The sequence below is a fragment of the Erigeron canadensis genome, chromosome 6, assembly GCF_010389155.1.
Source record: "Erigeron canadensis isolate Cc75 chromosome 6, C_canadensis_v1, whole genome shotgun sequence".
Taxonomy (NCBI): domain Eukaryota; kingdom Viridiplantae; phylum Streptophyta; class Magnoliopsida; order Asterales; family Asteraceae; genus Erigeron; species Erigeron canadensis.
Window position 1 is genome coordinate 1,636,270 of NC_057766.1, and position 144,179 is coordinate 1,780,448.

Sequence of the window (144,179 nt, forward strand, 5' to 3'; positions counted from 1 at the left end):
AGGTGTTGAACTGGATGAGGAAACTGGAGGGTTCTCTCCAGTTTCTGGAATAAAAACAATTGGTTTCAGTGGAACATTGACCTCCTTTTTCTTTTCGATGTATGCTCCTTTCTGAGCAGATTGTTTTATCTTTTGTTTTTGAGGAGGAGTTTTGACAATTTGTTTTTCAACAGAAGAGGATGCATCTCCTTCCAAATTTTTAATTCTGGCAGTACAACTTTGTACCTGCCTAGACAAATTTTGGAGTTGATTTTCCATTTTAACCAAAATGTCTTTTTCTTCAGGCTGCTGGCCTTTGGACTTTGGCACAGTGGGGGTTTTAGTCTTTAGAGTAGAGGACTCACTCGACTTATGAGGTAAAGGATTATCACCAGTTTCCTTTTTAACTGGAGCTTTAGCCTTCTTGGCTCCAGTTTTGACCTCAACAGGGTTGGTCTTAATTGATTCAGATTTGAGTGTGTCAGAAGAATCATAAGGAGTTTCGATTCTGACAGATTCTGGCAATTGGTGAATTATGGGTAAAACAGCTGCCATCTGAAGATCACTAGATTTCCAGGCAGTTTTTTGAGCATCAATGGTTTTAGAAAAAGCGTCATAATTTTTGCCAGATGCTTGTACCCATGAGTTGATAACCATATGTTCCTTTTCAAGATCAAGTTTTAGTTTTTGGTTATCTCTTTCTAATGCCTCATTTTTCAAATCTGACTCTTTAAGAGCCAACTGGACACTTTGCAAATCATTTACTTGACTTTTCATGTTGTTTAATTCATCCAAAACTGTTTCTAAATATCTTTCACAGTCAGTTCTCATGGTTTCAACAAATAATAAGTCATCATTCAATGATTCAGCAATATCCAGTTTCAATTCTGAATCAATTTCGATATCATAATCCCTTACCTTCTTTAAGATGATATCAACCCATCTTCCAGACACAACATCATCTTTCACCACTGGTTGTTGACTCTCCAATGCCATAAAACACATATCTCTAATCTCTTCTTCATCATCAGATGAGTCATCAGAGAGTTCTCATTTCCCTTCAGTCTGAGCTATCATGCACCTGTTCTTTTCTTTCTCATTATTTTGATCAAGAGACATGAGAGCAATCTGGGCCTTAAGTTTCTTGTATTTGACCTTATAGTCATCAGTTTTAACAAAGTTTGGGACAACAGGACCAGTTTGGTTGTTCATTTGACTAGATCTGCATTCCTTCATGAAATGGCATTTCTTACCACATTTGTAGCAGGTAAGATTAGCCTTATCCATAGAAATTGAACTGGAAGCATTATTGGACTCATTAAATCGATCAGATTTATGCTTAAACCTATTAAAGGTTTTAGCAATCATGGCTACCAGATCATCATCGTCAGTTTCCTCACAACCATCACTGAGATTAGTGGTCAGGCCAGAGTTCAAAAGGTTGTTTAACATTTCCTTCACAGAATGTGACTGGACATTCTCAGTAGACATTAAAGTAGCACAAGGTTGCCCAGAAAAATTGGCAGCCTTGGAACTCTGAGCATGGTTTAAAGCATCTTGCTCAGCCAGCAATCTTGCAGCATCGTTATCTTCAGTGAATCTGAAGGCTCCATAAAGGGAAGCAAGGGTATGGCTGTGCAAGGTCTTTCCTTGTCTTAAGACAAGAACCATGTGTGCCCATTTGGATGGCAAAACATCACAGAATTTTTCAAGAAGAATATCCTTATCCTTCTCCACTCCCAAGCCTCTAAGTTGATTAATTAGGCCGGTAAATCTGGTATAAGTACCAGTTAAACTTTCATTGGGAAGAGCAAAGAAGGATTCATACTTCTTGTTGAGAGCAACCTATCTAGTGACAATGGTGTCATTTCCTCCTTCAAACTGGAGAACTAATTCATCCCACATAGATTTTGCACTTGGAAACAACACAAGAGTAGAGATTAGTTCCTCAGGTATAGCAGAAAGAATCATGTTTTTCAGTTTGGTATCAAGATCAACCAATCTGCGATCCTCATCTGACCAATGTTCCTCAGATTTTTCCCTGGTGCCTCTTCTCCCAGTGGGGTCGAGAAGAGGGCTAACACCACTGGACATGGGTATATATGGTCCATCCTTAAGGATTTTCAACATATACCTCTCTATCCCACCAAAATGCAAGAGCATTCTAGCCTTCCATGTACCAAATGTCTCACCATTCCCATCGAATTTGGGAACAGGAGAGTTGGAGTAATGTACATGAACGTGGTTAGCCCCAGGAGTAGGAAGAGGAGGAGGGTTAGTATTTAAAGGAGTAGCAATATTAGGATTAGATTCATTTGGACCAGAACCATTCTCACCTTCAGCAGCCATCGAAGCAGACCTAGGTTATAGAATTGAAACAATTCAACCTGCCTGCTCTGATACCACTTGTAAGTCCCAACTATTACTAGATGGGTGCTGAAGACACCTCTATGTCGATGGTGAGTGAACTTTGCAACACGATCAATTAATCTGGAAGAGACCAGTTTAGATTGATCGTGTACCAGGTTAACTGGAGTTACAGAATATAAATAAGTGCAATAATATAAATGACGAGTATATAAACTGGTGAGACAATATGTAATTTTCAAGTGTATTTTATTTATTACTTGTTCAAATAGAATACAAGGTTGTTGCGGAACCAAGATAATACAAGAATGTAAATATCCTAACAACCCATGAATTACAATTGATCTAAACTTGGAAATTCTCCTTAACAATCGAAACACTTAGAGTTGTGAAATGTTCCTTTTTACGATTGAGAGAATATTGCACAAGTTCACCAATATTGCAGAATATATGTATTTGCAAAGTTGTTGAAACAGCTTGTGCAAGGACCTCTATTTATAGTCGAAGATTGAGCATGGGGATCTCAACTTCGATGTACAAATATGGTTGACAGCACACAAAAGTATTGTTTAAATAATCCTTTGTGTGTGTTAAATAAAGTAAGACAAAAGGTTACTTTATTCAACCACTCTACATCTTTGTATCTTTATCCAAAGACAATATCATTGTCCGGTTAAAAGGATGTAGAGTAAAAAGGTCCTCCTCGTAATCAGTGTAAAGCTTTGTAAGAGCATTTACACTGGAGGATTCTCCAGTTGATTGATCTGGTAGATTGTCAACTGGGCTTCGCTGCCATTGCCAATCTCTATCTTCCATTTGTTGTCTTTGACTTCAACTGGAAGGTCTTCAGATTCTAGTCTTCTGATCTCAACTGGAGGAAGTCATCAGTTGCTGAACCTGTACAATGCAACTGGACTTCTAATATTTCGGACAATTCCTCATGCTCTCCAGATGTCACTGGAGAGCTCCAGTTTAGCTTAAACTGGACCTAACATATATATATAATTTAAGTACCAAAAATAGTTTTCATGCTTTTTAGTCCCCGATAAAGAACTTTGAACAAAATGTACGAAAAGGGGATAAGTGAACTCACAGTGATCTGGTACAGTACAGTTATCGAGCAGAAAGGATAAGCACAAAGATAGATATTATTATATCTATCGAAGTCCAAGCACGTCTTGTCTGAGGCCTAAGTACACGTCGTTGATCACATAATACGTACATATATCAGTCTTAGTGATTAATTAATCACAGAAATGTTCTTGATGATCCGATGATTTGGTCCTTTATGCACAGAAAACGTTTTGACTCTTAATGAACTTTAAGTACTTGAACATGCCTTTAAAATGTCTTTGAATATACACTAACAGATTGTACCCAATTGTTCTTGTAATTGTTAGCGTGGAACTTGTACCCATTTATCACGATCAAGCAATAAATCATTATTATTTTATTCAACTAGAACTTGGCATTAGGGTTTGTACTAGAAACATTGTTATAAATTGTCTCATGTCTTGATCTACTTTAGTTAATTAATAGATGTTCATATACGAATTTAGGATTCACGATCGAGTCATAAGATTATAATATACTTTCTTCACAATAAGCTAGGATTGTATCAAGGTTTATTCGTCATTTAAACAGTCCTTGGCCAAAAGATAATTTAGATCGTTCTATATTTGGTGATTTAGATCGTTTCGTCCTAGGCACCTTTGGATCGTTTTGAGTGAGCTTCATTTAGGTCGTTTCATACAAGTTCTGTTTAGATCGTTTCAGGCAAGCTTCCTTTAGATCGTTTCAAGGTGTTGTTCAGTTTAGATCGTTTCGCTGCTTCCCCATTTAGATCGTTTTACTGCTTCTCCATTTAGATCGTTCTACTGCTTCTTCGTTTAGATCGTTTTACTGCTTCTCCATTTAGATCGTTCTACTGCTTCTTCATTTAGATCGTTTCATCAACAAGCAGGAAGAGATCGTTTCATCAAGCAGAAAGAGATCGTTTCATTATTCTGTTCGTTCATCCATTCTGTAATCGTGACTAGAGTCGATTCAACATTAGATTGAGTGAAACCGATCGTATGATCAGTTGCCCAGAATGTGAATCAAGACCGAGCCACACTCCAACCATAATGACAACGAGAAGTAGCAGTAGCAACTAAAGAACATAAACACGGGCCCAAACAACCAAGAAATCAAGTCTTAAAGAGGTCTAAGTCGGTCTTGGAACGAGTTAGGACGTAATATTAGTACATGTTAACATGTTAACACCATTTTCTTATCACATTTTCAGATTTCAGAATCAATTTAACACATGAACACTTGGTGGTTTCAAGAACAAGTTATGCTCATATTTGAAAAATGGGTTTTGCAATTTAATCACGTTATGACCCAAATTTGTTCACCAACATGATGTTAAACACATTTAGACACAAACCCATTGCTTATAAACATGATTTCTTAACAAAATCGGACCAAATCATCAAGAACAAGAACATAGAAAGTACACTTTTATTTTGATCAAATTCTCAAAGAGATGTTGTTATTACCTGTGATTTGATGTTGGAAACGTGTTTTGATCGTCACAAAGAACCCAAAAGTACAAGTGATTTCACTCAAACAACCCAAAATCAAGGTGGTGATTTTGTGTGTGTTTATATGTCTGACTATGTGTTTTTAGTGAGAGAGTGAGAAATGAAGGTGATGAATGAATAGTAACTTTTCTCACACTACAACATTCTATTTATACCTTTTTCAAATGGATGCACTATGTATTTCCAAGGGACTATTTGTGAACATTTTGCACTAGAACACTTATGGACACGAACATTTATGAACCGAACCTTCATATTTTATCGAATTAATTCATAATCCGTCACATAACTCAAGATTTAAGATCTAATTGACCTTCAAATAAGCACATATTTTGAGTCTAAAGTACGTCAAGAACTTAAGTAGATTGGACAGTCTAGACGTTCAGATGGCGAAAGTACGACTTAAGAAACTAAATTAGAATATTTATAAGGCGGTTGTTACAGAATTGATTGAGACTGATGTACATCGACAATCTGCCACTTATAGATGAGGAAGATAATGAACAAGCAGTACAAGCAAAGCAACCATTCGATAACCTACCACTTGATGAAGTTCAAGAACCTGAGCAACGTATCGAGCCAGAGGAACCATCACAACAACTAATCCATGAATAAAATAACTGTGCCAACGGAGGACTCAACATTTCAAGAACCCAATTATAAATCCTAACCACAGCCAAGCAATAGCGGCAAAAAAGGTACATTACTATAATAGTTTTGTGTACTTAACTTCAACATTCAAAGAAAATTACCTCTAAACTTAGTACTCTAATAATAACATCACATCTAATTACTATTGAAAACTTTGAACCTGTTACAAAGTAATTTCAATTATTTATAAAACTTTAAGCATCACAGTAAGAATTTGCAGTCATTTGTCTCATAAATTTTTTTTTCTTTTGAATTGAATTAAGTTGCATGTTAAAAAGCTCTAGCTTCCTCTCAAACTCCAATAGTTTTTCTTGGATCCTGACATTAAACAGGTCGACCAACATCTCTTTAACTTCAACAAGTTCAAACGACATTGGAACCAAAAGGCTGTAAACCAACAAACAAATCATTAATATAATCATATACTAACAAACGCAAAAGAACATGTCATAAAACCAAAACCTTTTCATAGTTTCCTGACATTCTTCTTGAATAGAAATAACTTTATTTTTTATTTCACTCATTTCTGCAAGCAGCCTATTACAAAAATCATTTCCATTGTTAATAGAAGTTACTTCAAATTCAATATATTTACGATAAATATCAACACCAACTGGATACATCCTTGGTGATATAGATTTCAATTTTGGACAAAAGTGGATTAGGTAGTTTCATATCAGAAGAGGAAGAATGTGGAAGATCCATTTGTAAATCCAACAGAATATAAAGTAATTATAAACAATTTAAACATATACCAAGTTATGCATAGCTCTTTAACAATACAAATTTAATAAATAGACTCTTGAAATTAACAGTTATAAAACTGCCATAATAATAGTAAATGTATTTTCAGTTACTTAAAAAATAATGCTGATTTATGCAACTCCAAAGTATTAATGAATTATTTGTAGGTTTCAAAAGAATTATCATGAATAACATTTATAATGAAACAGAAGCTGTATATTAAAGGCTGTATTTTATCTATATAAATAGTGGAATACCTTTTAGGTTGTTTTCATATAAAAAGAGTAGATTTTATAAAACCAAGTTAAAAATATTTCATAGAATGGAACCAACCTTGCTTAAATGGGGGCATAGTTCTAGACGAAAACGTTATATATTTAGGATGAGTAACATGAGAAATAAAGTAGTCAAAGGAATCAAGAGGGTTCTAAAATTGGATGAAAACTTGCTGAAGGAGGTTTTGTTGAGGGGAGTTGCAAAGGCATATGATTCGTTTGAAGCTCATAGATTGATATATTTTTTGAAGAAAAAGTTTATGGATGTTGTTGAAGAAGAAGAAAAGGTTAAAATGTTGTGCTGGATATTATTGGATGATATAGGACAAGTACATGTAATCTGTGAAGATGGGGAATCATCTTATCACGATGTGGAGGAGATAATTTTGAGCGAAAACATAGAATGGTTACAGGAATTTATGAGAGTTGAACCATCAAATACAGATCAATGTGATTTTTTGCTAACATTTCGTAACCTAATAAGAGAAAGAATAGCAGCTCTAAAGGAGCATGAAGCCATTGAAGCTGGTTTTGGTGTTAAAGAACAGTATATTGATAACAAAGACGGCTATAGCAGTGAGGAAAGTTATTTCTCGGAAGAAGCTGAAGATGAGAATGATTTGGATTAAAATTAGTATTATTCACTACAATTTTATTTCATTCCCTGTTGCTAAAGGAATTAGCATTGCTAATCAATGTCATCAACAGATCAGTTTTTATTAAAGTTTCATTAAAATAAATTCTATTGTTCATGGAAAACAAAAGAGAAGGTTCTTCCTTATGCTATAAACTTTAACTTTAAGTTGAGTAATAGTGTTTGATTTATAACTAACAAGATATAACCATAAATTAGAATATGCACATAAAGACTTTTGATTTTAACCTGCCTATTACATTTTCAAAAAACCTTGCTCTGCCTTAACATTATTCTAGAAAATGCATACATACATACACTGCACATGGAAAACACATTAAGTTAAACCATAATTCAGATAATTTGTGAACATAAATAAAACCTAAAACGATGCAATTTCATCCACCAGGTAACAAATTCAAACCATGCAACTGATAATCAACAAACATAAATAGGAAATATAAAATTTAATTTCAATCTACTCTCCATTCTCAGGAACAGCATCATGCAACTCAACATCATCATCTAACTCAGCAACATCATTTTCAGCAACAACTTCATACAAAGGTCGATACCAATACCTTAACACTTCAATACGATCCATGATATCATGCTGAAATTTCCCTAAAAACATATTTTGGTTCTCATTAACAGATCCAATCTCTATAAATCGTTCAAGCCAATTCACATCTTTTGCACTCAAGACTTCCACTGTATCATAGAAAGCAGAAAACCCATCAACTCCAATGACTTCAACAAGGTTTAACTCTTCCAAAAATGCCCACCCTGTCATGGTATTATGTACCCGCTCAACATCAGCCATGTTATAATCGAAAATAACATCTTCTGTGTTCTCAAACCTCTTGCGCAGAAATGTAATTAACCTAGCAGATTCAACACAACGATCTCCGATAGGTAGACCCATTTTCAAAACCGCCTTCAAAAGTTCTTCATCCAACTGAAATACATCCTCAATTGTTCTCACCAATTTGTGCACACCATCAGTCATATTGAAAAAAAAAAGACTTCTCTCTTCCATTATATCCCCAGAGGCTCAATTCAGCCATAACAAACTACTCAAGTAAATTGAAAAACACACTCACAATGCAAAAAACTAAAAGGTCGTGCATATATTATATATATATATATATATATATATATATAAATTGCTTTTAATAACTCTATCAGTTTCAATCTCTTGCTATACTCCATCTTGATTAATATATTAATTTGAACAATAAAATATCTACAAATGAACACTTCATGTAACAACCGCCTTATAAATATTCTAATTAAGTTTCTTAAATCGTACTTTCGCTACCTGAATGGCCAGACAGTTCAATTTGATTAAGTTCTTGACGTACTTTAGACGTAAAATATGTGCTTATTTGAAGGTCAATTTGATCTTGAATCTTGATTTATGTGACGGATTAGGAATTAATTCGATAATATATGAAGGTTCGGTTCATAAATGTCCATGTTCATAATTGTTCTGGTGCAAAATGTTCACAAATAATCCTTTGGAAATACTTAGTGCATTCATTGGAAAAGGTATAAATAGAATATTGTAGTGTGAGAAAATTCACTATTCATTCATCACCTCCAAACACCACTCTCTCACTAGAAACACATAGTCAGGCTCTCCACCACCATTTTTCACACACTAAAAATCACCATTTTGATTTTGGGTTGGTTAAGTGAAATCATTTGTACTTTTGGGTTCCTTGTGACGATCAAAACACGTTTCTAGCATCAAATTGCAGGTAATAACAACATCTTTTTGAGAATTTGGTCAAAATAAAAGTGTACTTTTTATATTCTTGTTCTTGATGATTTGGTCCGATTTTTGTTAAGAAATCGTGTTAATAATCAATGGGTTTGTGTCTAAATGTGTTTAACATCATTTTGGTGAACAAATTTGGGTCATAACATGCTTAAATCTACAAAACCCATTTTTTGAAAATGAGGAAAATGTGTTCTTGATGTGCCACGGCCTATTTGTGTTTCAGATGGTCTTGAAATCGTTAAAAGTGGTAAGGGTTAGTGTTACTATGTATATACGTACAAGTTTTATGTTCTAACTTGTCCCAGAATCGATCTAGATCTTTGTGCAATGTTCTTGTCCTTGTTTCAGCTCGTTTGGGCAGTGAAACGGTCTTGGTAGGACGATCTTGGTCCCCAAGATCGTCCTGGCTGCTCACTTGGTTCATAGTTCATGTTCTTTTGATCTCGTGTGTGATGTTGTGATGTGTTGGTACGTTTAATGGGTAACCGATCCTTTGGATTGGTTTAGCTCAAACAATTGATCAATCAATTGATCATGTTCCTTGTTCTTATTCCTTGGATCATGAAACGATCCTGGTCTATGTCCCTTAAAACGATCTTGCACCTAGTACATCTAAAACGATCTTATGCTTGGAACTTGAGACGATCCTGACCACTAGCTTCTAGGACGATCTTATACTGAACCTTAAAACGATCTAAAACTTGTTTAATGTTAAAATGACTTAAACTGATGTTATGTAAAACGATCTGTTACCTAATATAGATAGAACAACTTGTTCGAGCTAAGAAGGCATGATCTTGATATTAATCTTGTACTTATTCAAGAAGGATCTTGTGTACATATATACAGACCTAAACGAAATCAGAACCTAGCAATATTAGAATGATTTTATTTGAAGTACATGTGAAACGATTCGAATGGAAGCTAGCCAGACGATCCAAGTGAGGAAGGATCCAGAACGATCTAAATGAAGTTGAAGCAGGGAAACCTAAAACGATCCAAGGCAAGAGACCTAAGACGATCTAAAATATAACCTTGGGACGATCTGAGTACATAAGGTGGGACGATCTAAATACTTGGTCTAGACGATCTTGAACCTAGTCGTATGACACAACCCTAACTTGATAACATCGAAACGATCTTGAGCTATTAACCTACAAAACAATCTTGTGCATTATTTCTAGATTAGTTCCTAGTTTCATTACAAGTAATCACAAATACAAAAGACTTAACCATTTTGGTAAAACAAGTTCAAACTTTAAACATAATCCGATCATCAATCAAGTACATTACAACATAATTCGTTTTATAATTAAAGTGCGAATTTTTCAAACAACCAGGCACAGTGCTTAAGACTAAAGGTCGATTCTAAAGACAACAGTCATTGTCCAAAACCCTAATTAAGATCACTAACAATGTATGAACAACTAATTAATGATATAAGTAGGTTGTGTGTATTCGAAGATGTACAAGTTGAGTTCAGTTCGAGTACTTGAGTACATTTAAAGTCCATTTTGTGTCAAAACCTTCTAAGTTCATTAAGGACCAAATCATCGGATCATCAAGGACATTTTATGATTAAATAATCACCAAGACTAATATACGTGCATATTATGTGACCAACAACGTGTACTTAGGTTCCTGTCAAGGTGTGCTTGGATTTTGATAGATAAAACATATCTATCTCTGTGCTTGTTCTCTGTGCTCAATAACTGTGCGTGTACCAGATCACTGTGAGTTCACTTATCCCCTTTTCGTACATTTTGTTCAAGTTCTTTATCGGGGACTGAAAAGCATGAAAACTATTTTGTACTTATATATATATATATATATATAAATATATACGTTCATGAACTGTTCTACGTACTATTATATGATCGTATGAAAATACTTATGAAATGATTCTGAATTGTCTTCTAAAGTGTATTTAGATCTTGAATGGGCAGGATCTAGAATACATTCATATTGCTATACATGTTCGCTATTATGTACTTACTGATCTATGTATGAGTACTATTTTTACTGCTATCAATTCATATCCCACAGTTCAGGGAATGAACCGTAGGTAATCAGGGACAGCGCTGTTAGGGTAGGCCCACCCTCATTCTCTACAGTTCTGGAGGATGCATATTATCTGTACTTGTTCTGATCTGAATCATATATTTAGCTTACTTGTTTACGTGAGCTTACTGGTATATTATTGTTCATCTTTGGCCAATCGGGTTAGCAGTAATTATATACATACATATAAAGTACATTACTTGTTCTTAAACTGATCTTGCTATTACGAAGTACTTTTGATAAACGTACTGATCTTATGACTTGCTCTTATTATACATATTATTATTATCATGTATACCTATTAAGTACTTTATGTGAATCTCACCAACTACTTTCGTAGTTGACCCTTTTGAACTTACATGCTTTTCAGGCTAGGCTATTAGATCCTTTAGCATAGGAGTCTTCCTTCTCTCAAGCTCATTCCTTTGGTGATTGTTTGTACGTTCAAGATCAGTAGCTGTGAAGACTTCCTTCTGCTCATTTCAGTTCAAGACTTGGTTCTGTAAAGACAATTGTTCTGTCTTTCTTGACATTGACTATTCTGGGTATATCCCACGTTCTGTAATAACTTATAATACCTCTTATCTTTTAATGTTATTGGTTGTGTTTGAACTTGTACTGTGCGTGCTTGTGCTGATCTGTGCATCCCGTATATTCCGCTTTAACGGGGTATTACACTTCATATTCACTTATGATAGATACAAACTTCAATTAGCTTTCATTGATTTCATTAATATAATTTTGTTTACAAATTGCAGGTATTACATTTTTGGAGCTCATATTCCCTGAAGATAGATACCAACTTCAGTTGTTACTTAACTTAATGAAATGGACTCAATTTGAAATAGATTATTACAGTTAATAAAGCCAAAGTAATTCATTTCATTAATATAAGAATTTGGTTTACAAATTAAAGATATATTACATTTTTGGGACTCAACCTTGCTGTATACTTTATACAATAACTTTTAACCAAAGTAAACAACAAACACGATAGATTAACAGCCGAAACTATGTTTTACTAAGAGAGTAAAACTAGACGTGGATCGCACGGGCATGCACTCTAGTAATAATAATAATAATAGAAGAGAAACTAGCTGGAGGGTAAAAGAGACACGTAAAGGAAAGTGCCGAGGAAGAAGATAAGGAATAGTTAAAGTTTTTCCTGAGTATTTATCCTACATCTTAGATCTGGTGGGTTTTTTCTATTTTTTTTAGTGCATCACTAGTGTCACACACAAACTCCTTTTGCGTCAAAATCACAATCTTCATTCCAATTCCTTTTTACAATGGATGTTGATTTTTTGGGTGTGTTCATCACCATGTTGATGGCAAAACTGTCAGATTATACGGTCTCTGAACACTCGAACAGATCTGCAGGAATCAAATCTGATCATCTGGACAGATGGAAGGAAGCCTTGGTCAGCTTCCAATCTTTGTTTGCTGCTGATACAGGGTGTAAAAAAGCCTTGGAAGAAAGCCTTGGTCAACCAATTCTTTCAGATTGGCTACATGGTGTCCAAGATTTGGGGCACCACATCTACGATCTGCTTGATGGTACAAGTTTAAATGAAGAATCTAATTATGCCAGCAGCAAGAATAAGGTATTATTGGATATCATCCCAACAGCTTGTTCTAGATTTAATGCTAGTAGTAACAACCATATTTCCGAGGCAGATATGATCACCGAGCAATTGGTAGATTATGTTAATAAAATGAATGAACTAAGATTAGTAATTGTAAGGTCAGATAAAGCAAGCACACCACCAATAAAGTTTACTCATTTATTGCGGGATAGGTCGCCAATTGTGGGTCTGGAAAAGGATAGAGAAGCATTGCTCCACAAGTTGTTAGTCGATGATGAGGCATGTAAACAAAATGTCAACGTTGTGTCGGTAGTTGGTATGGGTGGGATAGGCAAAACCACCCTGGCTAAAACTTTGTACTATGATGACAAAGTGACTCAACACTTTGATATCAGGGCTTGGGTTTCTGTTTCTGTTACAGACAACTTCAATGTATTTCGAATTAGCCAGGCTATTTATTATACTGTGGATGCACAACACATCCAAGACCCAGCTGACCTAAATCTGTTGCAAACGTCCCTTAAAAGAACTTTTTTTAAGAAAAGGTTCCTACTTGTTATTGACAATGTCTGGAACGTTAAGAACACAGAATGGGAACTCTTCCAAGGCCCTTTTGCTCTAGCTGCTGCACCTGGAAGTAAATTTATTGTTACAACCCGGAACCCCAGGGTTGCATCAGCTACAAATTCTGTTGTAGCTTACCCACTAGAGGTTTTGCCAGATGAGGAAGCTCTATCGTTGTTTGCTCAAAATGCCCTAGGCAAACCAAACTTTGATTCACATCCAACACTCAAGTTGCATGGTGAAAGTATCGTGAAAAGATGTGACGGGTTACCTTTGGCTTTGGTATCACTTGGTATGATGTTGCATACAGAAAGGTCTGATAAAGAATGGAAGAAATTGTTGATTGATTGGATTTCGAATGTAAGGAATGAGATTCTTCCTACTCTAAAACTGAGCTATAATGGTCTCCCTCCACACTTGAAGCAGATGTTCGCATATTGCTCCTTATTTCCCAAGGACTATGTGTTCAACAAGAAGGAACTTGTTTTGATGTGGATGGCACTAGGATTTCTGTACTTTTCAAATACAAACAAGTCACCAGAGCATTTGGGTCATGAGTGTTTTGAAGAGCTGGAGTCCAAGCATTTCTTTCAGATTGAGAAATCATCAGGGTATAAAATGAACTACATGATAAATGACTTGGCCACAAGTGTTGGGGAAGAATATTTCTATAGGCTGGATGATCAGATGGACACGAAAGAAGATTTGGAGAAGGTCCACCACTTTTCTTTTACTCGACAACGGTTTGGAGTGTACAAAAAGTTCAAAGCATTAAAAAAAGTTAGACGTCTGCAGACATTTTTAGCAGTCTCGGTTAGCCTACAGGGTAGGCAGAATTTGTTCTTGTTGAACAATATTCTTGTCGAATTACTTCCGCAACTACAGTTTCTGAGGGTGCTAAGTCTAACTAACTATTCAATCACAGAGCTACCACAGTCGGTTAGCAGTCTCAAACATATGTGTTACCTCAACTGTTCTCAAACTAACATCACATATTTGCCAGAAGCAGTGGCTGAACTTTATAATCTACAGAGCTTATTACTTCGTGGTTGTAGAAAGTTGGATCGCTTGCCCCACAGTTTTGTAAAGTTAGAACACCTACGACATCTTGACATTAGTGATACTCCAATGTTGAAAAAGATACCCCTGGGGATTGAAAAGTTGACGAAATTGCAAACTCTATCCAAGGTCATTATTGAAGAAACTAATGGGTTTAAACTATCCGATCTTTATAGCCTGGTTAATCTTCAAGGTCACCTTTCCATTGAGGGGCTACAAAAGGTAAAAGATGCGAGTGAAGCAAGGGGTGCCAATTTACAACAAATGAATGGCCTCGAAGTCTTGGAGCTGGAGTGGAGTGATGTCGGTGAAACTCGTAATGAGATAACTGATCAAGAAGTTCTTACAGAGCTAAGGCCTCATGATAAGTTGAAAAGCCTAAAGATATTGTTCTATTCAGGAGACCAATTTCCTAGTTGGATCGGTGATTCCTCGTTTGTTCAGTTAACAGAGATCTCATTAAGTGGCTGTAGAAGCTGTACAGATCTACCAACACTTGGACACCTAGGGTCACTTGAAAAGTTGTTTGTTGAAAGCATGGATAAGGTGAAGACTATACGTTTTGATTTACCTGGATCAGTTAATTCAAGTCATGTTAATGCATTTCCGTCTCTTAAAGTTTTGGAATTTAAGGATATGCAGAATTGGGAGGAATGGTTAATCCACGGTGGTGACAAGGATGGAACTACAACATTGTTTCCTAGTCTTCGTGAGATTTATGTCTCAAACTGTCCAAACCTTGCTGTAGTGTCATTTGGCTCTGGATTTCCATCACTTGATATTTTGGAATTTAAAAATATGCAAGGTTGGAAAGAATGGTCAGGAACTACTGCATCCTTTCCTCATCTTAGACAGATTTCTTTAGTAAATTGTCTAAAACTTGTAGTCTCAATTAAATCAATGCCGTCACTTCACCAGTTACATATACAAAAATGTTCCATAGCAGTGTTAAGTTACATGGTTGGTCTGTCTTCATCAATTGTTAGTTTGACGGTGGAGAATATTAAAGAGCTTACTCATCTACCTAAAGAAGTTCTGGAGCATCTTGGAGAAGTTACAGATCTATGCATCAAATGGTGTGATCAAATGACATACTTATGGGTTTCAGAATCAGAGGCTGGCAACTTTCTTGTTAGGTTACAGAATTTGGACGTATTTTACTGTAAAAATTTGGTATCATTATCACAGAAAGGGGTTAATTTGGATTCTAGCATGAAATCGGTTAATAAAGTGCGTATTCGTGACTGCGAAAGACTAAAGAATTACGATTGTCCAAAAAGTATCGAGTGGTTGGAGATTTGGAATTGTTCTTCACTCGCATCCTTGGATTTTATTCCAACTGTAGAGGAGACTTCTTCCACCCTGAAGTTTCTTGACATTCAGCGATGTTATAATTTGGAGGAAAATTGGCTTTCCAACAACTTTTTGTCACCTCTTGAATCTCTTGAAATGGTTAGTTTGGTGAAATTGAGATACTTTCCCGAAGAACGCTTTCTTCACATCACCAAACTGATAATCAGGGCTTGTGATAACATCAAATCCATTCCTGATAAAGGTTTTGGTTCAATTCCCCTTCGGCGTCTCGAGATCATTCATTGCAAAAATTTGAACTCATTGCCTTATCAACAACTCACAAGTCTCACATCTATGGAAGAGTTGGTGATAAGTCATTGTCCGCTACTCGATGACACATTCCCTTGTGGTTCATGGCCTCCTAACTTAAGTATTCTAACAATAGGGGGGTTAAATAAGCCCATGTCAAAGTGGGGGACTCAAAATTTTCCACCCTCACTTGTTACGTTATACTTGCATGGCCAAAATGCAGGAGTGGATCCGTTTGCAGAGGCAGACAGTATGCCAAATTTTTATCTTCCAAAAAGTCTAACCTTTCTGGAGATAAATGGTTTTGTTAATTTGAAATCACTTTCAAAGGGGCTACAACACCTGACCAGCCTTGAAGGACTTGTAATCGATTCATGCCCAAAACTCGTTGATCTGCCGCCAGAGGAACTACTTGAAAAACTGTTAAGTTTGAAAGTATATTATTGCCCAAAACTGCAACAAAAGTGTCATAGTAAAAAAGGAAACTACCGACACATCCTCTCCCAAATCCCTGAACTTTACGTCTAATTCATACGGGTATGTCTCTCATTTCCATATCTGATCACAATCTCATATGTCTCTCTATCTGTTTATATAGTACTTTTCTATAATATGCTAGTGTGATTGGCCTTGTGATAGTACATTCTTAATATGGTTCCCTAACAGATGCGCTAACTTATGAACTTTTACATCTCTTTACATCATTATTATCATACTCCACCCAATGCAAGTTTGTCCCGAAATAATTGTCCACTTCTAAATAAAGGTTAGATCTATTCTTATCCTTAATTGAAATTTAATAAACTTACAAAGCTCAAAGAACTTATTAATGAAAGGAAAATGCTAACTACGTTAGCGTGCATAACCTTTCCATAAGCCTACCTCATGAGTTTTATGGTAAAAGTGCATATATCATGCCCGTTAAAGACGTCTCATAGGGTAATTAAATGGTAAAGGGCAATACTCTGTGTTGAATCAAAAGTAACATGTGACCATTATACTGTTCTTATTTCTTAAACATTATGGGTGGACAATTAGTTTGAGACGAATGAAGTAAGAACGTGCCATTTATAGGCTATTATGTCTCATCTCCCGATATAAATACACATATAGCTCTTCTTTGTTTAAGTAAAGTGTAATTACTTCAAAAAGTGCCTTCCAATAATAATTACCACATACTGATAACATTACATTATTTCAGATGTGTTTAACTAATAATCAAGAATACATAAATGAAACATTTTATATTTTATTTAATATAGACAGTACTTTAAAGCACAAGATCAAGCAAGACACTACTGTATGACAAAAAATCATGTTTGTATTGGTCATATGATCCACTTTCTGTTTTGGTTAGTGTGCCCCAAATTACAAATTGAGAAAATCTCAAAATAGATAATTATGTAAAAATCTATTCACTCAACAAGACTTGCATACTTCGAATTCATAAGCTATGGTGGGTATTAAAAGATACATGTATTTAGGTGAGGAATTTAGTTAGCAAGTACTGATCTGGTTTACATGTCAGGTGTAGACTGTAGAATTGGTGCAAGAAGGGCAATCAAAGTTGTAGAAATGGGGTTGAGAGCTTTCCATGAATCGGGAGAGACACGAACACTTGTTTCGGGTTGATTATGGTTCAACCATTATGTAATTGTTCTACTATTTTAATACTTGTATTTGCTTGTTCAAATTATTGTGGTTTCTATCTGCATTATATTGTTGTTAGAAGAACATGAAGTTTGATTTATTGTGTCTAATGGTCTAAGTGAATGATATTGTCAGAACCTGTTGTATTTATTCATATTATGTGGTGGATTGAAATCTGTATGCTAATTATTATTATATATACTAAAAAGCATGAATCGGTTTGCGTGCGCCACACATTTTCAACACTTTTAGTCCCTGTCGTTAAATTTGTTGCAACAATGGTCCTCATCAGCTAACGGCTGTTAATTTTTTCCTGCAATTATAGTCCCTGTCATTAAATTTGTTACAACAACGGTCCCTATTAGCTAACTAACTTTAGGTTTCTTAATATTTGCCACATAACTTTAACCTTTTAACTTTTGTCACATAACTTTAATTTCTTTTACTTTTACATAAAAGTTTGCTTTTATTTAGTTTTTAAACATATGTTTTTTTAACTTTTGCTACGAAAGTTTCATTTTTTTACTTTTTATGATGGAAACTTTTAACTTTATTTCACTTAAATTTAATTTCTTTTATTTTTGGCACGAAAGCTTTGTTTTATTTAGTTTTTAAACTTTTATTTTTATAATTTCTTTCACGAAAATTCAATCTTTTTACTTTTTATCACAGAAACTTTTAAACTTTTACTTTTTGTCACATAACTTTTATTTCTTTTATTTCTTGCGCAAAAATTTTGTGTTATTTACTTTTTATACATTTGTTTTTCTAACTTTTGTCACGAAAGTTTCATTCTCTTTACTTTTTATCACATAAATTTACGAAGTTTTCGTTATTTTACTTTTTGCCACATAACTTTTTACTTTTTAACTTTTGCCACGAAAATTTCATTTTATATAATTTTTCACATCTTTATATGTCACTTAATGTCTCCCGGGACAACGCTCGAAGACAAAAAAGTAGTTCTTTCTAAAATAACCCATAAGACCATAACGCCACATAAATAAGGACACACGTTAATAACATAAATGGAATGACATAATCATTCATTTTTATTTGACTTAATTACCACATTTTTCACTTCTTTTAAACATTAATGTACATATATGTTGATTAAATAATTCAGTTTTCTTTCTGAGATATATATATATCATATGAATACCCACACAATACAGCGGCGACAATAATAATGGCAGCGTAATGGTGGCAGCAATGGGTAGTGGTGGTGGGACAGGTAATGTTTCTAGCACACTTCTAAATCATATTTGCGTAGCGATACTCATGAGAAGTCATCCCTACAGCGACAAATACTGTAGGTTATTCATATAAAAGAAGTATGATAGTTAGTTTAGAAATTAAATGGTAAATATTGTAAATTAATTACATTAATGGTCTATTAGGTATTATATATATATATATATATATATATTGTTGGTATATCTATACATATTATAAAACAGTAGTTATCCTGACATTTTAAAGACATTCATTTCACTTCAAAACTATTCTTATACATTGCCACATAGGATTTAGCCTATGTGACATCTCCATATATTTTTACAATATTTATTGTATAATTTTTATTTCTTTACATTAAATTAAATAATAATAATAGCATTATATAACTTATAGATATATTCAAATCCCGTACATAAAAAATAAAACTATTTTGGCAAAAACTTTTCCAAATCCCACAATTCTTATTAGTTATTGACAAAAGTTATTTTCTCAAATACTCTTTTTGATTGATTCCATCAGATCTCTGCTTCATAAATATTATAATTAAATATCAAAAATATCAATATCAATATTAATGTATATGCTTTCATGTAAAGAAATTTATTCATTAAATAGAAAATGTTAAAATGTTAGTATAAGCTTAGATATCAGATAACCTTATATTCACTTTTTCAATAACATATTTATAAATACGTTAGATAGTTATAGGAAACCTGTTGTATATTAACTTTTTTAAATACTTAGGTATCAGATAACCTTATATTCATTTTTTCCATAACATATTTATAAATACATTAGATAGTTATCGGAAACCTATTGTATACTAACTTTTTTAAGTGTCACACATCATGCGGGTAAAATACAATATGCTTACAAGTTCTGATTTTGATGTGATTCTGAAAATTTAAGGTAAGTCCAAAACTCTAACTTATATTATATTTATTATTACTCTTTATTATAATTTAGGTTCGATAATCGATTTACGTTAACCTGAATTTATTTCATACTCACAAATTATGTTTGAGATATATTCAAATTTTTTTATGATACAATCCATATAACTACCGTACATCGTACGGGTATTAGGACTAGTATATATATATATATTTTGTTGGTAGCGCTTAGAGAAAATAATTAATAGAACTTTTGATTTTGACCATTTAAAATCATAATCTTTTAAATCTTGGCCATCCAAATTAAAGTCAAACTATTTTTTTCTAATTATGGCAATCATTTAATTCTTTTTTCTTTTATTATTGAAACTATTATTATGATATTTAATACTATCTGATTAACTTAGATATAAATTAAAACTCTTTAACTAAAAAAACTTTTAAGCTGATATAAAATTATTTTAACTAAAAATCATTTATGTAAATATGTCAAGTCATATTTTACTTGAACATGATTTTAATTCCAACCTTAAGTCAAGTTGAATAGAGTATTTTGTTTTGTTTTTCTTTTAGACGTTTCAAGCAAACTATTGGTGTTGTGATATTCGTATTTATATATTTAAGTATGTTAAACCGAAAACCTCATCCTGATTTAAATAACCATTACTTACATTATCTTCAAATTTTTCCTTAAGTAACATTCTCTCCGTCCTATTTTTATTATGTGGCTTTTTAGTTTTTTCCTAAATTTAATCTTAATTAATAACTTTTTTTCTTATGTTATATAATATTTGATACAAAATATAGAAATAGATTAAATTTTAAATGTATTTTCAGTGGCATACTTTTCATTAAATAATACTAGATGTACGTCACATGTTGCCACGACGATGGTGGTAGTGTTAGCAATGTAATTGTGTTGGCGACGGGTAGTTGGAACGACAACCGCAATGGCAGTGTCGGGTGATTGTGGTGGCAATGATGGTGGTGTATTTATTCATGTAAAAGTAATTGATGTAAAAGACATATATAATGGTAGCAATGGTGTGATGGTGGTGAAGACGACAGCAACGGTGGCCATGCATGACGGTGGTATTGTGATTATTAATGTAAAAGTAATTAATATAAACGTGAGTAGTTTAGTTACTTTATGGGTTGCATGATCTATGTTGTAAATTATATCATAATGAGTATTATATGTTTATAAGATTATAAGCTGTATATATTTAAATTAGTGAATAAAAAAATAGATACAATAGTATCATCATTTTTTAATATAAAAAGAAAGGGAGTAGTTCTTTTATTAAGGAGTAGAAATATAACAATTAAAAGTATTTAAAGTTGAAATTAAAAAACAAAGATTTCAAAAAAGTTAAAAATACATTTAAATTGGGAAAAAAATAATAGTTTATTAGGCATGTTATGGTAAAGTTTTAATGGACATTCCATTTAGTTGGAAATTAAGTTTTGAGTTTCGATTAACAAGTTAACGGGTTGAAAATACCTAATCGTAACCCGACCTGATATAAAAATCAGGTTGAAAACTTAACACTAATCTACACCTCTCTAACTTGAACCCAACCTACGAACCTAATAAAAAATAGGTTAGTCGGTCGGTAAGTTGGTTTTGTGAAACCAAATAAAATGGATTAAGCAGGTTATTGTGCTAGCGGGTTGGTTTTAGATTAAATAAGTTTTTGCGTTAGTTTACGTTAAACAAGTTCGTTTAGGGTCATATAGGTCAATGTGTAGGTGGTTCGACAATTTTATAGTTGACGGGCTAATTTAGGGTAAAATAGGTTGACGTGTCAACCTATTAGAATGGCTTTGCAGGCCAATATGTTAACCAAGCGACCAATATGGGATTTGATTAAATTGGGTTTGTAGGTTGTTGGACTAGCGGTTGATAAGTCAAGAGGGCAATAAGTAAGTGAATGTCATTTCTTATTTAAAATGATCTAGAATGGGGTGTCGATAAACTCCTTTTTATTTCTTTTTTACCTTCACTAAATAATTAAATGTCATTTTCTATGTGATGCTTCCTTCTCTTTCAACTACGTGTATATATTACTTTACGTAAATTTAATGAACATGTGTGAAGTGTGTTTTAAAATACTTACGTTGTTTATAACCCAGTCAATGACCGGGTATTAATCTAGTTTGGTTCTAAATACCCGTGTGTTTGGTAGTGGGAAATGAACCAGTGTTTGGTAGTGGGAAATGAACCAGTGTCTTGAATGTGCTTAAGCAGTTTGCTGAGGTGGCCGGCTTGTTCATACTACCCTTGCCACTTTTCAGCTTCTTATTGGCCGAAGTCATTCCATGGTCAATCAGTAACTTTAACACGGATATTTGTATAACATTCTAGTGTATAATTATAAATGGAAAGGTGGAAATATGGGTGTAATGCACGACAAACTTTTTAGCAAAGACAGAACGGCTAAAAAGTTAAAAGTAAAGGCATTCGGCATCCTTAACAGTGGTGTAAGAAAGAGTTATAGGAGCTTTAAGTTACAAAATTGATTTATAATTTGATTTTTAAGACTTAACATTGTTGTGTTTACTTTTTGATTTACTAGCACGGTACCCGCGCAATGCGGCGGTAATCGTGGCGGAAACGGTGTGGTGGTGGGGCGAATGTTGGTGGTGAAGGCGACGTCAAGTGGTGTAGATAATTGATGTAAAAAGGAATTAATGTAAAAGGTTAATGAGATATTTTAAAAGATAAAAGTATGATTATTTTAAATCATTTCTCCATGTATTTTTAAAGAGATGGTTGTTTTTTTTTTTATTAAATTGTATAAAAGTATATGTTAGGTGTATAGGGGAATTAAGATTAAGAAATAGGGGTATTTTGGGTATAAAAAATGCTGAATTTCCTAAAATAGAAAAGTTCAATATGTTTTATAAAGGAGTATAGATAGTAATATATATAAAAATTTTGTTTTAGTTAATTGAATTTTGTTATGACTAACTGATATTGCATTAAATTTGATCAGAATATCATGAGCAAAAACATAATTAAAATTGTACTTAAAATTGAAATTTTAAACACTGCAAACATGTGAAATACAATGCAAACATGTCTCTATTTTAACTTTATTCTTCTAAACAAAGCAAGTGAAATACAATGCAAACATGTCTCGATTTTAACTTTATTCTTCTAAACAAAGCAAGTGACCGTCTATTTTAGCCACTAGCTACGTAGTAGTGTTACTTACAGAATGAATGAATTTGAGGAAGAAAACTGTATACATATCCATCCTTCTTCCTTAGGGGAAGGGATTTCTAAACATATCATTAGAGTTATTGTTACAAAAAAAAAAAAAAAAAAACAAACTTTAGACAGCTTTTGGCAAAATATATACTCGTTAACAGTATGGTCTAGTACCATGGATCAAAGACTTATCCAGGTTTCCAGACGAAGTTTCTAGCGTTCCTAATTTTAACTTTATGTCAACTAATTGAAGACAGCAGAACCATAAGTATATCTTCTACCCTAACAACAGAATAAGTACGATAGAAGGACAAATAGGAAAAAAGCTCCTAATCACTGAAATGTTTGAGACGGTCTAAGATAGAAATTCAACAGGAAATTACCGAGTATATATCTTTTAAAGGTTCATACAGTGAACATAAAAATGTACAATATTGCATCGATAGGTTTACAACGATAGGGCCTGTAGAAAATCAATCAGCTGAAACCTGACCAAATCAATCAGCTATTACTGTTCCTTTTTGTTTGTTGATGAAGTTTCCTGAGTTTCATTTGATACAAAGTGCTTGATACTGGCTTCAGCTTCTGAGACAAACTTAGGATCTGGCTCGTGTTTTTCAGAAGGTTCTTTCATTGCCAAATATATGTAGAATGCAATTACGATATTGACAGATATAACAGCAACAAACCCGCTAACAAGAGTCAAAGAATGTGGAGACATATCAGTGAAACCTGTTGGAGAATAACAAGGCCCAAAACATAAGTCAATTTAAGGTGAATTGTGTATACTAACAGTGATTTTAACATTTTAAACATATGTGCTTCTCTTTCTGTTCTAAACTGATTACCCATTTTGCAGTTAGAAAGATACAAGCAGTAATTGAGCTGCCATTTGACACAAAAAAAGGAATAAAAAGACAAGACAGTGAAAAGTAAGTGAAAACAATATCTATGTCATCGACTAAACACTTTGTTAGACTCAGACAGATATTTGGATATTTGGATATTTGGTTTAGTTTGGGATCACTCATACCAATGACCAAATCTCGTCTAACCCAAAGCGAACCTAAAAACCGAAAAAACCAAATTCAAATTTCAAACAGATACAGGGGTTCATTACAGCAGAACGACAACATTATTGACTTCTCAGATACTAATACTTGGGAGCCAAAGGAACTTGTGAAAAGGAATACTTCAGAGAAATGTCTAAGGTCTCAATTTTCTAATTAATTCTCACCAGATACTTTACTTATACTTTAATTATTTAATTGGGTCCATTTGGGTTATATATTCTTTCTATAAACCTCTAATACATCAAATAAAAAAAGAAATTGGGTTGAATGGATTATTTAGATCAATATTAAACATACAAGCATAAAAAGATTAAATGCATACGTTTTATATAAACACCAATGTTTGTATTTCTTTTTTACAAACGATAAATCTACTTCACTCCTATATTTAGCTTTTCTGGACATACAAATAAACCCAAAAAAAAAAAAAAAAGGTATAATATTGATAGATAAATTATAATTCAGATGGATGGGGGGTTACCGGCAGGAAGCAAATTATTGTTGAAGGCATACAGAATGGCAATAGGAACCATCCACATCAACATGGATGTTATGAAGAACTTCTCTATAACTCTTGCCGCCATATATATATATATATAATAATATATGTATATATAGGTTTGGGGCTCCCTGAAACTGTAATGCCGCCGGCGAGGTTTAGCTGTTTAGGAGCTGTGAGTGATAAGATCTAATCTAAATTAGTAAAATCTTTATTTCGTTTTTTGAAAAATGTTTTCTTTTTGACTCGCCAATTTGGGCCTATGTGATGTGGGCTAAAATATTCAATGCTAAACATAATCTGATTAAAATTTAGAGTAAATTACATTTTTTTCCCTAAAGTTGGCACATTTAGCACTTTTCATCCCTTAAGTGAAAAAATTACAATTTTGACCTTAAACTTGGCAGAATTTTGCAATTGACGTCCCTTGGTCATACGGCGTTAAGTTTTAGCCGTTAAGTCCCACACGTCCAAAACACGTGAGGGACTAAAAGTACAAAAGGTGACTAGTTCAGGGACGAAAACTGAAATTTACATTACATATTGTCATCATCTTCATCTTCTCCGGCTGAATGGCTGGAAAATTCGCCGAAAAACTTAAAATGCCGATATCTCACTCGTTTCTTCGAATTAGACCACGAAACCACCACCAAACTTCTCAAAATTAATTTCCGCACGAATCTTAACCAAAAGATTTCAAATTCAACACTTGCCAAAAAAAACTCAAAATACCATGGTCACAAAAACCGAGCGTAATAGAGTAAGTCGCCCTCCAATTAGATAAAACTGAGGCCTTCCATAACGAGAGTCGTGCCTCCACTAAATCAAATATTGGTTTCCAACTCTTGAATAAATACCTTAAGACCCAAATACATGAAAGGAAAAGTATGACTTACAATGTAGTTTATCCGCTAGCTCAGAAATTTCGGGTCATCAACACTACTTCCATAAAAATTAGACTTGTAGAAAATGATTTTTAACCCCAAAACAAGAAAAAAAGACTCTCATAAGTCTGATGCGGGAGACCCGTGATCAGATTATCTTCTATTTTAATAAGTTATATTTTATTTTTATAAGTTATCTTTATATTTATTGTGATAAGTATGAACTGATTTGTTTCATAGTTTAATGATGTTAGGATTATTATAAATAGAGGTTTTAGTTATTGTAAAAAAGTTGAATTATTATTAAGTTTTATAAGAATATTGATGTTTTGTCAATATTTTCGGTCTTTGATTTAATCATTTGTTCTTGAGCCATTTGAATGCGCTTCTTCCTGCATCAGTCTAGTGATACACTCCACATTGGATTTAGATCAAGCAACAAAACGTCATGGTTTCATGTTACTGATTTTCTGTCTCAAATCGATCTGGAAATCACAAGGTTTTATTCGCGATAGAATTCTGAGCATATTGATGTGATGATTTCTTTATTTCGTTGAGTTTTGGTCGGCAATTTGTTTTCCGGCGAGATTTTGAGTTTTTCCGGCAAGTGTTAAATCTGAAATATTTTGATTAGGATTTGTGCGGAAATTAATTTTGAGAACTTTGGTGGTGGTTTCGTGGTCTAATTCGAAGAAATGAGTGAGATATCGGCATTTTAAGTTTTCCGATGAAATTTCCGGCCACTCAGCTGGAGAAGATGAAGATGATGACAATATATAATGTAAATTTCAGTTTTCTTGTTTTGCACGTGTGAGACTTAACGGCTGAAACTTAACGCCGTATGGCAAAGAGACGTCGATTGCAAAATTCTGCCAAGTTTAAGGTCAAAATTGTAATTTTTTCACTTAAGGGATGAAAAGTGCAAAACGTGCCAACTTTAGGAACGAAAAGTGTAATTTACTCTAAAATTTATGTATACATGTGTAGTAATTTACTATTTTTATTTTTATGAAGAAGTTATTATTACCTTTGCGTCATATTTAAGGTTGGGGAACTCGTGACCCAAGATCGGATCTGCGAGGGGGGAGCAATGAGTTTTTAAAAACTCGAATCAGAATCGGAGAGAACCTAAATCAGATTTTTATTGATCGATGTCATTGGACCGATAAAAAATATGAACTAATTAATTACCAAAAAACCTAACTTATCATCATTTTTGGATAGAAAGATAGTACATACTCCTAAGGAGGTCCATAAAAACTGGGCAATGGTTTTTTTTCTTATTAATCATATGTCTGTTTTTAACCATTAAGTGATTGAATTGATGAAATAACTAAATAGATGAATAATATTTGTATAGATTAAGTCAATTTAGTTATTTTTTGTTTATTAAATCAGAAAACCAAATAATAATAGATTAAATATTTTTAATTAAGTTACAATTTCTTTTTAAGTCGTTAAACAACCACTGAAACAGCTCTTACGTGTTCCAACTTCCAAATGACATTACCTTACGACTAAAGCCCGAAGTTTGAAGTCATTGATAGTTTTTATTAGTTTATTTACCAACTATATAAATATCGCACGATTGATGAATCTTATTGTTAATTGATTAAAGAAGCTTTCTTTATATACATAAATAAATTATGCTTTTGTAAAATGTAAATTACTATCAATATAATAAAGAAATAATGTATCAATCGAAATTTTAAATAAGAATTCTAATTATATTTAGGTATCTAAATCTAATACAGTATTAATTATCAAAAAAGTTTTCAATATATATTATCCGAGAAATAGAATAATCTTCGATAAAAGACACATATCGCTTTAATAAAACGTCATGTGTCATTTAAAAATTTAAATATTACAATTCTGTCTTACATCCGAGTCCAGGATGTTAATATATATATATATATATATATATATATATATTAAAAACAAAGGTACGGAAATGCGAGTAAAGAATAGTAACGGGCTATTTTATTTCTTTGGGCCCATTTTCATTTTCTTAATGGAATGCTTCATTTTCTTTTGGACCTATCTTATATTCTTAATTTTGAGCTTTATAAATTATGTTTTGATCTTTTAAATTGCTTCCAATTTATTTATAAATGATCACTTATTTTAATTGTATATTATTATTTTTTAAGTTTGTAACATTTTTAAAAGGGGAAGAGAATATGATGTTGTTAGACACTTAAGTTGGGTGAAAAACCCATCACTTTTTAAACCATAAAAATCATGAGGGGTCAAACATTTATTCAAAATATTAAAATATTGGTATGTGAAAGGTTTTTCACCCAAATTGGGTGCATAACAGCCCCATACTCACGTTTCTCTTTTTAAAATTATCTCATCTTAGTACAAGTGAACTATTACATAATATATATACACATAAGAGTAAGGTGTATGTTTTCAATATATACACCTAACCATCTCAGAAAAATTTGTTTGCAATACTTTTCAGTTTCAATGTTATTTCGATTGATGTTTTATTATTATGGATTATTTTGGTTTCACTTTCTATTTTCAATGATACGGGAAATTAGCTTTAATTATGTTTGTATTATTATTTTGTTTTTTTTTTATTTTAAATATTCTATTTTCATACTTATTATCTTTTAGAATTTACATAATGTATTAATCTGTTATAAAATTATACCGTCAAATTTTTCTAATTTATAATTGCTTACCCATTAAAAAATCAATATCAACTCAGGTTTTGAGCTAAATAATATTTCTAAAAGCAAGTAATAATTCTTACATAGTACGGAACACAATAAATATAATTTCTCCCGAGGCAAAGCCCGGGTAACGTATCTCGTTCCAATAATAAAAAAATGACACATCAATGAGTTAAAGCTATAAACTAATAATCTTTGTACTAAACTATCTGATTTGATGTTGTCTGTTTTTTTATTTGGGGTTTGCTAAATATAGCCCTAAGGGCTGTGTTTAAGGTGCATAAATTGTTTGTATATTTACCATGAAAATCAGGAGACAGGCTTTTAATATGGAATATACAAGTTTTTTTATGCACAAGCATTTCCCTTTTTATTTTATTTTATTTTTATCAATATCTAAATGAACTCCAAAATTGAATCGTCTATTTATTGAATTACATCCCGGCCAATGTTTATCTTGTGTATTTAATGTGACACAAAAACAAGTTACCTACCTGAAATAAATAACAAACTAGTAATTAATGATTAGTTGGTGTAATGGTTTGGAATTCCTCTGATGATCTTTAGGTATCAGGTTCGAATCTTTATTTCATTAACTTTGAGATATAGGTAGTCCTTCTATGATGGTTTGACTTGGGTATACCCAGGTTCAAGTCTGAGAGGGCAGGGTTTACCCCTATTAATCGTCGTGCCTTCGGGCAGATTGGTAGGTGGTTTTCCCCCCATTGGGTGTTTGAAATAGACATTTCTACTTCGAGAGAACTCTCTAACGCGGACCCAGTTAAGATAACGTATGTTATACCTCTCGCTGTCGAATTGCGACAGGAATTTTCAAGCAAAATTCACCTTTCAAAAAAAAATAACAAACTAGTAGGAGACAAATCATAAACAAAAAGTATATAGTTGATTACCTTTAGATTCTATTAACCCGACAAAAAATAAGTTACATATACAAAGAATAAAACCTTTAGATACTAGTAAACCGACAAAAAATAAGTTACATACAAAGAATAAAATTTAAATATGGTTACACAGTGTACTAAACCCAATACGATAACATGACTGATACCCGTTTTCTTAAGTGATCGAGACTACCAATGTGAGTGTTGATAAAAGTTAAAAAGTTATTATTTGATTTTTAACTTTGAAAAGTACGTAAAAGTCTCTTTGATTCTTGCATCTTGGTTACTTCAAAAAGACAAAAACATTCGTACCAGCATCTTGTTGAAATCACTTCAAAGCATTAATCTTTTAGTTTGATACTACTTGAACACATATTAACAAAATATCTATAATCGAGGTTCAATAAAGGACAATATATACTTAATGTCCCTTTTCACATAAAACAATTCGATTGGCACTATGAACCAATTATATATTATTTAATCACAAATAATATCATATTATAAGCATCTTTACACACACTTGAACATATCCTGATTAACAACCTTAATCTCGCTTCCAAATTTCTGTCGAAAAAAACATGTCGAAACCTCTCTTTGTTGCATCACTCTCCATCCCACTAATTGTCATTCCTCTATTATATTGGGGATACAATTTTTCAAAAAATAAACATAAACAAACCAATCTAGTGTTCTATGTACATGACAACCTTAGTGGTGATGACAAGTCAGCAATGACAGTGGCCGGAAAAGACGGTCCCACGACTAGTATTATGCATTTTGGGACCCTTTTAGCACATGATGATCCGGTAACCATGGACCCCGATTCTAAGTCTAAAGAAATCGGAAAAGCGCAAGGAATGTATGTTAATAGTCAGTTAGATGGGAAGGCGTTTTACATGATATTTTCGATCATGTTCACTCAAGGGGACTATAAGGGAAGCACACTAGAGATTCAAGGAGCCGATCCTTTTACGTTAAAACAAAGGGAGTTTTCGGTTGTCTCAGGAACAGGTTATTTTCGGTTTGTGAGAGGGTATGGAATCATGACCACCGAGTTTCTTGATATAGCAAATTTGAGAGCTACTATCAAGCTTGATATAACAGTGAAACACTTTTGAAATGTTGAACAATGACTATTTTGTGTTGTGGAAAATCCATGAAAGGTAACTTTTCATACAAATTTCCTATATAGGGGACCTATTTAGTTTTTGTCTATTTAAAAGATCATATTTCTAATAATTTCACAATAAAAGGAACGTCATTAGTTTTTAATGTTAGCCCTTCGTTAAGTGACATGTCACCACTGCCACATCATCAAAATTGCTTATGTGGCCTTTGATTTTGACCAAAAAAAAGGGTAATTGGAGGCCTCTTATTTAGGCTTTGATTAGCGACAAACATAACTTCGTTGTAGGCCCTGGAAACCTTCTATTTTGATGTACGATTTTGTACCCACTAATCCCCCAGCCAAGCTAGTATCCAGATGATTCTCATCCACTTAATAATCCTCTGATTATCTTAAGTTTGCCTTTGACAAGCTAGACTCGAACCCAGGATCCCCTATGGAAATTGTCGGCTAGTGGCCACTAGGCTATTACCTAGTGGTTTGACTGAAAATTTTTGTATAAAAGGAATTCTGATTGAATATTTCGCGATTTGAATGTGTTTTTGTGTAAAAAAAAACACATATATATTTATTTTCAGTCAAAGTTCACGTAAATAATTTTGATTATGTGGCAGTGGTGACATGACACTCAACGGAGGGATGACGTTAAAAAATAACGACGTCCCCTTTATTGGAAATTTTTTAAAAATTGGATTCTTTAAATAGGCGAAAATTAAATAGGTTTTTTTTAATAGAAAGTTTGTGTAAAAAGATTAACTTTTTATGTATTTTTTCCTTTTGTATTTGGCGGTTGTTTTTATTTTTATTTTTTAGACAAAACAGATATTAGCGACGCAGATGGGTACTTTATGATACTCTTTTTTTCGCAGTTTTATGTAATTTATATGAATAAGTTGTGTTGGTAGCATGAATTAATTCATTAATCATCGTTTCTTCTTAAAAAGATACACATTTGTTCGAAATCTTAGATAAGTTCATATTAGATATCTAACTGACTAACTGATTTTGATCAACAAGTAATTAAAGGATCTAGAAAATGATTTTATTATGGCATCAAAAAGTATGGTGAAGAAGACTCGGAGTCCTTAGATTATTTATTCACTCGATGTCGGTTTATATACATCAGCTATGGAACACTTTTGAGTCATAACTAAGTTGCCATTTATTAGAAGTCAAGTACGTTACGTATATTGCTAGATATTAGTCAAAGTAATTTTATTCCGTTAGACTATACCTGGATCCAAGATAGTGTTGGAGGTCGATTCGGACTATACTAGATTAAACCCAAATATTATGCAAGTTTATTAAAAATATAAATAAAAAATACAATATTTAATAATTACATTATTATTCATAATTCATGATAATGATAATACAAAAAAATTGTTAGATTATGACTGATGAAAAACAATAAAATTATACATTATAAATATATGATTAACATAAAATATATTAAAACATGACTAATGAAACACAAATATTTATAACTCATACAAATCATTTTTATAATATATATTTTTGAAGTATAACATAATAAATACTTTTAAAAAAAATAAACATAGTATAATAAACAATTTCATTTAAGAAAGATAATTATCATTGATTTAATAAAAAAACATATATAGTATAACGTATATAAATATTTTTATACTCAAAAATATGAAAGTTAATATTAATGATTAGTTATATAGAGATATTTTTATTTTTATTAATTAATGATGATTAAGATTAATGATTATGATTAATGTAAATGACATGGATACACATGGTGACTTAAACTTAGGAAATTAATGAAAAATGACAACTAATACAAAAATTTACATGACATGATGTCACAAATGTCAACTAAGCAAAAATATGTAATCGTTTAGTTATATAAAGAGAAAAGATCAAAGGATAATTGTATAACTTGAGTGTACATTATCTTTTTAAAAACGACATAATTATATTAAAAATCAACTAGTAAGGTGCTACTTGTCCAAAAGTACAATTACATCATAATCATGAGAGACTTAGGCATAGCACGAAATGGACAACCGCACATGGCCCAATTATTTTAAAGGCAGGCCTGATTTTTAAAATTATATATATACATACATTGATAAATATATGTAAATTACATATACGCATTATGTTGTATATTATATATAGTTTCGTGAGATTTAATTATAACTATAAGCATCCTGATTGGGTGATTAAAACGGTACTACGCACGTATATAGGATTTTAGGTCGTCGGATCAAAATTGCCGCTCGGAGCTTAGGGACTTTTTCTCTTGGCTCGTCCTAGGCCCATAGTTATTCCTTAGGGGCATCCCTGATCATAGTCTAGATAGAAACCATAACTACAAATCTGGACTCAACTCAAAATATTAACTGCGAGGACTACAAGTTTGAATGTACATTATGTTGGAACCACGTTAGTGTGACCGTCATTGATCGTTTATCATTCCTGATATGACAATTGACGATAATGAAATCCCTATGTCTAAGTAAATATATGATGGGCGTATTTACTCATAGAGACGTAGTATAGGGTTTCCCATTAGGTGATTGTAACTAAGAGGACTAATGGTACACACATTAAACACCAGAAGGGTTTGATGTATGAAATCTAGTTATTAAATTTATAAGCACGAATCACTGGAAAACTGACTACAACACACTTACGAGCAGTGTACCTGTTCGCATGCAGTATAGTAACCGGTAAATCCAAGATCGTTCACAAGGACTTTTGTAAGCAATTGTCTTAAGAAATGTGATTCAAGAAAATGGGGGTTTTGTGGCCGAATTACCACGTTGCAAAGTCAATGAAATTTGTTAGTAATCCCTTAGGATTAATCGAAAGAAGATTTTATCGTTTTAAACAATAGTTTAAAGGTCACCCATCTTGATTTCGCTCGACAACATGTTAAGATTGCACATTTGATGAAGTTCAAATTCAATTTAGTTGATTAAATAACCGAGACTCAAATTGATCGCCAACCCCGTACCCGTCAAGCTAACAACTTCATTTGACTCTCTTGTTTAAACTAGTTCCATTATTAAGACCGGTACCCCGGGACACCTTTTTATAACTTTACTAATTCAACAATGGTTTTGGTCATTTTAGATAACAAATGTGTCTTTTGATTGTACCCAACCATTAACCCATTAATTCTTATTAATTATTAATTACCTTCTACCGTACCCGTCATAGAACCAATCGCTTCTAACCAAGCGATCAAAATAACTTTTACCCAACCCGAGTTGCCACTAAGATTGTGCAAAAATTATCCGCAATCAATAATTAAATGATAAAGAATTAATAAACTAAGATCATGATACAACGTTAAATTGAATCAACTTGAATTATAAAAATAGTGCAATCTTTATATATTGTCTCACTCCATCAAGATGGATGAGAAGGCGATTAGCCACTCATATTAAAATACGAATAACAAATCAAATAGAGAGAATTCATCGTTACCGAATACAAAGAATGGAACGAAAATAACGAGAATAATCCAATCATGCTAGAAATCCTTAAAGATGGTTCAATAGATGAAAAATCTGAAAAAAGGTCTCCACGAACGGCTGGAATGCAAAAGTTAGAGTTTTGGAATGATTAAGCATGTTATATATATGTTTCCAAAATTTTGCCCAGATTCGGACCTAGTTGCGGGGCAACTAGGTCTAGCTTCGCATTGACTTGTTAACTTCCAATGATTTAAAGCTGAAGGTGTTGCGGGGCAACAATTCTTCTCTGTTTTCCTATTGCGGGGCAACTACAAGTTGCGGGGCAACTCCCCACTTTCCAGCTTTGACTTTCATTGACTTTCTGCTATCTTCATCCAAACGCTTCAGGAATCATCCGTTAGCACTTATTTCACCTCAATAATGTCGTTTTCTCCAGATTTACGCTTAAACACCTGTCAGTAGCCTAAAACACTAACAAATACCATAAACGCACAAAATGTATACAAAAACGACTTATAAACCATGCTAAAACAACTATATTCATTGTGGGAAATGGGTATAAAATACGACATATCAAATTCCCCCACACTTAAGCTTTGCTTGTCCTCAAGCAATTCAGGCTGGAAACAAATTACACCTTGACACTTCATGGAACCACATTTCAGTAATCAAAAAGAAGCTCAACCACAATAAAAAATGAGAATAAATGGTTAGACAGTTTTAATCTTAAATGAAAACCGGAATGTTTGACAATATTTGACTGATATATAAGCCTTAATAACACGACTAAGCACAAAGAAACGAATAAGTGATATCTCGCCTATCCTACTCCAACTAACTTACTCTTGGGGTTGAATATTTGAATAATCACTCAATAGCCAAGTCGTGATGCATACTTTTTTAACCATAGGCTTGTACAAGGTTCGTTCCTACATTGGTTGAAGATGCATACTCTTTTTGTTTTGTCTATCAGAAGAGGACTTTACGGGGTGTAGCATGTCTAAACAAGGTATTTAAACGAGGGTATGGAAATTTGGGTAAACAAATAGTGTTAACAAATAACTAACACAACATTTAACAAAGTTTTCACATATAGTCTAGTCCAAACAATCCCATGTCATTAGTTGCCAACGGTCCATATCCCAAGAAGTTCTCCCGACCATATCCCCAATAGAACGATCCTAAAACCGACAACATTGTGGTGTATGACAATCAAATAACTTATCAACCAAATCTAACCAATGTTGACTTAAACAAACTTGCAAACTTAAAACACTCTAATCAAATATATCAATTTAAGATCACTTTGTTGGTTATAACGATGTACCAACTTACATAAAATGATTCGACAAAAAGGAGAAATACCAATTGAAAGCCCAAGCTCATTTTTTTCATTTTCTGTTTTTTTTTCAATTCTTTTTATTCATTTTTTTTGTGAGCTACTTTTACTCTGACTAATTGGTATTCTCTTACATAACATTGAAACAGTGACAAATCATTTACAAAATATGCTAAGATGAACAATCTAGACTTTTCCAACAGCTATGACGAAATCAAATTACCCCCAACAAATGAGAATATCCCGACCCGACATAATAAGGTGAAACCCAAACCATCCACTAGCAAGGCAACCAATGACCCACCAGGACTTCGACTATCGGTATGGCGAGGAAAGGTTTATATTTAGGTAGATTTAACAAAGAACAGGCTAATGACAACATGTTTTCTATTGTTTCTTGCACTAAAAGTGAGTGCAACATAAGGGTTTTAAATGAGTGGTTCACTAACCAGTGTAGTTAGCTACTAAGCACATTACAAAACATGCACATAACAATTTTTTTACGAAACAAAGGGTGAATAAACAAAGAACAAAGGTTTAAATCCTAATTTTGCCTCTTCTTCATCTAGAAAATCATGGAACGATCAACCAGGAAAAGTTATAGAATCAACGCATTCCAGAAGGGATGCCACATTAATCAGTCAAAACACATTCCATATATTAAAAGTTTGTACCAAGGATGTAGTTAAATTGCTTCATTATATGTATAATTAGGTGACAAAAGCAATTAACTATAAGGACAAGAATGCAAAAGTTTCAAAATTCCTCTAAAATACTCGACTTTTCCAATTTACCACCCCCCACACTTAAGTTGGAAAATGCCCTCAATGTCCAAGAAACTAAAGCAAACTATGGGAAATAGGGAAAGTAAACAAAAAGCAAAATAAAGAACAAGAAAACTTGTCGGGTATTGTTCCATGCGTGAATGATGTCAACAAGAAAATGAGTGCTGAACTTACTGCCATCATATGCATATGACAATCAACTTGCTATCACCATTAACACAATTAAAAGCCAACTGATATATAATAGAGCATGCATTATTCTACCCCTAATTATTCAAACGGAAATGGAAATAAAATATGACGCACGGGTTACCTCCCGAGAAGAGCTTAATTTATTAACGAGTCTTTAGCTAGACTCGATCCTCACAGAATTACCAAGGTGGGGTTTCTGCCTCCCCCACACTTAAAGTGTTGGGCGGTCTACCCTTAAACAGTGAAAAATATTTACCTTTCACCCCTGTCAGAATCCAATTGTTAACATTACCTAGACATAAAAAGTCTGGTGGCCTACACGAGTAAGGTAAAAAAATAAGTGAACTTAAACTTTATCATTTCCCATTCTTTAAAATTCACCTCTTTAAAATCTCCATTTAAATAATCTATCACATCCATTTTTAAATCCACGAAATCTACCCAATTCATCAATTTATAACTATCAAACAATATTGGGTTACCTAAAGAGTAAACACGTCTCACTTGAGAGATAATTAGGCACTTATCAATGAGGAAAGTAGCCGACGCTCCCTCTAGCTCCCTCTTATTGCTCACCAATTGAAAACATGCTTGAACTGTCGGTAATTCAAACATTTTGATATGTTCAAGCTCAATCCTCTTCGTTAGACCAGTTACCAGCTCCTCATCCAAGTCTATACTAACTTCATCTTCTAAATCCTGCAAGATATATTTAGCAAGAGTTGAATTGTCATAAGAAACATCACATACCTTACCAAGGAAGAAGGAACATATCTTCAAATCAATTTCTTCGACCACCGGCTTTCTGCTAATGAGTAATAGTTTGTTTTGTTCCGAATAAGTCAATTGGTACTCATATTCTCTCGAGTCGACTCCAATAACAGGTTGTGGACATGATACTTGTTCCTGTGATACTATCCTACTCTAACATTGCTGGGTTCCATAAAATTTTCTTTAAACTCTTCCAAAATCACTTCACCAAAGTCAGATTGTGGAAGAGACACGTGTGGTTCCTCCATTGCATCAGTATTCAAGATTTGTATGGAATCCTGTATCTTTTGATATCTTTTGATATTTTTGGCTTTCAGGAGGTTGGGTATGAAATTCATTTTCCAAGATTTCATAAGTATCTGTTTCGTTCTCTTCTGAAATCTCATATTCTTCTTGCCATCTTGTTTCATTTTTGGGAACATACACAAATTCGTTATGGTGAATGAACTCTTCTATAAAATCAAATACCTCATCGGTATTCATGCCTACTATTCCCTCATCTATAATTTCGTATGATTTGTCATTTAGCGCATACAAATATATGTTAACAAGTTCACCAACAACAATGTTGTTCATGGTTAACTTATCAACTATGTATCTCATCCTCAACCATGCTTCATACCATGTTTCATCGGGCAATTGCTTAAAGTTATGAATCTCATCCGGATATTCTGCCCCCAACTCGTAGTCTTGATCTGCCATGAGGACGCTAATACTACAAAACAAAAACTACACACCCAGTGAAAAGCACAAATGGAAGAGAAAAACTAAACAATACAATGGACTAGAACTAAAAAAAAAAAAAATAACACTAAATTTCGCTAATCTAAGAAAGCAATTAACTTCCTCACAAGTGATAAAGGATCAAATCACAAAATTGAACAACTACTTAAACTAAGTCCCCGGCAGTGGCGCCAAAAACTTGATGTGTGAAATCTATGATGTGTCGTATTTTATACCCATTTCCCACAATGTGTTTAGTTGATTTAGCATAGTTTTTGAGTCGTTTTAGTATATATTTGATACGTTTATGGTATTTGTTAGTGTTTCAGGTTACTAACAGGTACTTTAGCGTAATTCTGGAAGAAACGACACTTTTGAGGTTCACAAAAGATGATTCGGTTAAATAGAGTTACAAGACATAAGACGGCAAAGTGAGGCTAAAATGTTTACATAAAATGGCGTATTTTGGACTCGACTAGATGAGGAGTGGCTGCAACAAATAATATGGACTTATAAATATGAGTACAAAAAGTGGTGGTGGTCTCGTTGCTTATTCAGCCGAGAGAGTATACTACTAGTGAAGTAGCAGCCCAGAAGAAGAAAAAAAATGAAAGCCAAAGTGGGCTTTGGCTCCTCTTGTCTTGCGTCCGGCCCAAAAGAAGGAAAAGAGGCGGTGGCCTTTTGTTTTTGTACGCAGCAAACAACATCAACAACTGGAGTATATATATTTTTGCAAGCAACTCAATAAAAAAATATACTAGGTTACAATTAATAGGAGGTGTCGGTTCGGTGGGATTTGGAGAACTGGACTGTGGTGTAGGAAGTCAGCCGCAAAAAGACGAAAACACTTTGTTTTTGGTTTTTCGTTCGAAGCAGCAGCCGCATAAAAAGTGGAATACATCATTGAGCGTTCATCAATCTCGTTAGACTTTTCAAACTCATTATTATTATTATTATTATTATTATTATTATTATTATTATTATTATTATTATTATTATTATTATTATTATTATTATTATTAGTTGCTTATTGTTAAGACTTTATTATTATGGATTTTATTTATATGATAGTTGTTAATTTTATTTGTCTTCCCATGAGTAGCTAATCTTTTTATCATCCGTCTTGATGGAGTGATATAATATGTAGGATTGCACAATTTTATAATTCTAAGTTGATTTCAATTATCGTTGTATCGTGATCTTGATGATTTAATTCCTTATTAATTATTATTTGATATTGGTGGCATATGTGTTCTTCGTTAGTGGTACTAGTTGAATACGTATGTGATTTTCTATTAATTGTTTGTCTATAAACAGTTATCACTAGTTCATGGTATGATAGTGAATGTCATTTAATAAAAGGAGTTATTTTGTCAACGTATTGTGTAACGGTTGGTGGTACCACGTTATCTTCACATAGGTACAATTGTTAATTCGATAGTCAAACAAACTAGTTGGTTAGGGAAATTTTTTTAAGCGTTGGTGGTACCAGCTTTTACAAAGGAACTGATTAATTAGGTGATTTAAATAATTTTACAAACGTTGGTGGTACCAGTTTGTGTCTTTGTTTTGTCACGATTATCTTTATCAACTTAATTTAAATTTGAGCTTCATTAATGTGCAATCCGAACATGTTGATGAGCAAGGTCAAGACGGATGACTTTTAAATCTCTTTTGTCATAAAATACAACCAAATTCTCTTTTCGATTAATCCTACGGGATTACTAACTTTTGCAACGTGGCAACTCGGCCATAAAAACCCCTTTTTAATCTGAATTACTTTATTTGAACAATTGCTTACAAAGTCCTTGTGTTCAACCTCGGATTTTCCGGTTTACTATACTGCATATAAACGGGTTCACTGCCTGTAAGTGTGTTGTAGTCAGTTTTCTAGTAGTTCGTGTTTTATAAATTTTATTACTCGATTTAACACATCAATCTAGTTATTAAATTTATAAACACGAATCACTGGAAAACTGACTACAACACACTTACGGGCAGTGTACCCGTTCGCATGCAGTATAGTAACCGGTAAATCCGAGATCGTTCACAAGGACTTTTGTAAGCAATTGTCTTAAGAAATGTGATTGAAGAAAATGGGGGTTTTGTGGCCGAATTACCACATTGCAAAGTCAGTGAAATTTGTTAGTAATCCCTCAGGATTAATCGAAAAAAGATTTTGTTGTTTTAAACAATAGTTTAAAGGTCACCCATCTTGATTTCGCTCGACAACATGTTAAGATTGCATATTTGATTAAGTTCAAATTCAATTTAGTTGATTAAATAACCGAGACTTAAATTGATCGCCAACCCCGTACCCGTCAAGTTAACAACTTCATTTGACTCTCTTGTTTAAACTAGTTCCATTATTAAGACCGGTACCCCGAGACACCTTTTTATAACTTTACTAATTCAACAATGATTTTGATCATTTCAGATAACAAATGTGTCTTTTGATTGTACCCAACCATTAACCCATTAATTCTTATTAATTATTAATTACCTTTTACCGTACCCGTCATAGAACCAATCGCTTCCAACTAAGCGATCAAAATAACTTCTACCAAACCCGAGTTGCCACTAAGATTGTTGATGTGCAAAATCTAGTCTTAAATTTATAAACAAGAAATACCCTAGAACTGACTACTACACACTCTCGGGCAGTGGACCCGTTCATATGCAATATAGTTTAAAGGTAAGTCCAGGATCGAACACAGGGACTGATTAAGAGTAAGCGAGTTTAATGAAGTTTAAAAAAAAGAGTTTTGGATTTTAAGAACTCCCGTCACCTTGGATTTTGAAAAGTTAGTTTAAAATTAAAAAGAGTTAGAAATTCCGGCCGTAGAATTTATTGAAAAGAGAATTTGTATATCAAGATTAATTAAAAGATCATCTACTTTGACTCCATGACACAACTTATTTAGGTTGCACTTAAGTTAAAACCAATTCAATATATTGATTTAATAACGAGGTTAGACAAAGAACTCACTAGTTGGCCACCTAACTTATTACCCTATCCGAACCCATTAACCAATTATTCAATCCCTAAGATCCGGTTACCACCTTCCCTATCAAGACCTACTAAATTGACTAATTTGATTTGTTATTGCAAACAATTTCATCTACCGATTTTACCAAACCGTTAACACTTTGAATTCTATTATCTACTGTCGTTTATTATCTTGTTACCACAAGTTAACACCTATTGACTGTACCCAATTAACTAGAATAATGTAATCCTAAACTTAGATACCTCTAAATCGTTCATACATCATCAACAACAAGAGATAAGTGAACAAAAACTCAAAACATTAAGATCTCGACAAAACGTTTAACTATCAATATTGAATTCATAAAATATGCAACCATAATTCATTGTATCACTTCATCTAAGTAGATGATTAAAATACTTAGCTACTCATGACAAGACAAATAAAACTAAAAATTACCGAATAAATAGAATCCATAATACTAATTGTATAGTAATTAAAATCTTGTAATATTGTAACTAATAACTAAAATAGAGAAAGTAAAGTAATCGAACAATGTGAGATGGAAGGGACGATCGAATTGCTGCTGCTATTTGACGAATACAAGAAAGGAAAAACCAATTTATTTTTTTCTGCTTGTGGCTCTCAACCTCACGCACCGACCTCTCTCCTTTTTGTTCCACACGAACCGACCTCAAAAACAAATTCCCTACTAACCGACTCTTCTTCGATTCCCTCCTCCCTCTCCTTTTGTCAAGCACCTCAATCTTATATTTGTAGTTTAGTTTTCTTAAATCCCAAGATTAGGACTCCTTTCTCGCCGACCTATTTTTTACAAAACAAGAGGTTGCGCCCTCTTTTTCTTCTAGGCTCACGAATGATCTGGCCCAAGTGGGCTGCCCCACTTGTTCTTTTCTTTGCTGGGCCGTTTCTCCTCTGTAGCCCATGTCTTTCTCTCTTTTGATGGGCTACGAACAACAGCCCAAAGGCCACTCGACTTGTTCTCTTTTCTCTCGACCGAGCACACCAACAACATCACCACTTTTATAATACTAAGAGTATTGTCCATTCATTCAAACTCACATACAGCAAAGTTTATAAGTCATTTTAGCACAAATTGAAACTATCTTCATAAATTGCTCGATTCAACGCATTCATGTCAAATTTCATCTCATAGACCTATCATCCAAATAAAACAAATATTAAGTATAAAAGTCTATAAAAACGACGATAATTCAAACATAAAAGTATAAACGATATCGCATAAAATAAATATATATAAAATAGGCGATATCAATTGTGCAAAAATTATCCGAAATCAATAATTAAATGATAAAGAATTAATAAACTAAGATCACGACACAACGTTAAATTAAATCAACTTGAATTATAAAAATAATGCAATCTTTACATATTGTCTCACTCCATCAAGATGGATGAGAAGGCGATTAGCCACTCATATTAAAATACGAATAACAAATCAAATAGAGAGAATTCATCGTTACCGAATACAAAGAATGGAACGAAAATAACGAGAATAATCCAATCGTGCTAGAAATCCTTAAAGATGGTTCAATAGATGAAAAATCTGGAAAAAGGTCTCCACGAACGGCTAGAATGCAAAAGTTAGGGTTTTGGAATGTTGGTCAAGCCGCTGGTCTTTTCCATGACTTTTGTAAGGATCATGGCATAATTAACCAATACACCATGCCTGGTTCTCCTCAATAAAATGGTGTTGCTGAAAGGAGAAATAGAAGCCTAATGGACATGGTGAGAAGTATGCTTGCCAACACTAACTTATGGATGTAACTAATTTATACCCATTACCCACATCGTTATTAGCCATTTTAATATATGTTTTTAGTCGTTTTTGTATGCATTTGGCGCGTTTATGGTGTTTGTTAGTGTTTACAGGCTCTAAACAGGTTACGCGTCTAATTGGTACATTTTCGGGTGATTATTGGCCAGAAAGTACGTTATGTTGATGAGAGTTGATTTGAATGGACGAGACGGAAGAGCTTAGCAAGTAATCGAGACCGAAACAAGTTGGTTCTATACAAGCTCTTGACTGCGCCGCAGTGGGGATGCACAAGCCCACTGCGCCGCAGTCCTGATCCACAAAAATTACTGGACAAACCCCCACTGCGCCGCAGTGGGGATGGCAACATAAGGACAGCGCCGCAGTCAAGTGAAGAAGAAAAGAGGCCGTGGATTCATACTGCGCCGCAGTGGTGGTCACACAAGTCACTGCGCCGCAGTCAGCCGCAGTCAAGTTGACCAATGCCTCACTGCGCCGCAGTGAGGAGAAGTCAAGACCCACTGCGCCGCAGTGGGTGCACGGGGAAAAGAAATCTAGGTCGGTTCTGCATCAGATTTTCAGATGGTATTTAAGCAAAAACCTAAGTCAAAAATTAGGGTATCCAAACTCTTTCTAGGAGCTGCTCTATCAGGATTCTTCCTTCTCCAATCAAGTGTTTCACTTAGGCGGACTCATCGAAGATATTACGGGCACCCATCTAGATCGTATCCACATTATTGTCTTGCATTTTATTTTCTTCAAACAATTGGTACATCATGTTTCTCTTCTATTTTATTCATTATTGTGAATTGATCATGAGTGGCTAACTGTTTAATCATCCACCTTGATGAAACTAGACGGATAATGTGATTGCTATATTTTTAATTCAAAAAGGGTTTATTTAATTATCGTTGTTCTGTGATCTTGATGATATTAATTCTTTTCATTAATTAATTTCGATATTGGTTGCATATGATTCTTCGTTGGTGGTACCAGTAGGATGTATATGTGATTTTAAAATGTTACTTGTCTATAAGTAATTATCACTAGTTCATGGTATGATAGTGAATATCATTTTAAGAAAAGATTAATTTTGTCAACGTGATTGATATCGGTTGGTGGTACCACGTTATTGTCACATAGGTTCAATTGATAATTTGATAGTCAATAAAACTGATTGTTAGAAGAATTGTCTTGGTTTTGGTGGTATCGGCTTGGGTAATTCGACTAGAAGTTAGGTGATTCGATAATTTGTTCACGGTTGGTGGTACCACGTGAGTAGCTTAATCTTTTCACGATTATCTTTTAAACTCTAGAGAATTTGTTCTTTATCAAATGCAATCACATTTGAAGTCAAGGGAAGTCAAGGTGGATGACTTTTAATTATATTGTCTGAACTTTTCTTTTAAATTTATGCAATCATTTTGCAAACCTATTTATTTAATTGTCAAAAAGGAATTTCGAAGCAACACCCGTTTTCCAAACTATTTTACAAGCAACTAATCATTTCACAGTCCCTGAGAACGAACTCAGACTTACCTCTTAACTATATTACAAACGATCGGGTCCACTGCCCGTGAGTGCGTAGTAGTGAGTTCTTTGGTAGTTTTAGTTTATAAATTTAAAGCTCGATTTTGCACATCACTTACCTACTTTCCTTTGGACTGAGGCCTTAAAAACAGCCGTTCATATACTCAATAGGGTTCCTTCAAAATCTGTCCCTAAAACCCCTCATGAAATCTGGACAGGAAAGAAACCGAGTCTTAAATATATGAAAGTATGGGGCTGTCCTGCTGAAGCTAAAGTCTATAATCCTAAGTCCTAACTTAAAGAAACTTGATCCTAAGACTATTACATGTTTCTTTGTTGGTTATCCGGATCACTCAAAAGGTTATCGGTTTTACTGTCCTACCCACACTACTGGCATCACTGATACGCAGCATGCCACGTTCCTAGAGAACTCAGAGATCAGTGGGAGCACGTCAAATTATAACTTCGATTTGCAAGAAGTACAAGAAGCGGAGGGAAGCGATTTGTCGGCTATTATTACTCCTCCGATAATTCCTCTTGTACAGAACGCTACTCCGAATGTCACTGATCCAACTCCTCCTAATGCTAATAATGAGACCACTAATGCTGAAGGATCTTCCGAAAATCCCGAGAATCAACTCAGGAGATCATCGAGGTCACGTAGGGCCACTAATTTTGATGACTTCATAACTTATCTCGCTGAAGTTGAGGACATTGGAAAACTTATTGATCCTACTTCCTATCGAGAAGCCATTAATAGTGACCAATCCACTCAGTGGAATGAAGCCATGATTGACGAGCTTAATCCCATGAAGCATAATGACGTGTGGGAATTGGTTGAACTTCCTGAAGGATCCACAATTGTTGGTTGTAAATGGGGCATTAAAACCAAATTAGACCCGAAAGGAAACGTCGAACGCTATAAGGCCAGATTGGTTGCGAAAGGCTATACTCAGAAGGCTGGAATTGATTATCAAGAGACCTTTTCTCCTGTGTCTCGTAAAGACTCTTTCAGGATCGTTATGGCATTAGTAGCTCACTTTGATCTTGAGTTACATCAGATGGATGTCAAAATAGCTTTCTTAAATGGAGACTTACAAGAAGATGTATACATGCTGCAACCTGAAGGATTCATTCCAAAAGGTAAAGAGCACATGGTCTGCAAGTTAAAGAAATCCATATACGGGTTGAAGCAAGCATCAAGACAATGGTACCTTAAGTTTGATGAAGTCATTAAAGAACAAGACTTCATAAAGAATCAAGTGGATCAATGCACCTATCTCAAGGTCAGTGGGAGTAACTTTATAATCCTTGTTTTGTATGTAGATGATATTCTACTAGCAAGTAACAACTTGGATATGTTGCATGAGTCGAAACGGATGCTTTCGTAGAAATTTGACATGAAAGATCTCGGTGATGCCTCTTATGTTATAGGTATCGAAATACATCGGGATAGGCATAATGGTATTTTAGGTCGTTCTCAAAGGGCCTATATTGAGCGGATTTTAGAACGCTATAGCATGCAACATTGCGCACCCACTGTAGCTCCAGTAGTTAAAGGAGACGTATTCGGAACTTTCCAAAGTCCGAGTACTGAGATTGAAATGGAGCAAATGAGGATGATACCTTACTCATCAGTAGTTGGGAGCATTATGTACGCTTAGGTTTGTACTCGTCCAGATATTGCGTACACTGCCGGTATGCTTGGACGTTACTTATCTAATCCCGGATTAGCACACTAGAAAGCGGCTAAGAAAGTTTTACGATATCTGCAAGGGACCAAAGACTACAAACTAACGTATAAAATAAGTGACAATCTAGAATAGTAGGCTATTCCGATTCCGATTTTGCCAAAAGCAAAGAAGATAAGAAATCTACTTCTGGGTATATTTTCATGTTAGCTAGTGGACCTATCTCTTGGCGGAGTCATAAGCAGAAACTGACTGCAACGTCCACCATGATGGCTGAATATATTACCGTTTATAATGCTACTTGCCATGGGATGTTGATTAGGAATCTTATTAGTGGATTCAAAGTTGTCAACTCTATTTCTAGACCATTGAAGCTATACTGTGATAACTCAGCTGCCGTAACTTTCTCGAACAGTAACAGTTCAGTTGGCGCTGAGCTGTATCTCGATACAAAGTATCTGTTTGTACACGAACGGGTTGAGGAAAATGTTCTATGTATTGAGTACATAAGTACGAATGATATGCTAGCGGATCCGATGACCAAAGGTCTTCCTCCTAGTGTCTTCGTAGGACACGTGTCGAAGATAGGACTTACTAAAGACTTAATTTAATTTAATAGCATATTGTACTTATTTGGTCATTAGTTTTATTGTTATGAAATTATCCTCCTTATTCATATTTTGTTTGTCTATTAATTACACTTTGAGTACTCGTATTGGTGTATTGACATTATTGTAACAAAATTTGTCTTAGTCAATTGATCATTGCTTATTAGTTTTAAATTTGAGTCATAGTTTGACTAGTGGGGGTCCTGAGTTGATGTTCTTCTCTATGACTATACTTATTGGCTATGATTTCGGTTTAAAACAAAATGAGTATTATTCCGGAACTTATTTGAATACTCATAGATAAATGATCGCTCGGTCAAGTGGGAGAATGTTGGAACCACGTTAGTGTGACCGTCACTGATCGTTTATCATTCCTGATATGACAATTGACGATAATGAAATCCCTATGTCTAAGTAAATATATGATGGACGTATTTACTCTTAGAGACGTAGTATAGGGTTTCCCATTAGGTGATTGTAACTAAGAGGACTAATGATACACACATTAAACACCAGAAGGGTTGAATGTGTAAATACTAAAGGGTTGAATGTGTAATTACTCTCATTATAAATAGAGGGTAATTAACTCTAAGTTAAGGTGAATCCCTACACATAATTAAACCCTAAAATCGTGTGTTTCTCTCTCTCGAGATTCGTGCATAAACCCTAGCCGAATTTCTCATTTCATTATCACTTAATCACCTTGTTTTGGAAACGCAAATCCAATGACAAACATATTTAATGCCTTTACAGGTTCCACAGGATGATCTGGTGAGTATTTTCCCTTGAATCAAACCATGTTTATTCCAACACATTATTAACTCGTACTCGACATTAAGAAATTTTACTACGATTTCGAGTCGATATCATAAAACCGAAAGTTCATTACAAATAACGGAAGATTAAAAATAAACGGATGTCACATTGAGTATGACTCCCTTGTCTTTAGTCTTTACAATAACACACACTTTAAAAAATCGTTTTTATAAAAGTTTAAGATAATGACAAGACAAATACGTTTTAAATGAAAAAAAAATGAAAATAATGACAAGATAAACTACCTTACAGATGCCAATAATAACTGCTAGCATCCATTATATGATTCCCTTTTATATTTCTATGCCCACTTTTATTTTTCTTTTCTTTTTTATGAAAAACATAAATACTCACTTCTTGTTCACCACCTTAATCATCTCAGCAAATTAGATGGAACCATCAATCATTGGTCATGTAATCAAACAGTTTGGATCAGGAATAGTGTTCTTTGCATGGACATCTTCACTTTTATCATCATTTTTCACTATTTTTGCATTGGCTGTTACTGTAACCTTGGTTTATTTTTATGAACCGCTTTGGTATGTTAGGCATGTACCTGGTCCTCCAGTTCTTCCTTTGGTTGGAAACTTGCATTTGTTTAGTATACATGGTCTTGATTTGTTCACCATTCTTGCCAACAAATATGGCCCTGTCTTCAGGTTCGATTTCGAATTTATGCTTCTTACATAGTTCAATTAGTTCCTGTTTCAATATATATTATTAATAATTTATATCTATATCTATACTAACATTTGACCCGTATCATTTTTTCAAAAAAGAATTTGATTAACTACTTTGAATATCTACCACCACCAACGCCGGTTCAACCTTTTTGGGGGCCTTAGGCTGAACCAATTTTGAGGCTTGGTTCATTGGCAAACAAATTAAGTGTAGCAGGTTTTAAGATTCAACTTTGAAAGCCGTTTCATATCATTGGCACATTAGGATCGATGAAAAGTACTTACGATGTGTTTCAAGTAGGTGCATATACAATACACACCAAAATTACATGTGGTTTTAGCAAGGAAAAAAAAATACAAAGAAACAAGTAATACTAAGTTACTAACCACAGACATCGATGCATCTCTAAAAGTAAGTAGCCGTATATACATTATTTTAGTGTAAAAGTACCTTAGATTTTAAGAGAAAATGATGGTATTTGGAGGGAGTTAAATCCATTTATGTTCACCAGAAAAAGGGAACCGATTGTTGTGTGGTTTTTATGATTCCAATTACTAAATAACCATGCTCTAAAAAAGAAGCTCAATGTATGCCTAGCCTAAAAGATTAAAATTTAGGGGCCTTAGGCCTGTGCCTAACTCTTTACAACTAACGAGCCGTCTCTGACCACCACCACCACTGCCGCTATCATAACACCGCCGTATCGAGTGGACATGTGAATACATACCTTATAATGCATTTGGCTCTCCAATTTTCTCAAAAAAGAACTTGATTTACTTAAATTACCAATCTCATTAATTTAATAATTTAAATACTTCCACCTAATATATCTATAATATCTTTAATAAGGTTATTTACAATATAGCCCAAACCCTTAAAATAACTACAATACATTCTTTTATATCAATTATATTTATATTAATAACCACGTTACTATCACCATCAACGCCGCCACCACCACATGTCGTTGTCGTCATCATCACCGCACCGCTTCATCGCGCGGTCATATAACTAGTTAATAATTAATTATTAATACTATATATATATATACGCACATACTACTCTTCAATACCAACGTATCGACTATATATATATATATATATATATATCCTACAATTGATTTTTATTTTAATATTGGTGATTGTATTACCTAAACTAATAATGGTAAAACATGATTACTATTGTTTTATAAATTTCAATAGTCTTTTGCTAAACCCAACTTAAATTATAATAATTAAAAGCTCAAACTACAAGTTACATTAATAAAAGATGTCTTACAATTTGACTAGAAGAAATTAAACAATATGTGAAACTTTTTTCAGGTTTCACATGGGAAGACGACCATTGGTAATTGTGGGTGATGCAGAGCTATGCAGGGAAGTTGGAATCAAAAAGTTCAAGCAGATAGGCAATAGAACCGTGCCTTCTCCCATATTGGCTTCCCCTATTCATCAAAAAACTCTCTTTTGGACAAAGTATTTTTCACTTTTCACTTGCATTGATAAATTCATTTTAATTATATTTTATGTACTTTAAATGTTTCAATATACTTGTTTTTTAATTTATCTAGGTCTAAATTCCTAATGAACATGTGTCTCAATATAATTTTGTATACATTTGTTAAAAGAAGTTTTACAATCTAACATAGATCTACAAACCATTAACCGGCCTTGTGTCCTGGTGATGTGAAACACATTTATTTTTATATTTTTATATTTTCTGTTTTAAGTAAGATAAAAGGTGGTTTTTGGTCATTGATATATTTATTTAATTACACTTATAAAGAAAAGTTTCAATACATACTTGTATATAACTACAGGGATCAAAGATGGTCAAGTATGAGAAACACCATAGTTTCAATGTACCAGCCAACACATTTGGCAACATTAGTGCCAATGATGCAATCTTATATTGAGGCCATTGCTGAAAATATTCGAGAGGATGAAGACATAAACTTTAAAGAACTGGCACTAAAAATTTCTACGGACGTGATTGGAAAAGCCGCTTTTGGTACCGACTTTGGCCTATGTCGTCAACAACCCGACCAACATCAGCAGCAGCAGCAGGAGGACGCCAACTTGTTTATCAAGCAGCACGTATACTCCACTTCGATGCTCAAAATGACCTTGTCGGGTTCCATGTCAATCCTGTTAGGCCTCATTCTCCCGATACTCCAACAGCCCTGTCGTCGCATATTTGTGAACATCCCGTGGACCACGGACTGGAAACTTCACCGGACAAACAAAAGCTTGACCAATACACTCGAAAGGATTGTGGACAACAAGATGCGAGACAAAGAAAGAGGATCAAGTGATTTCTTGTCATTAATATTAAATGCAAGAGAAGCAAATACAATTTCAAGTCAGTTATTCACACCAGACTACATCAGGGCCCTAACGTACGAGCACTTCCTTGCTGGATCAACGACGACATCGTTCACAATATCCTGTGCTGTTTATCTGATTTCTGGGCATCCAGAAGTCGAGCGAAAGTTGCTTGAAGAGATAGATGCATTCGGTCCGCGTGACCAGGTTCCAACAGCCGATGATCTTCAATCAAGATTTCCATATCTTGATCAGGCAAGTCCACCGTCAATTAAAGCAACCAAATTTAAATTCGGGAAAATGATTTATCGTTCTAAAGATTAGCTTAAAAATCCTCCTAAAACTATTAGATGGTAACACGTGGATTCCACTAATCCTCTTTTTTAATCTTTTTCCCTGATTTTTTCATATGTCTTCATCTAATAGTTAAGAGCCCGGATTTTTAGCATATTATTTTTGGAGGATTTATCATGTCCCTTAAATTCGTTACCCGGTTTTATAATAACTAGTTTCTCCTTAATTAAACTTTAGGTGGTCAAAGAAACAATGAGGTTTTACATAGCTTCTCCTTTAGTAGCAAGGGAAGCATCAACAGACATAGAGATTGGAGGTTATTTTCTCCGAAAGGTAACAATTATACATATATAATTAATTTACCACAACTAGCTTATACTTGAGTTACGATTTGACATAAACTAATACAAAAAAATAAAAACTTGAAATAGGGGACAGCAGTATGGTTTTCACCCGGAGTTTTATCAAAGGATCCCAAAAATTTCCCCGAGCCAGAAAAGTTCAAGCCAGAGAGATTTGACCCGAATGGTGATGAAGAAAAACAGAGGCATCCTTACGCGCACATACCCTTCGGGCTTGGACCCCGAGCATGCATTGGTCAGAAGTTCACTTTGCAAGAGATAAAGCTAACATTGATCCATCTATACAGGAACTACGTGTTTCGACGCTCCCCAAACATGAAAATCCCTGTGGAATTTGAGTATGGCTTAGTTGTTTCCTTCAAACATGGGGTCATTGTTAGAGCCATAAAGCGAATGTATTAATGCCAATTACTAATTTGTTTCATCTTCCAGCTACTCGATTTTGTTTTGTTTAAATTAGTCTACACCACGATATCTTAAAACTCATGTAATGTATGTAAAAGCCATCTTTTGATGCCGTGTGGGATAATATATCTATATGTTGTAAGTGTATGCAGATCAAGGGGGTTGTCTTATGTCCGATAAAGGGCCATAGAAAAATATTGAAAATTTGAAGCTCTTTTTTTTTTTAAGCTTCAAGCACTCGTACATTTGTTTTTTGCAATCTTAAATACTCATTGCATTTGAGTTTCATATCTTTACATGTTTCGTTTTCTTAACAAAGCACGACATACCGGACAGGTGGTTAAAGTTTGAACTACGATGGAAATTTCTTTTGCTTATGCTAAGCCCCAGCTGCGAATTTTAAGACACTCCGGTTATTTGCTAGTGCTTTAGTTGAATATTTGTCCATACTATATAACAGCCTCTGTATTAAATTTGGGTATCTAGGCTATTTTCTCTATATTTAATAACATGCTATCTTATTAAACGAAACCGATGGAATTGTCGTAGGTGTAGTCTTGATCTCTAAAACCTCCTAGATAGTTTATAGATAAATTATTGTTGTGATCATAAGTTTTTGTATTTCTGACATACTAAATTATTAATAGTGTAATGGGACAAAAAAACTTAAATCACACAAATATTGACCTAGTGACGGATTTTACTAAAACACTTAAATCATTAATTTTCATACTAAACAATTACTTGTACTCAGTAGATTATTGGTGTCATATCATCATTATATTAAAATACACACATATTTCAATAATTTAAGATAAAACAAAGGATAATGAACTTATCAAAACCAAACCTTCAAGCTTTATAACTTGTGACCCATTTATGGGATGAAATTCCCTGTGTCAAAGTTGGAGAAGTCTTAACCCTTGATTCCTTTAATTTACAATCAAGGGTCAAGATCATCTTAACATGATAGAATCCTCTCCCCCAATTTATTCATACATTATATCCCCCGTATCATATTAAGTGTCTTAGTTTGACTTTTTGAGTCTTTTTCTTTCAACTTTGATCTTAAATATTTTTGTTTATGTTATATAACACTTGATATAACATATATGAATTGATTAATTTTAAATGTATTTTTCATTGCTATAACTTTCATCAACTAACATATAACACAAACAAATATATTTACGGTCAAAGCTAGAAAAAAAATACTTAAACAGTCAAAATAAGACAATTAAAATGAAACGGAAGAAGTAATACTTAAATTTAGAATAAAAATATAATATCAGTATATGTAGAACAAGACATAAAGGGAACTAGAACAAGAGGTAACTATATATATTCTCTTTCGTTTTTATTAGTGTTGTTTGTGTAAAAAGTGATGTAACTTAAAGGGATGCACTTTTAAAACATATGCAACATTTTATTGTGATAAAAGTGTCACTTTGGACCTAACACCATGTTGGCTAATAGAATACTTCTTAAAATGTTGCATTATGCAAAATGTAAACGCAATACTTCATGAATTAATATTGCCTTAGCTTATTTTGTAGTAGTGTGCTTTTTATTCCCAATACCATTAACCAATTAAACACTTCCATTTCAAACCCTGAAAGATGACAAAATTTGCAAAACAGAATATTGTTTAATCTTGATCCTTTTTGCTTAATAAAATATATCTACACATTTAATTGAACGATTATGGGTGCGATTCTCTCATTGACTTCATGAGTCTACTGTTTTGTCGCTAAGTAGTGATATTTTATCGTAATTTTTTGAAAATAAATATATATTTATTCAGCCAACTCCCAGCCTTTGGCATCGGAAGAGCCAATTTTTTTAAAATTATGGCGCTATTTTATTTATTTTTTACCTTTTTTTGTCGAGATTTAATGAAGATGCTGATTCTCGACTAAAGAGTATCTTTATTTCCTCTCTCATGGGGAAAATAATATATAAATCTTTGTTTGTAATGATTTTTAACATGTAATGGCATAATCTATGCAAAAAACCCTTTAAAAATTCTTGAGAAATATTATTCATATATCACATTTTGTTTCGTTTATTATCAGTAAAAAAATGGATGGAAGTGAAATTCATAACGCAAATAGTAGTTCGATATGGAGGAATTCGGGCATGAATGCTTTTTCAAAGTCCGGTCGTGAAGAAGTAAACGATGAAGAAGCACTTAAATGGGCTTCTATCGAAAAACTTCCAACGTTTGAACGTTTAAAGAAAGGATTGCTTGTTGGATCAACTGGATCTTCACAAGAAGTTGATGTCAACACTCTAGGACTAGGAGATCGAAAACACTTGCTTGATAGGCTTATAAATACTGCGAATGAAGATAATGAGAAGTTCTTGTTAAAGCTAAGGAATAGAATCGATAGGTATTCAATTTTGCTATCTCTTTTTCCTTTTGGGTTTTAAAAGTTATTCTTGCAAACCATCGAAATCCTAGTTGGAATTGTTTACAGGGTTGGACTTGATTTGCCAACAATTGAAATCAAATTTGAGCATTTAACTGTAGAGGCTGATATTAAAACAGGAAGCAGAGTTTTACCTAGTTTTATAAACTTTCATATTGATATATTTGAGGTAAATAGTCAATTCATAAATTGCATACAACTTATGTTTTATGATGAATTTGATCTATGTATAATATATCTATCAATGTTTGATTCCATTAGATGATCTTGAGTTCATTTGGTCTACTACCAAATTCGAAAAAGCGTAAAACAGTCCTTGACGACATTAGTGGGATCATTAAGCCTAGAAGGTAACCATTTGATGATAAAACCTTTTTATGATTGATTTGCCAAATCTAAGATGGTAAAACTTTTTTTTGTAGAATGACATTGCTTTTGGGGCCTCCGAGTTCTGGAAAGACAACTATGCTGTTGGCCTTGGCTGGTAAGGTTGATAAGGACCTTAAGGTAACCTCTTGATCTTAATGGCTTCATTACATGATTCGAACATTTTAATATCAATTTACCCAATTTGGTTTGCGGCCCGTTTGTTATAACTGTATGGGTTCATATGAAGCACAGTTTTTTTTTTATTCTAAAATTTTTTAGAGCTCTGGGAGGGTGACATACAATGGCCATGAATTAGAAGAGTTTGTGCCAGAAAGAACCTGTGCTTATATTAGTCAAATTGATGTTCATATTGGAGAAATGACTGTTAGAGAAACCTTGGATTTCTCTGCACGATGCCAAGGGGTTGGATCACGTTATGGTTAGATCTAAAATACCCTCTTCCAGATACTAAAGTGCTCGGCATAGATATTTCGATTTTTAGATAACTTTAACAATTTTCGAACTGCAGAGATGTTAGCAGAGTTGTTAAGAAGAGAGAAAGATGCAAACATCAAACCTGATCCTGATATCGATGTCTTCATGAAGGTACAGAACAAAATTTAGTTTAGGAATTAGGAAACAAAACATCTTATTTATGCATATTAGAAAGTAAACTGATTTAGATTCTCGTTTTATTGTTATCAAGGCTGCAGCATTAGAAGGTCGAGAAGCAAATGTGGTTACGGATTACATTCTTAAGGTATGAGCTTTGATTGTTTCTTACTTTCATAAAAACATTATTTATTTCCAAGATTTAATGCAAGTTATTTGTTGTGCACAGTTGTTGGGATTAGAAATTTGTGCCGATACCATGGTAGGGGATCAAATGGTGAGGGGGATATCTGGTGGGCAAAAGAAGCGTGTCACAACGGGTAAACCATAAGATAAGATTCGTTTAAGCTACACTTCTGCTTTTGTGACGATTGGTCTAATTTGTAGGAAAGTATGCTTTCGTAGGTGAAATGATGGTTGGCCCATCGAAGGTTCTTCTTATGGACGAGATATCTACTGGGCTGGATAGCACTACAACTTTCCAAATTGTGGAATGGCTTAGACAACTTGTCCATATATTCGAAGGAACTGCTGTCATTTCACTTTTGCAGCCAGCACCAGAGACATATGATTTATTTGATGATATTATTCTTTTAACCGATGGGAAAATAGTCTATCAAGGACCGCGTGATAATGTGCTTGAGTTTTTTGAATTTATGGGGTTCAAATGTCCCCAGAGGAAAGGCGTTGCTGATTTCTTGCAAGAGGTACATGATGCGTACCATCTTTTATCCATGGATAAAATAAACTTACCGTATGAAACTCTGATTTTTTATAGCATAAACTAAACTAGCCAAAAACTATTTCAAATTTAGTTTGTTATGTTACCTATATATCATGTTTCTATCTATCTCAGATATATGGGTTGTCACGTTTTATTTTTTCAATGATTATGGCAGAGGTTAACAAGGAAATTTTGTTACAGGTGACATCGAAGAAAGATCAACAACAATACTGGATGAGAAGTAAAGAGCAATACCGGTTCGTGACAGCCAATGAATTTTCCGATTCATTTCAGTCGTTCCATGTTGGAAAGAGACTCGGGGAGGATCTTGCGACCCCATATGACAAATCTAAAAGCCACCCAGCTGCTCTTGCTACAGAGAAATACGGTCTAAGTAGAAAAGAGCTCTTGAAAGCTTGCATCCAGAGAGAGATCCTGCTCATGAAGAGAAATTCATTTATTTATTACTTCAAATTTTCACAAGTAAGCATCACCGTGTTTGTTACTATACCAAGGTTTAGATTATTTTTTGCATAATTAGTTCTAACCATGATTATTCGGTTTTCAGCTAATTCTTGTGTCATTTGTTGTTATGACATTGTTTCTACGAACCGAGATGCATAGAGATAACATAGATGATGGAGGGATATATATGGGTGCTCTATTCTTTGTTGTCATTATAACCATGTTTAATGGTATGGTTGAGATAACATTGACGATTGTAAAGCTTCCAGTGTTTTACAAACAAAGAGACTTTCTGTTTTACCCTTCATGGGCATATGCTCTTCCTTCATGGATCGTCAAGATTCCCATTTCGCTTATTGAATGTGCCTTGTGGATGATCCTTACTTATTATGTAATAGGGTTTGATCCCAATATCACAAGGTTGTACCTACTTTTCTAGATTACAGATGACAAACCTCATGTTCTTCGCTCCTACATCTATGTTTTTTTAATGAAAATCTTTATTATTATGCAGATTCTTCCGGCAGTACTTCTTGTTATTGGTTGTTAACCAGATGTCTGCAGCATTATTTAGATTCATTGGGGCACTGGGTCGGAACAACATCGTTGCAAACACTTTCGGTTCATTTGCTCTTCTCTTGATTTTTGCTTTAGGTGGCTTCGTCCTGTCACGGAGTACGTTAGTTATTATAACTTCTATAGTTACACGAATGAAAATGGGCCAAGTGCATAGGAAAATAACTACCTTTTATATTAATACATGTCTATTGATGCATTGTCAAAACAAAAAGTTATTTTCAGTTAAGGTTAAACATTTTTCAACATTTGCTATTATGATTTATGAATGACTAGGCCAACTTACTTTTTGGTTGAAGAGGAGCCCAAAGGTGCAACTTCGCTTCGAATTTCAAGTCCAACTTACTGTTTACACCTCAACTTTCCGGAAACAGGATTATAACATAAAAAATCAATTAGTATATACATACTGCAGTTAGCCTTTAAAAACATAAAAAATCGATTATATGCAGACTGCAATTGCCCTGTTGAAAACATAGATTAATCAAACATATATCTTTCTTTAGATAGTTTCTTATGAAACGGGCCGATTTTCTCATTACAGATGATGTAAAGAAGTGGTGGTTGTGGGGTTACTGGGTGTCTCCAATGATGTACGCAATGAATGGGGTCGTTGTTAATGAATTTCTTGGGGAAAAGTGGAAAAAGGCAAGTCACATTTCCTATATGCTTCTGATATATCATGAATGCATGTATCAATCAGCTAACCTTAATATGCCAACATCACTCTCATGTTATAGCCGATAAATGGTACGACACTAGGAAAAACTATCATGGAATCACGAGGGTTCTTCACAGAAGCTTACTGGTATTGGATTGCAATTGTATCCTCGGTTGGGTTCATCTTAGTCTTCAATATTTGTTTCAGTTTGTCTCTCCGTTTTCTCAATCGTAAGTATCCATCTATATCTTTTGATATTGAAATTTTATCATAATTAAGTGCAACAAATTCATTTGCAAGATGCCCCTTTTCTACACGGTGTATATAAATGTATAGATCTTTGTTAAGATGTTCATCCTCATTCCTCAGGGTCAAAAAATAGATGTTTTTGCATTTTCAGACTTATAAGCGGTTAGTGAATATATACATTATAATTTGTATATACTATGCCCTTAAAATGTTTACATGTTTATAAGTGTGATCAACTGTAAGACAAGTTACAGATTTTCTAAACAGTTAATGTAGAAGAAAGAAAGGTCTGCAAAAGTGCAAATTGCATGTATGTTTTAGTGTATATATACATAGTGACCATACGGTAATGCTCTTTTTGAATATAGCATTTGGGAAATCCCGATCGACTTTAACAAATCAGGACGAGAGTGATAGCAAAAGAGAGGTAGAGTTATCACCTGGTATAGTTGGGAGCAAGAAAAAAGGAATGATTCTTCCGTTTGAACCACATTGGATTACCTTCACTGACATTAAATACTCGGTCAATATGCCACAGGTAACTTTTGTAGAGATTTCTTGAATGTCATAACAGCAAAGTCTGAAAATCCAATGATAGTTATGATCTTTGTATAGGCAATGAGAGCGCAAGGAGTGAACGAAGATAGATTGATGCTGCTTAAGGGTTTGAGTGGAGCATTTCGACCTGGTGTTTTAACCGCACTGATGGGTGTGAGTGGTGCAGGAAAAACTACTTTATTGGATGTATTAGCAGGTAGGAAAACTGGTGGTTATATAGAGGGCGACATCTTAATTTCGGGATATCCAAAGAAACAGGAAACATTTGCACGGATTTCTGGATATTGTGAACAAAACGACATACATTCACCTCATGTTACCGTTTATGAATCCTTGATCTACTCAGCTTGGCTAAGGTTGGCATCAGATGTTAACGAAAAAACCAGAAAGGTAATTAATTATAGCATTTATTTTGCCAATGAAAAACAGAACATGTACATGGTTTACAAATTACCAACAATATGAGTACTGATGTTGATTAGTTTTTTTACAGATGTTTGTTGGTGAGGTGATGGACCTTGTAGAATTGAACACGTTGAGAGACGCTCAGGTTGGGTTGCCCGGTGTCAATGGACTCTCAACCGAACAGCGAAAAAGGTTAACAATAGCAGTAGAGCTTGTGGCTAATCCATCTATAATATTTATGGACGAGCCAACATCCGGACTGGATGCTAGAGCAGCTGCAATTGTAATGAGAACTGTTAGAAACACGGTTGACACAGGAAGAACGGTTGTGTGCACCATTCATCAACCTAGCATCGATATATTTGAAGCTTTTGACGAGTTATTCTTGCTGAAAACAGGAGGACAAGAGATATATGTAGGACCTGTAGGACGTAACTCTTGTGACCTCATCAAGTACTTCGAGGTAACATCTTCAACTGACTGTATACTTTATAAAGAAAAACTTAAGGTGTGTAAAGATTTAACAGATTCACATATGCAATCAATCTGATTGATTGATAAACCAATTAACCACATAAATCAGATTATTATTATTATTTTAACAAGGTGCGTACGAGTAAAACCTGCCTGTTTTTTCAACCAGGATATGGATGGAGTAGGTAAGATTAAAGACGGATATAATCCTGCAACATGGATGATGGAAGTCACTACTTCTTCGCAAGAAGTAGCTTTAGGAGTCGATTTTGCTGACGTTTACAGGGGCTCAAAACTATTTAGGCGAGTAATTATGTTGTCAAATACATGCTTATTTTCATTTGGTCTCATGTTCTGAAGAAAATTAAGAATGAAAAGTTTTTTATATATTGTCACACAGGAGAAACAAGGCCCATATTGCTGAATTAAGCATTCCACGTCCTGCTACGAAAGACCTTTACTTCCCGACCCAATACTCACAGTCTTTCTTTGTCCAATATATCGCATGCCTATGGAAACAAAGAAGGTCCTACTGGCGGAACCCCCCTTACACAGCCGTCCGCTTTGCTTTCACCACCTTCACGGCCATAATGTTTGGTTCTGTGTTTTGGGATCTTGGCCAAAAAAGGTAATTTTAATCATTAATTATTTGTTACCATACATATATATGCATGATACATCTGTTACAAAGATAGATTTTCAATCAGGAGAAACCAACAAGAACTATTCAACGCGATGGGTTCCATTTACGCAGCAACCCTCTTCCTAGCTGTCCAAAATGCATCAGCAGTGCAGCCAGTAGTTGACATTGAACGGACCGTCTTTTATAGAGAACGTGCTGCTGGAATGTATTCCGCTTTACCATATGCCTTTGCTCAGGTGGCAAGCTTTTACTATGTAAATTGCACTTTAAAAAAATCAAGAATGTACATTTAAATATATATAACCTAGCTATAATATCTTCCTTCTAGTTTTGATAGTTTTGTGTTTTATATATGTACAGATCCTTGTGGAGATACCTTACGTATCTGCACAAACGATTGTTTACTGTTTCATAGTTTACGGTATGATTGGATTTGAATGGACAGCAATCAAATTCTTGTGGTACACGTTCTTCCAGTTTACCTGTTTGCTGTACATGACGTATTACGGCATGATGACTGTTGCGATCACTCCCAATGCCAATTTCGCCGCCATTCTTGCAGGCTTATTTTATGGGTTTTTTAATCTCTTCTCCGGCTTCATCATCCCACTGCCGGTAAGTTTCTTATCTTTTTTGTTGTTTTCAATCTCTCAACAATAATATATATATATATTATATATATAGCGTTCCAATTCAGTAAGAACACCCTTAAAATGAGTACAGCGTGAGAACACTAATATCTAAATGATGCAACAGAAAATTCCTGTGTGGTGGCGGTGGTACTACTGGGGTAATCCGCTGGCATGGACCCTCTACGGCTTGGTGGTGTCACAGTTTGGCGACTACGACGACTTGCTTGTCAGTGGTGAAACCGTCAAGGGGTTCCTTGATAGATATTTCGGCTACAAACATGATTTTCTTGGTGCAATCGCCGGTGTGCATGTGGGATTGGTTGTTATATATGGGTATATATTTGCTTATTCCATCAAATCCTTCAATTTTCAGAAAAGGTAGCTACATCATGTTCAATTGTTTTCAGAAATCAACTAGTATGTGCTTATACGTTTCAAATTCATATATGATAGTATTTATATATATATTAGTATATTACTTGTTTTGTTTTGGTAATTTTGTGAGGCCTTATAAAAGTACTATAGGTTTGTAAAGCGAATGCAATGCTTGTTTCATCTCCCAATTGTACTCTCGTTTAAAGTCTATGCATCACAATTAAAACAACATAATTAAACTAATGTAATGTAAAAGCCATCTTTTGAATAAAACATATATGTGGTCATATTTATGAAAAATAAAGATGCAATAGTTTATTATTATCTTAAACATACATAATTAATGACATGTTGTCATTTTTACAATTGTTATTTATGATTATTCAAGACATCATATTTTTTACATGTTGTCATTTTACAATTGTTGTTATTTTTGATTATCGCTTGCTTCCATGACCTTCCCATGAGCTGAATCATTTTTTTCTTGTGGGACTAGTGAAGGACTTTTTGATGCACCTTTTTCTGGTTTCATGTCTTCAATAGAAATCTCTGCATTCACAATCTAGTTGCAAGTTATCTCCTAGTAGTTTGTATTTTACTTTCCTGATATTGAAGCTTGCAATAAGCCAAAGGAGCTCTTTTCTAATTTCATGTCCGGAAAAGGACTATTTGGCTGTTTATGCATTAGTATTAGATTATTACTTTATAAACTTGTCCTTTTTCATAGAAAAATTCCTTCAAACTTGTTTTGTTTCAATAATAAGATTCTACTAATTTAGATTTTTCCCCAACACCAGCTATAGATAAATGGCTCTAGTTTATCCTAAGTAATCACAGTAAGTTTTAATTATGATATTACTGTATATAAAGAACTCAAGCTAGATTCTAGCTATGGTCAAATACTATATATATGATGATTTTGTGATAGAATTAACAATTGAGATTATAATCAAGCCTTTTTATCAATTAACAGGTCCATCCAAATTCAAGCCCAATATAAGCTCAATAGGAGTTCCAATCTAAAACTATATGGTAATATGTGTCACATCCCGTTGTAGCGGAAATACAGGGTTAACAAATAACTGCGTACTAACCAAAGGCTAATAGAAATTACATCCATTTAATACCAAATACAAGTCTAATACAAGTACAATCGTTCAAATGTGAACCCCAGAATATGGATACAAGTCATCCATATATGGAATTTGGCCCACTGAATACAAGATAAATATTTGGACAGTCTAGTACGATTAGAACTAATAAGATGATGGTTCTCATATGTCTGATGCTAATTGTACGTCCAAAGTCAAAAGAATGGCCGTAAAATGCCAAGATGATCTAAGACTTACTGTTGGTTACCTGAAAAGCATGAAATTTGAGATAATCAACTATCGAAATAGTTGGTGAGTTTACAGTGTGTTTGACCAAAGTTTAGTCGTCATTGAGAATACACAATGACATGTAGTTATTTAAGACAAGACAGCCGGGGACAAAATCCGACAATATATAATGACAGTCCAGACCTAAGTCCGACAATATGACTAATATGCCTCGCACAGGATTTCCCGTCTAAAGTGGGGTGCGGACCAGAACCATGACAGTCAGGAACAAAATCTGACAAGACAACCATTAGGATCTCATAATGGTAATAACTACATAAGGGGAACATTTTAGTCTGTCAAACACATAAACATTTAGTCACTAAGTCACATAGAACAAAATTTCATAAGACATGTATACACATTTTCAAACAGCCGTCAACATGGCAAACATAAGGCAAATGATTTAAATAGCCAAATCTCATGACATAGACAAAGACAAATCATTTATAAAGTAGTCGTGTATAGAACAGTACATGCTTTTCAGGCCCAAAGTAAAAAGGAAAAAGGGTGTCATAAACTCACCTTAGCGATCAAAGAGCAAAAGGGCGAGCAAACTTGAGAATGAGCAAATCTAGTCTCCACGTCTATTCAAAACCTAGGATATGAGTACGAATGGTGAGGATCAAATCTCACGACATCAAGTATCCTACATATAACTACTTAGCTATGAATCCTAGAATGCCCTGACAGAAAATATGATATAAATGTCCATTTTATGTAACTTTAGTTTCTGACTTCATTGACATTGTCATTAAACGTAGACTCACGTACTAGTCCATGTAAACAAGGTTCGAGTGATAAAGTTATCAAAATATGAAAATGTCAAACTATACAGAACCTCGCGGCGCGAGGCATGACCTGATTGAACCAAAAAAACTCATTTTTCGACCTTTTTCCGCAAACCAAATTGTTTCTAAATCAAACCCATTCATTATAACTAGTATAAACATGTCTAAGGTACTGAAAAACTATCCATTTCCCCAGTCATTTACGCTTCAAACACTTTTTGATTTCAGAGACCTAATTCTAGTAAAATCCCATTTGATCAATAAAACCCAAAAACTCATAATCATATTAAAAGCCTACTTATTAAATCAATCATAACTGAAATCAACCCATAAGATTAATTTAGACAAATTAAAAGTTTGAATAAAAAGTTAACTTACCAATCTGATATTCTTGAGATAAGAATGAAGAAGAGTAAGATGAAAATGATGAATCCTTGATTTTTTTAATGCTAGCTGACTACTTCCTTTAAATTCCCATATGATTTCAATTTGTCAAATGTTGATTTAGAACGGGGAGGGTGTCGTGTGTGTGTACTGCGCAGGCAAAAGAAAAAGAAAAGGAATGGGGTGTTTGGTGGATCATTTCCCTCCACAAACTGAACGGCCCATGTGGCTATATTTTAGATATTTTAATACCTTTAATTCGGTAAAATGCTAACGATTAAATACCGTATGACTAAAAGGTTATGATTTAAAATAAAGGTATTTTCCCTCGTGTTATTTAAATTAAGACGGGTCAATAATATTCCGTCAAAGTAAACTTTTAAAATATTAAGTCTAGATAGTCTATTTATTTTATACCAGACATAACCTTTAAATATTTATTTAAAGTTATTTTTAAGACTCGGCATTCGTCTAGATAGTTACGTCATCAGGATACGTCTAATTTGACTAAGTCAAAAGTCCAAAAGTCTAACAATTTCCACGTCAAAGACCGTCTAAATTAGACGAGATTACGATAATACTAAGCTCAAACGAGATTAAAACTAACTCGATGTTAATTAATTACGAGTTGTCACAATATGGTGATAGAAGAGTAACGCATAAGTTTATATACATGCTTAGAGTTATTTTAACTTACATATCGCTTGAGAAATTCAAACTAGTTGCTCATAAACAGAAGATAAAAAGACTAACGACAACAAGTACACAACCAAAGTTGTATTATTCTTACAGTTTTAAAGCAAAAAATTAAAAGATGTTTAAACTACTTTGCACACTTATAAGTGTGACATAAATTTCCTATCTTCGTGCTCCCTCGTATCTTTGTTGTACACGCTTTGAAATAGTCTCATAGTGTCTTCTTCGATGCTGACCACAGCTTCAATTCCATCTCCATCTGGCATATCGAACAACACGAATGTGTTCTTCATCGTCGCATCTGCAAGGGTAACCCAAACCGGACTACCCCATCCAAAATCAATGTCGTGAAAAGGACTCCTAACCATGCTACTACACCTGTAAACATCAACATCATCAAACAACTCCTTTGCATTGCCTGTAGATTTCTTAATACCCATCAACCAATTACTTAATTCAACATTATTACCGCCATTGCAGAGTCCTTTAATACCGTTCTTCATCTCAAGTACTAAATTGGATAGACTTGTTTGGCTACCATTATTTGATATTGTGAAGTACCAACTAAAGTTTCCTATACAGTTATATGGTAATGGCTTTGTCATTCGTGGCCGCATATTTACTAGCTGCATCCATGTAGATTTTCTAAAAGAACCTGTCTTTGCCATAGAAGCAACATTCACACACATGTAAAGATGTGCAGTCACAACTTCAACACTTGTAGGGTTCTCTACAAACCCGGCAACAGAATTTTTTAACTCCGCTATTTTCTTGGAACCAAAAGCGAACCTTTTTGTCACACAATTTCTACTTTGGTTCATCACAATTTCTGGTACGTTAAGTTTAAGATCCGGCGAAGGGATGAGTTTTGCCAGAATAATTGGTTCTGGTCTCATTTCACCGCGAGCCATAGCAGCCCAATCACTTAGAAAAGTACCATATGTGCACCCGTCTGCAACCTTATGTGATATAGTAAAACCAACCGCCATTCCACCCCCTTCAAAAGAGGTTACTTGAACCGCTACAAAAGGCTCACCTATGCATGACCCTTTCCACAAGAAACCTTCAGCAAATAGTAACTTTTGTCTCTCGAGGTTTGGATTCTGAAGGAAATCGGATAATGTACACCCTGACATCTTTGCTTCCACAAAAACAACGCCCTGGTCTCCGCAATCAACAGTGACGCTATCTTTTCTAAGTCTACCCGCAAAAGGGTAGTACATTTTTAGAGTTTCAGACAAAGATTTCTTCAAAACATAAATACTACTTCTAGTTAATTCGGACTTGTAAAGAATCAAGAGTGGAATATAGTTTTGGAAAGTCAGTTGATCGAGCATTGAAAGATTAAGTGTTTTGAGATGATTAGGGGTTGGAGAAGAAGGTTTGATAATCTCTTTGGATATAATCTCCATGTCCAATTTACTGAATTTTTTGTTGAAATAGTGATGAATTTTACAAAAGGCTTTACAAATCTAGGGAGTCAAAGTAGTTGTTTGTAAAACTAGTAATCCGGAATTTGGGAAACTCAGGATATGGGTTTTTTTTTAGGAGCCAAGTTTCATAAATCTGAGTGATACATGAAACTTTTTAGAAACTGGCCTTCCGAAACTCAGGTGACGACCATTTCTTGTACCCCGGCCTCTCCATGAACCTGCCATGTAATGAAGTCCCTTAGAAGCTCGGGGGATGTACACGCATTCTGATAGCTAGGTGTCATGTATCTTTAATTTGCCAGGTGTGTCATGTTTCTTAGCTAGGTGTCATGGGTGTCATGTTTCCTTTGCCACATGAAGGGAAGGCCTGAGTTTACATACCCAGGTTCTGGCTTCTAGCTAGCTGCATGCTCATTTGTTTGATAGTGTGTTAAAGTAATTTGATCATTCATCTGCCAACTTTCATGGTTCTTAAAAAAATATACATTATATAAATGCATGCATACACCAAACAACTTCATGTAAAACTTGCTCCCTTGAACACTCCGCCTGCTGGACAGAGCCAGAGCCATTACATATTTTTCAATTTCTTGTCTACTGGCCAGATCTGAGCCTGGCCATAACAAGATAACTTGTCCATTTAAGAAAAATAATTTATAAATGATGTTTAATTACTTCATTGTGTTATATGTATTGAGTTTTGATGTTTTGTGTTATATGACTGCCATGGATGAAAGTACTAACATACAACTTAACTATAACTAAGATATATGTCAATAAGAGTGAAGTTTTATACTACTACTAACCTACACTAAGATGTATATTAGTGTAAACTATATGTTAATGGGAGAGGATTCCCTCAAGTTCCCTAACATGACGTTAGGGAAATCTTGTAGCTTAGTTAACATTGAAATAGAGTGTCGATAAGAAAAGAAATACTAATTAAGTTGTATGTTTTCCTATCGACACTATATGTTAGTAGTAATATTGCAAAACTTATTAGGAGGATGAATCTACCCAGGTAAACTAGCTAGTTATTATTTTCACTACATGTATATGCATGTGTTACAGTTAAAATAATTTTCAACCACGCCGAGTTCCATTTCCATTTATTAAGAGGGGTATTGTTGAATATCTATGAACAGGTTCGTTGATCAAGTGAGTTTAGCCACAAGTAATCACTACAACAAATATATCATTTGTCCAAATTTACTTTGAAAGAGCGTGAGCAAATTTGTAAATTTTTTCACATTTCAAAATGTATATAATAACCCACATTTAAAAGTGTGTAAAAATCTAAAAAATCTTACTTTTTTCACACTTATATATGTAGGAAAAATAAGTTCACACTCAAAAGTGTGCAGAATTAAATTATATGTTCACATTTTCTAATGTGAAAAGTCAAATTGTAACACTAAATTTCTTCAGGCCTTTCTTCACGTTAGGGGGGCGTGAAAAAGTTAGGTGTTACAAATTAAGTTTCACACTTTTAAGTGTGAAAATGTTCATTTTGTTAATACATTTATAAATGTGTAGAAATTATGATTTTTGAAAATTCTTAACATTTCTAGATATGAAATTTTTCTAGGCAACTTAAAATGTGAATAAATTAACAAATTTCTACACACTTCATCAAAAGTGTGAACAAATATGTGTGGACAAATGACATTTTTGTTATAATGAATCTCTAATGGCCCGTGCAGATACACGGGCAGTGCACTAACCAAGCCTGTGTATTACACATATTATTTGCGTTATTGTTACATAAAACATACACTTGATAACGGTATGGTACTATAGATCAATGACTTATCCAGGTTTCTAGGCGAAGCTTCTAGCATTCCTAATTCGAACTTTATGTCAACTAATTGAAGACAGCATAACCATAACTTTATCTTTTTAAGAACAATAGAATGACAAATAGGATAAAGGCTCCTAATCACTGAACTGTTTGAGATGGTCAAAGATAGAAATTCAACAGAAAATTACCAAGTATGTACCTTTCATAAAGACATACAATGAACATAAGAATTTACAATACTGCATTTATAGGTTTAGAACGATAGGGCCCGTGCAAAATCAATCGTCTGAAAACTCACCAAATCAATCAGCTATTACTCTTCTTTTTTGTTTGTTGATAAAGTTTCCTGTGTTTCATTTGATACCAAGCGTTTGACACTGGCCTCAGCTTCTGAGACAAACTTAGGATCTGGCTCGTGTTTTTCAGAAGGTTCTTTCATTGCCAAATATATGTAGAATGCAATTACGATATTGACAGATATAACAGCAATAAACCCACTTACAAGTGTCAAAGAATGCGGAGACATATCAGTAAAACCTGTTGGAGAACGACGATGCAGAAAACATTTGTCAGTTTAAGGTGAATCATGTATACTTACAGTGACTGCATTTTATGTTGTAATTCTCTGCTGTTCTAGGCTACCCTTTTTGCAGTTTAGTAATATACATGCAGTGAACCAACTCTTTATAGAAGAGTTGGCCAGCCACCCACTACAAAGCCGAGGCACACCATGTTTACCCCTTAACAAATTGTGGGGCGCAAGTTCGAATCCGACTGCAAGCATGATTGAGGATATTTAATGATAAATATTGCTCAAGTGTGAGATATTTGGAGGGGTTTTACCGGGGAATGAGTTGTGCAACCTACGCCTGTCGGTACCAATTTGGTATCAGGGATCAGGGTGTTCCCTCCGATCTACACCTTTTACCAAAGATATATGCAGTAATTGAGCTGCCACATGGACAAAAAGGAAGAATAAAATGACGAGAAAATGAATAGCTTTGGAGGGGTTAGCTATGGCTCTTCCAGTCGATGGGTTTGGGTTTTGGGGTCTGGGAATTTTCTCAACCCAGATCAAGTGAAAACGAAGTCTTCATTATCAACTATAAGAAGTTAAGAACTCACAGACAAAAACAGAGAATCAGATATTTGGTTTGGGATCCTTCATAACAAAAAACAAACAGCCAAACTTAGTCCAACCCAAAGATAACCTAAATAACCATAAACCGAATTCATATATAAAACAAAGATGGTAGTTCATTTAGAGCACAAAGACAAAATAATGACTTTCTAAATCCTTATACATGGATCAGAAACAAAAGACTTGTGAAAACAAACAATAATTGCAGTAATGAGCAATTCCGAACAAAAAAAGGGGGAGCAAACCAAGATTGTTATGTTTGCGTGTATACCTCCAATATTCTTCAATCATGCATAGTAACCTACAGCTTAAAACTTTAAAAGAAGAAGTTCCACTATTTTGAAACCTCTCTAAAGGGTAACACACTATTTTTTGGGATGCAGAGTGTCTCAACTTCAGAGGCATTTTAGTTGGGAAACGCCTTCTAGGAAAACCCCTGTCACCGGTCTTGGGCATTTTGCTCACACCAAGATTTGAAACCCAAGACCTTTAAGTCTCAAGTTTCCCAAAATACCAATCCATCTATTAATGGTTGGTAGAGACATTTTAGTTAGCAAATGGTAAATTCTATAGTGAACATAACTTAGAAATGAAATATTGTTACAATAGTTTTTTCGACTTCAATAATCAGATAAATCCATATTTATTATCTCTATCACAAAAAGTATCCACAATAGATTCTGAGAATGATGAGTTTTTCTTATATTCAAATGACAACTTTAAATTTGGAAAACAATGCGTTTTTCTTAAATCAAGACCACTCTTTCTTCAACATGAGGGTGTACTAGATGTGACAAAATGGAAAGGTTACACTTGTACACTTTGAATGAGTAGGGTTGATCCACATGTATGTCCAATTCTTTACATTTAAGTCAACAAGTCTGAATGAAGCTTACCAGGAAGCAAATTATTGTTGAAGGCGTACAAAATTCCAATGGGAACCATCCACATCAACATAGATGTTACCAAGAACTTTTGTATAACTTTTGCCATAGTTGCCTACAAACTGCAATAACTGACAAACCATATGATTACCAAATTATTCAATTTAGCTTCAAGTACAACAGTAAGCTATCCTTAAAATTATGCAAACATTAATACTGTTTCATCAATTTACTTATGTTTCTTCACCAAATTAATAAACATATCTCCCTTAAATTTAACTTTGGTAATTTCAGAATAAGTCTGCTTGCAAGAAAAAGAAAATACCTTTACAAAAGCGACGGGATTTCTTCACAAGAAAAAAAAAAAGATAACGACACAGCTAAGGATTGGAGAAATGAAACTAGACAAAGAGTACTCTCTTGTGCTGCTGAGCATTCTTACTCATAGTATAGTTACATTCTAAGATAGCTTGTGTTATTACCGTCATTTTAGAAAATAAAATAAAAAGAAATATATATATATATATATCTGAACCTAATCCCGATTCATTGCTCAGTTAAAGTGGCGGAGCTACATGAAGGCCAAAATTGCCGTAGCAACCGCACAATTCCTATAAAACTCTATATTTCTAGTACCATTTTATGTATTCGTGTAGTTCAAAGCTAACTGGCCACCCAACAAAACATACACTTAGAATCCCATACTTTAACTCCAGAACTCGATTCAAAGTTACCGGTTTATTTTTATACACTTTTTTTGAACGGCATTTTAATCTAAATCTACTCCGGATTACACGCATTCTTGGGATGAAACCTAGAACTCTCGAAAAATTATACACTTGTTAGTATCTTTTAAGTTGTTCGGCCACCCGAGACCTAAAATTCTGGTTTCGCCACTGCTCGCTTAAAATTATGTATCTACTGTGTTATGTTATGTCTGTATAAAGGGTTTAGCGCGTCGAGAATATACATGATTATTATTTCAATATAATTCTATACTATATCTTTATATATATATATATATATATATAACGGCGGTGGAATACGGTAACAGGAAAAGAGAACTTACTTGAAGTAACAATTGGAAGACTGTCGGAGACGGTAACCGGAAATTGTAGACGGAAAACGAATCGTGTCTGACTTAAAAATTAAAATCTTGTAGGAGGAGGAAGAATAGACCGGTTGAAGGAGTCTATTATCCCCATTGATTTACCGGAGATCACTTTTGTCGGTTTGTGCGTAGCTGAATATTGAAAGGGAAAAAAATAGAACACACTTTTTTATTGGGCCGGTAACTTTCAATGGGAAACATTCTTTTGAAAGGAAAACTGGAAAAGCATTCTACAAAAGTTTAGGTATTTAAGCCTTATCTATACCCAAATCACTTTTTTTATATATTTGTAAAGTTTTTTTATTTAGATTATCAAATTTTAAAGTGTTCAACTTTGAACATCTATAAAAAAAAAAAATTACCTATGACGTTTGTGGATATAAACAACATCATTTGGGCTTTACTTGGAAAATAATTCATGAAATGAAAACCCATTCTACAACAAAAAGTCCTAATTATTCTTGAAATTTCAGTGTCGTCTATAGTTTTAAGAAACTCACATTTGTAAAAAGGAAAAATTTATATAAACGTACGCGTTATGTGAAGATTTTAAGAGCACTATAGCAACATAAAAACCTGTTACACCAATCTCTCATTCTTGGTTATTTGTTTTAAAATCGATAAGTTGCACCAATCTCTCATTCAAAGTAATATTATACTTGAGACAAAGGGATGATTATGAGAGTTGATAGAACCAACGGAATTGGATGAGAAAAAGGATAAGGCAAATATTGCTTATTTATATCAAGCATTGTCTGAGTAGCATTAAGTAAGGTTTACATATTGATTGAAATATAATAATAGTGTTACTTGTGTAGCTTAAGAATAGAGGAAATATGTTGTTAAAAATATAAAATAAAATAAAAAATAAAACATAGCTGTTTTGTTAAGTACCTAAAAAGAAGTAAAAAGGAAAAAAAATAAATGGGTGCCAAAACTAGACAATAATTTTGGTTAAGGGATACCAATTGTAAATATAACACACACAGACAGACACTCAAAACATTAAAAAAAACTACAGAGCCAGCCGTCATCCTTGTTTCATTTTGGGGTTTAGGGCTTTTGGGTGGGTTTTTGATTTGATAAAATAAAATAATAAAAATGAAATCAGTGACAGGGGTGGTGGTGTCGAACAAAATGACGAAATCGGTGGTGGTGGCTGTCGACAGGCTTTATCACAGCAAACTATTCAATCGTTATGTCAAACGTACCTCCAAATTCATGGCTCATGATGAACTCAATCAGTGCAATCAGGGCGATCGGGTCTGCATCTATCTATGTCCATCTCTCTCTCTCTCTCTCTCTCTCTCTCTCTCTCTCTCTCTCTCTATATATATATATATATATATATATATACTTGTTTTTATTATTATGATTATGTGTAAAAAGAACCCGGAAATATTTAGATGAAATTAAAAACATAGAGAAGTCAAGAATGATTTGGGGATGACCAAATGGGGGTCCTAGTGTCGTTGATGCCATAAATCCGTAATCGAGTATGGAGAGATTAGGAATGTTTACAGCCATGAGATTAGGGCTTGTTTTGTTGAATTTTAGTATGTGGTGGGTGGAGGAAATAGGGTCTTACATAATTATAAAGTAAGACACCCTCGAAAGCATAATTGGCGATCTTCGGTCATGATGATGCAAGATCTATGGATTTTGCTAACGTTTGGCTACAAGGAAAATAATTGTATGTCTGAAAACAGAAATAAAAGGGACACCTATTGTGAATGCTTGATCAGTAATTTGTTTAGCAAAATCATCCCTATTTGTACCTTCGAAATATTATGCGTTTTAGGCAGCTCAGTTTTTGTACTATGATATGTTTATGGTGATTTTATCAGCTGAACCATTTTTATTTTATTTTTTTGATTTGGTGGTATTTAAGTATGCAAGTCTCTAAATTTATGGACATAAACCGCTCTTGATAGTGAAGATTGTGTATTTTGGTATAACCCATGTCAATTGATGCTCTTCCTAATGTGAAGTTTGAACTCATGCTCATACACTGTACTCCCTCTGTCCCGATTTAAATGTTTATTACAAGAAAACACAATGTTTGAGGAATATATGTAATTGTTACTGTTTCAGCTGACCAAATGGCAATTATATCCCTAAAAAGACTTTTGCAAGTGGACATTTATTTTTGGGGTGAATTAATATAGAACAATGGACATATAAATTGGGTTCAGATATTGCAATTTCTGATATGTTTGTATCAAACTTTGGTTTCTAGGTTAGACTGGATCCTTCCAGGCCATTGAGCAAGAGGAAGAACTGGGTCGTTGCTGAGATTCTGAAGAAAGCACAAATATACGTACCGCCTTCCGCCGCAACTCCTAGTGGTTCAGGGAGCAAGCCAGCAGCAAAGGGTCCATCGTCATCTTAAGGTTGGTTTAAGGATATCTGTACTCCTCTGATTAAAGTTCATTCTAGTGGCAGGATTAAATGCCTACGATAAATGAATTTGTGATTTGTTTGCATAGCCACATCAGTCGTATTGTCATCTTAAGATTAAAGTCACGGGAATTGTATATTTCTATCATGTTTCATGTGAAGGTCTCTACTTGTGTGCTAAACTGCCTAGAGTTGGAATTTGTGTTGTCGTAAACTGCACATATATCTTTATGTAAACAATTACAATTTTGCTTTTGGTTCGGCTAAAGATTTTTTATGCATGTACAGTTTTTCTTAAACAAATTGGGTTTGATTATCATTCTAACTAACTTCGTATAAGTTACAGTTCATCTCATTATTTGCAGATAATGGCATTTTTCTTCTCTATATCAGGTGACGACTTATATCGGTTAACTTAGTTGCCTACAACGTGCTGCAGCTCAACCAGTGATGACATAGATATATTGGTTTTATCAGTCAAGGTTTCACTAAGCCATCTTGTTCCCTGTTTTATTGTTTTGTAGGATTTTTTGTTAAGACCCGTCTTGTTCGAGGGTTTTGGTATATTTAGGTGTAAGATTAGTGCAGTTTCTGAAAAAAGAACTGCAGTTACTTTAATTGCATACCTTCTGGCAATTGGATATGCATGATAATCAATTCATTTGTCTTGTGATGCTTGACTCCTTTGAATCATATCAATAAAACTTTGGATTAGTTCTACTTCTTTTCCTTTCTGTATGCCAAGTGACGCCTACAAAGTTAGTTCTGGAGTCGATTATGATGTTGTTAGGAATCAAATGTTGTCCATAAAATTAATGTTTGCTTGTGGAAGCATTTGGTGTATTGAAATATCGAGTTAACTGTTTTGTTCTTACTTCTTAGGTTGCAAAATTGAATATTTATTTAGTGAAAAATGAAACCCTTCAAAGTTTGCTTAAAAGGTATTTTTAATGTATAATTAACTGGAGTGTTTACCAAAAGAAAGGAGCTCTCCGAAAATAGGCGTATGCCACTTAGACAACGAGCAAATGGTGTTATCTAGTAAAAAGCAAAAGAATAGTTTGCTTTGTAATTGCCGTTCAATGGTAATATTCTTTGTTAGTAAACTTCCGTTTTAAATAATTGGGAAAATGAGAACTATAAGTAAACACATTTTCATCTGTTGTTCAATTCAATATAGGTGCATCTTTTTACCATCTTTTGCATCGAACTTTGACCGTAAGTATCTCACCATAGTCAGTAGCATGTCCAATCTATAGACTAGAGAAAGGGTATTATAGTTATTATAGGTAAATATAAAATAGATAGGGGGACATTTTGGAAAGTAAATGTTGAAACTTAAATTTTAGACAAGATGAATTTGCTTTATAATATATTATAGATTTAGATAACTAGATGGATGTCCGCATGATGCAGCAGTGATGGTGATAGTGACGAAGATACGGCAACGGCGGCAGTGGTGGCGACGATGTGCGGCTGTGACGGTGGTGGTGGCGTGATAGTGAATGTAAATTAATTAATAAACCCGTATATGATAGTGGAAGCAAGTCAACCTAGGTTACAAAGTAGTTTTGGCCATCTATATGACAATTAAGACAAAATAATCTAGTTAATTATATTTGCCAAGTAGTTTTATAAAATTGACCAAAACAAACAACAATAGGTTGCGTGTTTTGCGATATTCACTAGGATAAATATAAGTTCCTAGCAGGATCATAGTTATAAGTTGTAAGATCTTTATGAATAAAAGTGTGCGGAATCCACAAATATCCATTAGTAAAATACACATATGATTATACATAATTGAGATGATACAATATGTCACAACATAATAAACAGAATCACGAGGTAGCACCTCACGATCCGTGGACGACCTAAGCCACTATCTTTCATCGCCATCTCTAACCCTAGGATCTTTGCATGTATTTATAATGACAAGACACAAAACCCTAGTCTACACGGGCTGGGCTTCATAAAACGTGGACTTTTATGCACTTACGACCTCGCATCACTGTGCCAGTCGTATTTGCACGTAAATTATGACCTCACAAATGCTTGAGTTCGTATTTCAGCCCTTAACAGAATTCATATAGCAACGACCATAGATAGTACACCAAAATGTGCACTTACAATAAACACCATTAAAAAGATGTAAGTTTCTCACATCATAAAATTTCAGGAATTATGCAACAGGTAAACCCAACATACCAAAAAAGGTAGTATCACTTTTTTTGTTGAAGTGAAAATATAGCGTACAAATAAAATAGCATACCGAAATGCACCATCAAACGAAAGATAATTTTATATTACAAAAGTCTAACTCAAAAAAGTAAACGGTTAGATTTGACTGAATATTGTTTTCGGTCCAAATAATCTTTATCGTTTAAAATAGGATTTGGAGTTTTTTTGCTGCTGTCCAAATAATGCTGCTATGTGATATACGGAAGAAAATCTTCGAATCCTTGATCAATTAAATAATCTTTATCGTTCATACTTGGATTTGGATTTTGGGTTTTGGGTGTATACATATATGGATCTGGATTGTGGTACATATATGGATTTGGATTGTGGGTTTCGGTTGTATACACATATGGATCCGGATAGTATGCATTCTGGTGTTGACTTTGGCTCATAAAAGGATCTTGAAAGAATGGTTGGCTTGAATGAAAGACTTCCGGAATATCATCCATTAAATTTGAACCACTCATGGGTGGGCCTTCGTCAAATTCGAAACAGCTGTCAGCTGGGACCTCATTTAGGTCAAATTCGAAACATCTATCAGTTGGGACCTCATTTAGGTCAAATTCGAAACAGCTATGTCTGGCCGGCTCATTACCCGAATTGACATAATCGGGAATGGTTGAACAACTATATCTTGTTGAGGAAAACTCAACATGTTTTTTTTGTTGCGATTTCTTTGGTCGTCCACGGGTATTTTTTTGAACTCGCGGTTCCCGAATGTCGGTTGTACTTGGACTAAATATATTCTTCAACTTTCTTAACCAGCTCTTTCTTCCATCTTTGGACTACTTGTTGTAGTTTTCTTTAAAATGTTCCAGTACACTCCCACAACTAACATCATCATCTTCCACAGATGTTGCCGGTGAAAAATCTAACTTTCTCCAAAAGATGTCAATCGAATCCAATGAAATACATTGACCTACATTAAAAAATAAGTAAGTATTGTATATACAACTTTTAAAGAAATGTTATAAAAATAAATCTATCGTATTATACTTACCTGAATTTATATACTTCGAAAGTTCACAAGAACATGGTAACCCACAACTGTTGCGAAGTCGGCAATCACAATCTGAAGGGTCTACTAGATGATAATTCGTAAGAATTATATTAAGAGCTTCATTGGAAACAAAACCATGTAACATTTTGAAACATCGTAGATTGTGCTTCTGATAACGGATAATTCTGCTTTTTTCGAAGCTTGCTTTGATCGCCGTATGTTGAGACTGAACCAGACGATTAATACAACCCACAAGTTCATGCAAAGTGCATCTTTTAGATTTCAAATATTTCTTTAGGACCGCATGTTGACTTTCTACTCTATTGGTGTTGTTGTTTCCAAAATTGAGATGTCGATCAATCCACACAGACACAAACATTTCTTTGTATTTTTCCAACCAAGTTTCATTCAAATACTTAAGAACACCTAAATGGTAACGTAAAGTTGTATGAGAAATATAAAAAGAAAAAAAAATATACGTTGGGAGATTAAAAAAAAATGTTAAAGGCAAATATAGAAAACATACGTGGATATTTTGTCAAAAATGACTGAAGTTGATTGTAATTTTCCGTGTAAGAATCCATGGTTGTAGACTTCTCTAGTTTACTCCATAATTCATTAAAGTTGCTCCAATCACGTGTTGACTTGATAGTTTGCCTACAGTGGTCAAAAATATTCCGACTGATGTGAATTCTACAAAGTAATTGAGCTGCATCTGGGAAAATCTCTTTGCATGCATTTACTAGAGCCAACTCTCTGTCAGTAACTATAACACGTGGGTGCATGCAACATTCTAAAGTCAACTTAAGACAATTTAAGACCCATGTATAGTTAGCTGTCCTTTCATTTTGTATAAATGCAAAAGCTATCGAAAATGTCTTATTGGTCGACGTTACACCAACAATCTCCACAAAAGGCAAATTGTAATAGTTGGTCTTGTACGTGGCATAGATAATCAACACATGTGGAAATGCACGCCAAATACTGAATGATGTTTGATGCACAAAGAATAGATTTTCTAGCTCGTTCGAAGCAGTTGTAGAAAATTCGTAAACATAATTATTAGAATGCAAAAGAGCCATGAGAACCTGCATTGTACGTTTGAATGTTTATAATAAAATGACAAGATTTCTAAAAATAAAAATAAAAAAATAGCCATGAGAACCTGCATTGGAGAATTGCCTACTTGTTCGGCCATGCGAAGTTTAGTGCGTGCGTTGTAGATCGTACTAATTGTAGACACATTACTTAGATTCCTCTCCCTAACGATTGATAAAATTTCACGTGGTGGCATATTCATCGCTGTCAATTCTTCAACCAAACTAAACTCATCTTGAGTTAACCGCTGTGCATATGGATGACCCTCCATACTTTGTAAAGGGCGATGATTATGTTCATCACATATGACTGCTAACGTCCAATAATTATATTCATCTGAATATTTCGCTACTAATTCGAATGGACAGTTAGTTTTTCTTGTACGGGGAGCTCTAATTGAACCCTTCTGTTTATATTTGCCGCCATGATCACGGTGTCTCTGATACCACTTGATGGTCCACGAATGCACAACTTATGTTTTAAATTAAAAAGACAAGAAAGTAAGCAAGCAAGTAAATAACAAGAACAATGTAGAGTTCAATTGTAATACATCAATGCAAGGATAATCATATGTATCATTGATTAAACGATGAATACATGGTTGATCTTACACTTGACTTACAAGAATACAAAAGAACAAAGATAATTGCTAAGTCTAGACACACTAAAAACTTAAGCAATTACAAGTGATACACACTTTTAAGGTGACTAACACCCTTAATACAATGTGGCTGTGTTGCTTTATATAGGGGAAGACTTGAGGCAACACAGCCTACTTTGATTGTGACTTGATGGTGGTTGTCGACTTCCAATTGGCTCCCGGTACTTGAATCATGTGCCCATTGTCTTCTATACCAAATCGGGTAAGAGAGAGAGAACCCTTGATTTGGTCCCAACATGTACCTTTGCCATTCAAGGCATATTACAGTTGGTTAACCACCATGTGACCTTTTTGTCTTCATGCAATTTGAATGTTTCCCGCCATGATGAACTTTGGTTAGCATGCATCCCGCTGAAGAGAGTTACTGGACTTGCTGAAGACTTGCTGATTATACATGTCAGCGAGTAAGTCTTATCAGCGAATCCTGGTCTCAACAAGACCTATATCCCTTAAAAAAAAAAACACATTCATTCCCAAAAAAAAGTCACGGCCTCCCCTTTCTCTCCCCCTCTCTTCCTCTCTCCCCCCCAAAAATCCTCCGCCCCTTTCTCTCCCCCTCTCTCCCCCCAAAAAACCTCCGGCCACTTTATCTCCTTCATCCGCCGCCACCCTCTTCTTTCCCTTCTCAGATCTCTTTCCCTCCTCCAATCGCCGCCGCCCCTCTTCTTTCCCTTCTCAGATCCGGCGGTTTATGATGGTTTTTGTTTAGATTCTTTTTTAGATCCGAAAATGGTGGCCGGAAGTGGCGGTTATGGCAGGGTTGTCTGGGTTCGTGTTTGGGTTCGTGGTTGGATATGCCGGCGGTTGATGTATTCTTTTTTTAGATCGGAAAATGGTGGCCAGAAGTGGAGGTTATGGCAGGGTTGGCTGGGTTCGTGGTCGGGGTTCGTGGTTGGATATGGCGGCTGTTGATTTCTTCGTTTAGATGGTGGTGGTTGGTGGTGGTCGTGGCCGGAAGTGGCTGAAAGGCTGCGGTTCTTAAAAGGTGTTGGGTGGTCGTGGGCGGAGTTGGGTGGTTGTGGCCGGAGTTGGGTGAAAGTGCTGGCGGCTGGAGGTTGTCACATGGGGTGGCCGGAGGTGGTCACATGGGTGCTTGCCGGAATTTTCGCCGGAAAGATTTATGTTTGTATATGTTTGTTGTGTAAGTGTATGTACATAATCTAATGTGTACAAAGTAAATCTGGAAAGAAATTAACCTTCTTACTGCTAATTTGTTATAAATCTCATTATGATAGTTTTAATTTCATTATGATGGTTTTAATTCACTATTTATACTGTATTATATTTGTTAGTTGATTGATTTACTTAATTTTTATTTGTTAACTGTAATTTATTGTTTCAAAATTATAATAAATTAACTCTCTTTTTAAACAAATTATGTTTTCAAAATTTTGACTAGTTTTGAAGTTACACTGTATCTCTCCAACTGTATTTTTATTTTTTCAAAATTATTTTTTTATTTAAATAAACAGATTATAAAGAAATTAATAAGGTGATAAAAAATGATAAAAATTAATGTTAAGAAAAAGCTTAGACAAAAAGCTGACAAAAACTTATTAAAGCATTTGACTTAAAAGATGATAAATATGTCAGTTTTTTTAAATATATATAAAAAAAGGAAATTGGTAGCTATAACAATACTCTTAATTAATACAAATCATACTACTAATGGAATACGAAGCAGCAAGAAAAGAACACAGATAACGTGCCCTTCCATGAACACAAAGACAGCATAGATATCCAACTAGTGACATTGAATTAGCAGTGACGGAGCTATGTGATAACCCCACAATTTCTATAAAACTCTATATTTCTAGTAGTATTTTTAAATATTTAATCAGTTTTAAAGTAATTGGCAACCCCAGAGTAGAGTAATTGAATTTTGTAGTTTAGTTTTACACTTATTAGTATCATGAAAACTGCTCGGCGACCCCAGGATAAAAATCCTGGCTACGCTACTGTGAATTAGCCAAATTAAAGTGACCCGTTTCTAAGGATTTGGGTAAATATTTCTAATCAACATCGAGTGTGTCCTACTACAATCAACAACTAGGCTTTAAAAGATAACGAAAGATTAGAAAAGCAAAAGTACTAGTTCACCGTTGATGCCTAAATGGTGAAGGAAGGTTCATCCTCCCATGTATGAAAGGTTTTGAGGACGCAGCCATGCACTATCTTTAGTATAGTATGGTCAATAGATACTCCTGATTTCATATTAATAATGGAACACAATAAACCCAAGATATCTTGAAAAAACCGAAGGGTGTTACTCAGATTGTACACTCTTAATATGCGAACGAGATAGAACATCATTGGGTGTAACGTTTAAAAACAAAAAACTGAAGTAACAAAACATATATACTATACATCTCTGGCAAAGTGGGCACAACAATCGGAAAAGAGTTGAAACACAAATTATAACAATACTAAACATAAATATTAAATGTCAACAGAGTTATAATGCATAATATTTACAACTAAGTAAATTTCAACATAACCGATGGATCTTACATATAACAAAAAGCATTAATCTATATGTGAAAAGTTTGAAATTTTCTTACCTTTTAGTTTCCATGAAAGTTGTACGCGAATCTAAAGAACAAATTAGACCAACACAAAGTAGCGTAATGTTTACAATGAAGTAAGGTTGAGTATAACTGATGTTAAACATGGAAATATGGAACGTTCAGATAACAAAAACTTGAATCCATATGTAATGTGTTTAAAACTTTTCTAGAACTTTGCTTGCGTCTTTCAGAAGTCCTCAATTCAAATGCACACTTTGCAATGTGGTCATTAACTTGTCCTGTAATCTTAATGACCAAGCAAAAGTAGTGTTTCTATGTAGGAATGCACAAAAGAGCTACTATGTAATCCGTAAATTCCGATGTTAGTGTGGCTTTTTGATTCTGGTTCATAAGTAGCAAGTGCACCGAATGCAAAACAACAATGATCTTGACTTTCTTTCTTCACTTCAATTATGGGTGCACCACTCTTTCGGAACCCCAATGATCCTCTGAATGATATCCATTTGGATTTCAAAAGGGACGTTTTCTGACATTTTTGATTCGGTTTGGGAAAGAAGGGAGCGGCTGTTGGGTGGTTTGGGGAACAGGGTTGTTTGGTTGGGTTATATTTAAATACCAAACTACATTTGGTTGGGTTGGGCTTAAATATTACTCTTACATTTATATATTCTTATTGGTTAGTATTTTTAGAGTTGTCGTCTTTTTTTTTTTTAAGTTTATGCTTTTTCTATTTAATATTTGAGTTCTTTCTTCTTTTTCTTTTTTTCTAAAAGCAGATAACGACTAGACAATTCAGCAACATTATTATTATCATCAACTTTTGTTAATATCTATTAAAAAAACGTTTGTTATGGACTAGATGAATATAAAATATATGAATACATTAGATAACCTAAAAATTGGTTCATCATTGTATGAATTCCCAATCAATTATATAGTAAAAACAGAATATCAAGAGGTATGTATCTAAAGTATTTTATTATTAATAAATAAAACATTATAATAATATTTGCCTGTATCATAATAGATTGACACGAACGACCCAAGTTATATTTGTAACTCATGTCATAAGTCTCATACCCAATATCCAACACAAGTTCAAAATCTAGTTTATTAGTACATTAGATATCAGACAGTTACAAAATCAATATGATATATTGATATTTACTTTAAGCATTTTTTTCCAGTGATATCCATACATTGCATCAATCTTTGTGTTCTTTTGGGTCACCTTGTTTGGTAGAACACAGGATGAAAATGCCTAAAGATAGGTGTTCTAGTTATGAATAAGTTTGGTGTAATCGTCCATTCTTAAGTTTGGTGTAATCGTCCATTCTTTAAGAATGTTTGATAATATTACTATTTTTTCGTTTTGAAAAGTTCCAAAATATTAACATTACAGAGCTCTTATCATTGTCCCAGTAATAACGAGAGCCATAATACCATGGTAGAATTAAAAGAAAACTACATATGCACATGCTAGTTGAACAGGACACTGATAAACACACCTAAAGTTTATATAAGCCTATATTCCTGAATTTCATTAAAATTGCAAAACAGGCTTTAGGAGACTTCCTATTCGTTTGATAATCTATTTGATCATTTGGGTTCTGAACAAAATAAATTGATTAAACCCCTTTGGGAGAAAAGTAGAAAACATACTTTATCGCACTTGCTACATGTAAAAACACCTAATAGGCAGGTCGCCATGTAGATTTTATCAGATATATGACCAAATCAAACATAATAAATAATGAGCTTCCCATGTGCTGCAAACCATGATAGCATTCCTTCTGGCCATGGAGCAAAGAAGTGACCCGAACAACTTGAACAACAACCTAACGAGCAAGCCCGAAACAACAGCCTAGATAGAAACCCGAGAAATAATCCTAAAAGACTGAGCATGAGCAATTAAAACAAACAACAAAAACCAAATGTTCTAGTTTTAAAATAGAAGCTTAGATGTTCTAGTTTTGACACCCAAACGAACACTTTTTTCCTGAGAATGGTAACAAAGAGCAAAGAAGTGACCCGAACAACTTGAACAACAACCTAACGAGCAAGCCCGAAACAACAGCCTAGATAGAAACCCGAGAAATAATCCTAAAAGACTGAGCATGAGCAATTAAAACAAACAACAAAAACCAAATGTTCTAGTTTTAAAATAGAAGCTTAGATGTTCTAGTTTTGACACCCAAACGAACACTTTTTTCCTGAGAATGGTAACAACAAAGAGCACTAAAAATTAAACACTAAAATATTGCCCAAACATGCTTACAAAAATGCTAAAAAACAGCACTAATACTACATAAACTACAACTACTCTAATTATGTAATTACTGGAAAACAGCAGCAAAGAATCTCCAAATCCTGATTTTATAGACACAAAACCCTGCCTACTAACTGAAAACGAAGCAGCAGTAAGGAATACAGATAACATTCCCTTCCATAAACGCAAAGACACCATAACATTCCCTTCCATAAACGCGAAGACACCACAGGCAAAACCCACGAACTAAGCTGGTGTCTTTGCATACACATCTGCAGGTTTACACAACAGTAGGGTATACACCTACTGATGCCACAAGATCAATCTATTCTTCAAAAGTATGTATAAAAACCTCCCTCGAGCTCAATATTTTTAAGATCAGACCCGAATGCCTTTCTAATTCTGTGATTCCCCACAATGTACCGCTTCCATTTTCGACCAATAGTTCTTAGGACAACACAACCATATGCATAATGCAATTTTAGATGAGATAGAAAAATGATAGAATGTACTTTACATGTGAAGCCCACTTAATTCAAGCTCTAATCCGAGATTCTGTAACTACTTTGCTAATTCTACCATCCCTTTTTCTAACACCTAAAGCATTGAATCAACAACCCTACACAATTATTTAAAGAACAAAACCACAGATGCTGTGCCATGAGTCTTGTTTATTTGATTGGTGAGGATATATATATGTCAAAATGTTCAACCTACTAAAGTGATGGAACACAAAACTCAAATGTCGAATTTATATAGCATAATCAGCAAGTTCATCGAAAATACCCTACAAAAGCAAGAAGCGATACATGTCAACCAGTTACAAAAAGAACTGGTTAATAACGACTCGCGTTAAAGGTTATCGCTACTCTGATCAACTGATGTTACATTAATTACAACAATTTCATTAAATGAGATTTCCAATTTGGAGCTAGAGTCTGGAAAGCAAACCCTATTCTAACTTTTCCAAGGGATCCAACAAGTGGTTTGAATGACGTCTGTTTTGCCAAGTTAGTGCAATGGGCCTATTTAATAGGCCAGGAAGGAATGGAGTCACCAGGAATATTATTAATACCCCACCATTTTATATAACGTTCCAAGTATGGAATGTTGGAAATAATATGAACACAACACAATATTGATATAATTTATTAATCGATGTGTTTATTGAATGAAAGTTTCAATATGGACATATCACAGGACAAAAGAAGTTGGTGTGTGGTTCCAATTCTTTGTCACAAAGAGAGCAGTGGTTAGAAGGTATAACAATACTGTGGGTAGTAAGGTTCGATGGGTTGGTGATCTATCGAGCCAAATCAACAAGTGTTAGATTAAAATTTGATTGAGATGCCCATGCCTCGCTGAATCTAGAGATATGAATGATGGATCAACTGGCTGCTGGAGTTAAAGCAACCCTCCACTTGTTCACTCTATGTAGATCTTCTATAAGTTGTACGTAATGATGATGACAAGCTATTGCTGCGAGGCTTCTTTTCTGTCTACACATCAGGTGGTTAACAATACTATGGGTGCTAAGGTTTGATTGAGTTGGTAATCTATGGAGCCAAGTCGTGAAATGTTCAGATTAAAATTACGAGGTGCAAATCTATTCCATCTAAGAGAGCAATCAGAATTGTTTTTGCAGTGAAAGGGAATTTCGTGTTTGGTCATCACACACATGCTAGTTTGTCTACAAAACGACATCGTCCATAATTACCCTTAAGTTATTAGTTATAAAGGTAGTGACAGATCATATATGAGAAAAACTCATAGCCCATGTTATTCATGCCTACCGATCAGACACTAGTTTCTGTAGGATTTGGCTTTGATAGAAGGCCCTCATCAACTTGTTACCTTCTTCAATACGTCTATTCTTACGGCAATTTATATGAGCACAGATGGCTCTTTAGAGACAAAAATCGAAAATCTAGAGGGTGCAGAGTATTGTTAGTGTAGCAACTAACAAGTTTAGCAATTGGTTCTCAAGCACCCAAACCATCACAGAACAGCAATAAGAATAATTTAAAATTGTCAGCCACGGCGCCACTCTGCACAATTGACTCAGCTCGGTAGCCACTAATAGCAACTATAATCGTTTACTAAATAATGATAGCAAGCTGATAGCCAAAACCATATGCACACGCTAGTTGAACAGGATAAGTGACTGATAAACACACCTAAAGTTGAAGTATATAGTAACACACAGAACATGGTTTAAAAGATGTACCTGTAAGCACGAACAAAGATCTAACGCTGTAGTCAACCCATATCATCTTTCTTATGTCCTCCCACCTGTAAACTTGTGCCACAACCTCTTGATCAAAATGGGCGCGTTCAGCTAGTTAAGATGAACACTACATATTTGTATATAATGGTTCCATAGAGGGTGATTAGGTTAGATTCAGAAAGGGATTAAAACATGCAACTTTTTTATAAATGAATATGCATCCATGTCAAACGAGTCGGGTTGAAAAATTTTCTTTCGATTATTCCAATAAACTATGCACTAAACAACAACTCGAAAAGGGTAAGACACATTTGATTATATTCCGTTTATAAACACCTTAAAACTTAAAAGCCTTTATTCCCTTAATACCATCAAATGGCAATGGAGGCAGAATGAACTGAAGCACACTTTTATAAAAATAAAACATTCATATTACAGTAAAACTAAACAAATTCACTCTTAGTATACCAATTCTAGTCAGCCACTCAGCCTAAAGAAGTGAAAGCATTCAATGAGTTTATGTTTATCACTTCGACAAGTATGACCAGTTTACATATTGCAGCCCTCTTAAATGGAATAGATTTGCCGCTCTTAAACTTAATCTGAACATATTGCAGTCGTCTTAGTTGTAACTGTCTTGTATCCAAGCAAATTGCTGGATCTCTTTGTTTAACATACATTCTGCAGTTCAAAGATAAGGTTACATAGCTTGGCCCTATTAAGTATTGACCTCCTAAATACACAAGGTAGTCATAAAAATCCAACTACTAACATGAAATTAGCCAAATTAAAGTGACCCGTTTCAAAGGATTTGGGGAAATATACCAAATAAATTACATCGAGTATGCCCTACTGCAATCAAATAATAGGCTTAAAAATATTTAACAAAATATAAGAGAAAAGCGAAAATCAGATGGATCTTTAGAGACAAAAAATAAAAATCTAGACAAAAACAAAAAATTTCTTAGTTATGTATATTCTTACGGCAATTTATATGAGCACAGATGGGTCTTTAGAGACAAAAAAAACAAAAATCTAGAGGGTGCAGAGTATTCTTAGTGTAGCAACAAGTTTAGCAGTTGGTTCTCAAGCACCCAAACCATCACAGAACAACAATAAGAATAATATAAAATTGTCAGCCACGCTGCACAAATGATTCAGCTCGGTAGCCACTAATAGCACCTATAATCTTTTACTAAATAATAATAACCACAAGATGATGGCCAAAACCATACGCACACAAGTTGAACCTACTGTAATACGCTAATTGAACGGGATAAGTGACTGAGAAAAGTACTGTACATAGTATATATGAAGCTTGGTTTAAAAGATGTACCTGTAACGCTGTAAGTATGAAACAAAGATCTAACGAAGTACTCAACCCATACCAACTTTCTTATTTCCTCCCTCCAGTAGACTTGTGCCACAACCTCTTGATCAAAAAGAACGCGTTAAGGTAGTTAAGAGGGCCAACCTCTTGAGTTGGTAATCTATGGAGCCAAGTCGCGAAGTGTTAAGATTAAGTTTAAGAGGAGCAAAGTGTATTCCATCTAAGAGGGCAATCAGGATTAGTAGGGGAGGTGGAACCAATGAGGTTTTGGGTGTTGCTGTGAAAGGGGATTTCGGGTTTATTCATATCACACATGCTAGTTTGGCCACAAATATGACGACCTCCATAAATACCCTCAAGTTATTAGTTATAACGTTAGTGACAGATTATATATGAGAAAAAACTCATAACCCATGTTTTTCATGCCTACCAATCAGCTTGTAGTTCCAGTAGGATTTGCCTTTGATAGAAGGCCCTCATCAACTTGTTACCTTCTTAAATATGTCTATTCTTACGGAAATTTATATGAGCACAGATGGATCTTTATAGACAAAAAACAAAAAACAAGAGGGTGCAGAGTATTCCTAGTGTAGCAACAAGTTTAGCAGTTGGTTCTCAAGCACCCAAACCATCACAGATAACTATAAAATAAAATAAAATTAGCCAAATTAAAGAGTATGCCCTACTGCAATCAAATAATAGGCTTAGAAAGATTTAACAAAATATAAGAGAAAAAAGCGAAAGTACTAGTTCACCAAGTCAATGCCTCAATGGGGAAGGAAAGCCCATCCTAACATATCTTGAAACAAATGTCAGACATGGATCTCATGGATCTCAGGTTTAATTACGTCAATCCTATCATCAGCGACCCAATAATTAAACCTGTCTACAACCGCGTCCCCTGGCCAACCCCCAAATCGAATCGATCTATGAGGAACATTGCTACTTAACAGACTTCTCCAAGTCCCTCCCGAACTTACCGAAAATACCTCAACTTGGGTCCCAGTATTTCCGTCTTGTAAATTACTATCAAAGGTAAATTAATATCAACAGTTTTCCTAATGAAAGGATTCCAGATAACGACGGTATCCGGTTTGGACATCACGGCGAGTTTCTGGCCGTATTTGAAGATGTGAATTTTTTCGATGTCTATCCTCAAAGATATGTATTTTTGAGGATAATTTAAACTTTTTAATCACTTTTTTCCTTTATAAAAAACTAGCGACTAGCTAGAATTACAAAAACAGAAATAATAAAAAGTAAATGACATAAATCGTCCATGTGCTTTGCTCAAATAGTCACCTATGATCTCTGTGCTTCAATAACGTTATGGATCGTCATTTATAGGAGGATAAGCTTCACGTTTCATTCTTTGACTTGTTGACCGTCAACCCATCTCCGTTAACCGACTCACATGCCTCCCACGTGAAAGGGTATTTTATTCTTTTTATTCATAACTAAATGATCATCAATGATATTAATTCAACGATCCAAAAACCTAAACTTATCACCACCATTACAAGTTTTTTTCCATCTTCAATCTAAATCCTTGTAATTAAATAAATATCTCTTAGCTCTTATATATAGAAAAAACAAAAGCAAGTCTCACAAATCCAAACCAAACATATTCAATTTTGTTTGTTGCTTTTTTTCTCTGTCATGTTTTATATCTTTTTTTTTCTAACACTTACATATATAAGAGCATATAATAATAATAAATAAAATCCTTAATCCATTAAGGGGCGGAAGTTGTGTAGCGACTGTGGGGTGGCACGACAGTACTAATGGCAAGTGGCGGCAGTTTTGGTGGTGGTGTCGAGCTGTTTAAAAAGATGAAGAGAAGCGTTTATGGTTTTTGATAATGAAAGTGATAGATGTAAGAAGTGGTGGCATACTGGCATGGTGTCGTGGTAGTTTGGTGACATATATATCAAGATTTATAAAAAGATAAATCTATAAAAGTTTAGATGAAACCTGTTGTCTTAAAGTCCTATAAATCTCACAGGTCATTCTCTATAGTTCAACACTATCTCTTGACCGAATATCTCTTGTGATCTTATTCATAATATTCAACAGTCATGAACGAGTTCACTTATAATACCTTAAAAGAAAAGGTTCACTCACTGTGAAAACTGAAAACCAAGTGCTTAGGGCTCGTTTGATTGTTAGAAAATGTTTTTTAGTTTTTCATTTCTAATTTTCTAAAAAATGAAAAAAGTTTTTATTTCCTAGAAAACAAATAAAAATTTTGAAAATGCATTATAATTAGAAACTATAAAACATGTTAGAGATGCGAGGAGAGGGAGAGAAATGAAATGGAAAATGAAAAATGAATAACAAGAAAAAAGATGTTTTCAAGTTATCTATAGAAAACATTGTTTTTGTTTTCTTGGAACACATTCTTTGAATATTATGATTAGAATGTGTTTTCTGTTTTTCATGTTTTCTTGAAAAACAGGGGGTGTTTTCTGCAACCAAACGCGCCCTTAGTTCCTAGACATAAAGCCTATGAGTACGTCATTAATGATAGCTAAAGCTATTTTTGCTAAACATACCCAATGTGTTGAGACTTAGTTACCCATAGTATTTTTCTATCTTAACTTTTACCTTTCTATAGATCAATGTTTCAAAGACCATACGATAACAATACCAATCCCACCATAGACAGAGTACAGAGGACAGCAGGTAATTGTCCCCGAAGGTAAGAGACTTCTCCAAGGAAAACCTCTGGCAAAAATATTTAACGATTTTATCCGCAAGACTTTCAGCTCATTTGACATGTTTTCTTATAAGATAATCTTTTTTATTTACCCATTTCACCTTAATATATAATACACATCCACCTATTACCAGACTGACTAAAATATGCCATCGATATCTAAATCAGTAGTAACTAGAAAAAAAAAAGGGGGTCAAATGAGCAACCTTGAAAATATTGCTACCGAGGGGAAGAAATGAATCATCATTCAGAATACAAAAACTCAGATGGTTGCTAGAAAAATTATGAAGATCCTAAAATGACAATTTTTGAACACCAATAACCAAACTAATTCCTTCCGTTTTTCAGCATTTTCTAAAATACTGAAATCTGGATTAAAATTTCCAGTAACTTAAATGTCATATATTTAACATCAAAGGTTTGGACAAACAAGGAACGAGTATGGTGTTGTCATCATGATTGATACGGTCTATATATTTTTATCAGATGTTTTCAGCTGGAGGTAGCTCTTGACGCTTTGGTGGACTGCCCAAAACTCGTTCCATATCAAAACGAACTTCAATGTTACGTATACTGTATCCTACCACCATTAGCCAATAAAGTAGCTTGGCTAGTTCTGGGGCACTTGTTTCCGTCACACTAGTCTGCACAGTTACAGGAACATGATAATAAGAAAGAGCATGATGTGTAACTTATATAAACACTTTTATATCCATTTCTTTGGAATCGGTAGATTTCTTCATGTGAAAAATACACAAATCATAAGCTTTTATGTTTTATGTCTAACGGATCAAATGGTACACATGTGATCTGTTAGACAATGTTTTATGTCTAATGGATCAAGTGGCACCCATTTGACCTAAATCAAGCAATTGACCCATTTGTAGGTAATGGTTGAAATTGCCAACTCTGCTCGACAAACTGAGAGTGTTGAAATGAGTAGTGAATAAACAAAATTCAGATTATCTTCGTTTAAGACATCCACCAAATCAAAGTTACAAACTCCCGATTTTTCTTTTTACAGTCACTTCACGGGGCATACCTGAAAGCTTCAAGAGGTGACTAGGAAAATATCGGCAAACTAACCTTCATTTGTGTGGGATCCGAAACAGCCAAAAGACGTTTGATGAATGTATTCATTGCAACCACCACATCCTCTCCAGCACTACTCGTCAAATCCTGCATTTAAGTAGACAGATAAAAAGTATTCAGTATAGATACATCGAGTAGCAAGTCTACATGCCCAAATTGTGGCTTTAACGCATAAAAACCTCCCAAAAGTTTTAAGAAACTTGATTATTATTGTAAGAGTATAGATCTTGTTACTGCATTTGACACTAAATATTTGTCCGGTAAATATGGATTTAAAACAAAAAGGTGTTTTGGTTCAATTGTATACGACCCAATACAAAGGAAAACACATTTGGAACCTATTATCCAAGTATCGCAACATGCCACCTTAAATTATCTTGATGATATAATAGTTGCAAGATGAAAATTACAATAGTTGAATTTGGAAAAGAGAATATAGATAACAAGTCAAAGTACTGACACAAGTTTCTCAATCATAAGTTATTCTGAAGCCATTCTACTTGGTGGATGTGAAACTAGGACATTATGATCTACTAACCTTCAGATTTTGGGGCTCAAGAGACTTGAGATAGTCCAACAATTCATTTGATCCATTGGCAGATATTCTTTCTACTTGACGATTAAGTTCCTCAACTTCTGCTTCAAGCAACTCAATGTACTTGATTGCATCTATTTTCTCAGGACCGGAAACATTATTCCATCTGATAACTTCCCCTGTAACCTTTTTCTGTGTACCTGGCGCAAAATCTGGTGTATCCTGTAAATTGTAAGGGTGTAGCTTAATATTGATACTACCAAAACCAATTTGGCCTAGCAAGTGTGACCCATCAACCAAAAGGTTGTAGTTCAAGCCTCATTTGAGACAACTAGTGTAAATGATAGGTAGTTAGTAGTGCAAGTCTTCACCTTTTCAAAATAATTAGAAAAAAATCTCTACAACATTTTAAAGCGTATGAGTCTTAACTTTTGAATATGTTAAGTGCTTTACTGCTATGCCCTCCCTAACATATGGAAATAATTTTAGTAAGATATTGTCATCTTAAAATATTCCACCAACAAATAAAAAACACAACTTATATATTCGTGTTTTAGATAATGCAAAGCAGGTAGTTGGCGAAGCCGGCAGCCAGCCACCATCACCCCTAACTGCATACTAACCAAAGTTTATGAATTTTAATTTTAAATTTGATTTACATCAGAATTCAAAAAAAATTCAGAAATCATCAACCACTGTGCATTGCGTGGGTAATATTATAGTAAACGATTGGAAGATTTACATATATCCCCAACTTATGGGACATAATGACATATTTCCCCAAAGTGCAAGATTTCTATGCACAAATACAATACTCCTAAAGCATGCTTTGTGGATATATGTACCCATAAATTGGATATACATAGAAATCAGTTTTAATACAGATAAAAACCTTTCAACTTTTACAAAGTCGTTATCCATTTCAGTTGATACCAGTAAAGAGAAAGTGAACCATCTTTTAGCACAAACAGAGTAATGGGTCCACATTTTTGGAGGAAATATCATTGGAAAAGGTGAAGTCAGATGTGCAATATTGCATTTCCCTTTTATGGACTTATGGCATAATAAACCAAAGTTGGCCATGCTGGCCCAATAGCTAATGTTTGTTGTTTCAGAAATTTAGGCTATATTGTTCTATTTCGAGAAAGTATAACCAAAAATAGTTACTCATACAAAAAAACAAGTCAAATGGGTTTGGAATCGCCTGAAGTGTTTTTTCTTAAACACAAAACATCCTAAATCATTTTATACCAGAAATCATATTACTGGTGAAATAATATAACTTTGTGATCATATTTGACATACCATTACTTATACAGATCAAAAAATTTGGGGGAAAAGTGTTTTGGGTCAATCCAAGCTGATCTGTTTCAACCAGAACTAAACGTTGCCCATTTTGCATAAACCTGTTTAATCCAATACCCACCCCGCACCAAGAATATTTCCCCGCAATTGCATGACAATACAAAAAAAAAAGCCAAAAGTTGAAGAAGTGCCTTTGTCTCCTGTGACGTATCAGGTAGGGCAACTTGCTCCAAGCTTTGTTGCAATTCCAGCCGATACTGTGCATTTCTGAACATATACCCAGTCATCAAAACACTGTACATGAGCTGTGCAAGATTCTCAGCAACCTGATTGCATGCCACAAGATTTAAACATAGAACATCGAGTGTAAGATTTTGGTACTTGAATTGTTAAACCAGATTCTTTGCTTTTTATCAAGCAATCTATGTAACAAAAGGTTTTCACCTTCACTTAAAGGTATACGTTGTATACTTACAGTAGTAACTGTTACGGCAAAAAACTGAGGGGGTAGCGTTCCAATCATGTTTGTTACCGTTTGGCGCATGGCATCTACAACCTAACAGTAATAAAACTAAGAGATTGTTCATTTACAAAACACAGATGGAAGCAAAATAGGGAAAATATATTACCTGCTGAGGAGCTCTTTTAACAAACAACTCCATAAATTCTGGCTTCACATTTTTCACATACTCAAGTAGAATATCCCTCCGGCTTGTCTTTTCATAAATTGTCAAGAAAATCCATATTTTCCATCAGTATCAGGCATCTAAAACAACTTATCAAGTAAATAAATTTTCCTAAAAATTAAACTAGAAGCAATCATGGTCCAGCTAAGTGATGAATCAGAATGTTCGACTCAAACCACAGGAAATCAAAATGGAGATAGACCCTTCACGAAATGATATCTTTGGGCATTATATATCTTGACTCTTGGTCAACGTTTCTAGCTTCCAGAGACATTTTATTCTCTTTGGCTGACTTGAAGCGGAGAAGTTTAGAAAGACACCATGATTATTTTTCATTTTCTCCAATGGATTGAATGTACGTACATGGTACCAGTTCCAGTTACTAGTTACCAGTTACCCAAGATTTACAACTATTTAACTGTCTGAGATATTGGTCTTTAAGTCAAAAAACTACTCAACATAATTTATACGCGTTCAACTGGTAGTAGTTTAGTTAGAAGACTCAGTATCCACATCAATCAATTAAAAAGTTGCAGGTTGTTAAGGGAGCCGAGTGTTCGAGATGAAAGATATTATTATAATACTACTCAATCAAAGAAGTATAAAACAAGTAACAAGATTAATCATGCCACCCTGTTTTAGTCTCTACATTATCTGTTGTCCCATAGCTAAGTAAAAATTGTGGGTGTGTACCTAAAAGCATGTCATCATAGTGTATTCCTAAAAACAGTTCCTCATACATTACAAGACTGTATGGTATCGGCAATTATCTAAATGATTAAAGAGGCTCTTTCTGAGAAACAAAGCAAGATGATCGGCCCAATATGGCCAATTCATACTAAAAATATGTTAAGTTACCTACTTGCAAGTCTTATCAATAATGCGAACTTCTCACAACCTCCATAAATCCCACCCCCAAATTAGTTGCTTGAAAGCATAAAGAGAAATGACAGTGTCCACCTGATGTGTCAAGCATTTATCACATTTAAGTTTTGACTAGCTTAGTAAATATCTTCACATGCTCATTCTACCACAAACTAACAATTATTAAATGAATCCATGTGACTAATAAGTTCAAATGGCCCTTGTTTCAATTCAAAGTATCTTTCAAAATCTGGTAGTAATCGTCATACCCTTTTCACAATTTCCTGTTCTTATAACTTACGTAATTTCCGAATCTTATGCACGCCTTTAATCTTATATCTATAACGAATTTTGGAATCATTTCTGGACAAAAACTGGATAGTTTCTATAAATAACTTAAGTCTGAACAAGTTGAGGATATTTTGAACAAACAAATGGACTTACTTTCATTACCCAAAATCTGGTGGTGAACTAACAGCCTTTCCACTATACCTTTTTCTCTAAAAATCTACATACTTTCCAAGTCCTACGTGCCAACTTGATCTCATTCTGTAATAAACTTTTGCTATCATTACTGAAAGAAGAGTTGGGTACTTCCTATAAGTAATTTTATGTCTGCACAATCTGAAAAACTTTGTATGTTCAAATGCACATCCTTTCCTATAACTTTTCCTTCCTTAACTAAAATAAATTAGTAACCTTCATTGCGTCGCCACTATAACATGAATCATATACCTGTACTCGGCTCACTCTATACTAAGCTTTCTATACTAATAGAAATCTTATATTTCTACACAAACTAGAATAACTTAAAGTTCAAACAGACTTCCCTACACCGATAACGAACCTACTTGTCTTTTCACAATATATATCTTTTTATATTCTCCACACTTATTGTTACCAGGCAGCTAATCGAATAACGAACTTGAACTCGAAAAGCAAATAAATCAGTAACTAATGACAAATAACTAAAGTACTAAACAGTAAATTTCCAAAAAAAGAAAGAAACTAATTACAGTTTAATTAATTACCGCAGAACCGTTAGGTTGTTGTTGTTGTTGAGAACCATTAGTTTGAGAAAATTCATTTTGTTGAGATTCTGCTCGCAGTCTCAGTCTTAATCTCCCTCTATTGTTAGTGTTAAACGTTCGGTTTTTCGCAACGTAAAGCGACGTCGACGACGAAGAAGATGACGAAGAACATGACCTCGCCGCCGCCGGCAGCAGCAGCTGAGAATGATGATGATGATTACTTTGACATGATGACGATGAATGTGAAAATGGGGCTTTTAGTGTTAATAAATAAGGCATTTTTTTTTTCTTCAGAAATTAGTTGGTTGTTAATGATGATTTTGAGTTGAATTTGAAGAGAATGGAGTTCAGAATTGATATTGATAACCCCCAAAATGAGAGAAAGAATGGGGGTTTTTGGATTAGGTGTGGAGGTGAAGTTTGTTTATTTTCTTTTTTCTTTTTTATCCATTCAAAAAAACGTGTCAAATACACCAAGTTATGGTTTTTGAAAGGGCAAATTACATAAAAGGGTATTCTTCAATCAAGGTATTCTTCTTTTTGTTTTCTACTTTAAGGACTTGACTTCAGTTTCTTTTCTTAAAAAAAGATTTTTACAAGTTCTTCCTGTCATATAAACTTAGTTAGCAGGTTAACTCTATATCTCACTAAAAATTTGTGTTAATCAATCTCAACCCATTTGGTGATTTATAGTTCAAGAAACCCCCAAATCTATTACAAACCATAAATTTCTGGTCTTTAACAGAATCTTTGAACCCATTTAAACTCAATTCTAATTCCAGCTCGTATTACAATCAAATAATCCTTCCCGCTGACAATACATTAGTACATTACCAACTTTTTATCTCATGGTATGATAAACAATCACAACACACCAACAAGATCAGATTGAACCCTAATATATTTCTTGATTTTAAATCTGCGAAGATGAGGATAATGATAAAGAGGGCGTGTGGAGGAACACAACAGGTAAGGCGGCGGCGGCGGACATGGTGAACGAAAGTGGTGGCTGTGGTGACCTGAAGTGGCATCCAACCGAGATGTTCAATTTTATGATGTTGGTTTTGAACAAATTTTTTATATGGGTTTTACTTTCTTGCTACTATTATTAATTACATTTGCTCTTTGACCTTTGTTATTGTTATTGTTTCGATAATTTTTCAAGAGTAGATTAAATTTGCTGTTGTTGCTTTTATTGATTTACAATCTTGTAAACAATTCTTATATAACACTAAGCGGAAAAAAATTGACAACTTACATATTGTAGACCTGTTACCGGTTTAACAGGTAAAGAAGTCCCTTTTCAACAAAAGAAAAATAAGTAGTTGCCTTAAATTGTAAAATGTAAACAAGAATACCTTGATTAAAAATTGGTATAAAGTTAAATACCTTTTTATCTCATTTGTCCTTTTTGAAAAGGAAGTAATCTTCTTTGTCATAACTTTCATGGGTTGTATTTCTATAACAAGCACTAAGTATAAGATTTTGACTTTTGGATTAAAGTTAAAATGATACACGATAATTTTACTGATACACGATGATTTTTAATGAATATAAACATGTTATTTTATTTTAATACGTGTTTTATTTTACCTAAAACCTAACTTTGATAACATGTTTTACTAAATTATAGAGACATAGAGTGTCCTTTAAAAGTACATTGTGTGATAATCTATATTACTAGGTTTTAGGTAAAATAAAACAAATATTAAATTAAAACAAATTAAACAACCGGTTTTTCTTGAGTGGAGATCACCGTGCATCATGAAAATCACCATGCATCAATTGTTTCGTGAATCTTAGTGCATCAATTTAACCATGATTTAAGGATCAAGATTTTGTCTTATTTGTTTTACTTTAATACTTCTTTTACAATACCCAACCTCATATTACTATATGATTACACATCCTTGTTACGAAATGATTATTTTATTTTTAACAAATTAATTTACACTATCAGTCTTTTATTTTTTTTTTATACATCTGACATCTCCACTACATTGTTGGATCAATTATAGTTATATTAATTACTGTCACCACTTGTTGCCGTCACCATCACCACCCGCCGCCATCACCACCACATCATTGTTAAATTGCGCGGGTATCATTTTATCTTGTAAAATGTTTCTACCATCAACTTTACATTCGTTACATTTACATCAACTTATATCACTCGCCACCACCAATAGTCGCCGCAATTTTCATCCGTAGCCTACACCACCAGAGCTGTAGTTTTGAAATGATTGAGAATTTTAACTTTGTATTTTCAGTGTATGAACTAAATATTTTTTCCCGATAAACTAAAAATACCTATAGTTGTTTATTATGTGGTAGTATTTCTTTTTGCAGACTATGTATATAGATGATTTAATGACCATTGTGTTATTCAATTGTACAATAAGTAGTACAACCTAAAAAAACTATAGTTGCTAGAGTTGATAGTCGGTAGTAATGTGAGTTCTTTGCGTATGTGTTGAAGTTTAGCGTTCGGGTAGATTTCGGTGCTTGTGTTGAAGTCTAGAGTTCTTTGCACAAGTTCGTTCTTGCTATATACTCGTTAACACCTTAAGATTTTTTTAGATAAGTAAATTAATCCCTTTTTGTAGTTTAAATATTAAAATAATTTCCTAATGATTTGTTTTTAAATACGGGGTTAATTTAATTTGAAGTTTAGTGGATAGTGGGTATTATACCAATTTTAAATTAAAAAGGGTGCGGCATCAAGTAAGAGGATGTCAGCCAACTCCCTCCTTTTTGTGAGTCATATTTTCACTCCAACTTACCAAGAACTCTTTCCTTCTTCTCGATCCCTTTCTTGAAAAGTGAAATTCTAGTTCTCATCTAAATCAAATAATGTTTCTATTGATAATAATACGAGTAATAATAATAATCATTCAAGTTATTCGCAATTGAATTTGAGGATTTAAGTGTTGTGAGGGTGTGAAGTGTCGACACACACAAGGAATAAAGGAAAGAAAGAATTGAGTTTGGGATTGCATGTCATCATCTAGTTGATTTCCATATTAAGTTAAAGGTACTTTTAGTTATTTTAATTGTTTTAATTAGGGTTCTTAGAAACCCAAATTGGGGATTTTGATTTGGATGGGTATTTTGTTAGTTAAGCCCTAATATTTTGGTCAATTGAAGATCATGCAATGCTATTATTGTTTTTAACCATTTCAATTTTGATAGCTTTGTTATTGGGATGGATTGTGATGAAAATATTATTGATGATCATTTAGTCAAGGAAAGAAAATGATGATTTGTTATTGTTTCCCTAAAATTACTTAAATTATTGATATATGATTATAGTGTTGCATCAATGTTTTGACTAGAATTGTTGGTGACCATTATGGTAAAAATGAAGATTTGGTAATTTAGAGTAATGAGATGGCATGGCCACATTATGGTGGATAAAGTGAGCTTTTTAGTAAAATGATAGATAGTTTGAGAATAATGATTATGAAAAAATGGAATTTGGTAAAATGAGATTTGAAAATGAGCCAACTCAAAAATAATATGAGTTTAAATGGGTTAATATTGCTAGTGAATTATTTGTATTTGGCCATGGTTAAATAGCCTTGAATGTGATGGATGACCTTATATGTGTTTTGAATTTGATTTGCTAGATTGGAAGCTTGTAATTTGTGTTCTTGCGGTCATCACGGATTTGGTTGTCGTGAATGAAGTGAGTACTCTTGCATATGACTATATGTACATCGGATCGATTACCATATGATGGTGGATTCCGTGTATAGTAATAAATTTGACGTTAGGGCCTAATTTGAGGTCGGGGCCTAAGAACCCCATAGTTGAATTGAGATGAGGCATGAGATATTGAGATAAGGCCTAAGAACCTTTGAGGCCTAAGAACCTCTTGAGTATATTGTTTAGCGTATATGGATCCATGTATCTTTCGCAAAGGTGAGTATGCAAGTGATGATATGACGATGCCATTGACTACATATCATAGTCCTATGTGTTTTTGCTCTCCTTCGTGTGTATAAGCGTATGCAAAGGTATTCACTAAGCTTTGCATACTCTTTAGTTGTTACACTTTTTATAGGTTGTCCCGGAAATGGAAACAAGATTTAATGCTTTGAGGAATATAGATGATTTTTAGGAATATGGATGATTTAGTTGTTAACTTATTTTGAAGTTTGTCAAATTGGTTTAAGGTGTGAAAATGATTGGAGAAATATTGCAAGCTGAGTCAAGTGTCAAAACTGGTCATTTTATTGTCCAGCCAAATATATGGCACGTACAGAAAAAAGGTATGTGACACATTTTAGGTTCTGTCCGGATTTAGGTCATTGGTATGGCACATACACTATGGATGTGACACGTTGAAAGCTGAAAGTCATTGCATGTGACACATATATGCTTCTGTTTTGATTTTACTAAAAAATGTGGCACTTGCATAAAAGTTTGTGGCACACCTGGGCAAGTAAAAAAAAATCTCTTATTTCTGGGTCGAGTCTTTTCAGTGGTGAAAAAGGGAATGCTAGCCAAGTGTAGGTGAATTATAAGTTAATATCAAGTAAATTTAAAATTATAATGTACAAGTTCAAATTTGGGGATAATCGTTACCAATATATTTATTGTTGTATCCTTTTAAAAAACTTCCATCAAAAGCTAAACACTTCATGAACCCACGCTTTATATTTTATCAGGAAAGTGTTGTTGAGTAGATAACTTGATTAGGAATTAATTCATTTTAATTTTTAGGTTGGTTCATTTTAGGTCTTGGGTTACGATTTAACCAATTAACCTAATAACATTAGTGGTTTTGGGGTGAGTGGGATGAGTTGTACATCCCTTCCTAGTATGATCAAAAAAAGAAAAGAAAAACATAATAGACACTATCAATATAAGAAGTCAGAAACCTCACAACGAACATGAGCCACAAAATGGAGGATGTGGAACACGAATTGGTGCTGCATCATCTTCTTGATGTGCACCAACCCTACTTATAGTGTATGCTCACAGTATAATGATAAAAATATCGATGGAAAATAATTTTTTAAGAATATTTAACACAATAACAAATTTGTATTCAAATTAAAAATAAAATCAATTTAATTGCTAATATAATCAACTCAATTAATGCATCTCTTATATGAAGTCATCTCAGTTGAAAAGTGAATAAAAGTCTCGATTTGGTATTAATCTCTATCTCTATTACATTATAAAATATTTGTTTTCCTCTAATTTTTTCATTTTCAACTAAGTAGTTGATAACCACAAAATATGGATAGAGATCATCTAAAGTTGATTTAACTTTATAGGTAAAGTTGGATCAAATTTGACACTAATATTAAAATAAAAAGTCAAGATTCAAACATCAAATTATAAAGTTGAATCAACTTTAAGGAAATCCTAATCCCCAAAATTTCACTATTTTTGTTCCCAAATTTTTTTTAGCACATTTATAATACCTTTAATAAAATTATATACAACATACATTCTCAATATTCTTAAAAATTATATCATTCCTTAAACATCAATCACTTTTATATAATACTTATACTGTCATCACCATCGCCGCCACCCGTTGCCGTTAAAGTACTACAATCAAAACAAAAGAGCATGGTCCCAAAACTCACAAAGTCCATGTCGACAACAGTGAAAAAGATAAAAAATCTAAAAGAACAAACAGTAACAAAAATAGACCCTTCTAAAAATAGGTTTGTTTCATTGCATTCGTCTTTAAACCCCCAAAAACGAATATATTGGAAACTCTCCAAAAATAATAATAATCATAGAATCCTGACAGTAGTAGATAGATCGTGTTCCCTCCTTTTTCTCTCTCTAAAACCCTCCCGTTTTCTTCTGTACTTTTAGAGAGAGAAACAACCACCGTCATCAATGGCGATCCACCGCCGGCGCCACCACCACCACCACACTTACAAACGTTTCCGTTACATTATTCCGATTATCTCCGCTATCTCCGGTGTCATTCTCATCATATATGCTTTCATCTCGCTGCTCGCACCTTCGCCGGAGCATCTCCACCACCTTGTACGGCGCACGTCGGTAATTGTTTAATTTTTTTTTCTTTATAAATACATATACTTATACACACTTACATATATACATACACACAGATACATATACTGATACACATAAATATATACATATACATTTACTTATATTTATATATATGTTAGTGTAACTATCTGTATTTATTTATATTAGGTTGAAATAATGTGTTTTTTTATTTATATATTTTATTAATTATTTTTTTTTATAATGATGATTTTTTAGTTTGATAAGAATGGCGTTCGTGATGATCATTCAATTGGAGTTACTTCACTATTCAAAGTTCCGGTTAGGTTTTTTTTTATTATATTATATATTATATATGTATATATATTTTTGGTAAATAAGTTGTTTAAAGTATTTGTTGAATATGTGATTGGATCTGAGTTTGTATATTTGTGATAATCTTTTATTGTAGATCAGTAGTAAAAGTGTGAGTGATAAAAGTTTATGGAGTTCAAGAATGTCGAAATTCTATTTCGGATGTAGTAATGCTAGCAATAAGTTTCCGAGTAAGTAAAGACAGACACGTTTTCATTGTGTTTTCTTTCGGTATATTTGAGGGATTAATTTGGAATTTTGACGGGTTCGCAGAAGTAGAAACAGTCACTTATCCGAATCGGTATTTGATGATAGCCACAAGTGGAGGTCTAAACCAACAACGAACAGGGGTAGGCCAAGATTTTTGATTATCGTGTGAACCAAAATGGATTTTTGATTATCATTTGATTTACTAGCTATTCAATGTTAATTTGGTATGTGTTTTCTCAGATTACAGATGCTGTTGTTGCTGCACGTATACTGAATGCTACTCTTGTTGTTCCGAAGCTGGATCAGAAGTCTTTCTGGAAAGATTCTAGGTTAGTCACAGAGAAAGGGTTGCACATACAATTTACATGAGTGAGTGAGTATATAAAACTTTTTTGCCAGAAAGTTTTAGCTGATAGTATGTTTTTTTGTACAGTACTTTCTCAGAGATATTTGATGTTGACTGGTTTATATCACATTTATCAAAAGATGTAAAAGTTATAAAAGAGCTTCCAAAGAAAGGAGGCAAGATATGGGTTCCGTATAATATGCGTGTTCCCAGAAAGTGTAATGAGAGATGCTATCAGATTCGTGTATTGCCTGTCCTGTTGAAGAAACACGTAAGTTATAAACATCAAGTTATATTAACTGCAGTTTTTCACTGTATTTGTTATAAATTTATACGTATACAATGCCTTGCATTAGTTCAAGTGACCGTGAATGTCTCCTTTTGGGGTTGTATCTCCTTTAAATTTCAGGTCTATCTCTGATGGCTAATAACTTTATTTATTTCATAATGATAGCCCTTTTGATGTGAACCATTTGTAACATAAATGTGTTTTTATGCGACCTTTAACCACTCGTTTTGTAGAAAATATACTCTTTATCAAACAGATTTAAGTTTATGCATACCTCAATAACAAACCTTAACCGAGTTTTACTCTTTGTACTAATATGAAAGAGCGGGAACATATTATATTAATAAGTGCCAATGTGCTATGCTGAGAGTGGTCTTTCCTGGTTATAAATCAGCAGTATGAAGAGGGTCAATCGCTATTGGCCAAACAGTAGAGCGTGGCAATGATCATTACCAGGCCAAAAACTGTGTTAGCCGAAACCAGTGAGTGTACGAGTAGGGTTGGTGTATAGGAGGAATCACTCATGGTTGGTAGGATGGGCATTTATAGCATTTTAGAGTCAACTTGAATGACAATTTAATTAGAATCAAGAAAATTGTTACTGAACTCATGAATGTGTTGAGGCTTGGTGTCTGACTAAAAATGATTATATCAGCAACATGCCGTCTTAACAGACCAGATGTGCTTTATTTTATATCTAATTGAAATAAACAGAATTGGCGAGGATGCTTGGTGAATGTTTATTAAAATCAGTTCGAAGATGTCACATCAGCACAACAGATTTGGGTACTATTTAATGAGTTTTCTCTGATTATGATAGTTAAGCCCTAAGAAGCACTACATCAAGCTGTTATGGCAGTACATATATTATGAATCAAATTTAAATTTCAGCTTATTTGCATTAATCCTTAAGGAATGTCTCTTATGTCTATGGTTCAGAATCATGTTCATTAGTTTAATTATCAGCCAAAGTAGGAAAGACTAGAGAGATCAGCATGAGGCTGGATGTCAATCATGCAACATAAATCCACATTTCTGCTTCTTACGTAGTTTTGGTATAATGTCACTTGACATTTTGGGTTCTTATAGCTATTTATATTCTCAAAGCTCGTAATTCTTTAAGTTTCACATATAGGATTAAAACTTTACATTTCGGTGGTTTCTCATCGTCTTCTAAGCATGCGTCACTGTGAACAACTTGTTTCTGTGTATCTTCTCACTCAAAAATAGACCTTTACTGAAGATCATTCTGTGTGGAATACTTATTGGTTTTTTAACTGTATTCTCAATTGTGCTTCTGTTTTGGCATAATTTTCAGTATCTAAAGTTTTTGTTTTTGAATGTAGTTGCTAAAAATTTATAATTATTTTTCTTGGACAGGCTGTTCAGCTGAGCAAGTTTGATTACAGACTTTCGAACAAGTTGGAGACTGATTTGCAGAAGCTTAGATGTAGGGTAAACTACCATGCCTTGAAATTTACAGATCCTATAAATAAAATGGGTCAAAGTTTGGTCGACCGAATGAGGAAGATGGGCAAGCACTATGTTGCTCTACACCTGAGGTATGCATTTGAGGTTTCTTATGTGTCTTTTTATTTGAGCAAACACTATGCTGTCATTGTTATTTCCATCTCTCATTTACCTTTTCTTATCACAAGTGGAAAAGTAGCTAGAGGTGGTCATTTCAAATCCTTGCATCTAATTGGTCAATTATGTACTGTAAAGTTAATAGATTTAACTAAAACGGAGATGGGTTGAACCGGTCAAATATGTAAATAGTAATTGGAACTTTGGAAGTCTATAATTAAAACCTCATAAGTTATATCATTACATATAATTGGAAGTCTTTAAAGTTGTTAGGGCATGCATAAAATTATTGTATTCTTATTGTTATCGATATATTTGGGAGGTGGTTATATCTAATGTAAAACACTTTCATGTTTGTCATAACAATTTAACTAAAGCCCTACGGGTTATGCTCTGCAAAACTCTTAATAAAAATAGGTAGAATACTTTTTATTTGTTAACAATATCTGCACATGATGTCATTTATTATCTATGAACTTTTAAAAATGTATAAGAAGTGTTTGCATATCAGCACTCTGATCCGACAAACCTACCTACTTTTCCACCTGTAGATGTAACCATTACTCTTCTTATCTTGGCCCTTTTATTGACATGTGTTGTTTTTAGCTTACTTAGTATATAAATATAAGCACAAGCCCCTGTTTATGTCACTAGTTTCTTATGGTGTTTGAAATATGCATAAAATTCTAGTTTTATTCTGTTCAAGACTTAGTATTCTGATCCTTAGTCAGGTTCTTCCGTTCTTACTGTGAGCTGTTAGAAAACCTACATTTCTTGTGCTAATTACGATTTTATAATACAGGTTCGAACCTGATATGCTTGCATTTTCAGGATGTTATTATGGTGGCGGAGAGAAGGAAAGAAAAGAACTGGGTAAGATTCGGAAGAGGTGGAAAACTCTACATGTAAGCACTTTTTATCCATCATAGTTGATTTCATCTATGTCCAAACTAATCCCATGAACAATGTGTGGGAAAAAGGAGGGGGTTATATACAACTATCTTGCATGTCAAAACGAGTGCGGCTGACCTGCAAACGCTTTCCTTCTTTCTTTGACTATTGCTAATAATTACTGTAATATTTTATAGATGACTACAAAACTATTATCGAATATTTACCAATCTTTCAGAATAAAGTAATTAATTTAGGACGTCCTACACACTTGCCCTCTTTTAAAATTCAAAAAAATGTACCCAACTTGACCCATTTTTACAGGTTAAAGTTGCCTCTTCTGAATAACACCATCAAGATGTTAGTCATGTCAATGAAAATAGCGTTTTTATTTGCATATACTTGTTGCTGTCTTGGTTTTCATGACTTCGATGCAAGGTTTAGATTGATTTAAGTATTAAAGCTACAAAGAATAATATACTCATCTTTTGAAGCATGGGCTCTGAATGAACAATTGATAATCTGTTTCAATGGCATAATTATCGCAAGAGGTGGCAGGTAGCCCGGCTGAGTAACTTGTCAAACTGGTTTCAGATAGCAGTTTTGGAGTTTGGGTCAGAACACTTCGGATTGGGTTGTATCGAGTTGTTGACCTGTCAACATTATATATCCATTGATTGTTTTCATTTATCTATAGTTAGTTTATCATTATAAAACGTGATTCATAAGAAGCGGTTTACTATTGTGGCCTGTGGGTTTTTAAATGTGTTTTAAACGGCCTTCTTTGCCGCTTAACCTCTTATCAATAAATTAGACCCTGAGTTGACTCGTTTTATATGAGTGGGTTAAGTCTGTTAAGTTTACTTTTAAGTAAGCCTGATGATTGCTGATGGTCACTCCAGAGCAACAATCCTGACAAAGAAAGGAGACAAGGAAGGTGCCCACTTACACCTGAAGAAGTGGGTTTGATGCTGAGAGCACTTGGATATAACAAAGATGTTCATCTTTACGTGGCTTCTGGTGAAGTATATGGTGGGGATGAGACATTAGCGCCCTTAAGAGCACTCTTCCCAAACATTCATTCAAAAGACACCATAGCCACCAAAGAAGAGTTGGAACCATTTTCTGACTTCTCTTCTCGTATGGCTGCACTTGATTTCATAGTGTGCGATGAGAGTGACGTGTTTGTAACGAATAACAATGGCAATATGGCTAAAATATTGGCTGGACGGAGGTAAGCTCTTATTTTCTAATCATTTTATCACTCCCGATTTAGGGTACATATTGATGTTGACTTTTGGTCAAGACCGAATATCTACAAAACTGCAGGTCAAATAAGGTTTTGGTCAAACAAGTTTTTTTAGGACGGTCATGGTTGGGTTGATGGTTGACCCAACCACCACTTCTTTTCATTATTTTTTAATTTCATAAATAGTTTGGTGTAGAATGCAAGATTAAAAAACTTTTAGTAAAATAAGGTCATACTTTATGGGATAAAATAATTTAGGGGGTTGTTTTGAAGGCACTTCTACTGATTTTATCTTTTAGAGTCTTCTTAGTAGGGAATGAACTTTAAAGCGTGTTGCTGATTGTACTGCCTATTGTTTCTTATCTTTATCACAGGAGATATTTTGGACACAAACCAACAATACGACCAAATGCTAAAAAACTGTATCGTTTATTCCTAAACCGCGATAACACAACATGGGAAGAATTCTCTTCAAGAGTAAGAACTCATCAAAGAGGTTTCATGGGGGAACCAAAGGAGGTAAGGCCAGGCCGAGGCGAATTTCATGAAAATCCGGCTACTTGTATATGTGAAGACACAGAAGCCAAATCCAAACTTGATGCACTCCCTCGAAAATTTGGGAAAAATAATATCGAAACGGATGAAGTAGTTGCTGATCAGGACATTGAAAACGAACCAGAATTTTCTGATCAGGATGAAGATGATGATCTTATTGGTCCTCAATTTCAACATCTGGTCAATGATACAAGTGTGGATGATGATCCCTCGACATCTGAATTACCTGAACTTGAAGAGTTGCTTTCGGACTAGTTAATCCCGTCTTTACATGTTGGCTGATGCTGACTGCCAGAGCTGGTGAGATGGATGATGGGTAACATATGAATATGGGTTTGGGTTGTAATGGGTCAATTGTTGTTTGGATCAAAAGAGGCTGGGTGGCGTCGACAGGCTTTTGTCCGTGTTTTTAAATGCTGAATAACATTATGTTTACAATTCAAAATGTTTTTATAAAATGATTTAGGAGGTTGTAGGCATAAAGAAACTTTGGCAACTTCCAACCTGCCATTTTGACCTGTTTAAGTGACAACCCAAATTAACCTATTCAGATGTAAATAAACTGAAATTGCCATTGCCACTGCCACTTTTGATGTTTATTATCTGTGGTAATGCAGATTTTGAATCGGCGTTGAAGGTACAAGTCATGAAGCACTTGGTACAAGACATACAGCATATTAGATCCATTGTCAAACTGTACAGAGGTTATCGCATACAGGAGGCTGTGCTAATGAAATGCAAAAATGAAGACAAGGAATACAACTCCAAAATGCAAGTCAAAGGTTCTAACACCCCCATCCTACTTCAACTAATTCTATAGTAATAGCATCAAGGGTTTCTAGTTTCTTTTTGAATTTGTGAGGGTGGTTTTTTTGCGGCGAACATGGTAGAATGATCTTTTTGCTACCTTTTAGTTTTAGTTCTTTTTTTTTGGACAATTTTTAACCTATGGTATATTTGGTCATAAAATAGGAATGTATGAAACTGTAAATGGCAGTGGTTTTTTTTGTTTGTTTTTGGTTTTATATCAGCATGCTTGGTTTATTGAGCAATTCTTGGTCAGGCTGGTCAAAAGCATTACAAGACCGTTTATGTAATCGGTCAGCGGGTGATCTTGAGGACAGGCTTTGACACACTGGTAGGTTTTGAGTTTTCCAAATATTTAATAACTTTTACACAGTTTGTTTTTTTAAAGGTTTTATACAGCGTTATATCGGATAGATGTCAAGTAGTAGAGTTGTTAGTAAGAAAACTACCTCGTTAATGATGTGCAAAAAGGTATTGTACATATTTTCAGATGAAAATAAAATATTGTTGAAAGAACAAACAAGAAAAACAGATAATTGCTCCATTCTAAATACTTATAAATTATATAAAAACTGGATTAAACCCGGATGTTGTCCAGGACGGACCAAAAACGTAAATAAAAAATGTATTGACAGTTACAATATTATTCATGGTTTACGATATTAGAAAAACTATCAGATTCCGACTGATGCAAATAATAAAATCATGATTTTTATAAATATATGATATATGTCAAATATCTTATAGCATGATTAATAAAACATAATATTAAGTCATAATAAATTTATATGTGAGAGTAATAGTAATAATAATAATAATAATAATAATAATAATAATAATAATAATAATAATAATAATAGTAATAATAACTAAAATAGAAATAGTTAAATAATAATAATAGTAATAATAACAATTATAAAATAAAATAAAATACATAAAGAAAATAAAAACAGAGAAAGAAAATAATAACTAAGCAAAAAATTCCATCACAACTATATTGTTTGACTATTTATTTATTGTTAATTTATTAGTGGCAGGATTAATATAGAATGAGTTGGAACATAGACAAATTAAATGAGAAAAATATATATTGCTTTCTGACACATATGTAAAATGATAATTAAAGTAAGGTGAACATATTGAATGAATTTGATTATAAAACTAGGGGTGGTTCCCCGTGCGTTGCTGCGGGGTGGAGGTGCTAATGTAGGATTGATTATTTGTAAAGCAGGATTCTAGTGTTGTACAGAGAAGTTTGAGATTGTTGTAGAACCATATATACATAATTCTTATTACTTGGCTTTATATACAGAAAGTGGCTTTATACACATAAAGTGGTTTTGCTTTTTCAAAGGTTAACTATATTACAAAAGACACTAAAAGATGATGTAGTTCATTGAACTTTAGAAGTTGCTGCTTTTCTTGAGTTGTGGTTTATTCTGCATAATAACATCGAAATCAGAAATACGGTTGATTTCTACTTTATTGTATGTGCAAAATATATTAAGATAAACGATTACCTTGATGTTTAATGGAGAAGTGACCAAACTATGTTGAAATCATCCACCGTTGGTTCTGAAATATTGGCAGTTAATTTAATAAATTAGGTTCATTAAGAACAAAGGTAATGTAGGAACTGTAATGTATACGACGTACCTGGTATTATTGTTGACTTCGGCTATGAACTTGGAGAAGACGACGTTTTTGGTTGTGTCTGCAGAGTTGCCGTCGGTAGGCTCGATAAGAACTTTTAATGCGGAAGGTGATGTTGCACGTGAAAGAGCAACATATAATTGTCCTACAACAATATCACGAACTCGCGTGCACGCCATCTATGAAGTTGCAATACAATTGAAAAAAGCACTTAAAATTTAGTTGAATAGCAAGCATTATAACATAATGAAAGACAACCATAATGTTATACAGTAATTAATTAATGCAATAATAGTAAGGAATAGTAAATCCAATTGCCATACATATTATAAACATTAAAGAATAGAAGGGTGAATACAACGATGTAAATGTGTGGTAAGCACCAAATATGTATACAAACTCCATAGTCAGATTGTTAATGCATAAAAAAAGAGATATCTAGATTATTGAAATTATTATGTTACATCAAAATAAGATATGTTCATCAAACAGATTATTGTCTAATTATGTATTGAAGAAATCTTAATAACTATTCAGTAGCACTAATATTTTCATGAACTATCTACAGGAGCGATTCAGTATCTTAAAATGATCATGAGATTATCAATAACATAATGCATAAAAAAAAATATTAAACACGTTATTACCTGATAAAATAGGTTTTAGAAAGTTGGAGAGCTACGTGAACTATACCTGAAAGTAAAGTTTTACAAAAGATGATTAGATGAAGCAGACAAACAGAATGTATAAGAAGAAAAAAAAGCTGTACACAGAGTGAGTTTTTGTGAATTTTAGATTGATAAGAAAAATATTTATAAGAAAAAGAGAGATATGGTGAAATAGAAACAGTTTTATGGGAGGGAGAGAAAGAGAGAGATACGTGTAATCTGTTGATATATATCAAATCACATTAAGTTAGAAACAATTTTTTCTGGGGAAGCCACGTAGTTTGTTTTGATAGATTAGAATAATTAATTAATAGTAGATAATATGTTGCTGGATACAAAGCCCAAAGAAGCCCATGAAAAGCCAACTAAGCTGTTTAAATTGTAACCAAGCTACTACTGTATTTAGTTTAAATTAGGATTGTTATAATATATAATGATGATTTATAAAACTATTCGGATAAAACTAGCATATAAATGAATACAATAAACCGTAATGAAATGATTAATTTATAGGATTAATTTAAATCAAATTCAAAATATTATTATTAGAAAGTAAGGATAAGGAAGTGTAATACATTCCTGATTTAGAGCTGACTTACTTGTTATCATGGTTTTTTTTTTTACTTTTTTATTTTTTTATTATTAATTAATGATGATTAAGATAAAAAATAATTTTTAAAAAAATGTTTAAAATTAGAAAATTAATGTAAGCATGACACATAATGAAAAATCCTACATAACATTCTTTTATAATTGCCAACTAATAAAAAATTATACTCACTTAGTTATATAGAGAGATAACACAAGGGTAAGGTCAATGCTGCTCTAATAACTGGAACCAAAAACAAAAATGACCGGTAGCACAAATTTTTTCTCACTAGTCTTGTATCGGCATAAAGTAACGATAACAAAGATAACGATTAAATTGTTACGATTTTTAGCGTTCTTTAATAATTTTTGGCTATTTATAATTAATTTTAAGAATATTTTTTTTTTGCACTTTTAGTACTTTTTATTTATCATCTAGTTGTACAGATACGTTTTTATAGGTTTTATTGATAGAAAAATGTTTCGAAAGTTTAATGTTGGTCACATTGATCGGTATCCCATATTTATTTGACCTGTAGCATCGATAAAAAATAAATCATTTTTTGAAAAATTTGTACTACATTAATTTAACGGACCTGTAGTTTCGGCTACCCCTAAGTTGTATGTGTCGCGCCCATAGCTCTAATCTTTAAAAGAAGTTGATCCATTACTTGTAGACAAACACTTTGAAAGTCCAAGTAATCAACATCGTCTTCTAAATGTAAAAGATACAATATTAATAAACTATAAGCATTTATCTCAAGTTCTCATTCAATTATAAGTTTATACAGACTACATCAATATCGGTTTCATTAAAGTTGGTCTTGTTTATCTATGTGCACCAAATACCAGTAATTGGTAAGCATGGGATATTAATATCATCTTAAAGTATAAAGATTGTAAGAAAATAGAGCCATTTATATTTAGAGTAAATTACACTTTTCGTCCCTGGAGTTGGCACGTTTTTCACTTTTAATCCCTAAAATTTAAAAAATACAATTTTGACCTTAAAGTTGGCCAATTTTTTCAATAATCGTTCTTTGGCCTTATGGCGTTAAAAAATGCCCGTTAACGTACGCACATGCTAGATACGTGAGGGCACTAATGTCATTTCAACTTACACGAGAGAAGAAAATGTGAAAAAATAGCTACTTGAGGGACGAAAAGTGAAAAAATAGCTACTTGAGGGACGAAAAATGAAAATCATACAAATAATTTATTCTTCTATTTTTTCTTTTCTGATCATCTTCTCCGATCATTTTTACCGATGGAATTTTTCGGCTAGACATTTATTTTCTGATGATACCTAATAAAAACTCGACTTTGAATCCAAATCTAAACCACATCATTTACTCAAATTCATGGCATTCAAAACACAACCAATCAAACAAATTATAGTTCAAATATGTCAGTCATTTTTTTTTCTTTTCTAACTTGATTTTAATTGAAAGGGGGACGGTGGATGGTGGTGATTCTAGGTGGCGGCGGTTGCTTGGTGGTGATTCTAGTCGGCGGCGGTTGGTTGGTGGTGAATGTAGACGGCGGTGGTTGGAGGTGACTGTAGACAATGGTGTTTGGTGGTAATTGTAGGCAGCGGTGACTGGTGGTGATTATAGGCGGTGGTGGCTGGTGTTGATTGTAGTGGCGGTGGCTGGTGGTAATTATAGGCGGCGGTGGCTGGAGGTGGCTGTGGGTGGCAGTTGCTCGTGGTGGTTATAGACGGCGGTGGCTGGTGCTGGTTACAGACGGCGGTGGTTGGTAGCGAGGCTGTTGTTGGTGGTTATTAGGTGGTGGTGATTGGAGAGGCTTGGGGGTAAAGGGAAAATAAATGTCTAGTCGAAAAATTTCCTCGGAAAAGATGATCGGAAAAGAAAGAATGGAAGAATAAATTTATATGTATGATTTTCATTTTTCGTCTCTCAAGTAGCTATTTTTTCACTCTTTGTCCTTCAAGTAGCTATTTTTTTTTACTTTTCGTCCTTCAAGTAGCTATTTTTTCACTTTTCGTCCTTTAAGTAGCTATTTTTTCACTTTTCGTTCTTCAAGTAGCTATTTTTTCACTTTTCGTCCCTCGATGTAAGGTGAAATGACATTAGTGCCGTCACGTGTCTAGCATGTGCGTACGTTAACGGCCATTTTTTAACGCCCTAAGGCCAAAGGACGATTATTGAAAAAATTGACCAACTTTAGGGTCAAAATTATAATTTTTAAAGTTTAGGGATCAAAAATGAAAACATGCCAACTTCAGGGACGAAAAGTGTAATTTACTCTTTAAATTTATCAAGGTTATTAATTTATCGAGTATAAATTTATAGAGATTATACGGTATAAAACTGGTAATCGATTTGAAGCGTTTCGTTTTCTCCAAACCCCAATTCACGTGCGACAAAAAGGAAGTATTCAAATTTGCAAGGATTTGAGTAATAAGGATAAATAAAATTGCTCGAAAAGCATGAGAAAAGATGAGAGCGAAATATGATGATGCATTTGGTTCTACCCCAGGAAAAAACCAAGACGACTATTAGAAGTAGTTTTCATTTTATTTTATTAATGTAACTTTTAATTATTAATGTTATGTTTATTTAGTTAATGTAATGTTAATTTTATGAATGTAATCTCTATTTTATAAATGTGAGTAATTTATTATTATTTAGTTTAACTATAAAAATCTTGGGTGATAGAATATTTTTATTTAGAGGTTTAATTTGAAGATTTATTTTAAAAAAAGACCATTTAGTACATATTCGGTTAAGATAACTTAATGATATCTTCTATCACATCTTACGAAAAAGGAAAAATGATAAATACTCTTAAAACTTAACTTAAAAATCTTCAAGGATATGACACGTGGTATCCACTAATTTTCTTTAATAATCTTGTCCTCCGATGTTTTCACATGTCATCATTTTATTTTATTATTGGAAGATTTTTAAGCTATTAGTTTAGGAAAATTAATTATTTTTTTATTAAAATTCAAAAAAATTAAAACCTTTAAGAAATACTCATGTTGGGCTGAAATGAAAAAGTAATTTTATTTGAAATGGTAAATAATGACGTAGAAAGTAAAGATTTTGTTTGGAGTGACAATAAATTTGCCAATTAAATATAAGGAAAATGATTTATGATGTTAACATCATCTTTGTTGGATGATGTTACTCTCACAGTATACTTAAATCAATTTCTACACATGTCAAAAAGCCCCCTATGATTTTAATGATTTGTGAGAGCAACATCATCCAACCAAAATAATGTTTTCCGTATATATAACCCTTAAACGGAGAAGTAGAAGTCCCTAAACTAAACATTTGTCTAAAATCAGAATCTTCACCAGCAGAAAGACCACCGAGATAGATAGATAGATACAGATACATACAGACAGTAGTATAGTATGCAAGGTGGATCATCTGGAGTCGGTTATGGTCTCAAATATCAGGTCAATTACCCTCTTTCTCTCACACACCCACCTATCTTCATATCAATCAATCGATATATACATCTTATATATATATATACATTGTAATAATTGAACATGATGACGATAACAGGCAAGATGTATTGCGGATGTGAAAGCCGATACAGATCACACCAGTTTCCTCACCGGCACTCTCAGTCTCAAAGAAGAAAATGAGGTCCTCCTTTTTTTTTATTTTATTTTTTTCATTTAAAAAAAAATTATATCTGCATTCACATTTTGAATTGAAGTAATTTTTTTAAATTAATATAACAAACAACAAACAGGTGCATCTGATTCGGCTTTCATCGGATGGCACGGAGCTCGTTTGCGAGGGCTTGTTTTCACATCCTAATGAGATTTGGGATCTTGCTTCTTGTCCTTTCGATCAGCGTATCTTCTCCACCGTTTTCTCCTCTGGTAGTAGTAATCCCGTCCCTTTCGTGTTCCGTTTTCATCCTTTTTTTGTTATAATGATAATAATGCCTATCTGCTTAAATTGAAATGTTGTCCGATTTCGCTATAAAACTTAAAATGTTAGTTAAAATGTACTATATTTAGATCTTAGATGAGATTCTAGACGGAGGTGATCTATTCAAAATTTATCGACTCAGGTTAAGATCGTTTTGAACTTTATATAGTTAAAATGAATTTGGATATATAGATGATATTAGCTAAGATTACACACACAAACACTAGTGCTAGCAAGGTAGGGAAAATGCATTATGAATGTGGAAGTTTGAAGGTGAATATGGTTTTTTCGTGTTAAAAAAAGGTGAACTATATGAAGCAGCTGTGTGGCAGATCCCTGAATTGTATGGTCAGTCGAATTCCCCTCAGTTGGAACGTATTGCTTCCCTTGATGGCCATGCTTCCAAGATTAAGCGGTGAGTTATCTTTTTTTAACTAAATGCTTACTGTTGAGAAATGAGAACCCCCATGATATTTTTATTAGCCTGTAGACATCAATTAGCGGGTAGAATTGTAGATAGATATACAAGTGGTCAAAGCATGTAAGTAATTTTAGGAACTCAGCAACCTGCAAATTTCTTCACCTTTTTAACTCAATCGTAGATGCGTGAGAATGCATTTTGAGAATCAATCTAAGAAGGGATCCTACAGTAAACTTTGACAGTTTTTGGCAACTTTTATGACTTACTTTCTACATTATAAGTTGTCTATTGAATTTGGAAGGTGTTTATTTGGCTTATTGTATTAGGCTCAACTCAAGCTTCTTTGCATCTTAAACCTTCATAGCTGATCATTTCGAAGTAGAGAATTGGCTAGATGTCTAAATGGAACTTAAGTTTATGGTTTTGATTCTATAGGCTGGTTATGGATCTTGTATTGATAAATCTTCCACATCTTCATACTAAAACAATTTAAAGATGTAAATCTCTTTAAGTTTTCTCGTGGAACATTTATCTGACCAAACAAGAATATGACAGTGTCCTTTGGTGGCCATCTGGAAGACATGATAAGTTGATCAGCTTAGATGAGCAGAATATCTTTCTTTGGAGCTTAGATTCTTCAAAAAAGAGTGCCCAGGTATAAGAGAATGAGAATTCTGGACAACTATCTAGATATGTAGTATCGCTTTGCTTCCAATGCATCGTACCTCTCCCTTATTATTAAATAGTTAATGTAAGCAAAATAGATGAGGTGTCTATACCTTCATCTAACTATTTAAGTTTTTAGTACCGTACTGCTTTTGTTTATTTTATCATTTGTTAAACATATGATTATCAATTATCTTTTTCATTTAAAAAAAAAGGTGAAGGAGAGCACCCTGTTCCCTGAACCACGTTGGATCCCCATCATGACCTCCTCGTAAGGTTTTTGATGCTGGTGAATTACCCTTATTTAATACGCACATGATATAGGCATCCTTAAGGATCGAACCCGCGTCTCTCAACTTTATATGTGGGCTCAAGATGCATTAACAACGAATACCACTCCATCTATTGATGTATTGGTAAAAAAAATGTGAACATTTCTTTGTTAGTATAACTTAAGTGGATATCGAACTAATTTTATTTTTAAAACAATGACCAAATTTAGTGAACATACTAATATTTAATAGTATCCATCTTTCACCATTCTTTTATCCACATGAATAATTCTTGGCCTTTACCTATATATGAACAAATTCTAGTTATGCTTTTTAATGACTAATTAAATAGGCTGTTTAAAACACATGATTGCTAAGAGGCAGCACATCAAGAGAACTATGTTTTTTGCTTACATCAGGACCAGTCATTGAGTTATATGAAATTATTTGAGATGCCAATGGCCTTAAATTTGTCCATGCCTAATCAGGTTGATTTAGGAATAATGGGTTAGCTTACTATTTTGTTATTTATAAATAGTTAATGTTTATTTATCATCAAGGAAACAATCTAGTTACAATATATTTAAATCATTGAGAAATGATTTTTGAGGGGTTATGCATTGCTAATGGACTTTGGATGACTTTCAATCCCTTTGACCCATTTTCCATTTAGTTAATATCTTATATTTGACTTGTTTGTGTTAAATCATATCATAACTCAACCTATTCATAAGTTAATGGGCCTTGCCATTTCTGCTGCCAATTGCGTATCTGACTGATAGGGATCATCCTTTGAATTGCATGGCTAATTCATATAAAGGTTGTGCTGAAATTACGTAGGTGCAATCTCAGGAGTCAGCTGGCATGCTTCATCATCTGTCTGGTGGAGCATGGGATCCGCATGATGTAAATGCTGTTGCATCAGCTTCTGAATCATCTATTCAGTTCTGGGATTTGCGCACAATGAAGTATGCTCTGTTCTGATCTAAAAATTATTGCCCCATTTGATTATGCATCAGGCGGGTGGCCTACATTAAATCTATCTTTGAAACATTATATTTAGAACTATATTTTAGCATATAAATGAAGGAAAAATTGAGTTGATTGTTGCAAAAATACACGATCATGAGAATTGCTGCCATATGGTAAATAATGGACATTTTTTTCTAGATCAATATACTTCGTCTATAGGTAGAGGTGGCCAATGCTGGGTTGGGTAACAGTTCAAAGGTATTAGTTTTTGTATGAGCAGGTTGGGTTGGGCTGACCATAGAAACACCTTTTGCCCAATCTGTCATTTTAATTTATATACGGAGTAGTTTATAAATACTTACTGTGTAAAGTATGATTGCAAACACTATACAATTGTTAATTTCTTTTTAAAAAAGTGACTTTCGATCCATTTGAACTGCTTCACTTATTTGATCCGTTTCTCTTTATCTTGTTTATACCTGCTTGACCAACTAGAGATATAACTTATAACCTACGTATTAATCTGCCTAGTTATTAATATTTAGGCTGGAATGGCTACATTTATCTATGTGTTACTAGCTATTCAATAAGAGCAATTAGACATTCTTATGTACTGGGAAGAATTAGTGTGAAAATTTTGGGCTCATTATGTTTATGCAAAGCAGATGATTGTCGCCAAGGATATTAAACTCTGATGACTGACATTATGTGTATGTCTGACATTTGCATCTTGGTCATAGATATCATCTTTTTCATTTGAGTACCCCAATTGGTACAACCACCATGTTACCACATGGGCCCAAAGATAAAGGTTGCAAGTCACAGATTCGAAACTTGCCAAAGGCAAGTGGAGAAAATATATATTGTGATCCATGTGTGAGAATGGTGACTTACCGGGCATGAGTTCTATGCGGTGTGCACTCTGGGTACCAACACGGTACATGGGACTAGAGGGTTCCACCCATTTACCTTTTTTTTTGTTTTAACTTTTGGTAATATCCAGCTTATTGCTTTACAGGAAAACAACTTCAATCGAGTACTCCCATGTTCGTGATATGGACTTTGATAGCAAGAAGCAGCACATGCTTGTGAGTCTGTTGATTTAAGTCATGTAATTACTAAAATCATGTTTCAACACTAACCTAATAGTAACTGCTATTTTTTTTTTCAATCTTTTCATTTTTGGGAAATCATATATTGTAACAAACACTACAGGTAACAGCTGCAGATGAATCTGGTATAAACATATGGGATCTTAGAATGTTAGAGGCCCCTGTTGCAGAGCTTCCTGGACATGCACACTGGTATCATAGCATGAAATTGTTCAACTATTGTTTGCAAGAGCAAAAGATTAAAAGTAAATTATCATTAATCCGTGATCTAATGACCAACTTTCATTATTTGACTATCATGTTGTTCATTTTGGTAGGACATGGGCTGTTAGAAGCAATCCTGAATTTGAAGGGCTCATTCTTGTATTCTCTTTTTCTCCTCTGTATTTTGTTGTTGAACCTCACACACATATATATCTGCATAACATACATATGCATGTATACAATGATGCATACACAAGGATATATGTATTTTTATTGGATAATTTTTTGCTATTGGCATAAATGTGCAGAGTGCAGGAACTGACTCGGCTGTTAACTTGTGGTTTGCCATTTCTCCTAGCAATGATGAATTGACATCTGATAGGTCTTTTTTCTTATTCATCTTATTACTCGTATAATTATTTTTGCTGGACAAGTAGAGTTCAATAACATGTGGATGCTTTCCCCTCTTTACCAGTTTTATTTTTTATTTTTACAGCATGTCTAACTCTGGTACTAGAAGGACAGAGTCCTTGCTCCATTCATACAGTGACTATGAGGACAGTGTTTATGGTAATTTGGTCTCATTTCTGTTTCTACTTTTTTCTTTGATTTAATAAAGCTGTAACTTTTTAATTTTTAATGAAAACACAGGCCTTTCATGGAGTTCTCGAGAGCCTTGGTTATTTGCATCATTATCTTATGATGGAAGGGTAAAAGATTCTTTACTGTGTATTTGTTGTATCTTGTACGTTTAAAAATGTGGATTGCCGGCTCCTAAAAGGACTCCCTCCACCCGCCATGCTAAAGTTAGTAAGACGGGCAGGTTGGGTGACAGGCCATAAGGAGTTCATGTAGAAATATGTCATTTTTTTGGTATGAGTTGAAACGGTCCAGGCAGGGTTGGATGTTTGAAAAGACTCTGGTTTTATTTTATATGTAACTTATATAAAATAAAAATTTTTAGTTTTAAAATAGAAGGATTTGGATGTTTACATAGTTTTATGCATTAGAAAGAGGACTTTGAACAGCATTCAACCAATTTCTACCATTCTTCTTTTAGCTGAATCTGTTTGGGTCTTTGGGATGAAAAGAATCAATGCCAAGTGACCCATATGGCCATATTGAAAAGTTTTATTGAAAGAATCCCAGAATGACGCATTTAACTAAATAGGTCCGAGTTCCATCTCTATCACACCTCAAGGGAAACTACTTTTCCATATCTTGAATTGTCCACAAAATTGCTATGTTTGCCAGTAACAATTACTACAAGATTAAAGGGTACTTTGGGTCACAGATGCAGTTTTCGTTTTTTACTCCTGCTCACCCTTAGGAACTTGTAACAAGTGCATATTCTGATAATTCATGAGGTTGATATATTGTAATATATGAACTACAGGTAGTTTTGGAGTCGATAAAGCCTCACCTCCCCAAAAAGTGAAGACACCCTAGGTACTCCGTATGTTGTCATCCCTTTTCTCGGATTTAGAATCTTCTCATTACATCTGCCAAGTCTTCTATGATTCCTTACCTTACGGATGTGGAAAGTTGTGGGATTACTACCACAAGTAACCTCTTGATTCTTGTTGGTCATGACTCATGAGCGTATCATTCCTGTGGAATTTTAAACCAGCTTCTAGACATTTGGTTGATTTCACTTGGTATATTTGTTTTGTATTTAGTATATAAACCGAGGGCACTTTATATTAAACCGTTCTTGTTTATCCAATTTTGTTCTTGTGTTTCAACTTCAGTGATGTTTTGGTGTGAAGACAATTTCTCTTGGTTGGATGATGGGTAACAACTATACATTGTTTGACCATGACTTGAACGATGAATATATATGAAATTCAGAATCTATCTTTCTAGCTTATGGATTTGGGCATTTTTCTATGCTGAGTATGTGACTACTTTTGATGTTTATAACTTGTTTTTGTGTGCTTGCTCTTGCATAATGACTTTATAATTGTCATCTCTAGTAGCATGTTGCTCGTTGGTTTTTTAGGCTCAATGACCTGTGACTTATATTAGATCTATGATGTAAATCTTGTTCTATAGAGTCACTGTCTTTCCTCATCCAAACAATCATCAACATTGACCATGTGGCTCTTAAAAGATAGGGGGGAGTAATGAAATTTGTTGCAAACAAGAGGGACTATATATGCAATTAAAATGACAATTTTTGAGAAGCAAAAAAGTTGATTTATCCATCCAAAATTCCAAATGGCCTGTCGTCCACTCAATTAGTGACTTTACTCATTAAATATGGTCTTCGTCAATCAGTCGTCTTCCATTTGATACAAAATGAAATTGAATCTCACTCGTTTTGTTCACATACAAAAAAGCAAGCAAGCAGCAGAGGCATAGAGATGAATTTTATTATTGATCGATAGATGAAAGTAACTTCATATTTCTTGCAAAATGCTACGAGTAATTATATTTGTATGGCTAAGTACTTATATATCTATATATCTTCATCTTCAAGGTGTAATTAACCTCAGACTATATATATATATAATGTTTGTATGATATAACATGCTGTCATTCTGAATATATTGCTACATGGATCAATGTAATGTTGTATACATACTGATATGATAAGATATAACAGACTAATAGTAGTCCCGCCCATATGGCCATATATATATATATTAATATTCCTTTCATTGGAACGTACGTGTGATTTGTAGGTGTCACTGAAATGGATTTTTTATCAGCAATCATTGGTCCTGTAGTTGAATCGTTATTGGTGCCTGTGAAGAAACACCTGGGCTATCTGTTTTCCTCCACAAAACATGTTGGCAACATGAGTACCAGGATGGAGCAACTTCTTGCTACAAGCGCTGATGTCGAAAGGCACATGGAAAGAAACAACATAAGTAATCTGGAGATACCTACTCGTGTACCAGTTTGGTTGGAAGCAGTCGAAAAGATTGAGGAAGATGCCAAAAGAATTATCTCAGGTAACGTCAATGGGTGTTTTAATGTGAAAATGAGGTACCGAACCGGACGGAAGGCTTTCAAGACCAGCGAGCAAATCCAAGGTCTTATTAATGAACATATTGACAAAAGCTGGAGTGATGCTCCCAAACCTCTTGGAAAAGTAGTAAGTTCAAAAAATGCATCCACTTCTGCACCGTCAGACGGTGATGATGCCCACAATTTCTTCAAGTCAAGAGACAAGATTTTCAAGGAGGCGCTCGGTTTGATTCAACAAGATCAAAAGGCCCAGGTGATAGCCTTATGCGGAATGGGTGGCGTTGGGAAGACCACGATGATGGAACAACTGAAAAAGGCTGTGGAAGACAAGAAAACGTTTGATTGGATTGTGAAGGTGGTTATTGGGGAAAAGATGAACACATTTTCTATTCAGCAAACCGTGGCAGAATACTTACAAATTCCTTTAACCGAAACAAGTACAACAACAAGGGCAGATCGTCTTCGCGTAACGTTTGGGAAGATTTCACAAGAAAGAAAAGAGAAGGTTTTAGTAATATTGGATGATGTTTGGGAGAAAGTTGAGCTTAAAGACATTGGACTATGTCCTTTGCCAAACAGCTCCAAGTTGTTGCTAACATCACGAAACGAAAACGTTTGTACACAAATTGTTGCAGAAGATGATTTAGATCTTCGATTTGTTAGAGTAGATGTGATGGAGGAGTTAGAAGCGAATAATTTCTTTTTTCATATTTCAAAAGTATCTGACCCGGACCTCAAAGAAATGGGAGTTAAAATCGTGAAAAGATGTGGTTTCTTACCCTTGGCCATCAAACTCATTGCAACAAACCTTAGATCTAAAGAAAAGTGGGCATGGAGGAATACACTTCACCGTTTGAAGAAAAATGAACTCGATAAGAATGTGCAAAAAATTGTTGAGATAAGTTATAACTTTTTAGCTGATGAAGATGCTAAAGCAGTTTTTTTGCTTTGTGGGTTGTTTCCAGATGACTTCAATATTCCAATCGAGGAACTGACAAGATTCTCATGGGGGCTTAAGTTGTTCAATAAAGTTACTACTCTGGGGGCCGCTAGAGACCGGACAAAAACATGTGTCGGCGTCCTAAAAAATGCAAGTTTATTGATGGATAGTGATCACTCCGAGTGTGTCAAAATGCACGATCTTGTGCTTGCTTTTGTGGTTGCTAAAGTTTCTGAATGCGATCATCCATGGATCATTAAGCATGGTGATGATGTTTCTGAATGGAGTAGAGCTGAAACGAGCGAGTCTTGCAGAAGAATTTCTTTGACATGTACGGGCATGTCTGAGTTCCCGGGAGACTTTAATTACCCAAACGTATCCCTAATGAGACTTATGAATGGCGATAAATCGCTTAAGTTTTCTGAAACTTTTTATGAGAAAATGGAAAATCTTCAAGTTATGGCGTGTGAGAAGTTGCAATATCCATTGCTTCCCACATCGCTTCAATGCTCTACCACCCTTCGAACATTGTGTCTCCATAAATGCTCATTGATGTTTGATTGCTCTCCTATTGGTGATCATCTTTTGAACCTTGAAGTGCTCAGCTTTGCTCGTTCTCGCATCCGATATTTACCATCTGCAATCGGGAATCTAGTGAAGCTAAAGCTACTGGATTTGACAGGTTGTATGGATCTACGAATGGATGAAGGCGTCTTGAAAAACTTGGTCAAGCTTGAAGAGCTATATATGAGGGTTGCTAACGAAAAGGGCATCAAATTCACAGATACAAACTATAAGGAATTGGGAGAACGTTCCAAGAATCTATCTGCATTGGAAGTTGAATTCTTTGAGAACAATCCTCACTCAAAGAATATGTCGTATAATAGACTCGAAAGATTCAAGATATCCATAGGACGTTATTTAGAAAGTGATTATAGTGTCAAAGACATGCACTCATCCGAAAACACGCTGAAGTTCAAAGTTGAAAAGAAAGATGAATTGTTGGAATCTGGAATGATAGAGTTGTTTTCGAAAACAGAAGTGCTTTGGTTAAAAGTGGTCCGTGGCATGAATAACCTTGAAGAAGTTTTACCGAAATCCGTACCTCGACACAGCTTGTTTTATAATTTAAGAGTCCTTTATATTGACAACTGTGCCGACTTGAGATACCTGTTTACAGTCCCAGTAGCAAGGGGCCTGGTGAATAACCTTGAGCGTCTCACAATTATAGAATGCCCTGTTATGGAAGCACTAGTATACAGCGAAGAAAATGGTATAGAAGAAATTAGGTTTCAGGGGCTAACGTTTCTAAATTTGAATTATCTACCAAAGTTGGAAGGTTTGGCGTCCAACACTAACAATATTGTAATCCATCTACCGCAACTAGTGACGTTGTATCTTGATGGCCTTCCAAACTTCACAAGCATTTATCCGGCGGGAGAGTATAAATCATCGATTATGTCCAGTGGCAGTTCTACTATTATTAAACCTTTCTTCAATAAACAGGTATTTGAAGATGAGTATTTTTTTATTAAAAAAAAAAAAAAGAATATTTGTAACCTATTTGAGTATAATTTTTTATTACCTTGCAGGCTATGATCCCTCCTAGGTTGGAGAGATTGAGAATTTGGAGGATGGAGGCATTGAAGAATATATGGCCGGAAGTAGTTGATGATGCCACCTGCTGCTGCTCATTGCGAGAGATTACAGTATACCAATGTGATAATCTTGTGAATGTGTTTCCGAGGAATCCGGTGCCATTGTTGCCTCATCTGGAAAGGATCCATGTTGGTAATTGTGGTTCCATTCAAGCGTTATTCGACATTGATGTTGGTGAAGAAGGCGGCGGTATTAGTAAATTGAGATCCATTAACGTATATAACTCAGAGAGGCTTACAGAGGTGTGGAGGTTGAAAAGAGGAGGAGCTGCCGTACATATTAACCACCCTAATGATGATAATGATGATGATGTCATCATTTGTGGCTGCTTTCAAGCGGTTGAAGTGATAAGCATAAGAGATTGTAAGAGCTTTAGGAACATATTTACACCAACCACCGCTAGGTTTGATCTGGGAGCATTAAAGAATATTTACATAGATGGCAATGGAAGCGTAAAAGAAAACGATGAATCTGTAGGAAGGAACCAAGAGGAGGTATGTAAATAATGTGTGTTTGTCAAGCTTATGAAATAAGTTTTTTTTTTATTTGAACATTATCAAATAAGTTATAAAACTAACATAATAAATTTCACACTAAGAGATAGATAAATAGGGGTTAATTAAGGGTGAAATATATCCAATTAATTAATTCCTATTTGAGCCGCGCACTCTAAATGATTGAAGTTGCGTCATTAGTATTTTCTTAAAGTGAGTTTTAAACTTCATCTACCAATTTTAAACTAATATGTAAAAAGCTAAAATATATAGTTTTTAAAAAAACCTTAATCCTTATATAGAATACAACTTTAAGTTTTAAACTTTGGATTGTTTTTCTTACATCACTAATTAGATTACTAATTACTACTAAATATTTACTATCTTTAATATATATTAAAACAAAACCCTTAATTTTAAATTAAAGAAGTAAGGAACATTGATTGAATTTCATCTCTTATTCTCCACCATTAGATTATTTTGATGATATCATTATTGACTAAAGAAAATTTTGATCCTTATACTTATATTTGTGTCTTATAAAGTCTTTTATATTTATAGATTTTAGTACACTAATAGTATTTCGTAGTCTAATGTATATAATTTATAAATAAATAAATTATTTTATATAGTATATTATATTTTTCATGTACACAAAGTTTAATATATGGGAGATAGGAATATAAGGCTGTCGGGTATTTAAGCTTAAGTATGGAACACTCACATATTGTTTTTTTTAATCTATAAAAATCATGGGGGCCCATGCATTTATTCATTAAACGAGAAATAAAATATTACTGTAGTATGTAAGAGGTTTCACACCTAAGCTTAGGTGTCGGACAACCATATATTCTCTTTTCCCTTAATATATTTGTATTTTTAATGTGGTGTAAATGATACGAATATTCGACAAAATTTCCACTTAGAATGGGTTGATATAAATATTAACTAATATAATAGAGCACGTATATGCATGGAATATACGTGCTCCATGCATATTTTGTAGTTTTTATCGCTGACAATTGTTAACATTTTTCAATGCCAAAGAACATGATATTATTATTGTGGTTCAAAAGTCTATAAATATTTAAATATATATTAATCGATATATTAAAAGTTTTTTAATGTAAATATAATGTAGAAATCTCGCGTATTACGCGGGTAATAAGCTAGTTACTAATAATCACAAATCTCTCTATATAATTAAGAGAGGATATGAAAAAACTTATGTGACACTTTTATCTATTTTACTTGTAAGATTTTTTCTTACTCGTAGATAAATTGATTTTATTTATATTTAAATTAACTAATTTACATGAATTATTAGTTGGCATTTAAATATAAATATAATATATGTGTACTTAGATTTAAAAATAGATTTATAACTTTATATAAAATAAAAAATATATCACAAGACTTATCTAATATGTATGATTTGTATATCCATAATTTCTTTAGATATAAAGATCAGATTTACATGTACAAGTATATAAAATAAAATATAGATGTTAATTTGTAGTTAAAAAGATAAGTACAGATTTATAAATGAATAAAACATTATGTATTTATATATTATTATTATTTTAATAATAAAAATATTACTTTATTCGAAATCCAAAAGATATACAAAAAATAGTGGATAATAATAAAAGTTATCATTAGTATCTTATTATTATTTCATAGGTTGGACACCCGGACTTTTGTCCAAGAGATCACAGGTTCGATACTCTCGGCTTGTGATTGCCCGCCAGGATTTTGTCCTGGCTTTCGTGGAGCTTTTACCGGGTGGGGCGGGCAATCATTATCATTATCCTTTATTTACGTTTTCAGTTTCGCGTACCATATACGGGTTTAATCTAGTTACTAAATATAAATTAGGTTAAAGTCATGTAGTGTACGTAATATACTTTTCAAAATATGCATTTTGTATGATTTATATAATTTTCATGAAAGTGAACGATCACTTATTCTGGACACATATACAATCATAAACACGTGTATAGCACGGGTAACCTCTAGCTATAAAAAATGGCATGCGAATGGAATGGATTTGCTTGTATAAATAGTTATTGCAATTCCTTTACTCAACGGAATGCTAATCAGATTTGTTCGCGATATATGCAGATCGATGATACATCTAAGAGGGAGATAATAGAAGTTGTTGACAATATTCCATACGTGGCATATCCATTTCATCTCTTACCTACATTTCATCACCTTCAATCCCTTTATTTAAAAAATCTTACAAAAGTTGAGGTGGTGTTTGACATAGAAAATGCAACTAGTAGAGATTTGACAACATGGGATAACCAACAACCACCAATACTTTCCTACCTCAAGAATGTAAGCCTAATTAATTTGGAGAAGATGAATTGCGTGTGGAAGTGTACCTCTTGGAATCATTTTTTATATTCTCAAAAACAAACAGAATCCCCGTTCCAGAACCTTACAACCATACGCATGGAAAAATGTGGAAAGATAAAGTACTTGTTTTCACCTCTTTTGGCCAAACTTCTTTTCAACTTGAATACAATTGACATATCAGAATGTGATGGTATTGAGGAAGTTGTGTCAAATAGAGATGATGATGGTGTTGAAACAATGGCGGCCGCTTCGACATCTTCTGGCACAAACCCCACTTTCTTCCCACATTTAGACGGTCTATCTCTTTATCGTTTATCAAAGCTAAAGTTTATCTCCAATTTCTCCATTCATGAGAATGTCAAGGTATGTTTTCCTCCTAAACATTTCTTATACGTAATCAGCTACTATTTATTTATTTTTTATCTATAAATTCGGCTCTCTATTACTTGAAAAGTTGTCTCATTATCGTATGACATTTCATAAGCTGATCTTTTTTGAATCGGAACTCAGAAAGAAAGTTCTTTTCTACCTTTTACTTTTTATAATGAAGACTTAAACTAATGTATGCCTATGAAAACTCCTAATGTTCATAATTCAATCAACTTCATAAATATCATGTATTGCAGAGTTCTGAGGTGGATGTTGTTTCCTGGTCCTTGTGCCAATATCCCCGCAAGATAAACATAAGTGAATGTAATGCACTACCAATCGTGATTCCATTCAATGCTGTTGGAAAATTACAAAAGCTTCAAGAGTTGAAAATTAGTCGGTGTAACCTTTTGGGACATGTATTCACAAGCTCCACACTTGAGAGCCTCAAGCAACTAGAAGAGTTGACGATTGAAGACTGCAAGACAATGCAAGTAATTGTGAAGGAAGATGGAAAGCACACAACATCTAAAGTTGTCATCTTTCCCCAACTAAAGTCGCTCACATTAACTGATTTACCAAATGTTGAAGGTTTCTTTATGGGGATGAATGAGTTTCAATGGCCACAGTTGGATAAGGTTAAGATTTCTGGTTGCCCACAAATGATGGTCTTCACATCAGGTCACTCAACGACTCCAAAGCTCAACTCCATGCATACTCGATTAGGAAGACATAGTCTTGAATGTGGCCTCAACTTTCGGTTCACCAATGCATTAAACGAGGTATGTTGCTACTTTACTTGTATTACTAAGTAATAATATGTAGTCATGAAAGTAAATACAATAAACGCTTGTTTGCTTGCATAAACAGTCGCCCCCTATTACACAATAATGTAGACCTTGAAAAAAAAAAGCAAAAATCACCATGGTAAAGTTTTGAAATGTACCGAAGATGCCATCCTTTAATATGTACCGATACTTATGAGTGGACCCTTTGTTAGTAATTTAGCATCTAATTTTGTTTCTAACTGTTTCTCGTATGTTGTATGTTTGTTTTTTCTAATCAGGCTAAATTCCATAATTCAAGTATGTGCTCTACTCCGGATATGATAAAGCTACTTCAATACCCATGGTCATTTTCGAACTTAGTTGAAGTAGATACAAAGTTGTATAGCCAATCGTCAGAGAGCCGCATATTTTTCCCACAGAATGAGTTGCATAAACTTCAGAATGTTGAAAAGCTCAACATCACTGCCCCCGAGTATCAATATGACCGAATCGTAGAGGAGGTATTTGAAGTAGGAGAAGAGACGAATGATTATATGAATGAAACACCATCTGTTGTGGTTTTTCCAAAGCTAAAAGAAGTGACTTTGGAACACCTTGAAAGTGTGAAACAGATATGGAAGAGCAATCGGAGGATGGTTTTGAACTTTCCAAAGCTTACAAAAGTGTCAATCAATCGCTGTCCACTTCTTGGAAATGTTTTCACTAGTTGCATGATTGGTAGTTTATCACAACTCCAAGAACTACACATAAGTAAATGCAAAAATATGGAGGTAATTGTCAAGCAAGTGGAAGAAGATTCTGATACTATAGCGGAGGAGGTTGTTGTGTTCCCTTTTCTAAAATCCGTAACACTTTTATCGCTTGAAAATCTCAAGGGATTTTATTTGGGATTGGAGGCTTTTAAATGGCCATCGTTAGATACTTTGAAAATAAAATATTGTCCACAAATAACGGTTTTCACACGTGGACAATCGACTACTCCGGAGCTAAAGGTGATAGACACATCTTTTGGATTGTGTTATGCAACCGAAGACCCAACCTCCTTTATAAAGACCAAACAACAAGAGGTATATATGTGATATTTTTCAATCAGTTACTTACATTCTTACTATATATTTGAATACTTTGAATCATTCTCTAAATTTAAACTTCTAATCGCTTACAGGGTTGGCAGTTCTAGAAAAGTAACCAGGACACCTGCATATTCGAGATCCTTCTTCGGTATGCATTTTAAAGTCCATAATCTTTTACATATTTGTCCAATTGATGGAAGGCCAATTTTTAAAAAATGATCATATCTCCGGTAAACCTTATAGTAAAAATAACTTGTATGATATACTAACAGGAGAAGTGTGCTTTTGACAAATGACATTGGGTATGGTCTCAGTGTTTCATGACTTGAGCCCAAACGACTTCACCACCACCACTACCATCACCTTGGGTCTACGGTTTCTTATGGTGTGTGTTTCATGGTTGGAAGAGTTGGTGAAATCAGGAGGAGAAACAGGGCAGTTTGGAATTTATGAGAGTTTGATCATGTGTACTTAACTTGGAATGAAGTTTAAGTGCATCCTGATACATCCATGGACTGTAATGCAATTTGTTTATAGTAACAATGTGAATTTGGGGGTAGAAATACTGCAGGTTTTTGGACAGGTGCTGGATGTTGTAACAGGTGCGATACCTCAGGCCCAAAGCTGAATTCAGCTATATGTATAAAAATTAGGTGGTTTGTGAAAATGGAGTGTCTTTGTGTTCCATGTCTTTCAAGCATAGCAATTATTAGTTAATAGTTTGTTTTGTGTAAGTTTTTGTTTAAAGTTAGTTTTTTCATAACTGATTTTCAATTTCTTTATGTAATTCTTGTCAATTCAATTCATGAACCAAATGCTGTGAATTTCACGAGTCATTTTTGTGGTTATTTATAGCGGTACTGAATTAGGGGAAAAAGCGGCTTACATTGTTATCGAGATAAATCCTCATAATGTGAGAATGTATGTCTTTTTATCAAGTTTATATGCAACTTCAAGGATATGGGTTGTTTCTAGTTTAAAGAAAGTCTCGGGTTATAGTTATTACTTTTCATAATTAGTGACTATATATAAACTTATTTAATTTAGTACCCTTATTAGAATATATGCTTACCTTGAACAATCGAATTTTATACGCAAACAAGAGGGTTACATTTCTTCACCTAAGTTGGTTTCGCATGATGTGTAAGAGGGGGGAAAATAGCAGATATATAAAGTGGACGGCCCATTCGTGTGTTTAAAAACTTAAGGATTTGTGATGACTGCCAAATAACAAGTATTGAGGGTTTAAAGAAAGACTTGAATTCAAAGTACCACACTGATAAGTTGCAGAGTAGGCCTTCCTTTCAACAATATTCCCCACAGGATCAAGCATATCTGTTTTTTGCATTTGAGAATAGAAGATCAACTGTAGTCATTGGGTACCTAGAATTACATCGACATCGACATCAGTTTAACTATAGTTATGATACCAATTGTAACAATGTTTTTCGAGCCCGATTGGTTGTAGAGTAAGAGTTATAGTAACCCGTAAATATAACCTACGAATGTAGGTTTTGGGTTTATACCCGACTAAATTTTATTTCATTGAAAACTAAATTCGGGCTTCGATAAAAATAGAACACGTACTTGTTAAAAACAAAACTTCTAATCTAACTTTTGAAGACAAACATCTTATTTTAGAAAACTTGTAAGTAAACAACATTGTAGGCGTGTTATACAAACTTTATGCGGGTAATAGACAATGGGAAATTTGTGTGTTTTAACAAGATGCAAAAACCTGTTCATAGTATAAAAAAAAATCACGTATGCTAATTAAAAATAAGTAAACTTTTAAATAGAATAACCTTCAATTAGAAAAAATATGATTTCGTTGTAGTAAAGTGGTAAGTATTCCCGCCTGTCACGCGGGTGACCCGTGTTCGATCCCTGGAAACGGCGTCTTTTTTATTTACTTGCTGAAGTACGTTAATATGTTCAATTTGAAGGGAAAATAATTGATAAGATTGAAATGGCTTCGCCCGGGTTCAAACCGGATTTTTATGTTTACAGCTAACCGTAACAGTAACACGTTTAACAATCATTTGAAACAAATAATTTAAATTAGAAGCAAATTATATCTTGTAAACAATTAGTTATGAATACAATATGTTAAACGAGATAGGTTTCCATGCAATGCGACGATGGTAATGGTGTCGTTGGTGGTAAAAATATGATTATTAATCTAAAAGTAGTAGATGTAAATGGTAATGTAGTTATTATATTTTATGGTTAAGGGATATATCTTTTGTAAATAATTTTATTAAGAGTATTATAATTATATTAGGTTGAAATATTTTTATTAATGAATAAGAAAGATAGATAGTTTGGATATATATGGTTGTAAAATATTTTAAGGATATATTGGGTATATTTAGTGTGTGAGTTAAGAATGTGTTAAAAATTAAGGGTACTTTTAGTATATTAAAGATAGAAAGTTGAAAAAATGGGAAGGTAGTTTGTTTTATAATAGTACGAGATGGGTACCCGCACAATGCGGCGGCAACTGATGGTGCTAGTGGCGGTGGTGGTAATGATGTGGTTATTAATATAAAAGTAATTTACTTAAATGGTAGTGTAGTTATTTTATGGTTAAGAGATGTATCTTTTGTAAATAACTTTATTAAGAATATTATAGAGATATTAGGTGAAAATATTTAAATTGATTAATATAGGAGATAGATAGTTTGGATAAATATGGGTGTAAAATATTTTAGGGATATATTGGGAAGATTTAGTGTCAGAGTTAGGAATGTGTTGAAAATTAAGGGTATTTTGGATATTTTAAAGGTATAGAGTTGAAAGGGGAGGAGGGCAGCTTGTTTATTAATATAGTATAGATATAGATAGTTTACCACATAAAGCTTACAATCCAAATACACAAAACAATTTTAGTCGTACTGTTGTTTTATTTTATTTATTTATTTATTTTCTAGAAAAGACAATACTAGAAATTGGTTGTTGACTTTGACATGGTGTTTATATTCCTTTTTCACACTCCACATGTTAGCCGTGCCCAAAAAAACCGATTTGAGCTGACCCGGTTCGACCAAACCGGAAATTGAACCCGGTCAAACTCAGTTTTGACCAAATCGGTTCGGGTTGTATGTCAAACTGGTGAACCGAGACATGTTATGGGCTCGTGGGAGAAAACCGATTCCAATACCGGTTCTAACCAAACCGATTTCGGTCAAAATCGGTTTCAAAACTGGTTTGACCAATTTTGACCGTTACTGACAGAGTTGATAGATCTGGCCGTTAGAAAGGACTGCCAGTGACCATTTTTTAACTTTGGGGACCGTCAGTGACTATTTTTTAACTTTAGGGACCGTCAGTGACTGTTTTTGACCTATTTTTCACCATTTATTCACCATTTTGCCATTCTAACCTTCCTGTAAGTTTACAACTTGTATTTTGTTTATTTAGAACACTCAAAAACTATATTTTCAACACACCAAAACTATATTATGTCTCAAAAATCACTTATATAATTTTATTATCAAAAAATCATATAATATGGATGCGTTTTCCGCTTCTCAAACACAATCCAATACCGTTGGTACATCAAATCCTCCAAGTTCATCAACGGTGGTGGCTATAATACAAACAACTAGAAGTAAAAAAACATGGGAACACTTTGATTTGTGTCAAATGTCGAATGGTGAGCAAAAGGCTTGTTGTAAAAAATGTCAAATGTTATTGTGTCCAAAGGCGAACACAACATTGAGTAATCATGCAACAAAGTATTGTCCGGAGGTGAAGAGGGCAAAGAACAAAGATCAAGCACCCATAGCAAAAGATGGGACGGTTTTTGCATACTCGGAGGCGGCGGTTCGTGAGCATTTTTCTCAATTCGTGATTCAAGATGCTTTGCCTTTCGACCACTTCGACAATCCACGACTAACTAGGGTAATTCAAAACACTCTACAACCTCGTTATAAAACTTTAACTCGTTCAACACTTAAACGGCAATGTATGAACATGTGGAAAATGGCTAAACAACAACTAGTAACATTATTTGAAAACTTAAATACTAGTGTAAGTTTAACAACGGATGTTTGGTCGGCTTCTCATGGTTAGCCTACTTCATACCTTTGCGTTATGGCGCATTGGATTGATCCCAGTAGTTGGCAAATGATGAAGCATACCATTGCTTTTGAACAATTTGAATCTCCACACACCGGTGATAATCTATTTTCTTTATTAAAACGTGTGATGGTTTTTTATAAAATTGAACAAAAGGTTTTTTCAATCTCATTTGATAACACAAGTAATAATACTAATGCGGTTCAAAAGTTAAAATTGGCATATAAACCTTGTGTAAATGAAAGTTTTTATCATACTCGATGTGTTGCACACATTTTAAACTTGTGTGTGCAAGATGGGTTGGGTGTACCCGAAATAGATGTTGTCAAAAGCAATTTTAAGAAAATGATGCAACAAGTATTTTGTGGACCAAAAGTGAGATACCAAAACTATATGAAGTTGTGTAAGGAAACGGATTCACATTTTTTAAGTCCTAATTGGGATGTTCCTACTAGATGGAACTCGACGTATAACATGTTTAAATGTGCTTTACATCAACAATCTACTTTGCAACATTTTCATGATGGTCTAGTTAGGAAACGAAAGGTTGAAAATGCATTTAGTGGGTTGGATTGGGAGATAGTTAAAAAATTAAGCAAATTACTTGAAATTTTTAAAGATGCTACCAACTTGGTTTCGGGTGTTTATTATCCCACTAGTCATTTGGTATTTAGACAAATTTGGTTAATTTGTGAAAAGTTGGGGGAATATGAGTATGAAGATGAATTGTTTGAACCAATGCTTGATTCGATGAAAGAAAAAATGAAAAAATATTTTGAGAAAATGCCACGGTTTTTACTTGTGCTGCCGCTTTGAACCCATGTTTAAACACTAGTGGGGTGGATTTGCTTTTGGAAAACATATGTCTCAATTTGGAGTTGCACAAAAAAGACCCATTTTTTGTCCAAAAGATGAAACATGCTTTTCTTGAAGATTTGAAGTTGTTGTTTCGTTTCTATAATGATAAAGTTGGTTTAAAAGGTGCTTCTAGTTCAAGTTCTAGCTCGTTTGTTACTACTACTAAAGTTAGTGATCCATATATACACTTGTATAATATGGTAAGACAAGAAAACACTAAACGGGCTAGGGGTGAAGGTTCAAATGCTAATAATAACGAACTTGGGAGGTACATTGGAACCAACTTTTTGGAACACATGAGAATTGAGGAATACGCCAACTTTGATATTTTGGCTTGATGGAAAGAAAGGGAAGGTCAATTTCCCGTGCTATCCACCATGGCCCGAGATTTACTAAGTGTCCAATCTTCTACGGTGGCTTCAGAATCCACTTTTTCTCTTAGTGATAGGTCTTATCCATCCGAAGAACAAGACTAACACCGGCATCTTTGGAGATGTGCATTTTCTTAAAAGATTACTATGATGCCATTGAAGGTGTACAACACGTATCAAGTCTTGAATATAGTGCACTCGACCTTGAAGAACAAATATTGAATGAAGAGGTGGAACATGGTGAAGCAATCTCACTTTCCGATGAAGAACTCCTACACGATGAAGCAATGCGTGGAAACTCCGAAGAAGAATAATGAAGACCAATGAAGAGCTTCTATTTGTTTGAAGACTTTTAGTATATGTTTGAAGACTTTTAGTATTTGTTTGAAGACTTTTATTATGTGTTAAAGACCTTGTATTTGGATGAATACTTTTGTAATTGTTTTAAGAAGACCGATGAAAATTTAAAGACCAATGAAAAATTTGAAGACCAATGAAGATTCGAAGACCAATGAAGTTGTAATTCGTAATTTTGTATGAAGACTATGTTCTTATTTGAAGTTGTAATTCGTATGAAGACTATGTAATTCTTAGAAGACTATGTAATTCGTAAGAAGACTATGTATTTGAAGTTGCTTAAAAATTTTCTTGAAGACAATTTGATCTATAATAAAAAAAAAAGTGACTTTTGAGTGAATTATTAGCAAGTTTTCAAATTTTTAAAGTGTTTTTTGTTAAATAACTTGGAGTTTTTTGTGTCGATTAACTAAATCTTATCATTTTAGAAGGTATCTTCGGTCTTAGGCTCGAGCCATTAGCAATAAAGTGACTCAAAATTGATTTACGATCAAAAAAATTGGCCTAAACGACCGTTAAATGAATTATTTGCGAGTTTTTAATTTTTTCAAGTGCGTTTTATTAAATAATTTGGAGTTTTTTGTGTTAATTCACTAGATATTATCATTATGAAGGTATTTTAGGTCTTAAGGCTCGGTGTATTAGTAATCAAGTGGCCCAAAATTGATTTACGATGAAAAAAGAGGTTGTAACGGCCGTTAAATGAATTATTAGTGAGTTTTTAAGTTTTTTAAGTGCTTTTTGTGAAATAACTTGAAGTTTTTTATGTTAATTCATTAGATATTATCATTTTGGAATGTATCTTGGGTTTTAGGCTCGAGTCATTAGCAATAAAGTGTCCCAAAATTGATTTACGATGAAAAAAATTGGCCTAAACGGCCATTAAATGAATTATTAGCGAGTTTCAATTTTTTCAAGTGCTTTTTGTTAAATAACTTGGAGTTTTTTGAATTAAATCACTAGATATTATCATTATGAAGGTATTTTAGGTCTTAAGGCTCAGTGTATTAGCAATTAAGTGGTCCAAAATTAATTTACGATGAAAAAAGTGGCCTAAACGGCCGTTAAATGAATTGTTAGCGAGTTTTCAATTTTTTTCAAGTGTTTTTTGTGAAATAACTTGAAGTTTTTTGTGTTAATTCATTAGATATTATCATTTTGGAAGGTATCTTGGATTTTAGGCTCGAGCCATTAGCAATAAAGTGACCTAAAACTGATTTACGATTAAAAAATTGGCCTAAACAGCCGGTAAATGAATTATTAGCGAGTTTTCAATTTTTCCAAGTGATTTTTGTTAAATAACTTGGAGTTTTTTGTGTTAATTCACTATATATTATTATTATGAAGGTATTTTAGGTCTTAAGGCTCGGTGTATTAGCAATAAAGTGGCTCAAAAATTGATTTACGATGAAAAAAGAGGTTGTAACGGCCATTAAATGAATTATTAGCGAGTTTTCAATTTTTTTCAAGTATTTTTTGTGAAATAACTTGAAGTTTTTTGTGTTAATTCATTAGATATTATCATTTTGGAAGGTATCTTGGGTTTTAGGCTCGAGCCATTAGCAATAAAGTGACCCAAAATTGATTTACGATGATAAAATTGGCCTAAACGGCCGTTAAATGAATTATTAGCGAGTTTTCAATTTTTCAAGTGCTTTTTGTTAAATAACTTGGAGTTTTTTGTTTTAATTCACTAGATATTATCATTATGAAGATATTTTAGGTCTTAAGGCTCGGTGTATTAGCAATCAAGTGTCCCAAAATTGATTTACGATGAAAAAAGAGGATGTAACAGCCGTTAATACTTTTGTAACGGCCATTAGGCGCTGAAGGTCCATTCTCCCACTCGCTAACGAGCGTTAGGCCAACTTTTAACGGCCGTTTGGGCTTATTTTGCAAAATATATATATATATATATTTGAAATCGGTTTTGACCCGACCCGGTTCCAACCCTACCCTAATTGGTTCCAAATGGGTCGGGTATTTCCCTGTTCGGGTTTTCGGTCAAAACGGATCTTGGTCAACGCCACCAAACCGGTTTGGAGCGGGTCGGGTCCGGTTTGGGTCGAAGACCGACTTTTGCCCACGGCTACCACATATATTTCATATACAAAACAAGTGTAATGATGTCTGACATCCTGAGTTAAGGAAATTAATAAAGTAAAATTGTTACGACATCTATAATTTTAAGAAAATATTATTTGGTATCATTAAATTTTTTCTTATTAAATATTTATTTTTTATCTAATTAATTTAAGACATCATCTTTTGAATTTTAAATTTTAGTCTCTTCATTGGAAAGTTTTTAAAATTTATCAAGCCTAATATAAAATAAGTCTAATTCATATAACTTTTTTTTTATAATGTAGTAAATGTTAAATCTTCTCTTTTTATTATAGCAACATTGATAACTTGCAACTAAAAATATAGATAATTTTACACTACGGTTTTTTTATATTTCATTATGATAATAGACATTTATTTATGAAACTTGTTTAGAACACCCAGGTTGAACCCGATTAATTAGCTAGTTTATCCATATATTCTTAGCTTAGGATTTGTTTCAATAATAAAGGTATTTTTAGATTAAAGATTTATAAAAATTCTATTATTAGAGATGATATAAAGACCTTTAAACTTTCCTTTTAATCTTTTTTTATTGAAGGGCGAAATCATACTATTGCATACAAAGTGGGTTTGTAAATTCAAAGATCGGTAGAAGAAATTTAGATCTTGTGATTATTATCCAAAAATAGTTAGGTTTTTTATATATAATAATAATTAAAATGATACAATAATTAAATTTCATGTTTGGTCCTCTAATGATTCCAAATGACGTAAATACTTTCACGTTGAAGACACGTGAGCGGGTAAAGTGACATCTCTTAATGGCCCTCAAAAGAAATGACGAAGTTTGAACCTTATATTCTCAAGAATAGAACACCGGAATATATAGAAAACTAAAAATTTAAATGAGGGATCTATAATTCTATAAAGGATCACTAGTGTGGATATGATAACTAAGCAACATGGTTGGATCAGTGGTAAATACACTTGCCTCTGGAGACAGAGGTCATGGGTTCATTTAGGTAGAAACTGGAAGCAGTCTCTCTACTTAGATAAAGGTAAGGTCTGCCTACATCTTAACCTCCCCCATATACCGTCAAGGTATTAGGGCTCAAAACCCACAGAAAGCGGCACTGACCAGTTAGTTAGTTAGTTACTTACTTACTTACTTACTTATCACTAGTGTGGATATGAAACCACAAGTCCAGAACCTGATGTTTGGGAAACAACAAGGACCATTCTTGAAGTTAGCTCTAATTAAAAAGCTAATTAAAAGCCAACATTTAAAGGAAAAAAAGAATAAAACTCTTTCTGAGGGAGCGAGATTTTGGGGTTCATTCATCAGTTGGTCAGGTGAGTTTTCTCTTTTGCGTCTGTGTATCTATTTATAATATTATTATTATTATTTTTCTCTTCTGAAGGTGAAAAAGTTAATTGATTTAGGTAGTTATTAAGCTGCTGTTGAGATACATATGTATCTATCATAATAAAACCCTAATTCTTAATACCTATTCTAGTAGTGACATCACCTTCTTGTCGTTTCGATTTAACGACTTGTCATGGGGCTGTTTTCGATATCTTAAAGTTGCTTGAATGACTGCAACTCATGCTTTCCCCAATTACTGTATCTCTCTATTCGAAAATGTTATTAGGGCTTTTCCGCAAATATTGTTTGTTTAAGATGACATTGAGCTTCGAACTCTTAGATTAGGCGTACGAAATCCGCTTAGCAAGAAGCTTTGTAGTTAATCTTCAATTATTATCGTCATATGTTAATTATTATCGTCATACGAAAATATGTAGGTTGGTTGTGATCTTAAGACATGGCTATTGAAGAAGAAGAAACTATAGAGCAAGCGGCGGCAGCTCGTCGTGAGAGGTTGAAAGCTCTCAAAGCTGCTCAACAACTTCTTGAAAATCCCGAGGATGATGGAGCTCCGGACAGTGATAAACCTGACGGTGAAAATGGAACTGACGATGAAGACAAGTAAGCAGCTACAATCCCTATTCTTTTTATGGACTACTTTTGATTTCTCAAATCGATGTTTATTGTGGTTGGTATATGTTTTGCTAAAGTTAATTACTAATCTGGAGATGTCAGTTTCAACCCATTTACTTATGGATGGGTCGATTTGGGTTGTGTTTTTCTCAAACTGGTCAAATAATTTTTATAGCTAGAACAAGTTGAAAGTCAGCATGTTATGCATACAGCCTCCCAGACTAGTTTTATTCTATCATGTTGGACTGGTTTTTTAAATACTTGTGTTTTTCTCAAACGGGTTAAAATGGAAATGGGTTTAAAGTAGCCCAAAGTCTATTTATAGGCATACAGCCATCCAAATTGGTTCTTTTCAATGAGCTGATTTGTTAGTGTAAACACTTTTGCTTATTAGATACAGTTACGACATTAATCGCTTGTAACTCGTGTATTTTTAGTTTAAAAATGGACAAAAAAAATTTCTTATCACTGAACGCATTTTGTCTGACAACCCAACCTGCAACCTCTTTTTAATGTTGTAAGATTATCTTTCTAGAGTGAGAAACGTTATGGAAAAAGTGAAATAGAGACATTAGTCTACGTGGTAATTCGTAATTGCATCTAGCATCATACGTCCTTACGCCACAATGATGATGGATCACGTTTTACATTAGCTGTGGTCTTGTGGTTCCTACTACCGAACTGATAAATTGTCAGTCTCTAAGTTGGTGTGTGGAAATGGATTACAGATGTTTCCTCCATTTAGTTGCTCTCACATAAAGTACATTGTTCTGGATATTCTGAATATAAGAAGATACATCAAGCAATGCTATATGCGGAAATTATACAAGTTAAATTTCAATATTAAGTTATAATGCCGCATTCGGATTAAATTTATTGACAATACAATCTCCAAGAAGTTGCTACTTAATCCAAGTTAAAATGATTGGGTGGTTTAATTGTTTTATTGAATCAGCACATGGTGACATAGATATGCAAAACTAATGGTTAATTATTGGGAAGGTATGCACAAGCATTCATTGATGATTTTTGCCGCAAGTATAAAATAGCTATTGATATTTTTTTGCTGCCTGTTATCTGGAAAGCATGCATATTGTATTTTGTTAGTTTAGTTGATAGTGTTTTATATGGTTGGAACTTGGAGGATATATCTATAGCCCAACATTTTTGCTTGCAGTAGACATATAAAATCAAATATTATAGATAAATCTTAAACATATTTTTACCATTCGTGCCAGATGATTCACTTCATTTTTCCAAGTTATGCAAAGAGTCAATATGTATGTGTGAATTGTTAACAAATTACTAAACCTTTGCAGTGATGTCAATGTCAAATTCCGAAATTACCTACCTCAGGATAAGCAGCTTCAGGAGGGTAAACTTGCTCCACCCCAGTTACCGAAGTTTGAAGACCCTGTTACTAGTGAACCTCCAGTTGAAGAGAAAAAAGAGGTAAGTTAGGGCTTCTAATGATTTTTTAATCTGTTAGTTCTTTCTTTTATGAAACCGCGTGTTATAATAAATTTTATATAATTGTATACCACATCATTAAATATTCTCCAGGATCCTTTCTTGAACATTGCCCCCAAAAAGCCAAACTGGGATCTTAGAAGGGATGTTCAGAAGAAACTTGATAAGCTTGAAAAGCGCACACAGAAGGCCATCTTTCAAGTTATGGGTATGTGAATCCTTACTATCTATTTATGCTGTATATTAATGAGTAGCATTCTACTCAAACGTGTAGTTCATTATCTTTTATTGTCTACATTCCATTGCCTTTCTGTACCAAAACAGATTGCACTTCGGTTTCCGGCATCTTATGAATTCTTTTATAAGTTTGACTTATAAGTTAAAACTAGCATACCATATTATCGATCTTACATGTGGAAAACAATTCAATTTTGAGATGCTTTAAAATGGTCAAGTGTTTTTTATGCCATATACCATTAGTTATTCTACCTTCTTACCTATGAACATCATACTGTTTGGCTTAAACATTCTCAAAATGATTTTTTTTGGCTTTTTGGCACCTCACCTGTCTAAAATACCTTCTAATAAATACCTCAGAGCAACAAGAAAAACAAAAGCTGTTGGCTGAAGATGGTAGAGAAGATGATTCTGAGAACTCGAAAACAGCTTTCTAAGGTATACAATTGCAACTTAGCTTACTTTTAAAACATTTGTAATGTCTTAGCCTTAAATGACTTTTCTTTTGGCTAAGCTTTTGTTTTGAAGAGGGTACACTTAGTTATGCACTTAAAACTTGATACGATGGCTGTGGTTTTGTAAGGTTTGTAATGTAGACTGGTAAAAGGCTCACTTGGTTGGATTTGTTTCTATATTATTTTTTTTATTAGAACATTGGTATAGGACTTTTTAGAAGATATTTAACATCTGTTCAAGTGTGATGACATGCCGGTGGTTCAGTCACTTTGTTAGATTGGTCTTTCCCTATTCTGAACCGGGTATACAATCTGTGTGTAGTGTCAATGTTTCAGCTGCTTAGCATAGCTGCTCAGTCAGTTGTTGAATTGCTTAACCAAATACGAGTGGACTTAATGGCCATTGACACTATTAGAGGCTGCAAAAAGGTTGGTCCTAGTGGGTAAAATGGGTCAAAGCATGTGCAGGTTGACATACCAACATTTTTATGATATATATCTGTTTTCTTGATAACAAATGTATTGGGGTGTCTTCAGATTATTAATTAGTATACTGATAATTTATGCTATTGAAAACATAATTTTAAAAAATTCAATATTTGTCTAGAATCAATTTTAAATTCAGAGCTTTTGTTTAATACTTTTTATGTGTTATACTTTATTAATAATTTACTTAATATATATATATATATATTAGTTTATACATGGAAAGAAAATGTCGAAATACACATTCATCTACATATCTTTCTATCAAGATAAATTCATAAATTCATGTTCATTTAAAAAAGGTATCCCCGATACCCGATGGGGACGGGTATGGGGATGTAATTTAATTCTCCGACGGAGATGGGGACGGGGGTGTGGATCACAAGTGAAAATTGGTACGAGGATGGGGATTGAGATCCCCTACAATACCCCCCCATTGCCTGAAAATCGGGTACGGGGACGGGAGTAACTTTTTTCCTTATTATACGTAGTAACTTTTTTCCTTATTGTAATAGTGTTATTTAGGGTAAATTTCATGTAAAAATTTGATTTTGAATCTCTTAATTTTGTCCACGAGCCTTGATAATTTCGATCAAAAAACCACCCGACAACAATTCTGGCTTCACCCAAGCTTGCAATTAAGATTTTGATTTGTTAACTCCTCAAAAGAGGAGCATATACTTGATCTAAAATACTTATATAGCATAATAAGGTTGACAATGATAAACATTTATTGTATACTGATTTTTTTCCTTTTTTTTCTTCTATTTTCAAAAGAGAAGCATATAGGATATAGGATAATGAGGTTGACAATTATCAATATATATATTTATGGGAAATCTTAGGTAAAACATGCGGTACTTATCTTAGGTAAAGCATGCAGTATCTATCTTAGGTAAAACATGTGTATTTTAGGGGGGATAATGTAAAATTCAGGGGGCGGTTATATATGTTTATTAAAATCAAAAGTTTAATTTATAACCTTTTTCTAACATGGCAGTACCTAAGTTAGGTAAAGTCTGCAATACGGATCATTTTCCTATATTTTATAAAGTTTGATAATATGAGTATCAAAATATTGTATTCAGATGTCATGAGCTTGAAATCAGCTACATGTTTAGCATTTTCTTGTTAAGATGCTGAAAGTCTGAAAGCCTTCTTAAGCAAAGGGTATTACAAAACTAAAAAAAAAATGTACTTCCAAATTTTATCCAATATAATTTTGACAAAAATATTACAAACTTGTGTTTTTATCAACATATTGATTAAAAATGAATGAGATAACTATTGATTGAAAAGAAATGTGATAATATTTGATTGTGATATAAAGAAAACGATATTTAGAAAACGATGAAGTTGCATAAGAGGCGAGGAAAGTGTAAAAGAAAACGATGAATATGTAGGAAGGAACCAAGAGGAGGTATGTAAATAATGTGTTTGCCAAGCTTATGAAATAAGTTTTTTTTTATTTGAACATTATCAAATAAGTTGTAAAACTAACATAATAAATTTCACACTAATAAATAGATAAATAGGGGTTAAATAAGGGTGAAATATATCCAATTAATTAATTTCCATATGAGCCGCGCACTCTAAATGATTGAAGTTGCATCATTAGTATTTTCTCAAAGTGAGTTTTAAACTTCATCTACCAATCTACCAATAAGTATAAAAAGCTAAAATATACAGTTTTTAAAAAAACCTTAATCCTTATATAGAATACAATTTTAAGTTTTAAACTTTGGATTGTTTTGCTTACATCACTAACCATATTTAGATTACTAATTACTACTAAATATTTACTATCTTTAATATATATTAAAACAAACCCTTAATTCTAAATTAAAGAAGTAAGGAACATTGATTGAATTTCATCTCTTATTTTCTACCAATAGATTATTTTGATGACATCATTGTTGACTAAAGAAACTTTTGATCCTTATACTTATATTTGTGTCTTTTAAAGTCTTTTATATTTATTTATTTTAGTACATTAATAGTATTTCGTAGTCTAATGTATATAACTTATAAATAAATAAATCATTTATATAGTATATTATATTTTTTCATGTACACAAAGTTTAATATATGGGAGATAAGAATATAAGGCTGTCGGGTATCTAAGCTTAGGTATGGAACACTCACATATTGTTTTTTAATCTATAAAAATCATGGAGGTCTATGCATTTATTCATTAAACGAGAAATAATAAAAATATTACTGTAGTATCTAAGAGGTTTCACACCTAAGCTTAGGTGTCGGACAACTTTATATTCTCTTTTCCCTTAATACTAATGTGGTGTAAATATTACGAATATTCGACAAAATTTCCACTTAGAATGAGTTGATATAAATATTAACTAATATAATGGAGCACGTATATGCATGGAATATACGTGCTCCATGCATATTTTTTAGTTTTTATCGCTGACAACATTATTTGTTAACATTTTTCAATGCCAAAGAACATGATATTATTATTGTGGTTCAAAAGTTTGTAAATATTTAAATATATATTAATCGATGTATTAAAAGTTTTTTAATGTAAATTTAATGTAGAAATCTCGCGTATTACGCGGGTAATAAGCTAGTTACTAATAATCACAAATCTCTCTATATAATTAGGAGAGGATATGAAAAAGCTTATGTGGCACTTTTATCTATATTACATGTAAGATTTTTCTTACTTGTCAGATTCTAGATAATTGATTTTATTTATATTTAAATTAACTAATTTACATGAATTATTAGGTGGCATTTAAATATAAATATAATATATGTGTACTTAGATTTATAGGTAGTTTTATAACTTTATATAAAATAAAAATATATCACAAGACTTATCTAATATGTATGATTTGTATATCCATAATTTCTTTAGATATAAAGATCAGATTTACACGTACAAGTATATAAATTAAAATATAGATGTTTATTTGTAGTTAAAAAGATAAGTTCAGATTTATAAATGAATAAAACACTATGTATTTATATATTATTATTATTTTAATAATAAAAATATTACTTTATTCGAAATCCAAAAGATATACAAAAAATAGTGGATAATAATAAAGTTATCATTTGTATCTTATTATTATTTCAGTGGTTGGACACCCGGACTTTTGTCCAAGAGATCACAGGTTCGATACTCTCGGCCTGTGATTGCCCGCCAGGATTTTGTCTTGGCTTTCGTGGAGCTTTTACCGGGTGGGGCGGGCAATCATTATCATTATCCTTTATTTACGTTCTCAGTTTCCTGTACCATATACGGGTTTAATCTAGTTACTAAATATAAATTAGGTTAAAGTCATGTATGTAACATACTTTTCAAAATATGCATTTTGTATGATTTATATAATTTTCATGAAAGTGAACGATCACATATTCTGGACACATATACAATCATAAACACGTGTATACCACGGGTAACCTCTAGCCATAAAAAATGGCATGCGAATGGAATGGATTTGCTTGTATAAATAGTTATTGCAATTCCTTTACTCAACGGAATGCTAATCAGATTTGTTCGCGATATATGCAGATCGATGATACATCTAAGAGGGAGATAATAGAAGTTGTTGACAATATTCCATACGTGGCATATCCATTTCATCTCTTACCTACATTTCATCACCTTCAATCCCTTTATTTAAAAAATCTTACAAAAGTTGAGGTGGTGTTTGACATAGAAAATGCAACTAGTAGAGATTTGACAACATGGGATAACCAACAACGACCAATACTTTCCTACCTCAAGGATTTAAAACTAGTTAATTTGGAGAAGATGAATTGCGTGTGGAAGTGTACCTCTTGGAATCATTTTTATATTCTCAAAAACAAACAGAATCCCCGTTCCAGAACCTTACAACCATACGCATGGAAAAATGTGGAAAGATAAAGTACTTGTTTTCACCTCTTATGGCCAAACTTCTTTTCAACTTGAATACAATTGACATATCAGAATGTGATGGTATTGAGGAAGTTGTGTCAAATAGAGATGATGATGGTGTTGAAACAATGGCGGCCGCTTCGACATCTTCTGGCACAAACCCCACTTTCTTCCCACATTTAGACAGTCTGTCTCTTTCTTGTTTATCAAAGCTAAAGCTTATCCATCATGAATTTGGAAGGGGTAATGTTATCTCCAATATTTCCATCCATGAGAATTTCAAGGTATGTTATTCTCTTCAACGTTTTTTATGTAATAAATCTGGTTCTCCATTATTTGAAAAGTTGTCTCATTGCCGTATGAAATTTCATAAGCAGGTTACTTTTGAATGGGATATTTGGTATTTTTTTTATTATAATGTAGACTTAAAACTAAGTTGATGAATTAAGATGATATTTGGTAATCATGTGTAAGATATCATGTATTGCAGAGTTATGAAGTGAATGGTGTTCATGGTCCTTGTGCCAATATCCCAGAAAGATAACGATAAGTGAATGTAATGCACTATCAATCGTGATTCATTCCATACGATGCTGCAGGAAAATTACAAAAGCTTCAAAAGTTGAAAATAACCGAGTGCCGGTCAATGAGGGAGATATTTGGAATTGAAGGGGTAGCAACAACGGTTGTCATGTTACTGATGTAGATGATGAAAGTAGCGATATAGTAACAACCCCAAGATTGGCAAATATGATTCTGCTTGAATTACCCAAGTTACGATATTGCGAATCAATGAGTGTGATCTTTTGAAACATGTTTTCACAAGCTCCACACTTAAGAGCCTCAAGCAA

General features: G+C 33.7%; 13 protein-coding genes and 2 long non-coding RNA genes across 22 annotated transcripts; 9 read left to right on the forward strand and 6 right to left on the reverse strand.

The window, feature by feature from the left end:
* Nucleotides 1–12,285: 12,285 nt before the first annotated feature.
* On the forward strand, nt 12,286–17,700 carry LOC122605808 (putative disease resistance RPP13-like protein 1). Of its 2 annotated transcripts, none has more exons than XM_043778765.1 (2): nt 12,286–16,433; nt 17,425–17,700. In XM_043778765.1, exon 1 carries the CDS (start codon nt 12,375–12,377, stop codon nt 16,422–16,424), a length of 4,050 nt encoding a protein of 1,349 aa, XP_043634700.1. In that variant the 5' UTR covers nt 12,286–12,374; the 3' UTR covers nt 16,425–16,433; nt 17,425–17,700. The 2 variants fall into 2 exon arrangements, with proteins under 2 accessions (XP_043634700.1, XP_043634701.1); XM_043778766.1 differs by having other exon boundaries at nt 17,431–17,700.
* A 5,525-nt stretch (nt 17,701–23,225) lies between these two features.
* LOC122605660 lies at nt 23,226–24,693 on the reverse strand. Its single transcript, XM_043778615.1, has 2 exons — nt 24,450–24,693; nt 23,226–23,627 (listed from the first exon to the last, which is right to left on the reverse strand). The coding sequence occupies exons 1-2, from the start codon at nt 24,550–24,552 to the stop codon at nt 23,404–23,406; spliced, it is 327 nt and encodes a 108-aa protein (XP_043634550.1). The 5' UTR covers nt 24,553–24,693; the 3' UTR covers nt 23,226–23,403.
* A 4,828-nt stretch (nt 24,694–29,521) lies between these two features.
* On the forward strand, nt 29,522–30,061 carry LOC122602727 (dirigent protein 11-like). The gene has a single exon (XM_043775317.1). The coding sequence runs from the start codon at nt 29,522–29,524 to the stop codon at nt 30,059–30,061; it is 540 nt and encodes a 179-aa protein (XP_043631252.1).
* Nucleotides 30,062–48,765: 18,704 nt separating this feature from the next.
* On the forward strand, nt 48,766–50,858 carry LOC122606250 (cytochrome P450 711A1-like). The gene is made up of 4 exons (XM_043779213.1): nt 48,766–48,926; nt 49,271–50,030; nt 50,307–50,402; nt 50,501–50,858. Exons 1-4 carry the CDS (start codon nt 48,781–48,783, stop codon nt 50,831–50,833), a joined length of 1,335 nt encoding a protein of 444 aa, XP_043635148.1. The 5' UTR covers nt 48,766–48,780; the 3' UTR covers nt 50,834–50,858.
* Nucleotides 50,859–52,918: 2,060 nt separating this feature from the next.
* LOC122605728 (pleiotropic drug resistance protein 1-like) lies at nt 52,919–60,018 on the forward strand. Of its 2 annotated transcripts, none has more exons than XM_043778687.1 (22): nt 52,919–53,229; nt 53,317–53,437; nt 53,530–53,618; nt 53,691–53,775; nt 53,917–54,076; nt 54,167–54,243; nt 54,344–54,397; nt 54,479–54,569; nt 54,655–54,956; nt 55,175–55,456; nt 55,542–55,858; nt 55,953–56,113; nt 56,559–56,662; nt 56,755–56,905; nt 57,293–57,462; nt 57,540–57,872; nt 57,976–58,350; nt 58,531–58,664; nt 58,762–58,989; nt 59,069–59,258; nt 59,365–59,619; nt 59,761–60,018. In XM_043778687.1, the coding sequence occupies exons 1-22, from the start codon at nt 52,919–52,921 to the stop codon at nt 60,016–60,018; spliced, it is 4,248 nt and encodes a 1,415-aa protein (XP_043634622.1). The 2 variants fall into 2 exon arrangements, with proteins under 2 accessions (XP_043634622.1, XP_043634623.1); XM_043778688.1 differs by having other exon boundaries at nt 59,069–59,240.
* Nucleotides 60,019–61,112: 1,094 nt separating this feature from the next.
* LOC122605750 lies at nt 61,113–62,765 on the reverse strand. Its single transcript, XR_006324705.1, has 3 exons — nt 62,560–62,765; nt 61,916–61,988; nt 61,113–61,370 (listed from the first exon to the last, which is right to left on the reverse strand). It is a non-coding gene; the product is annotated as an uncharacterized LOC122605750 (long non-coding RNA).
* Nucleotides 62,766–63,292: 527 nt separating this feature from the next.
* LOC122603045 (tabersonine-19-hydroxy-O-acetyltransferase-like) lies at nt 63,293–64,978 on the reverse strand. The gene is made up of 2 exons (XM_043775659.1): nt 64,895–64,978; nt 63,293–64,733 (listed from the first exon to the last, which is right to left on the reverse strand). The coding sequence occupies exons 1-2, from the start codon at nt 64,976–64,978 to the stop codon at nt 63,402–63,404; spliced, it is 1,416 nt and encodes a 471-aa protein (XP_043631594.1). The 3' UTR covers nt 63,293–63,401.
* Nucleotides 64,979–66,584: 1,606 nt separating this feature from the next.
* Nucleotides 66,585–69,822, reverse strand: LOC122605510. 2 transcript variants are annotated; one of them, XM_043778463.1, is made up of 3 exons: nt 69,590–69,822; nt 68,533–68,642; nt 66,585–67,032 (listed from the first exon to the last, which is right to left on the reverse strand). In XM_043778463.1, the coding sequence occupies exons 2-3, from the start codon at nt 68,627–68,629 to the stop codon at nt 66,809–66,811; spliced, it is 321 nt and encodes a 106-aa protein (XP_043634398.1). In that variant the 5' UTR covers nt 68,630–68,642; nt 69,590–69,822; the 3' UTR covers nt 66,585–66,808. The 2 variants fall into 2 exon arrangements, with proteins under 2 accessions (XP_043634398.1, XP_043634397.1); XM_043778462.1 differs by having other exon boundaries at nt 68,533–68,651.
* Nucleotides 69,823–70,669: 847 nt separating this feature from the next.
* On the forward strand, nt 70,670–72,751 carry LOC122605203 (30S ribosomal protein S17-like). Of its 2 annotated transcripts, none has more exons than XM_043778105.1 (3): nt 70,670–70,894; nt 71,871–72,024; nt 72,397–72,751. In XM_043778105.1, the coding sequence occupies exons 1-2, from the start codon at nt 70,733–70,735 to the stop codon at nt 72,021–72,023; spliced, it is 315 nt and encodes a 104-aa protein (XP_043634040.1). In that variant the 5' UTR covers nt 70,670–70,732; the 3' UTR covers nt 72,024; nt 72,397–72,751. The 2 variants fall into 2 exon arrangements, with proteins under 2 accessions (XP_043634040.1, XP_043634039.1); XM_043778104.1 differs by having other exon boundaries at nt 70,671–70,894; nt 72,425–72,751.
* Nucleotides 72,752–84,448: 11,697 nt separating this feature from the next.
* On the reverse strand, nt 84,449–86,601 carry LOC122602634. Its single transcript, XR_006324345.1, has 2 exons — nt 85,392–86,601; nt 84,449–84,736 (listed from the first exon to the last, which is right to left on the reverse strand). It is a non-coding gene; the product is annotated as an uncharacterized LOC122602634 (long non-coding RNA).
* Nucleotides 86,602–88,302: 1,701 nt separating this feature from the next.
* On the reverse strand, nt 88,303–93,896 carry LOC122603048. Its single transcript, XM_043775662.1, has 7 exons — nt 93,618–93,896; nt 91,666–91,752; nt 91,512–91,592; nt 91,228–91,362; nt 89,735–89,953; nt 89,191–89,283; nt 88,303–88,748 (listed from the first exon to the last, which is right to left on the reverse strand). The coding sequence occupies exons 1-7, from the start codon at nt 93,894–93,896 to the stop codon at nt 88,587–88,589; spliced, it is 1,056 nt and encodes a 351-aa protein (XP_043631597.1). The 3' UTR covers nt 88,303–88,586.
* Nucleotides 93,897–99,374: 5,478 nt separating this feature from the next.
* On the forward strand, nt 99,375–106,152 carry LOC122603403 (O-fucosyltransferase 16-like). Its single transcript, XM_043776095.1, has 11 exons — nt 99,375–99,653; nt 99,885–99,947; nt 100,078–100,171; nt 100,254–100,330; nt 100,431–100,519; nt 100,624–100,807; nt 102,206–102,387; nt 103,215–103,317; nt 104,206–104,537; nt 104,927–105,407; nt 105,725–106,152. The coding sequence occupies exons 1-10, from the start codon at nt 99,486–99,488 to the stop codon at nt 105,360–105,362; spliced, it is 1,728 nt and encodes a 575-aa protein (XP_043632030.1). The 5' UTR covers nt 99,375–99,485; the 3' UTR covers nt 105,363–105,407; nt 105,725–106,152.
* Nucleotides 106,153–112,114: 5,962 nt separating this feature from the next.
* On the forward strand, nt 112,115–118,138 carry LOC122603328 (WD repeat-containing protein DWA2-like). The gene is made up of 13 exons (XM_043776005.1): nt 112,115–112,256; nt 112,369–112,452; nt 112,562–112,694; nt 113,050–113,161; nt 113,723–113,822; nt 114,946–115,073; nt 116,096–116,165; nt 116,293–116,381; nt 116,507–116,552; nt 116,702–116,775; nt 116,890–116,963; nt 117,045–117,103; nt 117,790–118,138. The coding sequence occupies exons 1-13, from the start codon at nt 112,212–112,214 to the stop codon at nt 117,829–117,831; spliced, it is 1,056 nt and encodes a 351-aa protein (XP_043631940.1). The 5' UTR covers nt 112,115–112,211; the 3' UTR covers nt 117,832–118,138.
* Nucleotides 118,139–119,073: 935 nt separating this feature from the next.
* Nucleotides 119,074–127,880, forward strand: LOC122603049. The gene is made up of 7 exons (XM_043775663.1): nt 119,074–121,815; nt 121,902–122,462; nt 124,587–125,189; nt 125,453–125,977; nt 126,262–127,050; nt 127,149–127,204; nt 127,329–127,880. The coding sequence occupies exons 1-6, from the start codon at nt 119,092–119,094 to the stop codon at nt 127,161–127,163; spliced, it is 5,217 nt and encodes a 1,738-aa protein (XP_043631598.1). The 5' UTR covers nt 119,074–119,091; the 3' UTR covers nt 127,164–127,204; nt 127,329–127,880.
* Nucleotides 127,881–136,048: 8,168 nt separating this feature from the next.
* On the forward strand, nt 136,049–140,042 carry LOC122606217 (coiled-coil domain-containing protein 12-like). Of its 4 annotated transcripts, none has more exons than XM_043779178.1 (6): nt 136,049–136,145; nt 136,596–136,779; nt 138,111–138,243; nt 138,355–138,469; nt 138,859–138,936; nt 140,014–140,042. In XM_043779178.1, exons 2-5 carry the CDS (start codon nt 136,616–136,618, stop codon nt 138,933–138,935), a joined length of 489 nt encoding a protein of 162 aa, XP_043635113.1. In that variant the 5' UTR covers nt 136,049–136,145; nt 136,596–136,615; the 3' UTR covers nt 138,936; nt 140,014–140,042. The 4 variants fall into 4 exon arrangements, with proteins under 4 accessions (XP_043635113.1, XP_043635111.1, XP_043635112.1 ...); XM_043779176.1 differs by lacking the exon at nt 140,014–140,042 and adding an exon at nt 139,276–139,573; XM_043779177.1 differs by lacking the exon at nt 140,014–140,042 and adding an exon at nt 139,148–139,267.
* Nucleotides 140,043–144,179: the final 4,137 nt, after the last annotated feature.

What these genes read in the sequence shown, in the direction of transcription:
- LOC122605808 (XM_043778765.1), top strand. Translation starts at nt 12,375, where the DNA reads ATGGATGTTGATTTTTTGGGTGTGTTCATCACCATGTTGATGGCAAAA.
- LOC122605660 (XM_043778615.1), bottom strand. Translation starts at nt 24,552, where the DNA reads ATGGCGGCAAGAGTTATAGAGAAGTTCTTCATAACATCCATGTTGATG. An exon ending in CAATAATTTGCTTCCTGCCG is followed by an intron (nt 23,628 to 24,449) that starts GTAACCCCCCAT and finishes ATTCTCCAACAG; the next exon opens with GTTTCACTGATATGTCTCCA.
- LOC122602727 (XM_043775317.1), top strand. Translation starts at nt 29,522, where the DNA reads ATGTCGAAACCTCTCTTTGTTGCATCACTCTCCATCCCACTAATTGTC.
- LOC122606250 (XM_043779213.1), top strand. Translation starts at nt 48,781, where the DNA reads ATGGGAAGACGACCATTGGTAATTGTGGGTGATGCAGAGCTATGCAGG. An exon ending in AAAACTCTCTTTTGGACAAA is followed by an intron (nt 48,927 to 49,270) that starts GTATTTTTCACT and finishes ATATAACTACAG; the next exon opens with GGATCAAAGATGGTCAAGTA. An exon ending in GAGGTTATTTTCTCCGAAAG is followed by an intron (nt 50,403 to 50,500) that starts GTAACAATTATA and finishes AACTTGAAATAG; the next exon opens with GGGACAGCAGTATGGTTTTC.
- LOC122605728 (XM_043778687.1), top strand. Translation starts at nt 52,919, where the DNA reads ATGGATGGAAGTGAAATTCATAACGCAAATAGTAGTTCGATATGGAGG. An exon ending in TTAACGAAAAAACCAGAAAG is followed by an intron (nt 57,873 to 57,975) that starts GTAATTAATTAT and finishes GTTTTTTTACAG; the next exon opens with ATGTTTGTTGGTGAGGTGAT. An exon ending in ACCTCATCAAGTACTTCGAG is followed by an intron (nt 58,351 to 58,530) that starts GTAACATCTTCA and finishes TTTTTCAACCAG; the next exon opens with GATATGGATGGAGTAGGTAA.
- LOC122603045 (XM_043775659.1), bottom strand. Translation starts at nt 64,978, where the DNA reads ATGACACCTAGCTATCAGAATGCGTGTACATCCCCCGAGCTTCTAAGG. An exon ending in AGGTTCATGGAGAGGCCGGG is followed by an intron (nt 64,734 to 64,894) that starts GTACAAGAAATG and finishes TTGACTCCCTAG; the next exon opens with ATTTGTAAAGCCTTTTGTAA.
- LOC122605510 (XM_043778463.1), bottom strand. Translation starts at nt 68,629, where the DNA reads ATGGCAAAAGTTATACAAAAGTTCTTGGTAACATCTATGTTGATGTGG. An exon ending in CAACAATAATTTGCTTCCTG is followed by an intron (nt 67,033 to 68,532) that starts GTAAGCTTCATT and finishes GTTCTCCAACAG; the next exon opens with GTTTTACTGATATGTCTCCG.
- LOC122605203 (XM_043778105.1), top strand. Translation starts at nt 70,733, where the DNA reads ATGAAATCAGTGACAGGGGTGGTGGTGTCGAACAAAATGACGAAATCG. An exon ending in AGTGCAATCAGGGCGATCGG is followed by an intron (nt 70,895 to 71,870) that starts GTCTGCATCTAT and finishes TTTGGTTTCTAG; the next exon opens with GTTAGACTGGATCCTTCCAG.
- LOC122603048 (XM_043775662.1), bottom strand. Translation starts at nt 93,896, where the DNA reads ATGCCTTATTTATTAACACTAAAAGCCCCATTTTCACATTCATCGTCA. An exon ending in AACAACCTAACGGTTCTGCG is followed by an intron (nt 91,753 to 93,617) that starts GTAATTAATTAA and finishes ATTTATGAAAAG; the next exon opens with ACAAGCCGGAGGGATATTCT. An exon ending in ATACGTCACAGGAGACAAAG is followed by an intron (nt 89,954 to 91,227) that starts GCACTTCTTCAA and finishes TACAATTTACAG; the next exon opens with GATACACCAGATTTTGCGCC.
- LOC122603403 (XM_043776095.1), top strand. Translation starts at nt 99,486, where the DNA reads ATGGCGATCCACCGCCGGCGCCACCACCACCACCACACTTACAAACGT. An exon ending in ACCTTGTACGGCGCACGTCG is followed by an intron (nt 99,654 to 99,884) that starts GTAATTGTTTAA and finishes ATGATTTTTTAG; the next exon opens with TTTGATAAGAATGGCGTTCG. An exon ending in CTTCACTATTCAAAGTTCCG is followed by an intron (nt 99,948 to 100,077) that starts GTTAGGTTTTTT and finishes CTTTTATTGTAG; the next exon opens with ATCAGTAGTAAAAGTGTGAG.
- LOC122603328 (XM_043776005.1), top strand. Translation starts at nt 112,212, where the DNA reads ATGCAAGGTGGATCATCTGGAGTCGGTTATGGTCTCAAATATCAG. An exon ending in GCAAGAAGCAGCACATGCTT is followed by an intron (nt 116,166 to 116,292) that starts GTGAGTCTGTTG and finishes CAAACACTACAG; the next exon opens with GTAACAGCTGCAGATGAATC. An exon ending in CTATGAGGACAGTGTTTATG is followed by an intron (nt 116,964 to 117,044) that starts GTAATTTGGTCT and finishes ATGAAAACACAG; the next exon opens with GCCTTTCATGGAGTTCTCGA.
- LOC122603049 (XM_043775663.1), top strand. Translation starts at nt 119,092, where the DNA reads ATGGATTTTTTATCAGCAATCATTGGTCCTGTAGTTGAATCGTTATTG. An exon ending in AACCTTTCTTCAATAAACAG is followed by an intron (nt 121,816 to 121,901) that starts GTATTTGAAGAT and finishes ATTACCTTGCAG; the next exon opens with GCTATGATCCCTCCTAGGTT. An exon ending in CCATTCATGAGAATGTCAAG is followed by an intron (nt 125,190 to 125,452) that starts GTATGTTTTCCT and finishes CATGTATTGCAG; the next exon opens with AGTTCTGAGGTGGATGTTGT.
- LOC122606217 (XM_043779178.1), top strand. Translation starts at nt 136,616, where the DNA reads ATGGCTATTGAAGAAGAAGAAACTATAGAGCAAGCGGCGGCAGCTCGT. An exon ending in GGAACTGACGATGAAGACAA is followed by an intron (nt 136,780 to 138,110) that starts GTAAGCAGCTAC and finishes AAACCTTTGCAG; the next exon opens with TGATGTCAATGTCAAATTCC. An exon ending in GGCCATCTTTCAAGTTATGG is followed by an intron (nt 138,470 to 138,858) that starts GTATGTGAATCC and finishes TAAATACCTCAG; the next exon opens with AGCAACAAGAAAAACAAAAG.